Source organism: Ictidomys tridecemlineatus, chromosome 7 (genome assembly GCF_052094955.1).
Source record: "Ictidomys tridecemlineatus isolate mIctTri1 chromosome 7, mIctTri1.hap1, whole genome shotgun sequence".
Classification (NCBI taxonomy): Eukaryota; Metazoa; Chordata; class Mammalia; order Rodentia; family Sciuridae; genus Ictidomys; species Ictidomys tridecemlineatus.
Genome location: NC_135483.1, coordinates 59508888 through 59639067, shown reverse-complemented (window position 1 = coordinate 59639067; position 130180 = coordinate 59508888). Strand labels below are relative to the sequence as shown.

General features: G+C 35.4%; 2 protein-coding genes across 2 annotated transcripts; one reads left to right on the top strand and one right to left on the bottom strand.

Annotated features, from left to right (window-relative positions):
* Positions 1 to 24338: 24338 nt before the first annotated feature.
* Lactb2 (lactamase beta 2) lies at positions 24339 to 51935 on the bottom strand. The gene is made up of 7 exons (XM_005322989.5): positions 51690 to 51935; positions 46426 to 46589; positions 41450 to 41576; positions 31331 to 31509; positions 29327 to 29475; positions 25879 to 25960; positions 24339 to 25153 (listed from the first exon to the last, which is right to left on the bottom strand). The coding sequence occupies exons 1-7, from the start codon at positions 51809 to 51811 to the stop codon at positions 25110 to 25112; spliced, it is 867 nt and encodes a 288-aa protein (XP_005323046.1). The 5' UTR covers positions 51812 to 51935; the 3' UTR covers positions 24339 to 25109.
* Positions 51848 to 89367, top strand: Xkr9 (XK related 9). Its single transcript, XM_040293391.2, has 5 exons — positions 51848 to 52156; positions 55212 to 55292; positions 57288 to 57838; positions 85199 to 85419; positions 88672 to 89367. Exons 3-5 carry the CDS (start codon positions 57567 to 57569, stop codon positions 89298 to 89300), a joined length of 1122 nt encoding a protein of 373 aa, XP_040149325.1. The 5' UTR covers positions 51848 to 52156; positions 55212 to 55292; positions 57288 to 57566; the 3' UTR covers positions 89301 to 89367.
* The last annotated feature ends 40813 nt before the right edge of the window (positions 89368 to 130180 follow it).

Here is a 130180-nt window from a genome sequence, read left to right as displayed (position 1 = left end):
ACTGACCTCTTGTGTGTGTGTGTGTGTGTGTGTGTGTGTGTATGTGGGTGTGGGTGTGTATGTATATATACACACCCACACACACACTGGGGATTGAACTCATAGTCACTTTAGCACTGAGCTACACCCCCAGCATTTTTTATTTTGAGAAAGGGTGTTGCTAAGTTGCTGAGGCTGGTCTCAAACTGCTATCCCCCTGCCTCAGTCTCTCCAGTCACTGGGATCAAAGGTGTGCACCACTGTGCCCAGCTCAATTGTATTTTTTAAACAGCTATACCAATATAATTTATTTTGTAGAGTTCATTTACTTAAGGTGTATGATGGATTTTAGAATATCCACAAAGTCACACAAATGTCACCATCATCTAGCTTAGAATATGTTTGTCATCCCCCAAAGAAAACCTGCACAAGTTACCAGTCACTCTCCATTTCCCAATGCCATGGGCAGTCTCTAGCAATCCTCTATTTTCTGCCTCTCTCTATTTGCCCATTTTGGACATTTCATGTAAGTAGAATTATGGTCTTTTGTGACTGACTTCTTTCACTTAAAAAATATTTTGGGGGTTTATGCATATTGTAGCATGTACTGGTACTTCATTCCTTTTTATGGCCAAACAATATTTCATTGTTTGGATATAAAACATCTTATCCGGGCATCAGTTGATGGATAGTTGGCTTTTTTTCTGCCTTTTGCCTATTGTGAATAATGCTGTTATGAACATTTGTGCACAAGTTTTTGTTGGAACATCTGTGTTCAATTCTTTTGGATGCATACTCAACAGAGAAATTTCTGGTCATAAAAAAAAACTTTTATTTTTAATCTTTGAGGAACTCAGACTAATTTCCAAAGTGGCTACAACATTTTACAACCCTACCAATAATGTAGAAGGGTTCATTTCTTCATATCCTGGCAACACTTTTCTTTTTCATTAATTTTTTTCTTTATTTCTTTTTTCAGCAGAAATGGATAATTTCTTTTTTGGGAACAAGACTTAAATGACTTGGTTCCTTTTTTTAAAAAATAATGTTTTTTTGTTATTTGTTTTATAGATTTATTTTTTCTAAAAAATTTTTACTTAAAATATGTTAATCAACACATAATAATTGTACCTATTTTGTCTTTTACTTGTTTTTTGCAGTGCTTAGAAGCAGAGGTAGGGCCTTGCCCATGCTAGGCAATTGCTTTACCATCCCTTACATTTTTCTTTGAAGTGACTCACGTTCTGATGTTGATTTGCATTTCCCTCAAGACTGATGATGTTGACTACTGGTCATTTCATGTGGTCACTAGTCACTTGACTATCTTCTTTGGATAAATGTCTGCTCAAATCCTTTACCATTTTCCGAATTGGGTCTCCCCTGTGGTACTGGGGTTGAACTAATGGATGCTTTACCACTGAGCTACATTCACAGATCTTTTTTATTTTGAAAAAGGATCTCCCTAAATTGTTGAGGCTGGCCTCTACCTTGCCAAGCCTGACCTTGACTTGTAATACTCTTCCTGCCTCATTCTCCTGAGTAGTTGAGGTTACAGGCGAGAGCTACCTTGCCCAGCCTGAGTTGGCTTCATTTTAAAAAAAATTTAAACATGTATTCTAGATATAAATCTCTTATGAGATATATTTTAAAATGTTTCCTCCGAGTCTGTGTGTTCTTTTAACCTTCTTGATGGTATCCTTAATGCACAAAAGGTTTTAATTTTGCTGCAGTTCAACTTATCTTTTACCACTTGCTTTTGATGTATTATTTTATAAGAAATCATTGCCCAATTCAAGATTACAAAAAATTACTTTTGTGTTTTCTTTTATGAGTTTTATAGTTTTAGCTTTTTACATTCAGGTCTACGAGGATTCAGTTGTATTTTCATTTCATTTTATCAACTGTCATACTGTATTCTAATTGTTTTTGGGTGTTACCACTATACTAGTGCTCCTTAGGAACTGAGAATCGTTTCATCTTTGCATTTTCTATTAATTGGCATGATATTTTTCAGTTTTTATTGGAATGTATTGAAATTTCAGTATTTATTGGAAAAAAGGCTTCACATGGCCTAGACTGAAAAGTTAAAATAGTTTGCCCAAGAAACAAATATAAAAATGAGTTGAAATATGGCTCTATAAACATACGCATCTTTAAAAAAATTTTATACTCAGGATTGAACCCAGGGACACTTTACCACTGAGCCACATCCCCAGCCCCTTTTTATTTTTTATTTTGAGACAGAGTCTCACTAAATTGTTTAGGGTTATGCTAAATTACTGAGGCTGGCCTTGAATTTGCAGTCCTCCTGACTCAGCCTCCAGAGCCACTAGGATTGCAGTTGTGCATCACCATGCTCAGCAAAATACACATCTTAAAGATACTTAAAAAGAGAACTTGTAATGTACCAAACAAGTTCTGAGTACTAGGGATACAGTTGTAAATAGACAGTTTTAGTCTTTATTATTGAAGCTCATACCTGGGATGGAAGATAGACAATAAACAAGTAATTACCAATGAGAGAGGGGTGTTTTCAAAGGGCCAGCAAAGGGGTCAGGCATGGTGGTGCACACCTATATCCAGTTGGAATAGAGCTGGAAGTCAATGCCAAAAATTCAGAGTGTTTTGCGATACATTCTCCCTCGATTCCTCCTTGCCCTACCACCTTTCTGTTAGTGGCTTTGTTCTCCTGTGGCCAGAGTCCTTGTCAGGTATTCCTTTTCTCACCATTCCAGCTCTTTCTGGGATCCAATGATCTCATTCTCTCTCCTATACTTTCAGGTTGTTGATGGTAATGGCTTCCCATGTTCCTAGTCTCTGTGTTCTTCTCTCTTATTGATTACCTCATCCTGCCCACTCCTCAGGAGAGGAACAGTCCTTTCCTGAAACTCTCTTCAAGTAAAATATTCCAGTTAAAAAAGGGGGGGGGCATGGTGCAAAGGCATCAGTGGGGTGGAAGAATTGTTGCAGGGGGTGTAGTTAGTTGAAGAAGAGTGGTAAGAGATTGGGATGCTGGAAATGATTTCAGAGGAAATGGAATCATTGGCAATGAGATGGGCCAGGTAGGATGGTGGGAACTGGTGGTTGAGGGGGATAGAGGAGAAGAGCCTTGGAGGTGAGGAGTCTAAGAGATATCCATGGAAAGCCTCAATGAGAGGCTAAGGTGCTGACGCACACTTTACATGGACATTAAGTCACCAAGAATGACTGAAAGAGTAAAATGGAAAGGGAGCCAATGAGCCAGCTGGGCACTCATATTTGCTGTGAATGAAGAGCTTAAGAGGCTGGCAAATGATTACCATGCAGGAGAGGGTGGGTGGCATAGTTTGAGGGTGTGGAAAGGGAGAATGGTCTGTCAGCAGCAATGAAGGTCATGAAAGACATCTACTCTACCCCTAAGCTCTGTGATATATGGAGCATGGGAAGGAAAACACTGCTACCTCTTTACCTCTTGAGAAGACTCTAGGGAAAGCAGATTTTAGTTTTCAACTGAGCTGTAGCCAGATTTTTGAGTAAGAATGTGAAGAAAATATTTAGAAAGGGGTTGAAGGGGGCTGGGGATATACCTCAGTGGCAAAGCACCTACCTTCCATGCCCAAGGCCCTTGATTCCATGCCCAGCACACACACACACACACACACACACACACAGAGTACTGGCTGGGCATGGTGACACATGCCTCAGCTCAGGAGGCTGAGGTGGGAGGATTCCAAGTTCAAGGCCAATAATGAGACCCTGTCTCAAAATTTAAAAAAAAAAATAAGGGCTGGGCTGTAGCTCATTGGCAGAGCACTTGTCTGGCATGTGTGAGGCACTGAGTTTAATCCTCAGCATCACATAAAAATAAAGGCATGCTGTCCATCTACAACTACAAAAGAAATTTTAAAAATAATAAAAATAAAAAACAAAAAAGGGATGAGGATTTCACTCAGTCGTAGGCCCCCTTGCCCCACCCGCCTGGGTTCAGTCCCCAGTACTTAAAAAAAATAAATAAATAAAAAAATAAAATTTGAACTCATCTTGAGAGGGGGAAATTCTATTTCTTCAAGGAGGTAAAGCCACTCCATTAATATTTTGAAATTGCATAATTTCCTTGAGTATAAATTGTGCTGCTATGGAAATAATAAAATATTTATAATGCGGTGTTGTTGTAGTAGATAAGACTGCCGGGAGATGGCACATTATACTTGAAGGTGGATTTCACAATTGAAAGAGAACTGTCTGGTTATGGCAATGAAAAGTCTGTGACTCAGCTGGGCATGGTGGCGCACGCCTGTAATCCCAGCAGCTCCAGAGGTTGAGGCAGGAGGATTGCGAGTTCAAAGCCAGCTTCAGCAAAAGTGAGGTGCTAATAAGCAACTCAGTGAGATCCTGTCTTTAAATAAAAATAGAAAATAGGGCTGGGGATGTGGCTCAGTGGTCAAGTGCCCCTGAGTTCAATCCCCAGCTCCCCCTCCCCCACAAAAAAGTCTGTGACCCACCCAGACCATTCCTGGTGCAGGGAGGGCTGTGATCCTCTGACCTATGAAAGCTTAAAGAGCTCAAAGGGGAGTTTTTTGCCTTTCCTAAATGAAGTACATCATGATCCGGTTACTGTTTCTGATAAGTCTCAGAAAGTGATGATGGCAAAGTAAAGAAATGGAAACAGGAGGCACAGACAATGTTTTCAAGAAGTTTTGCTTTGAAGAGGAGAGAGAGAGTGAGAGCATAAATACGATGAATAATGGAGCTCAGGTAACTTTTTGTAGGAAGGGGTACCTTTAAACACTAAAGGAGGGAAGAAAAAGACATAGAACAAATTTAAAAGGTATTTGATCATTAAAAGAGTTAAGAATGGAGATCCACTTCTGCAGCACAAGAAGCTGGCTTTTAATGGTTACATGAGGAAGCAAAGTAATTACTTGATGGGACATAATTAGGTATATGTCTTATTTGGGTAGCATCCAGTGGAAAGTCCCTAGTTTGAGGTTAGTTGACAGTTTTTGATTGATTAAGCTTAAGTTGCATTGTACTGTTTACAACTTTAGTTAGTTTTTGTTGGCTTACACAGGAACCCAAGACATGGAGCCATCTAAGCTTGTTACTTTAGTGGAATGAACTAGAGTGGAGTTATAATCCCAGCAGCTCAGGAGGTTGAGGCAGGAGGATTGAGAGCTCAATCCTCTTTTTTTTTTTTTTTTGCTGGGGGTGAGGGGGTGCTGAGGATTAGAAACCAGGGCCTTACTGCATAGTAATAAAGGCAGAAGGAAAATGGCTGAAAGAGCAGGAATTTTAAAATAGGGAGGTTCTGTTATGAATTGGAGAGGAAAGAGATGGTCAGCCCCATATCTGACCTTAAGAAATACAAGTTTGAGAGAGGAAAAGCTTCACTTAAGGGTACTCAAGGAAATCAGTGTTTAGAGATATAGTTAAAGCAACTAATCAGAGGGAATGTTTAATGCACTGATAGAGGATATAGGAGAGTTTATTTAAAGTGGAATAGATTAGACAAGCCCTTAGCTATGCTAACAAAAAGAAGAAGAGAGAGAACTCAAATTACTAATATACGGGATGAAAAAGGCAATATCACAACAGACACTACAGATATACAGAAGATAATTAGAAAGTATTTTGAAACCCTATATTCTAATAAAATAGAAGATAGCGAAGATATCGATAAATTTCTTAAGGCATATGATTTGCCCAGATTGAGACAGGAAGACACACACAATTTAAACCGACCAATAACAAAGGAAGAAATAGAAGAAGCCATCAAAAGACTACCAACCAAGAAAAGCCCTGGACCTGATGGGTATACAGCGGAGTTCTACAAAACCTTCAAAGAAGAACTAATACCAATACTTTTCAAACTATTTCAAGAAATAGAAAAAGAAGGAGCTCTTCCAAATTCATTCTATGAGGCCAACATCACCCTGATCCCAAAACCAGACAAAGACACTTCAAAGAAAGAAAACTACAGACCAATATCTCTAATGAACTTGGATGCAAAAATTCTCAATAAAATTCTGGCGAATCGAATACAAAAACATATCAGAAAACTTGTGCACCATGATCAAGTAGGATTCATCCCTGGGATGCAAGGCTGGTTCAATATACGGAAATCAATAAATGCTATTCACCACATCAATAGGCTTAAAGACAAGAACCATATGATCATCTCGATAGATGCAGAAAAAGCATTTGACAAAATACAACATCCCTTTATGTTCAAAACATTAGAAAAACTAGGGATATCAGGAACTTACCTCAACATTGTAAAAGCTATATATGCTAAACCTCAGGCTAGCATCATCCTAAACGGAGAAAAACTGAAGGCATTCCCTCTAAAATCTGGAACAAGACAGGGATGTCCTCTATCACCACTTCTATTCAATTTAGTTCTCAAAGTACTAGCCAGAGCAATTAGACAGACAAAAGAAATTAAAGGCATAAAAATAGGAAAAGAAGAAATTAAATTATCGCTATTTGCAGATGACATGATAATTTACTTAACAGACCCAAAAGGATCTACAAAGAAGCTGCTAGAGTTAATAAATGAATTCAGCAAAGTGGCAAGATATAAAATCAACACGCACAAATCAAAGGCATTCCTGTATATCAGCAACAAAACCTCTGAAATGGAAATAAGGAAAACCACTCCATTCACAATATCCTCAAAGAAAATAAGATACTTGGGAATCAACCTAACAAAAGAGGTGAAAGATTTATACAATGAAAACTACAGAACCCTAAAGAGAGAGATAGAAGAAGATCTCAGAAGATGGAAAAATGTACCCTGTTCATGGATAGGCAGAACTAACATCATCAAAATGGCGATATTACCCAAAGTTCTCTACAGGTTTAATGCGATGCCAATCAGAATCCCAAAGACATTTCTTGTAGAAATAGATAAAACAATCATGAAATTCATATGGAAAAACAAAAGACCCAGAATAGCAAAAGCAATTCTAAGCAGGAAGTGTGAATCTGGAGGTATAGCGATACCAGAGCTCAAACTGTACTACAAAGCAATAGTAACAAAAACAGCATGGTACTGGTACCAAAACAGGTAGGTGGACCAATGGTACAGAATAGAGGACACAGAGACTAATCCACAAAGTTACAACTATCTTATATTTGATAAAGGGGCTAAAAACATGCAATGGAGGAAGGATAGCATCTTCAACAAATGGTGTTGGGAAAATTGGAAATCCATATGCAACAAAATGAAATTGAATCCCTTTCTCTCGCCAGCCACAAAAGTTAACTCAAAATGGATCAAGGAGCTAGATATAAAAACAGAGACACTGCGTCTGATAGAAGGAAAAGTTGGCTACGATCTACATATTGTGGGGTCGGGCTCCAAATTCCTTAATAGAACGCCCGTAGCCCAAGAGTTAATAACAAGAATAAACAAATGGGACCTACTTAAACTAAAAAGTTTTTTCTCAGCAAGAGAAACAGTAAAAGAGGTAAATAGAGAGCCTACATCCTGGGAACAAATTTTTACCCCTCACACCTCAGATAGAGCCCTAATATCCAGAATGTACAAAGAACTCAAAAAATTAAACAATAAGATAACAAATAATCCAATCAACAAATGGGCCAAGGACCTGAACAGACACTTCTCAGAGGAGGACATACAATCAATCCACAAGCACATGAGAAAATGCTCAACATCTCTAGCAATCATAGAAATGCAAATCAAAACCACCCTAAGATACCATTTCACTCCTGTAAGATTGGCAGCCATTATGAAGTCAAACAACAATAAGTGTTGGCGAGGATGTGGGGAAAAGGGCACACTTGTTCACTGCTGGTGGGACTGCAAAATGGTGAGGCCAATTTGGAAAGCAGTATGGAGATTCCTGGGAAAGCTGGGAATGGATCCACCATTTGACCCAGCTATTGCCCTTCTTGGACTATTCCCTGAGGACCTTAAAAGAGCGCACTATACGGATACGGCCACATCAATGATTATAGCAGCACAATTCACAATAGCTAGACTGTGGAACCAACCTAGATGCCCTTCAATAGATGAGTGGATAAAAAAATTGTGGCAGCTATACACAATGGAGTATTATGCAGCACTAAGAAACGACAAAATCATAGAATTTGCAGGGAAATGGATGGCATTAGAGCAGATTATGCTAAGTGAAGCTAGCCAAGCCCTAAAAAACAAATGTCAAATGTCTTCTTTGATATAAAGAGAGCCACTAAGAATAGAACAGGAAGGAAGAGCATGAGGAAAAGACTAACAGTAAACTAAGACGAATGGGGGGAGAGAAAGGAAGAGAGAAGGGAAAACATATGGAAATGGTAGGAGACCTTCAGTGATACACAAAATTATAAGAGGTTATGAGGGGCAAGGGGGTGGGGGGAAAAAAAGGGGAGAGAATTGAACAACAGCAGAGGAGGTAGAGAGGGAAGATGGGAGGGGAGGGGAGGGGGGATAGTAGGGGATAGGAAAGGTAGCAGAATACAACAGTCACTAATATGCCATTATGTAAAAATGTGAGTATGTAACAGAAGTGAGTCTGTATTATGTATTTGGGGAGTTCAAAACCCAATTGAGTCGAATGTATGAAAGATGATATGTCTTGAGCTCTGTAATGTTTTGAACAATCAATAAAAAAAAATGAAAAAAAAATGAGCCATATAAAATAAATAAATAAATAAATAAAAATAAAATTATTTATTTTCACAAAAAAAAAGTGGAATAGATTAGATTAGTCATAACTCTGTTAGTTGCAAATGACTAAATGGAATATATTGGACCAAAAGTTAAGAGAATCAAAAAGAGCTTCAGGTTTTGTCTTTCTTTCTTTCTTTGTTTTTTTTGTTTTGTTTTGCTTTGTTTTTTTTGCGGGGTGGTGGGGTGCTGAGGATGAGAAACCAGGGCCTTACTGCATGCAAGGCAAACACTCTGTAAACTGAGCTATATCCCCAGCCTCAAAAAAACTTTAGGAACCAGAATGTATTCTGGATCTTAGAAACTAGACTTATGCATTTGAACTCATTGAGTTTTCTCTCTTTCCTCACCATCTTTTGTTTCAACTTGGCTTCATTTTCTTTTTTTTCTTAATGTAAACAGAATTTATTTACACGAAAAAAAAATGGGTATTTGCAAGTTTTTTTCAGAACACTTTCAAGGAGGGACCTAGATTAGATTGGTTTGTGTGGCATGATCAGTCAGAACAATCTCTACTTATTCACCATGTTGACTTTTTGCCTTGACTTCCTGGAAGCTAGTCTTATAGCATTCTTTCTTGAAATCCAGTCCTTTAATACAATTATTCTCTTTTTCTTCTCCCATTTTATTGCTTGTCTCATTTAATGTAATTTTAATAAATTTCAACTTCAGAGGGAATAACTTGTAATAGCAATGTCCTTTGGACAAGCACATTCCTTGCAATAGCATTTGAGCCCAAAATAAATCAGTTATTAGGATTATAGGGTGAAAGGATATTGTGGGCCATAAAAGTTTCACCATTCAGGCTGATGGAGACTTTGTAGAAAAGTATTGTCTGAAAGGCACTCTGAAAATAATTGCAATAAAAATGCCACATACATAATTAAGCTTGCAAGCCCCCTGCAGCCTCTTTGATATGGAAACCCCTGAGACTAAATTCATTGCTCTTCTTGCCTTTTATTCACCACCTCAAAGAGCTAATCCATGTTAGTGGTGTTGACCATTACCACCAGCCTGAGCCATTCCCAAATGTGTGCTTGGGCCTGAATCACTCAGCAAAACCCAGGCCTCAAGCATTGGCTGTCTGTAGGGGCCCTGTATTTGGCCATCTCCCAAAGACAAGCATCCATGTGAAGAAACCCCATCCATCTTAAACTGAACTCTTCAGCTTTCTCCACCAAGTCATCTTCTTGATGACCTCCCTTCCCCAACTCACCATTTGAGTAAATGGCACCACCATTCTCACAACCATGTCCCAAGCTGAATTAGTCCTTTGTCACTCCTGTTGCTTGCAAGTTCCCTCCACTCGCCTGGGCCTTACTGACGCTATCATTTGAGGATGTAGTTACAAGGCAGTTTGAGGACCCAAGAAAATACTGGTGTGTATGAGCAATGCTTACAGAAGTGATATATTGCTGAAGAAATGAAAGTGTCTGGCTTCACAGCCACAAAACCTATTATTTGTCTTAACCTTGAAGATTTCTTTCTGCCATTTTTCCCTAGCCTAGTGTTCATTACCTAATTAAAATAAACTACTACTACAGTAGTCCTCAACTGAATTACAGTTTTGCTTTTAATGGTTTTGGTTATCTGAGGTCAACCACAGTTTAAAATATTAAATGGTAAATTCCAGGAATAAACAACATGTAAATTTTAATTGGCATGCCATGCCATTTTGAGTAAGGTGATGTAATCTTGCACTTTCCTTACCATCCTGCCCAAGGTGTGAATCATTCCTTTGGACAGTGTTTCCATACTATACATGCTACCCACCCATAGTCATATAGCCATCTCTATTATCAGATAGACAATACTTGTGTTCAAATAACCCTTATTTTATTCTCTAATGTCCCCAGTATGCATGAGTAGTGCTGCTGGCAACTCTGATATGCCAAATAACAGCTATAAAGTGATTGTACCTGTGAAATTATCAAGAAATAAAAATCAATTTATGCCGGTTTTACAGTCCTCACCTCAAACTGCAAAACTAATGGCTACCACATGTGATAAGCCCTTAGTTAAGATAGAAAAAGAATTAAATTATAGTGTTTGGTACACTCCATAGTTTCAGCCATGCACTGGGTGTCTCATGACATTCTTCAAGGATGAGGAGGACTACTACTGTAGTTGATTTCCCCATATACAACCTATTGTTTCAATTCATCATCATGGTGATGGTGGTGACAGTTTATTAATAATATCTGTCCAATCATTTCCTTCTCTGTAGGAAAGAAACAACCAGACCTCTCTCAATGAGTTGTGGTCACTGTTAAATGAGTAGTTCATAATGTTAACCATATGTTTGGCACACAACAAATATTAGTGGCTTTTATTCTTCTTGTTAAAAGTACATTCACATATTCATATTCCCTTACAATTTTTTCAGTCTGACTTATACCCATTAAGTTCCACAAAATGCCGTATTTACTCTTAAGTAAAATCTTACCATAATTTTATAAGATAAAATTCACATTGTTTATCCTGAGAGGTAAAAAGTAGTTGTCAAACCTTAATGAAATGAATTCAAGCTGGGTGTGGTGGCGCAAGCCTGTAATGCCACCTACTCGGGAGGCTGAGGCAGGAAGATTTCTAGTTCAAAGCCAGTCTCAGCAAAAGCGAGTTGCTAAGCAACTCAGTGAGACCCCTTTGTCTCTAAATAAAATACAAAATAAGGCTGGGGAGGCTCAGTGGTCGAGTGCCCCTGAGTTCAATCTCTAGTATCCCCCCCCACTAAAAAAAAATTCAAGGAACTGTTTTCTCATTTGAAATAGGTTTAACATTATGTGAGTGAGTCAATTATTGTGGCTTGTTCTAGTCATATGCTTTTCCCTGTCAGTGAGATGAGTGTATTAACAGAAAGTGTGGAGGAAGGGGTGTTGCGCAAATAAGAATATAAAACCACCGTAGGTGAAAAGTTCTGGAGATGGAGGGACAGGGGGAGATGGTTGCATCAGGGGAGGAAAAAGTCAATCTAATGTAATATGAATAAGAGAAGAATGAATGGAATGGCTTAGATTTGAGGCAATAGCCAGTGGTATTGAGATATGTCGTGGGGAGGATTTGTAAAATAATCTCAGCTCTCACAGATACAGGAAAGACTTAGTTTGAATTTGTTGTGCTTTCAAGAGAACCCTAGTTCTCATGAACAGACAGGAAAATAATGGTACCTAATAGTTTCCTGGGAGGGTTGGCACATGCTGGAGAGAGCAGGAGCGCCTGGGGATACGCCATAAGATAATTCAGCACTTACATCTACCTGGAGGTCACACAGTAGATCACTTTCACCTGAGATCGAAACATGGAAAGCATCATTCTGAGAAAAATGCTTTCCTAAACTGCTTCTAAAATTAAGACTTATGCCTCTGGGAATTTGTGACTGTGGAACTAAGTAGATATCTTGTAACCATGAAAAAATGGTATTTGGCCCAGTGCCTGGTTAGAACCAAGTTCTTGGGATGAGGGCCAAGATTCTTTGAAACTTTTTCCTTGTTTGCATCAGCCCATGTGCTCTAAACAAAGTTTACTGCACAAATGAAAAAAACAAAATGTATACATTTATTTGCAATTCCCTAAGCAGTTTTGATATATACTATTAATTTTAATCTCATATCACTATAGAGCATGATGATATCCCTATTTCAAATGAAAAAACAGGGTCAGGAAAATAACTTGTTTAAAGTTTGACAACTACTATTTTAAATTTTAGCTTCCAAGATGAAGGATATGAATTTTATCTTAGAAAGTTACGATAAAAATCTTACTAAAGAGTAAATAAGGCACTTTGTAGCACTTAATTGGCATAAATCCAAGTGAAATAATCATGAGGAAATATGTGAATTTTATAACAACAATAACAAAAATATAAGCAACTAATATTTTTGGTTGCCAACCCTTGCATTAAACACTAAAAACTATTGAATACTGACAACTCATAAAGTAAGGTGTTACCATTTTGTACAGATCAGGAATTGATTGGAGAAATACTATTACTATCACTACCATAATGAATAGAAACAGGAATAGGCTACATACAGGGAAATCAATTAGAACTAGTTTATTTTAGTTGGGAAATAAGAAATAGACTAGGAAAAAAGAGAGAAAGAAATTATATAAGTCTGTTTTCTGTTGCCAATCAAACAGTTCCACAGCCTGGGAGAGTTATATAAAGAAAAGAGGCTGGGGAGGCTGAGGAAGGAGGATCACACGTTTAAAGTCAGCCTCAGCAATTTAGCAGGCCCTAAGCAACTTAGTGAGCTCCTGTCTCAAAATTTAAAATGGGGCCGTGGATATGGCTTGGTGGTTAAGTGGCCCTAGGTTCATTCTCTGGTACCTCCCTGGTAAAAAAATTTCTAGTTCAAAACAAGTCTTAGCAAAAGCAAGGCACTAAGCAACTCGGTGAGACCCTCTCTCTAAATAAAATACAAAATAGGGCTGGGGATGTGACTCAGTGGTCAAGTGCCCCTGGTGATTCTAGTTTATTTTGGTTCACAGTTCTGTAGGTACAAATTCTGGGGGCAGCATCCAGTGATAGCCTTCTTGTTGGCAAAATTCTGATGCTGCTGGGAGCAAATGAGGCAAGAGGCAGGGAGCATATGTACATGCCTGACTCCTCTGATGTCTCTCTCACTTCCTATAAAGAGTCCAGGATTCAGTAACGGGGGCTCTACCCTGATGACGTTATCTAATCCCAATCATCTCTCAAAGTCCCTATCCGTAAACACAACAGTCAAATCAGGTTTCCAACCTCTTACCATCTTACAATGGAAATTAAACTTCAATCTGTAAAAAACTGGTGAATACTGAAACCATATCCAGAACCTAGCAGGAATAATCTTCAAGGTTAAGACAAATAATAGGTTTTGTGGCTGTGAAGCCAGACACTTTCATTTCTTCAGCAATATATCACTTCTATAAGCATTGCTCATACACACCAGTATTTTCTTGGGTCTTCAAACTGCCTTTTAACTACATCCTCAAATGACAGCACCAATACTGCCCAGGTAAGTGGAGGGGACTTGCAAGCAACAGGAGTGACAAAGGACTAATTCAGCTTGGGACATGGTTGTGAGAATGGTGGTGCCATTTACTCAAATGGTGAGTTGGGGAAGGGAGGTCATCAAGAAGATGACTTGGTGGAGAAAGCTGAAGAGTTCAGTTTAAGATGGATGGGGTTTCTTCACATGGATGCTTGTCTTTGGGAGATGGCCAAATACAGGGCCCCTACAGACAGCCAATGCTTGAGGCCTGGGTTTTGCTGAGTGATTCAGGCCCAAGCACACATTTGGGAATGGCTCAGGCTGGTGGTAATGGTCAACACCACTAACATGGATTAGCTCTTTGAGGTGGTGAATAAAAGGCAAGAAGAGCAATGAATTTAGTCTCAGGGGTTTCCATATCAAAGAGGCTGAAGGGGGCTTGCAAGCTTAATTATGTATGTGGCATTTTTATTGCAATTATTTTCAGAGTGCCTTTCAGACAATACTTTTCTACAAAGTCTCCATCAGCCTGAATGGTGAAACTTTTATGGCCCACAATATTCTTTCACCCTATAATCCTAATAACTGATTTATTTTGGGCTCAAATGCTATTGCAAGGAATGTGCTTGTCCAAAGGACATTGCTATTACAAGTTATTCCCTCTGAAGTTGAAATTTATTAAAATTACATTAAATGAGACAAGCAATAAAATGGGAGAAGAAAGAGAGAATAATTATATTAAAGGACTGAATTCCAAGAATGAATCCTGTAAGTCTTGCTTCCAGGAAGTCAAGGCAAAAAGTAAACATGGTGAATAAGTAGACATTTTCTTATGTAGGGTTTTAGAAACATGTTTAGTTATTAGTATCACATGGAACACTCTCATGTGGAGACCCTGATCAGTGGTCTTGCATTTAGGACACTGCATATGTTTAAAAAGTTCCCCAGGTGATTCTGATAATTAGTCTGATTTGATAAGCTGTTGTCTAATACATGAAACAGCACATCACATGAGAAATCTACTTCTTTTCAGCTTTGAAATCTGATTGTGTTCTTTGACATTAAATTTCATGAAACAATAAAATAAAGAATGTCCCCAATAGTATTAACAAATAAAAAACAGATGACATTTATATATGTGTCTTATATTCAACTTTGATAAAAAATAAAAATCAATGCTATATTAAATTGTAATTCTGTTGAGGTAGGTAGAGAATCATTGGGCAAATTGACAAAAATAATATTCCTTTGTCCTCATAAAAAAAATCTAGGTAATCTCCTGAATCTTGCATTTTTAACCCCCTGGTTGATAATGATGCAAGTGGTCCAAGACCACATTTATAGTTTTGCAGTGAAAGCAGGGATGGCTAACAATATTCTTTAGCATTTCAGGTTTGGATGTAAAATCCTGAGATGGGCCATTTGCAACAGATATTTTTAACATTTTGAAAACTGAATCAAGGCAAGAAAGCAACAAGAGTCTTCTTCCACAAAATGTTTCCCTTTTACATGGGAAGACTTCTGATATACACAGTTTCTTCTAGTGCAAACTTTTCTTTAGCCCTTGGGGAAACATTAAAAGCATAAGGTGCTTCATTTGCCACTAGAACAGATACTAGTCCTACTCTAAAAGGAAGAAATCAATCCTCAATGGATTGAAACCTTTTAGAATCATGGGAAAATGAATTAATGAGTTGCTGTAGTTTGGATGTGAAATGTTTTCCATAAGGCCCATGTGTTAAAGGCTTGGTTTCCAGCTTGTACTATTGAGAGGTTTAAGAGGTGGGGCCTAGCCAGTTGCAATGGTGCATGCCTGTGATCCTAGTGACTCCTGAGGCTGAGGCAGGAGGATTGCAAGTTTGAGGCCAGCTTCAGCAACCTAGTGAGGCCCTAAGCAACTTAGTGAAGGCCTAAGCAATTTAGTGAGATTCTGTCTCAAATAATAATTAAAAAAAAGTGGGAAGGATTGGGGGTGTAGCTATGTGGTAAAGTGCTTCTGGGTTAAATCACCAGAAACCACCCCTCACCCTCCCCCACCAAAAAAAAAGAAAGAAAGGAAAAAGAGGTGGGGCCTAGCGGGAGGTTTTAGGCCATTTGGTGCGCCTTTGAAGAGGTTTGTGGCAACAATCACTCCTTCTCTCCTTTTCTTCTATCCACGAGCTGAATGGTTCTGCTCTGCCCTGTGTTCCTTGCTGTGATGAGCTGTTTGCTGCAGGGTCCAAAGCAACTGGTCAAATTGACCATAAACTCAAATCTCCCAAACTGTGAGCCAAAATAGACCTTTATTTCTGTTATGGTTTAGATATGAAGTGGCCCCCAAAAGCTCATCTATGAGACAATTTAAGAAAATTTAGAGGTGAAATGATTAGATTATGGGAGATTTAACATAATTAATGCATTAATAGCTGACAGGAATTAATTGGGTGGTAACTGTAGGCAGATAGGGATTGACTGGAGGAGGTAGGTCATTGGGGGGCATGCCTTTGGGGTATATATTTTGTCCCTGGTGAATCTCTGCTTTCTGATTATCATGTTCTGAGCCGTTTTCCTCCTCCACATGGTTCTTTGATGATGTTCTGCATAATCTTGGGTCCAGAGCAAAGAGTTGGCCGTCTGTGGACTGAGAACTCTGAGATGTGAGCAATAAATAAACTTTTCCTCCTCTAAAACTGTTCTTGTCAGGTCTTTTGGTGATAAAAAAAGCTGACTAAAACACTTATTAAATGATTATCTTAGGAATTTGTTATAGTAATGTAAAGCTAACATATTGGTGTTTTGTAGAAATACACTTTCCTTCAATCAAATTGCATAATATATGGTCATTATACATGTGTCCTGAATTGCTGACACATTTGGAAATATCTGATTTGTAGCAAAACAGGTTTTTATACATTGGTCTTTTTAAAATACACAAGGAAAAATTTTTTTTTTTCTTCAGAGGACTGCTTGTGGTTGTTAGTCGTTCCAAATGTTTTTAAAGTACTAGTAAAAATAAGTATGGGAATCTGCCATATAAATGTTAGCATTCCTGCAGAATTTGTAGTGGGTAACCTAACCAACCATGGAGAAAAAGTGGTGTGCGTTTGAGAGAGGCAGAGTTCTTTTCTCTTTACGTTAGCTAGTTATTGAATCCTAAATTCAGTTCAGCTCTCAATAAGAGAAATTTGAATTATTATAAATCTTTAATATCTATTACATTGAAAAACAAAGTTGGGATCTACTATAGAGCTATAAATAGCACTCTACTAGATTCAGATAACCTTGGATCTAGTGCTCTTCAGTTGGTTTTCAGACTGCAGTGAAACTTGAAAGGTCACTGAAGGTCTTTGACTTCCGTTCTCCTAATTTCTTATGTCCTTCAGTCTAGAAAGTAATTGAAGAATTTGCTCTTAGGGAAAACCTGATGCTTGAGAATAGTAACCATGAAGAAATATGAACTTAAAGATTCTTGAGACCTGGGTGAGAATTAAATAATCATGTGTCTTTCATTGCTTCCAGTTCCTGATAATTTTTGCAGGAGAAAATTCTCGGACATAAACATATGCTCTATCAGACTAAAAAGTGGAAATTCACCCATTGTATAACAATACTGTGACATTAAAAATTTAAACTGACAAATATACATCATTTAACAAATAATACCAAACAAGAAAAATATTTCCAAAATCTCTCTCCTCTTCATACTTCCCAAAAGCAAATAACTCTTTATATATGTATATGTGTATGTGTGTGTGTTTCTGGTATTAACCAATAAGATGCTTATACTTCCATTTCTTTCTTTTTCTTTCTTTCTTTTGGTACTGGGGATTGAACTCTAAGGTACTTAACCACTTAGCCACCTCCTCAGCCCTTTTTACAGGGTCTTGCTAGATGCTTAGCACCTAGCTAAGTTGCTGAGGCTGGCTTTGAACTTGTGATCCTCCTGCTTCAGCCACCCAAGCTGCAAGGATTATAGTTGTGTGCCACTGCACCCGGTCCATTTCTTGATTTATCAATTTTTTTATTAACTTCCTGTTATTATATGTGATGATATGGCATTTTTAATCTCCTATTTTTTCCTGTCATCTTATAATGCAAGTTTCACTCAGTATTTACAATTGCCTATGTGAAAATGCAGAGCCAAAAGTATTTCATGATCATCCCCTTTCTTGCATAACTTTTGTTTTTTGGGATCAATAATTGTCTCTCCTTTTTTTCATGAGCATTGTTTTATTTAAATTTATATTTTAAATTACTCAACTATAGATATTATATTACCAGTAGTGTTTTTTTCATCCTACATGCTCAAATATACCTATTGACTCCACTGCTACCCTCTGGAGATCATTCTCTGAACTCCTTCCCCCTTCCTCCTACTCTAATTTGGAGAAAGCTATAGGGCTCAATGTTATGGTTTGGAGATTAAATGTCCCTCAAAATCACAAATGCTAATGGCTTGATCACCAGCCTGTGGCACTGTTGGGAAGTGAAAAAATCTTTAGTAGGAGGTGAAGCCTTGTGAGAGGTAGGTCATTAGAGGGTGATCCTTGAGGGGATATTGGGATCCTGGTTCCTTCTTCTTTCTTTGCTATTTAGCAACCATGAAGTGAACAACTTTACCACATAATCACAATTTCCAAAACAACAGATCCAAGTAACCATGGACTAAAACCTGTGAAACAGTGAGCCAAAATAAATTGTTCCTCCTTATAAGGTGGTTCTCTCAAGAATTTTGTCACAGACAGAAAACTAAAACATATATCTTTGTCTTGGAACTTCCTTTTGATGTTTTTTTTCTGTTGGACTTATGATTTCACTTGTGTTCTTTCCTTTTTCTTATTTCTCTGGGATACATTATCCAGCAATTCTCTAAAGAGAGGTACATGGCAGACACATCTTTTAAGTCTTACACTCACACCATGTTAATTGGTTGGTTTTACATTTTTAGTAGGTAAATAATTTATCCCTCAGATTTTTGAATGCATTATATGCTAATACTCAGTTACATTGAAAAAAATCAGTGCTATTTTGATTCATGTTCTCTTTTAAATGATTCCAGACTCCTAGTTCTACCATCACACCCACAATATTTTAATCACACCACTCAGTACTTTACCTCTGTCTTAAAATTGCAAAATGGTATGGATTATTTGTGTTTTTAATTGTTAGGCACTACACAGACCCTTTCATTTTAGATTCATATTCTCCAATTCTGGGATATTTTCTTAAATTTCTTCTTTGAAAAATTTCACCCATTTTCATGTATATATTGGAACTCTTCTTACTTTGATGTTGTAGTTTCTAATTCCCTCTTGAAGTTTTAATTTTTTTTTTCTATTTTTCATCTTTGTTTTTGTTGTTCTATTTTCTGAAAACATTTTCAACTTCGTTTTCCAAACGAGGACTCATTTTTGTTATATATTTTACTTTCCAAAGCTTTTTCATAGAGCTGTTTTTCTAATTTCCTGTTCATGTTTTATGAATTATAATACCTTTATCTCTTTAAGGACAATAATTGTTTAAGTCAGCTTTTCTTCACTGTGACCAAAATTCCTGATAAGAGCAACTTTGAAGAGGAAAAGTTTATTTGGGGCTCATGGTTTCAGAGGTCTCAATCCATAGTTGGCCGACTCCATGGCGCTGAGCCTAAGATGAGGCATGGGGGAAGGGGCCAGCAGAAGAAAGATGCTCTGCTCATGGTGGGGTCAGGAAGCAGAGAGAGTAGTAGAGGAAGGGGTTGCAAGGAAGGTGCACCTTTCTAGGGAATGCCACCATTGATCCACCTCCTCTAGCCATACCCCTACTTGCATAGTTACTATCCAGTCAATTCATTCAAACTAGGATGGACTGATTAGGGTATAGCTCTCATCCAATCATTTACCTATCAACATTCCTCATAGCCAAACTAAAACACTAACAATTACTTTTTCTTGCATTGTTATTTTGCTTTAAAGCTCATATTGCACTTTTGTATCTTTAGATCTATTTACGAGATACTGATTGAAGATGGTAACTATGTGTGTGTGTATGTTAACTGGTAGGTTTCATTTTGGGAAGATGTGGCAGTTCTATTGCAGAAGCCACATATTACTACTGCAAGCCAAGTGTTTTTTTCTCTGGATAAAAATTTTCAGTCGTTAATCTGGTTTCATATACCTGGAGGTGACTGTTCTGGGAAGAGGTAAGCAATGGGGAATGGAAGGCTACTATCCTTTCCCATATTCCCCCGCCCCCCCCCCTTCACCTCTAAGAATAAACTTTTCCCTTTCAATTGGTGTGGCTGAAAGTGGTGGTTTTCCAGCTACATTGTAGTAGCAAAGGGACACTGGAGTATATTGCACATATAGGCTTTCAACAATCCCATTTCTAGACTAGCATCTTCTGGACTTGGTACCTCCATGTCCTAATCTTCTCAGGGGTTTGTAGGGTGAATTGGAGTCAATAGGTTACTAGATTATATATTGGTTATGGTTTTATCATTGCCCTCATTTCATCTGTTTCTCAAAATTTGTTTAAAGTTCCTATACTATACTATAAAATTTGTTTATAGTCTCCTCTTACATTCTGTCTTTGCAAGCTGCTGTATTTTGGATCTGAAACTCCCCCCTGAGACCCATGTATGAAAAGCTTTGTTCCCAGCTTGGTGCTACTGGGAGGTGGTAGAAATGTTAAGTGGGGCCTTGTGGGTAGAAGTTAGGTCACTGGGAACATGCCCTTGAAGGGGACATTGGGATATCAGCTCCATCTCTTCTCCCAGCTGCCACAAGGTGAGCAGTTTCCTCTGCCATATGTTTCCACCATGATGTTCTGCCTCACCATAGGTCCAAAAGCAATGTCACCAAGTGACCATAGACTGAAAGCTTTGAAACCATGAGCCAAAATAATTCTTTCACCTTTTAAGTTGAAGTATTTTAGATATTTATTACAGTAATTGAAACTTACTAACATATAGGTTTATATGTTTTCCTATTATTTTTATGTATACCTATGATTTTTAAAATTGGGTCTTAGAAAGGAGTAGCAATAAATGTGGTCAATCTGACACAAATCATCAGCACCAAGAATTAAATTTCTAGATAAAAATGCTTATATGTTTTTACCAAACAATATTATGTTAAATGGTTACTAAAATGGATTTGTTGGATGCAGAATACTCAAAATTTAACATTTATAGGCAATCTTTCAGGATAAAATTGGTAGTAGCTGCTTTGCTGACAATGTTGTTACATCATTTAATACTGTTGGCCTTCATTTTCCTGACACCTGATACCTCCCTTGCTATAACACTCCTACTCCAGTGACTATCTTGTCCTTGTTCAGTCTTTTTTAATCTTACTTGTCAAATTCTCCTGGACCCTCCCCCACACCACTCCAAGGTTGTTACATATACTTACCTTCCTGTTCTTTCAAGCGCCACCTGAGTGCTGATAGCTTCCTAATGTGTACCTCTAACCCAGACCTCTTTCATGAGCTCCTCAGCAGAATTGGGTGGGAGTTTTAGTTTCCTTTTTCCACTGGTCATGTACTACTGCACTGTTTGGGGGGACTACATCATTAGACTCTGAAACAGGCATGGATCTTTTATTTTAAAATGTTTTATTATTTATGTTTTCAATAGACAGTCCAGTCAAATAATTCAAAATTCAAAAGCTATAAAGGATACAGTGTAAAGTTTCCAGTCCTATTCCTTGTCCTTTAGATGCCTGAAAGTTTTCCTCCTGGGATGTAACCCATGTTGTTGTTTTGTTATTTTTGGTGTTTTTACAAAGACACTTTATGCATACACAAGTAAAGACACTTTCATATATGTACCTTTCATCTCCCCCTTCAATCCCAAACTTGTTTCAAAAGACCCAACACTGATGCAATTGGAACCAAGATTTTCACAGTCAATATTTCAAACACTGAACTTTTCCCCGATAAAAACAAGATATCCTTCTAAGCACTCCTAAAGACAGAAGGAGAAAGGGAGGGGAGGACTCAATAACAAAAGTTTTCTTGCTCCAACACTCTAGAAATTGAAAGCAAGTCTCATTCTGATCTGTTGCTCTGATAAAAGACTTGTAAGAAAAGGGATGTTGCTATATAGTGTTGAAAGAATTAAAAACTTTTGACTTGAATCTTTTCTCATTTTGAGATATGCCAAAGAGAAGCTATAAAGTTCTTCCTTTAAGTGGAAAGGTGAAAGTATAATAAGATATTGAGGCAGAGAGAACAGACATTCACATAACTTTTATCATAGTACATTGGTATAGTTGTTCTATTTTTTATTAATCATTGTTAATTTCTGTTTAATTTATAAATCAAACTTTATTATAGGTATGTATACATAGCAAAGAAAGCACCTGAAACTATCTGCAGTTTCAGGCATTCACTAGGGGTCCTGGAAAGTATTCTCTATGGATAAAGGGGGTACTACTGTACTCTAGCCCTTGTGAAGCATAACTGCAGACAGTACATTGATTCCTGTGTTCCCATGAGATATTTGTTATCCCTGTGACCTCAGTCACAAACTCCACATACTGTGGTCATATAAATTTTTTTTCTCAAACTATAGGACGTTCTGCCATATCTGTTCACATGCAAACACACAATTTCTTCACACAAAATTTGAACAAATACTCCCATTTCCCAATATCCCTAACCTTGGCTATCACTTATTTAGCTCATTTTTTATGAGGTCAGGTTTCTCTAAGCAGCCTTCTATAACACAACTAGACTAGTATTTTTCCTTTATGCCAAACAAATATAATAGCTTTACACATAACTAGAATATGAGTTCTTTTGAGAGCAGAGTGACCATTTAGTTTGCTTTTGTTTCCCCAGAGCCTTTGCCCAGTATCTGGCACAGAACAATTTAATACACACCATTGTTTTTATCAAAGTTCTGTTGTTAGATTCTCAATAACTAATAAACTTATAGCTTTCCATTACTACCCCTCTTCCAAAAGACCCAATAATAGTATCTGAGGTATGCTATAGTAATATAAAAAGACAAAGCTTCCATGGATTTCATAAGATTTTTCTCAGCTCAGAATGTCCTTTTTATCTCAGACTCCCAACTTCCTTCAAGAAAAAAGTAGGGAGTGTCAAGTCAAAGGTAACTGCACTAGTTCAGTCCAGAAAGGATATTTACCTGGACTAAGAAGTAGTGGTGGAATAAGAGGTAGTGATGAACTGTGGAGATGGAACAGACACGTGAGATAAGGGAAGCAAATAAGGAATGACTTACAGGCTTTCTTTCTGACCAATTGAAAAATATTTTTCATTCAAGTCGATGGGAAAGAATGAAGAAGCTAATTAAAAGGCAGACTAATCATTCATGAACTAAAAAAATCAGATTTATTCATTTCAATTTTGCTATGTATTGATATGCTTTTTATTTTTTGGTGGTATGGGGGATGGCATTTAAAGTTATTTTATCATTTTAACCATTTTAAGGGTAATGTTCAGTTACATTAAGTGTGTTCACATTGTTTTATAATCACCACCACCATCCATCTCCATTTTCCCTAATATTCCTTACCCACTAAATAATAACCCCACAGTCCTATAGTCACCATTCTTTGTCTCTAAGAATTCACCTACTATAGGTGCCTCATGTAATTGGAATCATATGGTATTTATCATTTTGTGACTGACTTATTCATTTGGCATAATGTCCTCAGGTTTTATTCATGATGCAGCATATGTAAGATTTTCCTTCCTTTTTAAGGTGGAATAATATTCTACTGTATATGTATATACCACATTTTATTTATCTATTCATCTTTTGATGGATACATATGTTGCTTCTCTATCTTTTGGCTATTGTGAATAATGTTGCTAAGAACCTTGGTTCATATTTGTTCAAGTCCTTGCTCCAATTGTTTTTGGGCATATATTCTGAAGTAGAACTGCTAGATTATATAGTAATTCTATGTTTAAATTTTTGAGGAAGCATTATACTCTTTTCCATAGTAGCTACATCATTTTATGGTCCTACCTGCAGGGCACAAAAATTCCAATTTCCTGTCTCAGTTTCCTTCCCAACACCTGATATTTTGTTTTCTTCTTTTTTTCTTTAAAATAACTGCCATATTAATGGGCATAAAGTGGTATCTTGTGGTTTTGATTTGCATTTCTGTAATGATTAGTGATGTTTGACATCTTTTCATGTGATTATTGGCCATTTGTGTATTTTCTTTGGAGAAATGTCTATTCAAGTTCTTTGTGACTTGAGCTCTTTGTTTCTTTTGTTATTGAGTTTGGAACAGTACTGGATATACAAGAGGTGTCCATGGTGTGAGAATATGTTTTAGAGTGCTATGAGTATACTAGGAACCTTGGAAAAAGCAGTAGAAGGAAGTGAGGGTGTTAAAGAAAATTTTTAAAAACTTCACACACACACACACACACACACACACACACACACACACACACCCACCCACCCAAAATTAAAGTGTTACCTTTAGGGAAGATTCAAGAAAGCACACTCTGTTAAGAGTCAAGGTTATTTTAGTATTGAAATTTGTCACCATTATTAAGATTAAATAAGCATTGATGAGCTATCCTTTGAACTTAAACTATTTAAGAATACTAATATTAAAATAAAAAGCCCTGTATTATAATCTAATTTATAGCAAACTTTTTGGTATATAATTCATATATAAGCTGATGACTGTGGACAAACATTAAACTCAGAAAGTATGCTGCTTGCACTAATGGATAACAAAAACAAATTATTCATATAATACTTTAAATTGGAAATTTAATAAATTTTAATTCCCCAAATTGATTTACATGAATCACTTGTGGGATACCATTATAAGAAAATACATATGACACAAGCTACGGAACCAATACTTAATCATAATATAATTGATAGAAATGTGAAAACAAGCTGTTATCTATAAATAAGGACAAGCATTGAGGAAAAGAAAAGAATATATAGAAATCTGGGCTGTTAAATGAAGCAGTTAGAGAAAATAGTATTATTGAGAACTGGTAATAAATAGCTAATCTCCAAAGGTAATTTCAAGTTTAAATTACCAAAATTTAAAATTTATTTTTTGTGGTACTGGGGATTGAACCCAGGGGTGCTCTACTACTGAGCCACATCCCAAGCTAGTTTTGGTTTTTATTTTGAGACAGGGTCTTGCAAAGTTGCCCATGAGAGCCTCAAACTTGTGATCCTCCCACCTTAGCCTCTTGAATTCCTAGAATTATAGGTGTGCATCACTATGCTTGGCTAAATTTTATTATTCTGAAAGTAGCCATTTTATTTAATTCACAGAAAATTGACAAACTCTTGGATTCTGAATTTTTGGTAAAATGTTAAAAGACCAAGGTTAAAAAACCTATACTATAGATATCAAATGCAATTTACGTATTTTAGAACAAACATATTGTTTTGAAGTGTATTTTTGAATTCTACAATCTATATTCTCTCCACATAACCCACATCTAAGAAAACATACCATCCTCTAAAAGCAAAACAAAACAGAACTTTCATTAATTTGAAACTAAAGTGCAGCTCTCCACTTCTTGTTAGGATCCGTGTTGCTAACTGTGGAAAGAAAATCAGGGTAAAAATTTAAGAAGGTAAGTAAATTCACTGAATTTTATTTGTGGCTTGAAAAAGCCCTCAATCTTAAGTAAGTTCATTGCTCAATATAAGTCTGAAAATTTTTTTTTAGTTGTAGATGGACATAATATCTTTACTTTATTTATATATTTTTATGTGGGGCTAAGGATCGAACCCAGTGCCTCACATGTGCTAGGCAAGTGCTCTATGCCCAAGCCCCTCAATATTCAGGCTTTGAAAATCTTTTGATTTTAAGGATTAAACTTCAATAAAGATTATTGATTTGAGAACTTATCCTAACACTAGTAAACAATCACAGAATTACTACTATGGTATCTTTGAGTTCACTACATTCACTGTTGCTTAACCTTTCCCTGGTCCCCAATCTTCCACATGCAGAATTCTTCGTGGTCTTGGGGTTTGGGAGAAGAGAAGCTACCCTCTTGATGTACTACTCTTAAGTGTCATTCTGATGGGTGAAGACTGGAACACTATTCGAGATTCTAATTCCTGTGGGAGCTTCTGGCTCCAATTTGTAGCCAACTTACCATGTGCTGCCAACTTTCCTAGTGCCTGTCTTTCCACCTTAACATGTTATTCAAGGGAAAACTCTCATGGGTGTTGTTTTCCTAAAAGGAAACTAGTGCATTTGTAGAAATATGTTAAATGCAGATAGTAAAAAAGTTAAAATTTGGAAATATACTTACATATTTTCCCTTCTTTTTCTAGTTTTTTCAAATGAAGCAAGATGTTACGTTCAGCCATTTTATGTAAATTCTCAGGAATATTCTAAAAGAACAAGGGTGAAGGAAAAACTTTTTTTTTTTAAGAACACCTTTTTTTTGGAAAAATTTAAAGTAAAACAAAATACAACATAAAAAGTTTAAGTTAACACATTTTTACATAGTTATAACCTATAAAATTTCACTTTGTAAATGCCTTGCTTTAGGATACTATATTCCTATATATTTCTATGGATAAAATAGACTAAGGCCTAATAGTAGCAGTGTCTGTTTTGTTCACTACTGAATTCAAGTGTTCAGCTTACTGACACAGTAGGTATTCATTTATATTTTATGAATGAAGGAATAAATAAATGCAAAAATTCTCAGTTTTTTGACAGTTGGCCCTATAGTTTATTTATTAGGTTACATGATAATATCTTTAATATTCTTTATGACATAATTTTCCCTTATTTTTGTCAAAATAATATAATAATGACAACTGTTACTTGAATGAAAATCAAAGCAAATATTCTTTTTATTCTTTAGATATAGAATATAGTTCTAAAGTCAAGCTTCTTGTCTAAATTCACTATCTCTATTTCTCAATTCCCTGAAAATATTTTGCCAAGATCATTAAATAACTTCAGTCAAAATGCAATGGATTCTTTGCATACTCTTTGTACCTGAAATCAATCAGCTACTCTCTCTCTTTTGACGATCTCTTTTCTCATTTATTCCACTGCTGTAATAATCCGTCTTCATCCTGGATATTTTTCCTTAGACTTCTCTTTAGTATTGATGTTTACAGTAAGTTGTACTATTGGTTCTTTTCTCTTTCATACTCATCAAATCACCACCCAACAATACAGGCATTGATTGGTCCCAATCTGAACATCTAACCTCTAACTCTCCCTGAGATCCAGTAACAGGTTATATATACCAATTTGAGTTTCTAGATTTCATCATGTGATTTCCCTACCTCAGATCCTTAATTGATTATTCCCAGATTACTGGCTAAAGACCAAATTTGTTTAGCTGGCAATGAGACAGATTTGATTGTACCTCCTTTTCCTGCCTCAGTTCCTGGGACGCCTTTCCTATGCATCTATATATGCAACCTGTGCTTCAGTCATGTGGTTTCTTTTTGAGTTTTCAAAAACATAATGATCTTTAACTGTGTTTGAATGCAACCTTCCCTCTGTCTAGAGTAACTTTTTCTCCTCTTATCCTGATACAGAAAATGTGTGCACCTTCTTCAAGGATCCATAAGTTTCTAAAGGTTTTCCAGACAAGCATCATTAACCCTGAATTTTCACTAGGTAGAAATGATTTTTATTTTTGTGCCTTGACAGATTTGGTATAGGACTTGGAGGAAGTTTGGTGTAGAAAAATGCAAGATCTGAATATTCAAAAATGTCTAAAGTCTAAAACCTTTAGTGCATCCACACTCAGGAAGTTTCAGATTTTGGAGCATTATTAGATTAGGGATGCTCAAGCTGTATAAAGCATTTAGGATAGTGTCCACGAGCATGCTGTCATGTCTCAATAAATGCACACTAACTATTATGATAAAGCCAGTATTACAAGTACCTGTTGAACATGTGTGTCTTCACTAAACCTCAAATCCCTAGAGGTCAGGGATCCATGGTCTTCTTTGTATCTCTGCACTTTCTTATAGTGTGTCATATAAAAGTGTTCAACAAATGCTGAATGAATATGTCACTCTAGAATACCTAATGCCATCCTATAATCATAAGATGTCTAACACTCACACAGGGAATACACTTCTGAATACACCTCTGAATGCAGAATTGACATTTGTTTAGGTCAGGGCAATTTCTTGATGACTCATTTGTGAGGGTTAGAAGTGTTTTTCTATCTGTACTTAGGTCAGAAAAAAATAAAAAGAAAAAAAACCCCATCCTTTATGTACCTGTATATAGAGGTTACACTCTAGAATTTTGAGGAAATGAACTGTTTCATACAATTTAAATATTTACATTATTCTTTTGCAAATTAGTATTTTTTCCCTGCAGTGCTGGGTATAGAATTCAGAGTTTAGTACATGCTAAGCAAATGCTCTATCAGTGAGCTCTACCGACAGCTCCAGATAACGACATTTAAAAAAAAATCTTAAGCTGTTTAATCATTATCCCTCTCTTTTAGAACAAAACATGATGAGTATGAACTGTTTCTTGATGACTTAAGACTATAGGGACATTAGGTCCTTCCCTAATTCTCAGTGGCTCCAGATTATATTTCTAAACTTATCTTTAGTAACCATCTCATGTATTTTATGGCTGTATTTGTTGTGGAAATAAAATTCAGGTAAAAAAATTTTTGTCTCTTTTTGGTACTGGGAATTGAACCCAGGGGTGCTTTACCACTGAGCTACACACCTCAGTTTTTTATTTTTATTTTTTAATTTTTATTTATTTATTTTTTTAAAAAATATTTATTTATTTTAGTTCTCGGCAGGCAAACACAACATCTTTGTTTGTATGTGGTGCTGAGGTTCGAACCCGGGCCGCACGCATGCCAGGCGAGCATGCTACCACTTGAGCCACATCCCCAGCCCTTTATTTTTTAATTTTGAGACAGGGTTTCATTAAGTTGCTTGCGGCCTTGTGAAGTTGTTAAGGTTGATCTCAAACTTGTGATCCTCCTGCCTCAGCCTCCCGAGTTGCTGGGATTACAGGCATGCACCAAAGTATCCTGCAAACTCTGGTAATCTAACTCCAATGCCTATGTTCTTAACTGCTAAGCTATTTCTACCAACACAGCAGTTATCTAAAGAACATTTGCTGAAAAACTAAAAATTATTTGACTGCCACATAATGCTATTTATTCAGTGATGGGCTCAGACATCACACTTGGAGGCATGGGGCTCTTTCACTATATATAAAATTATTCATATTTTTTGATGGGTATTTTTTTCCATTGTCAGCCATTACTATTATCTCAATATCTGTCTCTAGCAGATCACCCCACCTCCTCTGTTGCCAGTCAGAACACCAAATGATCGCTAGAATAATACTTATCAATATAAAACGGATGCAGTTTCTCCTGCAGAGAAAAGTATATAAGGTTTAATTAAGATGGCTCAATAAAGTGCTTTTTGTTCACTATGGCCAGTTTTTGTTTGCTTGTTTGTTTGTTGGATGTTCTATTGCTCTCAAGTCTAGACAGGTGGCAGTACCTACAAAGTTAACAGACTTGTCCCAACCTGGGCTGTAGTAAATTTACCTACCATTTATAGTCCTTTTGTTTTTATTTTTTGCAGTGCTGGGTATAAAACTCAGGACTTCACATATTCTAGGTAAGCACTTTACAAACACCAAGGTATATCTCCAGCCCTATACAGTCTATTAAGTAGATTCTTTATTCTAAGAAATTTGTTGTATGTACCAATAAGATAAATGAAAATTACCTTGTAGATAATTTTGACAAGATCAGTTACTGTAAATGCTTTTTCAAAATTATCACGAACTAATGTAAGAATTTGTTCTTCTCGTTTATTTCTGTGAGAAATATATTGTAGAATTGTAGCTTCAGCATTAGGGATTACTGGGCCATGTCCTGAATTAAAGTAATTATACAAATTACTCCACCATATAAAAAACATTAAGTACAACTGAAGTTACTTCATTCTATATAAAAAATACTTCAGATGATATATTGGAAAAGCATACTAACTCTACAAATACATATTATTTGGAAAGCTCTACAAGTATAAGGTGTTAAAAATTATGTGCAATCCCAAACAGCCTTAGAGAATTATATCAAAATCTAATCTATTAGATATTATTAAAAATACAAAATAGATTTTAACAATAAAGTATAGCAACAAAAACAGCAACCATAATAACAACATGTAATATTTATAGAGTGCTCACTATGTGCCAGGCCCTGCTCTGCATGCTAAACATACATTATTTTTACAAGAACTCCATAAGGTAGGTATTTTTATTATCCCTTTGTGATAGCAGACACTGAGGCACAGGGAGGGTAGATAACCCACCCAGAATAAAAGAACTAAGAGAGGTGGAGTTGGGATTATGATTTGGTAGTTTTTAACCACTCTGTGCTCATAACCACTATGATAAGCTTACTTATAAAAAAAGACTTATTAAAAGGGGGAATGTAAAAAGTGGATCAATGTAAGTGATCAATATCTATTAAACGTTCACAAAACACTAGTAGCACTTTAAGAATATGTCTAGGCTAGTAGTTTAGAAATTTTGACCATAAAAATTAAATTGTACTAAACTTTAAATAATACAAATTTAATGTGTTATACAAGTCTGTAAAAGAGATGTTTCAAATATTTGGGAACAAAACATCCAGAAGCAGGCTAACCTGCTATGATGTAAAGACTACTGGGCTTTAGATAACAGACTATCACATATTAGCTGCATGACTACAAGGAAGTCTCCGAATCTGTTTCCTCAGCATTGTAATAGGTATACCATTACCTATTCCAAACAGTTTTTGTGAGGATGATAGCTAGAAAGGCCTCTGCACTGAACCTGATGGGTAGCAAGCTTTATTATTTGGTAACTATGGTTACAGAATATAACTTACCTGTGAACAATTGCTGTGCTAATAAGCCAGTTCACTGCATTTACTAAAGCAAACACTCTTAAAACCCTTTGTAGGCAACTTGGCTTCAATGTGAGTATATCCAACATCTATTGTCTTCTCTTTAAAAATAGCTATGAAGTGTCTATTCATTTTAAACCATAACATTAATCTAAATGCCCGTCTCCAGTGTATGTTTCCTATTCCCTCAGATTTAGGAATTAATGAGAGAATGTCAGCACACAGATCTTCCCATGGATGTTTGGTTAGGAGTAAGTTAGATGGACTTGGAAAATTAAGTAACCTAATCCACTTTTTCTTCTCAGCTTTCTTATTGGGTTGTGCCTTTCTTAGCTTTTAGGATTGAAGGAGAGATTTATATTGCAGAGCAGTGCAGTGATTTCTGAGACACTAACAAGAAGTTTCTTCTTCTGGAGAGTGGAAATAAATATACCATTTTACAGTTTCTACGGAAACTATTGATTTTTTAATATTGTGAGGTCAAATGTAATCCAAGGTTACAAAGCTACAATATGATCCACAATAGAAATCAAATTAATAAAAATGATGGGAAGTTATGGGATAAAAAATATTCCTTTTCTAATGTAAGCTTATTTTGTTTTTAATTAACAGTTCTATCAACAGCTGTGTAGATGCTGAAAAATAATTCTCATAGATTTTTAACAGGTTATCAATGTAACTCTTGGCCTTGTCTTTAAATTTAACTATATGGCTAAATAAAACTTAGGAATATAATTTAAGGAAATAGTTTATATGTGTTTCTTCTATGCAAGCTAAAATGAGCCTTCATCATTTGGTAAGAACAACTTTCTAGGTTAAAAAAATTACCTACCTGGATATATAATATTGGCTTTGATTTTCAATAACTCTTTCAGGGAGTTCATATAATCATAGAGGTCTTCAAATATAGTTGTTCCTTCCCCAAGAATGCAATCTCCAGAAAAGAGGGCATTTTCCTCTTCTAAGAGTAGAGCCATATGATCATCAGTGTGGCCAGGTGTGTATATAACTCTTGTTGAAAAAAGAATAATAAATAACAAAATAACAAGTGAGCTTAGAAGAAATACTGGGAACTCAATTATTATCTGTCCTTACCTTTGTAAAAGATACAAATAAATTTAACAATGAATTAAAAAATTTATTTCTTGTGCCCACTGAAAATTATCAACAAATAATTCTTTATCTAAATCACATCTATGACTTTAAAGTGAAAATTTAATACTTTTCCCATATTTTTAAATTTTATAAATAATAAGTACAGATTATAACAAATTTGGAAAACAGAAAAATTAAGAACTTAAGGACATAAAAATCAGCAACATTTCTATTACTTTTTTTATTTAAAAACGTAATTGTTTTTGCCAACATGGTGATGCAGCCTTTCAATCCCAGCTACTCAGAAGGCTGAGGCAAGAGGATCACAAGTTTGAGCCCAGTCTGGGCAACTTAGAGCCTTTCTCAAAAAAAAAAAAAAAAAAGGGTTTGGGAATCTAGCTCAGAAGTACAGTGCTTCTGGGTTGAACTGCTGGGTATGCGTGCACCCCCCCCCCCCCCCGCCCCCGCACTCTGTTTGAGAATGATTTTATAACATCTTTAAATATTTTTCAAAGACAAGTATTTAAATGCTTTGCTAAGTAGCGGGAACAAAGTTACTCCATAAATGATAAACACCTTATTTTAGTAGTTTATAAAGATTTAAAAGAAACAATCTTTCATTAGGATGTCAAAGAAAATAATTGCTGTGTATTCTTTCTGCCTTTGTGGTGCCCAGATGGAATTGAGATATACATCTGTAGGTTTAAAAAAAAATGACATTTTAAAAAATCTATTTTTCTTTTTTTGGTTCTAGGGATTGAACCCTGGGGCACTTAGCTACTGAGCCACATCTCCAGCCCTTTGTTATTTATTTTTTCAATATTTATTTTTTAGTTGTAGTTGGACACAATACCTTTATTTATTTTTATGTGGTGCATGGAATATTTTTAATAAGTCTCAATAATGGAATGGCCTCACACGTGCTAGACAAGCACTCTACTGCTGAGCCTCAACCCCAGCCCCTTCCCAGCCCTTTTTTATTTTGAGACAGGATATCGGTGAGTTTCTTAGGGCCTAGATGCTGAGGCTGGCCTTGAACTTATGATCCTTCTTCCTCAGCCTCCTGAGCTGCTGGCATTTCAGGAGTACACCACCTTGCCTGGTTAATCTATTTTTTTCTAATTAAAAAATTTAAAAACAAAGCAGTTTGGATTGATTTCTCTCTATAACATGCTTTTATTTTTTCTTCTCTTTCAATTTTCAATTTTTTGTTTATAATCAATATAATTGTTATTGTAATCAATACTTTTAAAGCATGACAAATACTTTATTTCAAGAATTCTTATTTATTTTATAACTATATCTACAAAAAACTCATTAAATAAAGAACTAAGTCTAAATAATTTGTTTACAAAAGCACATACCCCTTGATTTCTGTCACATAAAGATTTAATTCTTTGTACACATTTCTTCTGTATTCATCTTATATTTTGGATTATAACTCTTTTACATAGGTTTCACATTGTTTTCTTATTTATCATTGAACTTTACAAGGTTAAGTTCCTGAAGGGTTGTCTTGTTCTTAACTTTACATTCCCAGTTCTGGACACTTAGTGGAACCTAATTTATTTGCATTGCTTTCTATGTGTTGGGCACTGTCTTCAGCGATTGATAGATATTACACATTTAGTACTTACATTACTTTGGGGTGGGTACTTGTTATGGTTTGGATATAAAGTGTCTCCCAAAAGCTCTTATGTTAATGTAGGAATGTTCAGAGATGAAATGACTGGATTGCAAGAGTTGTAATCTAATCAGTCCATCTGACTTTGAATGGTCTTGGTGGTAACTGTAGGCAGGTGGGGTGTGGCTAGAGGAGGTAGGTCACTGGGATTCTGACCTGAAAGGGATCATCTTCTCTGTGTCCTGGTCATCATGAAGCGATCAGTGTTCCTTTACCATGCCCTTCTGCTCTAATGCCTCACCTTATGCCCAGAGTAATGGATTCAGCCAATCATGGACCAATTCTCTGGAACCATGAAATGAAATAAACTTTCCCTCCTTTAAGCAGTTCTGTTGGGTATTATGGTCACAGCTATGCAAAGCTGCCCAACACAGTACTAGCTACCTCTCAATTTATATTTTAGAAAAAATGAATCATAGGAGATAGCAATAAATACCTGATAGAGTATAGCTTAAATTACATTTAGCTTAGGAAATTAATTATTAAGTGTGTGCTGCTTTTTTTTTTTTTTTTGGTATGAGGGATTGAACTCAGAGGGGCTTAACTAATGAGCCACATCCTCAGAGTTTACTAAGTTGTTCAGGGCCTTCTAAGTTGCTAAGGCTGGCTTTGAACTTGTAATTCTCCTGCCACAACTTCCTGAGTGGTTGGCATTACAGGTGTGTGCCACTGTGCCCAGAAGAGTATTGCATATTTATGTGAATGGAATATTTTTAATAATAGTCTCAATAATAAAATATTTTTTGGGGAAAGGGTTAAAACAATTGCCACATTTGTATTTAATACTTAGGAACTAAACACAGGTTTTTGATTAAAGATAGTAAACACTTGTTTTCTTTGTCCTAAAACACCAATAAAATTACCCTAAAGGAGATTTTTTTTTAATGACATAAACCCACAAAAATGAGAAGAATGGGACAGGCAACACATCATCAAATATTTAGAAGCTAAAAAGAAAGATGAGTGATAAGTGACTTATTCAGCCATGAGAAAACTGAAACCTAAACAGGTAGTGGTGAAAGCTGAGAAGCAATCAGATTTATGCTGCAGAATCCCCCAAAGTCTAAGGATTTGGGACATAAGGTATCTGGAAGCTTGTCATGCTTGTCATTCATGAAGCCCTAGGTTCAATCCCCAGAACTGAACAAGCAAACAACACCCCTCACCTCAAACCCAGAAACAACAACCACCCCTCTCCCACAAATATTCAGATCTTCAGATTCTCTTCTTTGAACAGTGAGACAAATGTTTCACTCCTTTTAAGGGAAAGACAACAGATTTATTTGAAGAAGAGAAAACAGGCACAGATGGAGGTAGTGACAATATAGTAAAAAATGAATTACTTCAAATACAGGTAAATTTTCAAGATGCCTTTCAACACTAGTTTTCATAGTGCTAGCAGTAAGGCCTTTCCCCTACATGAAATTAGAAGAGTCTTCTAAGTTATTTCACAAGCTCAGGAGTAAAAGACTCTAAGGTAACAATGCTGGAAGTTTCTCAACTAAACAGTTCATCTAGATTTCCTTACAGTGAGGCTCAAAACCCACAAAAGCCTCTCTTCTCAGAGGTCCCAAATAGCTCTATAGTTTCTATCAGAGGACAATCTGGAAACATCAGAGGATAATCAGGATTTCTAGAATCTAAGGAAAGCCACTTACATGGAAGAAAGTGAATAAAAATAAGCAAAGAAATTTAGAGACAAAAGAATTATGAGAAAATCTTTCAAAACATACAGACAAACAAAAACATCAAACCCCACAGATTATAAAGTCCTCAGTGTGGTAAAAGAACAAGAAACAAGATAGGTTAACTTACAATGAGCATTTAGGGAACAAAAAATTTCATTGAAAATTAAAAATTTGAGAACAGAAATGAATGAAAATATAGAATTAGGAGATAAAATTGATACAGATATAGTTGATATAGTAAAAAGGCAAAAAGAAGGAAAACAAAAAAACATGTTAGATGATGAGTGTAGAAATTCTAACAAAATAGAAGTTTTAAGTAAACGAAAGCAAATGAAATAGAACAAAACAGATGAGAAAATAATCAACAAGCAATTTCAAGAAAAAATTCTAGGACTGAAGAGCAGATTGAAAAGGCTTATCAAGGATTGACGAAGACACTTTTATGTGACCAAAACTTTGTTCAGGCTCCTTTCAGTTTTTCTGATTATAGGGTGTAGAATATTCTCCAAAATATGCCACCTTGTCATACTGAGTATTTTAAGCTGAAGGAATCTGAGAAAATTGAAAAAGCATGAAATTCTGTCTGACTTCCCTGCTGTTGTCCCCTGAAGTAGGTCATAAAACAGAATTCTGACCTTCCTCCAAAATAGGTCACAAGTCCCTCACATAAGAGATGCCTTCTCCATATCCTGTTGAAGGAACATCTTTATTTCTGAAGACACAGAGAATAATATGAAAAATTGGTTTTGCTAAGTTCCCTTAGACCATACCTCCTTTGTCCAATCATGCTTCTTCATGACTATCTACTTCACCAAACTTAGCATAAAAATGCACAGGTTTTCAAGTTTCTTTTGGTCTTCATTTTGAAGACTCCTATGCCATATAAAGCTTAATAAAGTCATATGCTTTTTTCTCTATTAATTTGTAGTTGCTAGTTCTATTTTCAGATCTAGCTGGGAGACCTTAAGAAGGGAGAGGAGTGCTTACCTCTCTGTCCTAATTTGAGCAAGAATCTTGCTAAGTCAGTTTAAGGAAAACCTCCTACCCTTGTTATCTGACTGCCATCAATATCTTATCACCCTATTGCCTTTAGCAATAATCCAATCTAGTTGGTTTAGGCAGAAATCCCTTTCCCATTTCTACTGTAATTTTCCAGCCACTCAGCCCTACCCTGCTCCTTCATTATAAATCACTACTTGATCTTGTTGGAGTTACTGTTGTGTCTAATCCCTCTAACACACAGCAAGATTCCATTGCAATGGTCCCTGTATCTATTGCCATGGGCCCCCTTTAATAAAGTCTGTAAGTCTGTCTATGTCATCAGCAAGTATCATGAATAGTTTTCTCCTTAAGAGGTCCCAGAACCATAAACTTGAGACATATAACTTCAGAAATTTCAGAAAAAAAAATGGACAAGGAGAAAAAACAAAAACTACATGATAAAAAAATCAGATTTAGATTTTTCAACTGCAGTGTTGAAACTAGAATGAAATAACATCCTATGTACAAAATGGAGAAGGGAAAAGTTTCAATTCATGTTTTATACCCAGAAAATCTAAATTTAAAAAATTTTAAAAAATAAATTAATTTCTCAACTGATGCATCAAAATATTTATGGGGTACCTACCATGTGAGGTTTTGATACATGTATACAGTATATAAGGTTTAATCAGGTTAAACTTATCTATATCTTTAAACCTTTATCAAGTCCTTATGATGAAGACAATTAAAATCCTTTCTTTCAGCTGTTTAAAATATATAGTATATGATCATTATCTATGGTCACCTTATTCTGCAAAAGCACAGCAGAACTACTTATTCCCATCTAACTGTAACTTAGTACCCATACAGCAAACCTTAAGTTAGATTTTAAAAAGACACATTCACCAACTGCAAGGGAGGCTGAGGCAGGAGGATCACAAGTTTAAAGCCAGCCTGAGCAACCTAAGGACCTTGTTTCAAAAGAGCTGAGGATGTAGCTCAGTGGTAGAGCACTTGCTATGAGGCCTGGGTTCAGTGCCAGAAAAAAACAGTAACAACAACAAATTAAAGTCTTAAGTCTCTTTCTATCCTTTCTCAGGAAACTTTTAGAGTGGGGTTTCCAAATAGAGGGGGTATAGGAATTTATTGATTATAGGAAATAGGTGATCCCGCATTAAAATTTATTGGTTATGGTAAATACAGAGGCAAAGAAAAGCACTCCCTGAGAATGAAAGGAACTCTGATGGTAGCTACACTAGACTTGGAGGAAAACCAGTTCAGACTGGAAGGGGCAGAGGGGAAGTTGCTTCTTGGAAAATGAAACAGAGAATCCCTGATACATTTAAACATCTTGAGAAAAGGTTTATATAATCAGATTTGAATTAGTGATAAGTGCATAGAAAACTATGCAAATAAAACAAAGTAATAACCACAGGGAAAACAGAAAAGTAAAAGTAAACATAGTTTACTATATGTTTCAGCTGTATAACAGTCATAATATGTAATCTTAATGCCTATAGTCATAATAATGTAATCATTGAATATATGAATCCCCTTCTTCTTTCTTTCTGCCCTCTTTTTGATTCTCTCTGGAGATCCTTGACTACTACCCAATTCACTAATATTGTTATAAAAATATTAGCTAAAATATTAACAGAATAAAAAACACATTCAAAAATAATATCATGACAAAATTTATAAGATCCCTGAAAATAATAAAATTATGGTGAAAACTAATAAGCTTGTTTCCATATGCTTTGAAAATGACATTTAACAAAAGTCAGTTCTTATTAATTTTTTTAAATATTTTTTAAATATTTTTTTTTAGTTGTTGATGAAGCTATTTTATTTATTTTTATTTATATGTGGTGCTGAGAATTGAACCCAGTATCTCACACATGCTAGGTAAGTGCTCTATCACTGAACCACAACCCCAGCCCCACTCTTACTAATTAATAAGTGAAATGACTACAACTTAGAGGAGTTTCTTCTTTGCCAAAAGAAAAATTAATCAAACATTTAATATTAAATGTTAAAATAGTAAAGACTTAAAAAAATCTGTTAAAAACATGATGATAGAGTTTAAGAATACAAAATATTCATTAGTGGGGAACAATTATTATTATTGTTTTTGGTACTGGGGATTAAACCCAGGGGTACTTTACCACTAATCTATGTCCCCAGCCCTTTTTATTTTTTATTTTGAGAAAGAGTCTCACTAAATTGCTTAGCCTCTTTAAATCACTGAGGCTGGCCTCAAACTTATGATCCTCTTGCTTTAGCCTACCAAGTAACTGGGATTACAGGAATGTGTCACTGTGCTTGAGAGGAACAATTATTTTTGAAAGATCAAAGCCTGACCTTTAATAACCATTAGGCTTTTCTGATTTCTAAGTGTATGCTTCACATATTGCAGACATTTATAATATTATACTTGCTTCAATGGTGAGGTATTAAAGAGCTGTTTGAAATAATTTGTGTGATTAAACTTGCAACCACCTGATAATAGAAGCATTCAATGTTATATGAAAATAATTCCAGGAGGTCGTTTTCCATTTAACAAAAGTCAGTTCTTATTATACTATAAAACTTTGTCAGTTCGTGAATGTGTATCATCTCTTATGGACAATTTCTGAATACACAGAATGCATTAATAAGCAGAACTCCATTCCTTTTAATCTGTAAATACTCACTTGGAGAGCTACTCTGTTTTCGTCTGCAAACTGTCTTATATGTCAACACACTTGCAATACTTCCTTTATTATTACTCACCTTTGCCACACCAGAACTCAGCAGTTTTTTTTTTTTTAATTTTCTAAGTCGAAGGCAGTAAGGTAACTTAAGCTAGGGGACTGGAAATTCTAAGTCACTTGTGTGGTTAATGTCTTAATTTGCATAAAACTGTGTTAAAATTCAACTCACACAAACAGGAGGAGAAAAGGAAATAACATCAGAGGTGCTTTGCTAATAAGAAATGTAGCTGTATTGTTCCCATTCATCAGTTTAAAGTCCACTCTTCTGGACAGAGTGGACTTTATAAGGATGGCACTCAAGACAGTCATCTGGTCAACTTTTAAGAAATTAAATTTAGTTTTCTAGAAAATTCCTCATAGTGATATCCAGAGTCAAATTTTTGCCCCCCCCCCCAAAAAAAAATTCTAGCTTTCTACTTTTTACTACAAAAGTTCTTGGTGGATATTACCTGTGTCCTCTTGTTTTTTTTTTTTTTTTTACAAAGTTGGCATGTAGGCAAGATTAATTGGACAATGAGTACTTGAAGACTTATGCACATTTTTAACCATCTATTTATGGAACTTTTGCTTAAGAACAAATCTTCAGGCAAATACTGAAAACAACTGGGTTTTACTGACTATAAAAATGGAAATTTGAAACCACAGTCATCAAGCTTTATTATAATTGGAAATGTATATTTTAAGAAAAGATTTACCAAGTCATTTTTAAAGAATGCGAATGCTATTTATTTTTGATTCTTTGTGTTGTTTCCTTCCAATCTTAAAATACATTTCTACATTTAATTTGTACTAACCATATATTTAAAAACATCTATTTAATGAAATTATACAATATTGAGATTTGCTCTACAAGTCCAAGGTAGTAGTCAACTAAAGGGGAGCTAGTGATAGGATGCTAGCCTGAGGGGGACTTTTGGGGCACTAATACTGTTCTGTTTCTTTATCTGGTGCTGCTCATATGGCTTGTTCAGTTTGTAAGAAGTCATCATATTATACATTTAGGATATGAACATTTTTCTGTTTACAGATAATACTTTAATAGAAAGTTTAAAAAAATGTGGTCCTGCTTACTTTGGTAGTAGTTAACTTGCAAGGGCTGAATATTCTTAATATATAAGATTTGATATAGATCTAATATCCATATTCTGTAATGGGTGATAAACCAGTACTACTATTCCCAAACCTTTGAGACAGAAGACTCAATGAACCCTTTGCTGTCTCCACCTCTTTCACTAGCTGGCCCAGGGCTGGTGTACTATGAACAAAATTCAGTATTGTTCAGAATGCTTTCTGAAGAAGTAATAATGTTTATTCTCCTCTGATATCATGAGAAAAATTATATGAGAGCCGGGTACGGTGGCCCATGCCTGTAATCCCATTGACTCGGGAGGCTGACAGGAGGATTGTGAGTTCAAAGTCAGCCTCAGCAATGGCGAGGTGCTAAGCAACTCAGTGAGACCCTGTCTCTATAAAAGTTACAAAATAGGGCTGGGGATGTGGCTCAGTGGTTGAGTGCCCCTGAGTTCAATCCCTAGTACCAAAAAAAAAAAAAAAAAAAATTATATGAGATGCTAGTGTATTTTAACGACAATACTTTAGGACAAATGCCCAGTAATTAGCTGGTGTGTAAGTTATACAGTGATTTTGTAAATCACTAGTGTAGTGGAAAAAGGTTTTGGCTTGAAAATAGACATAGATACCCATCACTTTAATTTTTTTCTTATTCAACTGTTCGTCTATTTGCCTCTTTATATATTTATATATTTACTCTTTATATATTTACTACATGTAGGATGAATGTTCAGTGCCTTGTATGTGACAGGGATTGCAATTAAAGGAAGAATCTGGTATCTGCCTAGGTTGGAGAATAGCTAGCTACTAACCAAAGCTGTATCTTCTTTTTTCCTGGGCATGCAGTTAAACTAAATTTCCCAGCTTACCTATGGTTAGGGGCGGCATATGACTGAATCTATAGCCCATGCAACAGAAGGCCTGGTCCATAAAAACCTATACAATATCCCTCTGTGCTCTTTTCCACTTGTTGAATTGATTGATAGGAAGAAAAAGCATAAAACAATAATGGACATGAAGAAGGAATAGCACTGACAAATATTTTTGAGACAAAAACTAACTTGATTAGATGTGGCAGGTGGCTGCGGGGGTAAAGGTAAATAGTAGTTAAAGATTAAAGGTAATACTGAAGTGAATATTTCAGAAGAAGGGATAAAGTCCCAAGTAAAAGTAGATGTTTGGAGGTCAGAAGGTCAGTATAGATTGCAGGGGATAGAAGAGACCATGATTGGTTCAGTTTTAAAATTACTGAGTTTGAAATACCTTTCTGAATCCCTCATGCAGGTCATGAGGGATTACAGGTCTGGCCTAAAATGTACTTATTGTAGGTATGGGTCATCTTTTCAAAGTAAGAACAAGGAAATCCCTGAATTGACTTACAAGTAGATCATTAAGCCACCCTAAGAAGAAAATATTGGCTCTTAAAATTTAAATATTTATGTAGAAAAAAATGGTAGGATTCAAACAAATAAAAAGGATATATAGAGGGAAGTCTTCCTGTATTGGTTTCTCCAGCATCCATTCCCCCTACTACCCCCAGGATACCTCACGTTACCAGATGTTTTTTGTATCTTTCCTGAGACAGTCTTTGAACATGCAAGCAAATAAACCTAAACCTGCTCCCCTTCTTTATCACACATATACCCCCACCCCATCTTTCCAAAGGGACATTAACTTACCTTAGAGTGGCTCCCTCAGTCTTAATCACATCTCCATCTTTCAGATAAACATATTGTTGCTCTCCATTTCCTATAATTTCTTTCCTGTGAGGATTCCGTGGGAGTTTTTTAATACAATAGGTAGTTTCTAGCCACAAAACATATAAATATATTAGGTCATACTTTAAATGATTTAGCCTTTTAAGAGATCAACTTTAATACAGCTTACAATTGTGAATGACTACATAAAATACTCACATTAAGACCACAGAAATATGGGATGAGTTGTAGCTTATCCCTCTGGATGTAACTTTTAATATAATTTAATGAAAGAGCTTTTTATTCTTCCATGCACCTCTCATGGAAGCCTGTATGATTTTTCTGTCATTCCATATAAAAGTTTGAAAGTAGTTCTTCATAATCTTAGTCAGTTTTAACATTAGGACAAGTGTTAAAAGAGTAATAATACAGAACCCAAGAACTATCTCTATCTAGGTGCCTACCTACAGTAAAGAAGCAGTGGTACATGCTTGTAATCCAAGCTGTTTGGGAGGCTGAGGCAGGAGGATCACGAGTTCAAAACCAGCCTTAGCAACTTAGGGAGGTGCTAAGAACTCAGTGAGACTCTGTCTCTAAATAAAATATTAACAAGGGTTGGGGGATGTGCTGTTATGATCCATGCCATGAGTATTGAAAGGAAACTCCAAACCTGAGGCTAAGTAAGTTCAGCACAAACTACTACTCACTGATATAAAGAAAATCAAGCTAAATAACCCATCAATAGTCGAGTGCCAATCATCTATGTATAGTGAATACAAGCACCATGACATCAAAGGATTTAAAAACTGTCATACTGGGGGGAAATGAAATTTATAAACAGAAACAAAGACCTATACACAATGCCATTTCCTGAATGCTAAAAGGACAATTCAACTAGTAAGAGCAACAGAGCAGGTCACGGTGGTGCAGATCTGCAATCTCAGCTACTGGGAAGCTTAGGGAGGAGAACTGTCAAATTCAAGGCTAGCAAGACCTTGTCTCAAAAAAATAAGATAGGGATGGGGATATAGCTTAGTGGTAGAGTACTCCTAAATTCAATCCCTTGTACCACCAAAATAAATGAGTAAACAAAATTAAAAAGAAAAGAAACGCAACAGGAGTCCAGAGAAAAGAAAAAATAGGAAAGAATTCAGATATATGATGGAACTTAGGGTATGATTTACATGATAAGTAAGATGTATAAGAAAGACATGGAGGAATGGAGAACAGCATTAGTAATGGCATAGGAATGAGAATGAGCATGGCATACCTGTGACAAGATAATGCTACCAACTTGTCTAATGGAAATCACTGGGTGGAAGAGTGGAGAAAGTGGGCTAGGTAAGATGAGCTCGATTATGGAGGGCCTTAGACTGCCTTTCTTTTCACACAATGGAGGGATTTAAATTTTACCAAGTATGGCCATTCCACACTTTCAGGAAGACAACGAGATGGTGTTAACAGGTGGGGCAATATGGCAGTTGTAAGTGGGGAGAATGGAAGGGTGAAATCTGACAGAACAGAACCAAGAGGGGATGACCGCAATAACCCACATCAAAGATAATTAATATTAAGGTGGTAGAACTGAAAACACATGAGGGAGAAAAAGACATCCCAAAGAAAAACCAACAAGGCATAGAAATCTGGCCAGTATGGAGTATAAAAGAGATAGAAACACTGAAAAAAATAATAACAATAACAAACAGCACCTTCCCTTTCCAACCTAAAATTCCATTATTTTGTATCTTGGAGGTTGAAGCAAAAAACCAAACCAAACCAAACCAAACAAAACCAACCAACCAACCAACCAACCAACCAACCAACCAACCAACCAACCAGATCTGGAAACTGATACTGCATAATAAATTAGGATGGTGAGGCTTATTTTGTTTTTTAATTTGCCTAATTAGAACTTCAGTAAAGAAGTAGAGATTTGTTTCTAGTTATAAGACTTTGGTTGACAATCTTCATAAAAAATCACAACTATTTTAAAATTACAAAACAATCCGTACTATAACTTTGTATCAATTTTCAAATATATAAGTTTTCAATATACATAAAAGAAAACAAATATCTTATTCACAATAACCATTTACAAGAATGGACAAACATGCTGAAAACAATCATATAACATTTCTAATAATTACTTTATTGAGATATAATTCACATACTATAAAATCTGTCCTTTTAAAGTATACAACTCAGTAGGTTTTAACTATAGTCAAAGAATTGTGCAACTATCACCACTATCTAATTTTGGAAGCTCCCAAGAGAAATTCTGAACTCAATGGTAATCACTCCCTGCTCATTCCCTTCTAGCCTTTGGCAACCACTCATCTACTTTCTGTCTCTATTATATAGCTCAGTCATTTGTTAAGGTTTGCATAATGGTTTATAATATTATTGAAAATGCTTATCATTTAAGCTAGTACAAATGTGATATTGTCAATTTATTATACTTTCTAATAAAAACATTTTAATTGAATAGCATAGATACAAACATTTGAATCCTTGGGCTTAGTTGTGAAATATGTGGCAGAGACTCAATTTTACTTGGAAAATAATTAAAAATTATCAAATAACAAAATATATTTTACAAGATTTATTCTAAAACCAAACCAAACCAAAATATGTAAGCAGTGTGGGATTACAGAGTTTGCATGCCTAGCAAAATTATGGCTTTCTGTAAGCCGCTAAGAGTTCCCAAATAAGCAGATTGCTTTCAAGTGTTTGTATCTTCCCACAGAAATCTTGTAAATGGCATTTGTATTTTGGTGGTGGCCTATAAAAATATTGTAGCACTGTAAGCTATTTGAATCCTTTCTACTCTACCAATAATTAAACAAAATTGCAAAGAAGTATGGAACAAAGTAACAAATGTAAAACAAAATGAGACCATAATGCTAATGATAAAGGATTTTGAGAATGAAGAAATAACATGGAACTGCTGGGGGAAGATTCTGGAAGACACCTCTGTACGATTTTAATGACCAGCATCCCAAGGTCCTCAGCACCTTGTCTAGCTTCAATAAAGTCCAGAAACAAAAACAACAAGTCACTTCTCAATGTATTAAAATTTCAGTGGCTATACAAAACAGTGTCAATTTTCTCCTTTTGATTCTTTACATCAGTTGAATAGGTAATATACTACCTAAGTATATTAAATATTAGGTAAATTTACATTACTATAGGTAATCTAATAGTTAATATTTTGTATGGAACCCCAAACTTTAAAAATAAGTCTAATAGGAGAATGAATAAATAAATTATAGTGTATTTATACATGAGACTATTACTGGGCAATGGGTGAATTGTCTAGAGAAGGAAAATTCATTAGGCTAAGAAATTATTATTATTATTTTTTTTAGCATCCCCTTGGGTTGGACAAAATGAGGAAAGATGACAAGAACATTAGGTTAATTTTTTTTTTGGTACTGGGGATTGAACCCAGGGGTGTTTAACCACTGAGCCACATCCTTCAACCTGTTTTAATATTTTATTTAGAGACAGGGTTTTGCTGAGTTGCTTATGGGTTCACTGAGTTGCTGAGGCTGGCTTTGAACTCTTGATCCTTCTGTCTCAGCCTCCCTAGACCCTGAGATTACAGGCTGTGCCATGGCACCCAGCAGAAAGGTTTTTTTTTTTTTTAATAACTGGCAGCCTGGTGATACTGGGTGCAGTAGCTGAGACTATTTTGGTCTTAACTATAGTCTCAAGGCCTAAAAAAGGCTTGCAAATATTTTAAAATACTAGTTTAATGCACATGCACATCCTTGTGTGGATTAAAGTCCCTGACCTCTTGGCTAATGCCTTGAATATGCCAAGCATACTCCTATTCCAGTCTCTTTGCTCCTGCAATGACCTTAGTCTGGCATGCAATCCTCTCAGGGGCTCACCCCTTCTTCTTACCCCCTCTTGGATAATAGCCACTGCTTTTTCCCCTTCATTCTTTCCCTTTTCTCTTTGCATAACTTTATTTTTCCCCCAATTCCCATTACTTTCTCCAGTACAGGCTAAGGATACCCTATTTGAAATGCTTGGGACCAGAAGTGTGTAAGAATATTTGCAAAAACATAATGAGGTATCTTGAGGATGATCCCAAGTTTAACACAAAATTCATTTATGCTTGGTATATATTTTCTACCCAAAGCCTAAAAGTATTTTTATACAACATTTTTAGAGAGCTTATGTTTTGACTGTGACCTGTCATGAGGTCAGGCAGGAAATTTCCAACTGTGGAATCATGCTGGTGCTTAAGAAGTTTTGTATTGTGGAGTATTTTGGATTTTTGGACTAGGGAAGCTCATCTTGCAGAATGAAAGCTTTCTGAGAGCAGAGTCTGTTTTCTTCACTGCTATGCTCTCTTGAGCCAAAAACAGTACCTGATATATAGCAGTCACTGGAATACTTGTTGAATGAATAAATAGAAGTATGTGGTGGTAGGATGACAGAATAAGGACAGAATTGGCAAACAGGTTTCAGGAAGAGAGAAATTCAATGATACTTTGTCTGAATTTCAGTTTGTATCAGTAGTTGCTTTGGAATCAATTGTTATGGAAGCCCTGATATCATCTGTTTAGAACATTGACCAAAGCAGCATCTTACTCACAGTACCCTCATGAAATGTTGAACAGAGTGCTTGGCACACAGAAAATGCTCAATAATTATTAGTTATTAAGTGTAAGGCAGTAAAGGTCACAAATGACTAAATTAAAACTGTCCATTATCACAGAGAAAAAGGGGAAAGTAAGAGGGAGAAGAGGATTTAGAAATAGAAATCAGGACTGTTCCTGTCCTTTTATTGTTAAAGCTGGGAACAGTATTCAAGTCACAAAAATAGTACTTTTTTAAAAGTGCCATTTAAATAAAAGGTATTTAGTGAATGGTCTATACCTTACATTATAATGATTCTCAAACGTAATTTTCTTCAATGTGTATTGTAAATATTTTCTGTTTACCATTTTCGATGTTTTTACAAATATCTTTTATGCCTCCAGAATGATCACCATGCCAATGAGTCACTATGATTTCTTGGATTGCTGTATTAAATTCAGCCAGAGCTTGCTTTAAACAGCTGATGTATTCTGGAATTGAGGGCTCTCCAGTGTCAATAAGGATTCTCCTGAAAATTAAGGGGATAATCATGCAATTGGAACAAAGGGTTAATGTTAGCATATTTCTCACACAGATAATTTATATTAAATTTAAGAAACTCTGTAACAGTTTCTTTCAACATGCTTGGAAACCAGTTACATGTTACTTCAGCTTAACTATAGTGATAGTACTGTAAGTTCTTTGAAACAAATTATATCTAAATGAAAGACTATACAAGAAATAACAGCAGTAATCTTGAATACTTACATAGTAACTGTTCCCACTGTATTCTTCCTAATGGCTATTCAAGGCAGGCATTTCATATACTCAGAAGTTAAGTAACTTCCTCAGTGTTACTCCACAAATAAATGACAGAATCGGCATTCAAACCCTGATGCCAATATATTAACATTGAAGTTTTACAACTGTACTCTTACATGTGAAAAAGGATGTAAGGATGTATAGGGGAAGGTCTGAACTGTTATATTTAATTACTAAGACAATCCCATTAGTTATATATACATATATTTTTGTTTGTGGTTTTGAGCCTTTCTTATACTTTGTTTTCTTTCCTCACTATTTTATGGAATAGCCTTTCTCTCTATTTTCGTGAACAAAAGAAATCTGTGATATTTTCCTTAAGAACGAACCAATTCACAAATTTAACCCAAGCAGTTTTAACAGTAATACCTCACACCCATTTAAGCCAAGATATTAGTCTTGATGAAAATTCTGAGTCATTCATTACTTTATCAGAAACTGTTCACAGATTACCGACAACTTGCCATGTCTTTATTTCTTGCAGAAATCAAGAAAAACAACCTTGCTTACTTTCTAGAGAGGTTGGTAACAGGGAGGTGTGTATGACCAAAAACAAACAATAAAGTAACAGGTGACAGAAAAACATTTTACAGATAATTAAAATCCAATTCAAACTGGCCTTATACAAAGTTACAGTTGGATAAGAGCAAGAAGTTCTAGCATGCTATTGCACAGTAGGGTACTACAGATAACAATATCTCGTACATTTCAAAAAGGCAGAAAATATTTTGAAAAGTTTTCACCATTTAAAGAAATTATGTTTGAGTAGATAAAATTTAGTCTGATTTGAACATTATACAACGTATATGTGTATAAAAACATGTATATATGATATGCCATTAATATGTACAATTTTGTGATTTTATAAATGAATAAACACAAACTTTAGAAAAGGTCCCTCACTGGGGAGGAAGACAGTGGGCCACAATTTATATCCTAAGTTCTGTAAAGCAGTGAATCAACTTTAGAAATACACTTTGCAATGCCTGCTCTGGAGATGGGTACCACATGTTACACAGGTCTGAGGGAACATTAGAAGATCTTGGTAGTGAAAGGAAGAGATGGTAGTAAGGAAGAGATGGTTTAAAGACCTTTCAGAAGGCACAATCACAGTTTTTTTTTTTTTTTTTTTTTTTAACAGCGAGTGGAAGGGAAGGGAAAGACAGATCAGATCATTTTGAGTTTCTGGGTGGGATGGTTGACGTGCTGTTAACAAAGACTGGAAACACTGGAGGGAATAAATCTGAGTCTGAACTGGGTCACAGTGAATTTTGCTTTTTCTCCATAGCAATTATAATCATGTAACATGTATTTACATGCTTATTGTCTATCTCCATACTCTCTACCACTCTACAAATGTAATCCCAGGAGGCAGGGACCTTGTCTATCTGGTTGAAGTGATTTATGGATTTATTTGTACATCTACAACATACTATGCAATGCTTGTCCATGTGTACATTTAGTCATACTACATTAAAAATACATAAAACTATAATACGATACTTCCTTATAATATTCTCTTACCTATAATTCTAGATTTTGGCTCTATGAATTTGGGGTTCTTTGGTGTTTATCCCAAATTCTTTATGCCCCTTAATTAGTGTCACTTGGGTTATTTTGGAGGTCTTCTGGCCTTGAGAGGAATCCTTCTATGCTTCAGATCAAGACTTCTCAAGTCTTTTTAAACCACAAAGTCCTCTAATTGTTATTATTTAAATCATTGGTTTCCCTTCCTCCCAAGAAACACTATTTTAAAATATCTGGCAACTGAAAATCTGATCATACAGATAACATCTTATGCTGACACAGTAATTTAAACCATTTGGAGCTTTTATGTTTATTATATTTTGATCCTTAGATCAACTCTAGGGAGGGATTATTTTATTTATAGAAAAAGAAACTAGTCTTCAGAAAACAATTTGCTCCAGGTCTTACAGTCAGCAAGAGACAGTGCTAGGAGGCACAAATGTTTATGTACAAGTTTTAGTGACTTCTTCAGAACTAGGACCCTATTACCTCTTGGACAGAAGGTGACTGTTTAGGAAAGCACCTAGAATCACTTCTCATGTGGCAAAAATAAAACTTCAGTTCTAGACTAGAACACAAAGTTGTTTCCTCCTTAAATATTTATCTCATCTGTAAAGCCTATGAATAGTTATTGCAGATGATTAGATAGTATCATTTCTATGTGAGTTGGTTGCTTTTATTCTTCATGGTCACAGGTAATATACCTCTCTCAGGAGTTCATCCTGCAAATGCAAGTAATACTGATAAAAGGTCTAAGAGAAGAGTGTAAACGAATCTATACAGGTCTATGATTGATTTATTCACTAGGGCTCAGTGCCTGACATGTAGTAGGCACGTAATAATAAGCTGCTACATGAAGAAAAAAATTCTTTAACTGATGGCAAGTTAGTGTAATTAACTATTTCCTTATGGGTATTTTATATCAATATTAAGCTATCAACTGGTCTCCGTCAATATGCTGTCATTAGCTCTTCTCTGAATATCTACTATGAAACCAGTGTTATAAGAAAAACAGAAGTGATAAATACCTAATGTTGTTTTCCACGTTAGTATTTTTTTTTTTTTTGGTTCATAGGTTTCACTGAATCCTCAAAACATACGTATGAGGTAGGTACTATATAGCCCTCATTATATAGGTAAGGAATGTAAAACTTAAGAGAGGTAGCTGTCTTGTTGAAAGTCACACAGCTAGTTGAGTGTGGTGGCGCACACCTGTAATCCCAATGGTTCAAGAGGATGAGGCAGGAGGATCCAGAGTTCATAGCCAGCCTCAGCAATAGGGAGGACTAAGCAACTGGGTGAGACCTTGTCTCTATATAAAATACCAAAAAAAAAAAAAATGGGCTGGAGATGTGGCTCAGTGGTTAAGTGCCCCTGGTTACCCCCCTCACCACCCCCCCAAAAAGTCGCACAGCTAGTAAATGGAGGCAGGATAATAATCTAGGTAACCAAAGTCCAAAGTAGTAACTCTACTCTTCTGGACTGCTTTTTCTATTGTAAGGTACAATATATGACATCACAGTATGTAGTTTTGACAGAAAATGTTCAAATTGCAACTATCAGGGATTCTTGAGAAGAGAAGGAAAATTGGGCAATCATTTGTTGATTCAAGTGCTTACTGAGCACCTATAATACTAAGTATCACAGCAGGTCTACTAGTGCTTCAGAAATTCATTTAACATCCATGGGCTGATCAGAATGAAGAAGACAAGCTAAAATTGTAGTTATCCAGAAGTCCTAGAATAATAGTAAAAATTTAAGAGAAAATTTAAAGAATGGTTATTCATTTGGCAAACATTTACTGTAGTACCTCTACTATACAAGGCTCTATGCTAGGTGCTGAGAATACAGTGATTAATGTCTTCATTGAATTTTTGTTCTGTTGAGTAAGGGTCATGAAAAGTATGGAATGCTAAAACAGTGTACTACTTAGTCCAAAGGGTCAGGGAAGGTTTCCCTGAGGAATTATTTCAAATGTACTCTAAAGGATGAGTAAAGATTGCGAGTTGAAGAAGGGAGGAATGAGTTGGAGACAGAGAAGGAGGTGTGACCAGAAGCTCAGTGGCAGAAATGATACAGCTTTGCTGAGCTACTGCAGAAACAGAAGCATAGCCTACTTGAGGTCTGAGATGAGCCTAATGAGATGGGAGACAGAATACTTAAGGTGTTTAAATTCTCTCTTTTTTGGTTTGATACTGGGGACTGAACCCAGGGTCACTCTACCAGAGTGAGATTCTAGTTTGTAAAGATACATAGGTACTTTTCACACAACATGGGCTTTAAATAGCCAATTTGTTCATCTCATTTTTTAAAGAGAACCGGTAATCTGGGTGGGAGGAAAGTAAATTGAGTTGAACCCAGACCATTCATCTAACTCCAACCATGGTATTCTATGAGTCTTTCTAGAGTAATTTTGCCTATGCAATTTTCATCCTACGTAGACTTTAGAACCAATTTAAGATGACATGCTGAGACAGGAATGCCTGTGGACTATCTGGGCTTAGGGACTGCTTAATTTTCTGCCCTCTTAGATTTTGGAGTTTGCCTAAATAAAGGTCTTGTATATACTTGATCCTGCCAGTTTACTCTGGACTTAACCTTTGGCCTACTTAATTGCAAGTACTCTCAGTCCTTCCTATTCTACAGCTTCTAAAATTCTTAGTTAACGAAAAAAGAGTGAAATGCAGTACATACCTCAAAGGAAAACTCAATGACCTATATTGGTCACAACTATAATAAAAACCAACATTACTTACGGTCAGTTTCTCCTTCCCAAGAGCCAGGTTTTTTTTTTTTTTTTTTTTTTTTTTTTTTAACAGATTCAAGTAAGTTGGAAGCAAGAAAGTCCTGCCCTCTGCTGCTGAATTAAGGAAGTGGCTTCAACATAACTGCTTTCCTGATGGGAAACTGTACTCTGGCCAAAACGCCAAGGGACTTTAATAGTATAAACGCTTTCTTGGAGTCTTACCTCCAGAACAGCTTAAACACGAACTCTGGCATTCAACATTAAGCAAAGTAAATCGGGTTTCAAAAGCTTAAGTTTTTTTTAAATTTTATTTTTTTCACGACTTCTGCCTCGGTTAGAGAGGGTACCACCGGGGTGGTTGTCATTCAGCAGAACTCTGCGGTCCTGGTGTGTGCACGAGGGCCTGATTGGGGCTGCCCTTCCTGGGAGAAGCCGCGCTCCCGCAATCTCTCCCCGGGGCGAGCAGTCGTCGCAGCCTAAGCTCCGCGGTCCCGCGGGCGAGTGTACGTTGTGGGGGAGGGGCGAGACGTTTACCTGGAGCCGGTCCCCACCAGGTAGGTGTTGGTGCCTTGCAGGGTCATGGGACCCGGGTTACAGCCCAACACGCGTACTACCCGACTGGACAGCCGCTCGATGCGCTGCAGCGTGACAGACATCTTGAGTTCCGGCGGCCAGCGGGCTCGTAGCGTATTAGGAAACCAGAGCGAGGAACTAAAATGCCAGCCGGATGGGCGGGGACAACAATCTCGGAACACCACACGAACCGGCAGCGAGAGGCTCAGCAGCTCAGCAGGGGAGGGGCCAGAGAAAACGTGACACCGCTCGAGCTGGGCGGGATCTGGCAGCTGGGCGGGGCTATCTGTCACGTGACGCCGCACGGGGTGCGTAGGCGGGGGCGGGAAGCGGCTCGTGGGCTGCGTGGCTTGTAGCTGTCTGAGGCGCTGAGGCGACGCCGTGTTGTAGAGCCTCCTGCCTTTCTAGGACTTTCTAGGACCTGGCAGGCGAGTGCCTTGAAATAGATGAGAGACATTTTAATTTAGGAAATCTTGTGAGGAAGCAAGGAGTAGACAGGTTTGAGGTAACTGAGTTACCAACTCCTGGGAAGGAGTGTCCGGCAGGCTTTTAGGAAGTGGTGGGGTTTGTGTGTCGGAATAACCTGTGTGTCTTTTATAGTGAATAGTGGTAGCTCATGCTTAATGAGTGCTTACCGCTGTACAAAGTACTTTTTACAAACAACTCTTTTACTCCTCAAAACACCCGAAGCAGTGGGCACTACTTCTGTCTCCATTTCGTATTTGAAAAACGGAGTTGGAGAGGCTTGCCTAGGTGACAGGGTTGGTGAACCGGGCTCAGTGTCCGGGACTGGGTTCCTGCCTATTTTCAGCCAACGCTTGACCTATCCACGGAGGTTGAAGGAACTTGCCTCTCCCTGTTAGTGTTACCCACTTTCCCCTGAAAGGAGAGTTGGACTTGGGGAAGAGCCTTTTTTGCTAAAATGGAATCAACTCCTCTGCTCTGTAACGAGTCGTTTTGTAGTTGGTCGAGTATTAACTGCCTTAGTATTAGCTACTGTTTCCCATATAAAAAATTGAGTTATAAATGAACTAAAAGAAAATGCACAAATCCTATTATCAGTTCCATCAAATTAAGATAATTGTATATAACCACTACCTCCAAAGAGATGCAGAAAATATCCATCTACTTTTTAAAAAGAATTAAATGAATAACTAACGCATTGAATGCTTAGTTAACATTTAGGATAGGTATTTTCAGCATTTTTTTAAGAAGAGATTTTCTTTAAAAAAGTCTTTTTCCTGTAGAAAGACAATCTGCTTTTTTGCTTATAATTATTTTACAAAGCAGTAACTTAATATCTCACATTGGTTGAAAGACACCTGTGTTATGTGTGAGAAGTTGTCTTGTGTCTCAGAAATGACTATTAACGGAAGTGTTTCAAAGGTGTTACTTAAATTGTCGTATAAATCATTGTGAGATAGATTAGCTAGGCCCTAAATTACTTAGACCTTGTCTCAATATAAAAAATAAAAAGGTCTGGGGATGTGGTTCATTAGTTAAGCTTCCCTAGGTTCCCTGAATGCCAAAACAAAACAAAAAACCTTGCAGTAACTATCAAAATCTTCACTTAGTCATTTTCATTCTACCCATGTTTACCTATTGATAGCCATTAATTAATGGTCATTCAGATGGGAAGCTACCTCCATGCTTCCTTTTTAAGAACTGTGCTGGTAAATTTGGAGAAGAGAATTATAGTGGTGTTTGGATCACAGTGGTCTTCCTGGGACTCTGGACAACTCCCTCACCTTTCCCGTTTTTGAAGACTAGATTATCTCTTGTGCTTTCCATTTTGATTTCATTAATCCATTTCCAAGTTTCTCATTTGGCAGATGAAGAAATAGGCCTAATAAATGATATAAATGTAAAGTGACATGTATAGGGTCATACAATAGACAGTAGAAGAGCAAAAGCAGAATAGATAGTGAACATGGTTTAGATAAGATGAAGTTGAGGTGATTGTGGGATATCCAGGTAAAGAATTCATAGACAGTTTGATATATGAATTGAGCTGTGAAAAGAGATCCACACTAAAAATACAGAAGTGAGTCTTTGTGGATACATTTAACAGTGTGAATTATGGAGTGTAAGTTTCTCTTCAAAAAATAAGACCAAAGGTGTTACAGTCTGTTTAGTTATATTAAGTCATTTGTTACCTGTATACAACATGCAAGGTACTGTTGTAAACATAGTGAGGAGATGTTAAAAATTATATAATTTTTGCTTTCTAGAGGATTGTAACCATGAAGGAGATATACATGATATTATTTTAAAGCATATGTTGATAAATCCTAGAAGTATAGTTAAGGTGTTGGGATTGCAAGGAAGAAGGGGAGACTCATTGTTTGGGAAGATTTGGAACTTAAAGGTGGTGGGTTTAGAGAATTTGCTTTTGTTGTTTTGTAGTAGGGATTGAACCCAAGGGCACTTAATCATTGAGACATATTCTCAGCTCTTCTCCCTTTTAAAAAATATTTCAAATAGGATCTTACTGAATTGCTTAGATTCTTGCTAAATTGCTAGGGCTGGCTTTGAAGCAATCCTCCTGCCTCAGCCTCTGGAGCACCTGGAATTACAAGTGTGCACCAAGCCTGGCCAGAGCTGGTTTTTAAAGGAATGGAAGAATTTCAAGATATGGATGGTGGTTATTCTAGATAGTAAATATCTTTGAGCAAAAAACTTAGAAGAAATGTAGTTCTTATTTTGGGAATTACTTAAATTTGGATCCCTTGGATCATGCATTAGAGACTTTATTCTCAGCCTGTAGTACTATGGGAAGTGGTAAACCTTTAAGAGGTGGGGCCCACAGGGAGGTCTTCAGTTCATTGAGGGCATGCCCTTGAAGGGGATTGTGGGACCCTGGTCTCTTCTTGTGTTTTATTCCTGGTGGTATGATGAACACCTTTGCTCTGCCACACAACTCCTGCCATGAAGAGTTGACTCCCAACTCCCAGCATAGCAATGAATCCACAAGATCATAGACCAGAAGCTCCAAAACTGTGAGCCAAAATAACCTTTTTCTTTTTTTGTTTATCTCAGTATTTGTTATAGGTAACAGAAAGCTAGCACAGTAATAGAGACCAACATAATCTAAGGGCATGTATATGTTCTAAGGGCATAGTGTTTGAGAAGGTATATAGATTGAGAAAAAGTAGGTAGGGCTAAGTTAATAATACTTTGTAAATTCCTTAAGTGATATTTCAGATTTAAGATTCTCACCTTGATGTTATTAAGCTTTTCATATTTTCTTAATATTTGTTTGTCAAATACAATGAAAGCTTGGAATCTAGTCAGGGTACAAAGGAACAATGTTTTTTTTTTTTCCTCTCAATTAGGTAGTTGTATAGAGGTGTACTGTATTCATAATGATACATACTCTTATCACTAGATTATAAAATGTCACGTGTCTAACTGGTGATTTCAGTTTCATTTTAGTATTCGCTCTTAAAGGATTATATGCCCTTTAATTTTGCTTGTTTTCAGTGGTGAAGAAATAAAATATTCACAAAATGCAGATTTTCCAGAAAGGACTTTGAATTGAAGAACGCTTTTAATATTTGACAAGTAAGTTTTTTTAATGTGTTAAATTTGGCTGATAAGTGAAAATTTCCTAGTTTTTATTTCTTCAGAAGTCTGCTTTAATGCGAGGAGATCATGTACAAGGGCAAGGGTTATGTTTTTGGCGGGCAACCAGGTACACATAGCTATGTTGACCTCTGAATGAAATTGGATTGGTACTGTTAAGTCAGTTAAGTGTAAGAAGTCCCCTGGAAGTCAATTTTGTAGGTGGTATTATTTTTCCTAAGGTGATATTGGAATAGTGATCAACTGTAGAGGTAGAGATGAATAAGTAGTTATTGAAAGAAATGAAGGCTGTCTTTTTGAGAATCATCATCTTAGTTTGCCATGTAGATTTCTTTCCTGTTGGAGTTATGCTTTTGTCTAACTAACTATGGACATTCTTTTTCATTTTCAAAACTTTGAGATCAAATCAGTAATTTTTCACTTAACATTTTATAATGTGAAGTCAGAGATTGCAAACTTACATGCTTACAGAGGTCAGATAGGCATGCAAAATAATAATGATAACATTTCTTGAGCCCTATGTGCCAAGTAGTTTTCAAGAAGATTATATGTATCACGTGCATTATCTTTCTTAATCTTCATAACAACTCTCTAAGGTATATAGTATTATTTGTATCAGATTAAAAAATAGGGAAGAGGACAGAAAAGAAAAGGTTTAAGGACACATTGTAAGTAGATAAGTGTATTAGCACTGAGACCCAGAATTTGAAATTACTGAAGCAGGCCAAATGGCCACTGTGGCAAACTGAAGAAAGCATGCCCCATATTAAGGGCATACACTATGCATGAAGAAATGCTAATGTAGCATTGTACATCTTTCAGTTTTTTTTAATTGCAGACAGAAATCTGGATTTTTAAAAATGAGGTGTTGGAATTAATTAGAAAAACAAAAGACACTTAAGTCAAACAAACTGTGTCAGCAGATTGCATTCAGTACATGTTTATAAAATAGGGATGTTAGTATCTATTCTAAGTTTGATGTAAGAATCAAATTGGAGCATTTTATATACAACATTTAGCTCAGTGCCATGCACATAGTGTTAAGTATATGTTAGCTCTTTTTAGTAGGATAAACATTTTTTCTAGTCATCAAAATTCCTCTTCAGTGTCATTTATTGTCATTTTTATCTTAAGAAATTGTAAAAATAATATATGAGTGCATGAGTGTGTTGTAAAACCTCAACATGGAAGCAGAGGGAGCAAATGATTGAAGTTGCATTCGTTTTTTGTTCCCATTCCCAACTGCCTTCCCCTCCCTATATGTAATTAAAAGCCACAAATGCTGTGTTTATCTTTCTAGTACTCTATTCCCTTTTATACACCTTGGAAATCTTCTGAAGTAATTTCAAACAAAGCTATATCATTCTTTTCAAAGGTTGCATGATTTATCCTTTACTATGAATATATTCTAATTTATTAAACTAGGTCTCTCAGTTTAGGTAGTTTTTAGTTATTTGTTGTTATAAAAAAGACTCTGCAAGAAGTATGTATGTTTGGGCTTATTTGTGAATACTTCCCTATGTTGAAATGTTGCATGGAATTTCCAGCTAAAGGAATATTAAGAATTTTCAAAGTTATTGTGCCTTTGTTAAATATATATTTGTAACTTTATAATATTTAATTTTATGAATCTATCTTTATTTACTTTACCATTTCCTTATGATGACACATTTAGATTATTTCCATTTTCTTGCTACTATAAGTGATCTTGCAATAAATAACCTTTGTGAGTAGGTTATATTTTAAAAATATAAACACTTCAATCTGAGAGGAAGTTTTCAACTAGCAAGTATATCTCTGAGACTTTACTTTCCAAAAACAATTTTAAGAATTATATTTAGTGGCAATATATTATTATAATTTTACTTGGTAATATTTTAGAAATATTTTTAGAAAAAAATAGAGCTTTAATAAAATCATGGCCCTGTCTTTATACTTAGGATTTTTAGAAACTATGTTTTTGTTTCATTTTAGGCATTGTCATCTGTAATGAAGATCATCGTGAAACAGAAGTTTGAGTTGGGCCTTGTAACTTTGGACCTGGATTAGAAATTTAGAACAGAGAGTTAAAATTAGTCACTTATTTTTTTGTATTCCAATTTCATATTATTTATTTATTTTAATAAATAGGTTTAGAGAGAAGAAATTAAAATTCATTGCTATATCAGAGGATGCAATAATATTTGTTCTGGTATTTTTTTTCCTTTTTGTATGAGAGAAGAGAGTAGATAGCCAAGAGCTATAGCATTCATAATGAAATATACTAAATGCAATTTTATGATGTCAGTTCTTGGCATTATAATCTATGTAGCTGATTTAATTGTGGACATCTGGGTATCTGTCAGGTTTTTCCACGAAGGACAGTATATTTTTGGTATTTTAACATTAAGCTTTATGCTTTTTGGAACACTTGTGGTCCAGTGTTTTAGTTATTCTTGGTTCAAGGCCGATTTAAACAAAGCAGGCCAAGAAATTCAGCATTGCTTTCTTCTACTTCATTGCTTACAAGGAGGAGTTTTTACAAGGTGAATATGTGCTTTTGATCACTAACATTGTTTTCCTTTTACCCAAACAAGCTACCTTTTTTCTATGTAAGTAGTCAGATGTACAAAGGTTCCCTATTTGCAAGGAGCACAAAGGTTACTTGCTCCTCACTGTGGGTGTGCACATGAGTCATTGCTGTGCTGTCAGAATTTCCCAGATTCATTTAGCTAATTAAGTTGCTTTTTCGGGTATGTGCTCAGTTTTGTGTTCTGTGTATATTGTAAGCCTGATAGTGCAAATGTAGCTTATCACTTGCACCTCTGAGAGAGTACTTCACTTATTTATGCTGATTTAACTAGATGAAAAAAGGTTTACTGTAATAATGCAGTAGCCATGCAGTTAGGTAGGTATAGAAATAAAATCAACCTTAAGAATCATGTTGTTAAAACCTTATTTTATAGTTAAACTAGAATCTAAATAGGGTCTGAGAATTCTGTGATTCTCTATATATTTGATTTTATATGACATTTTTACTATTATCTTAAATGATTTTATTCTGTTAAGACATAATTTTTCATAAAAGTAAAGAGAAAAATATACCTATTAAAAATAATTATTACTATTATTTTTTGTGGTGCTGGGGATCAAACTCAGGGTGTCATGCATGGTAGGCATTCTGCCATTGAGCCATATCCCTAGCCCTGTACTTTTTTTTTACAGTTATATTTTGAATTTGGTCTATTTTAAGATAACATAGAGGTTAACTTTTTATTTGTTAAGAGGCAACAAATTCATGGTCATTAATTGAAAATACTAAAAGAAGGCTTTTATATTACCAATGATGCCATTACATTACTGTAGAAATTTAGTGTTTTGTAAATATTAGCTTTTATTTAGTCTTTTCAAAGCTAGAGTTATTAGTTATAATATATAAGAGGAACTAAAGGTACAATGAGAAGTTTTAAAGTCTTAGGAAATCTGAAAAGAATGTACTTTAGTTGTTGATATTGGGAGTTAGTTTTGGCATTGTACAAGATGAAAATGTTTAAAGGAATGTGGTAAAAGTGTTTTTTAAAAGAATTTTATACACACATATACATCCACAACAAATATATATATATTTATTGTAGATGGACAACAAATATATATATTTGTTGTAGATGGACACAGTACCTTTATTTAGTATTTTTTTTTTTAATGTGGTGCTGAGGATCCAACCCAGTGCCTAATGGTGCTAGGCAAGTGCTCTACCACTGATCTACAACCGTGGTCCGTGAAAATGCTTTTAAATAAATAGAAGTGTAATAAGTTTTAATGAGTATTCTGTATGAGCAATAATGAAAATTATGTAGTATCTGAAGGACAATAAAAATTACTTTGTAGAGAGTTTAAAAATATGGTATACATGAGTTTCTTTGTTATTCTCTTAAATTTTCACATTTCCTAATTATTTTCATTGGTGTTTGAACTGATGACTCAAGATGTTGATATTGAAAGTTTGGTTCTTGTCCCTGATGCTGATCAAGGTTTTGAAAAAAAGTAAAAAGTTTTACTGCTTTGCTAGCAAAGGAGAAAGGCAATAGACTCAAGTCACAGAGGCTACCATTCAAACTACTACAGAGGGCTTTATAAAGGGAAGTATAGGCCTATTTTCCAGATATTGTCAGTAAATGTGATGAACGTTTAACTTTGTCCTTAGGAGAGCTATTTTTCTATTTCCAGGTCCAGAGTTTCTTTGTTCAGGTTGGCAGTAAACCAAAGGACAGATAACTTAGGCAGGAAAGAGTGTTTTTGTTTTCCCTTCAGTTATGGATAGGAAAGGAGGAAAGGAAAAAAATGTCAGTTTTAAAAGAAGTTTCCAGCGATTGAGCAACAAGGTTTACATTCAAAACATAAAGTGGGCCGCTGTTGCATGAAAGGGACCTCCTCTGTTAAAATATTGCAAGATATTGTATTATAAGTAATTCTGTTATAAAAGAAGGCAAAATTGAGCAGGGTGCTATGGTGGTGCGATACCTGTAATTTCAGCAGTTGGGAAGGTTGAGAGAGGAGCAGCATAAGTTCAAAGGTAGCCTTAGGAACTTAGTGAGGCCTTTGGCAACGAAGACTCTGTCTCAAAGTAAAAATAATAATAAAAAAGAACAGGCTATGTGGCTCAATGGTTAAGTACTCCAAGTTTCAATTCCTGGTACCCCATCCCGCCAAAGAAAAAGGCAAAATTGCTTTGATGTTCATTGTTTCTTTATCAGCATAGTAATTTTATCATTTTATCTTATACTTGACAGTAAAATGTATTTTGACATATTATACATATATGGAGTACAACTTCCCATATATGAACATAGGAAAGTAATGTCTGACTCATTCTACTAACTTTCCTATTCCCAACCCTTCTCCCTTCCCTTCATTCCCCTTTGTCTAATTCAAAGTACTTCTATTTTTCATTACCCCCTATTATTGCAAGTTAGCATCCAAATATTAGAACATTTGTCCTTTGGTTTTTTGGGATTGGCTTATTTCACTTAGCATGATAGTCTCAAGTTCCATCCATTTACTGGCAAATGCCATAATTTTGTTTCTCTTTACGGCTGAGTAATATTCCATTGTGTATACACTAATTTTCTTTATCCATTCATCTGTTGAAAGCTGCTGTAAACATTGATGTGGCAGCTTTACTATAGTATGCTGATTTTAAGTCCTTTGGGTATACCAAGGAGTGGGATAAATGTGTCAAATGGTAGTTTCATTTCAATTCTTCTGAGGAATCTCCATACTACTTTCCAGAGTGGTTGCACCAAATTGCAGTTCTTCCAGCAACATATGAGTGTATCATATCCTCGCCAACATTTATTGTTGCTTTTATTCTTGATAATTGTCATTCTTACTGGAATAAGATGAAATCTCAGTGTAGTTTTAATTAGCATTTTTCTAATTGCTAGAGATATTGAACATTTTTTTTCATATATTTGTGGACCGATCATATTTCATCTTCTGTGAAGTGTCTGTTTGGTTCCTTAGCCCATTTATTGATTGGGTTATTTGGGTTTTTTTTCTTTATATATCCTGGAGATTCATGCTCTATCTGAGATACAGGTGGAAAAGATTTTCCCCCATTCTTTAGGCTGTCTCTTCACATTCTTAATTATTTCCTTTGCAATGAAGAAGCTTTTTAGTTTGATACTAGCCCATTTGTTGATTCTTGATTTTACTTCTTATGCTTTAAGAGTCTTGTTAAGGAAGTCGGTTTCTAACCCAACATGATGAAGATTTGGGCTTGCTTCTTCTTCTAGCAGGTGCAGGGTCTCTTGTCTCATGCCTAGGTCCTTGATCCACTTTGAGTTGAGTTTTGTGCAGGATGAGTGATAGGGATTTAATTTCATTTTGCTACGTATGGATTTCCAGTTTTCCCAGCACTATTTGTTGAAGAAGCTATCTTTTCTTCAGTGTATGTTTTTGGCACCTTTGTCTAGTATGAGGTAACTATATTTATATAAGTTTGTCTTTGTGTCTTCTATTCTGTACAATTGGTCTACATGTCTGTTTTGGTGCCAGTACTGTTATTATAGCTCTGTAATATAATCTAAGGGCTGATATTGTGATGCCTTCTGCTTCATTTTTCTTACTAAGGATTATCAGCATAGTAATTTTTGATTAAGTGTCATAAAATTATAGAGGCTCTGGACAATATGACTATCCTTTTTCTCTGATGGGCATTTAGAGTAAGAGTCAGTCTGTTTTTGATTTGTCTTTGCTTCTAGGGTACAGCCTCCAGGGCATTGGTAGCCTGGTGTGGTCTTCCTGACCCCAGAGATTCTGAACATTTGTCTGTTTCCTTGGCACTATAAGACTACTAGAAACTTTGTTTTTCAAAAGTGTTCTGCTTAACCTTTACTCTCTCTTATGGTTTCAGTGTTTGGCAAATGTCTTGGGGGAAAAACTTTGAGTTTGAGGTCCCACAGTTCTGTCAGATCTCCAAAATCTCTGCTATTGTTTCTTGACAGCCCGTTGCCTAGTCAAAATCCAGAATTTCAGCCTCTTGTCCTGAGTAACAATCAGCAAATACCCCCACAAAATGAGTATCTGTGGAAACAGCTTCCCAGTTTCTAGTTTCTATAGTAGTCTTGGCAGGACCATTGTTCTTCTCTAATATATTATTATATCTACCTAGAAGTATAGTCCATAATGTGCAGTTCTAAGTATAAAGTAAAATAAAACCTCTATGGTTCACATGGATAATAAAAAGACCTCAAAACACTTGAATCCCATTTATCATGTTCCCATCTTATATATTAATGTTTTTGGCACTTTAATTCCTATTTTAAATCCACTAGATGATATTATTACTGCATTATTAAGTTGTTTTATGATGTTAAATTTTATTAATTTTGTTAATATTTACTACTCTATTTTTCATTCCTTCTTGTCTCTTAACCGTTTTGAAAAATACTGAACTTAAGGGCCCTTCTGAAATTATGACTTCATGATAATTGTTTTCTGCATCCCATATTTCCTCATACTGAGAGTAAGGCTGGAGAGTCCCTCCCCCTTCTTTGGGGGATGCCAGTACCCTGAGAGGGAGATTGGCTCTTACCCCAGCCTGATTGGCACATGCTAACTAAATTTACATATGTGTAGCACTTGGCTTTTGTTTCTATGTATTATAACCACTTCTGTGGGACCAGTGGAGTAGCAATCTAGCAGCTTCTCTTCAATTTGATCAAACTATATAAAATTCACTTTTTCTTTATGTCAGTAGGTGACGGAATCAAGCTAGCTGGAGTCCAGGCAAGATCCCAGGGCTAGCTGATAAGATCTAGCCCAGATCACTTTTTTCCCTGCCTTTCTGAGGTCTGTTTTTTAGAATTTCATCCATAGAGGGTGTGTTGATGATATCATCTCTTAATTTTTGATTGCTTGAAAATTGTTGTTTGAAAATTCTATAGAATTTTCTGTTGAATTCTAGATAAGTAGTTACTTTCAGTGTATTTTATTCTATTGTCTTTTGGTTTCTATTTTGGCTTTGGAGGAGTTAGATTTCAGTTTTATTGGATTCTTTTGAAAGTATTTAATCTTTTTCCTCTTTGGCAACTCTTGGGGTTTTTTTTTTCTTTTTCTTTTTTTTTCTTCTTCTGTTTTTGTATTGGGGACTGAACTCAGGGGCACTTATCCACTGAGCCACATCCTGAGCCCTATTTTGTATTTTATTTAAAGACAGGGTCTCACTGAATTGCTTAGCGCCTAAGTTGCTGAGGCTGGCTTTGAACTTGTGATCCTTCTGTTTCAGCCTCCCAAGCCCCTGGGATTACAGGTATGCATCACTGGGTCTGGCAATTTTTTTTATGTTTTAATTATTATATATTTAGGAGAAGATTTCTTTTTATTTCTCACTTGAAACTTGCTGGTCCTGTTGATTCTGTCATTTACTATCTTCCACCATTTCTGCACAATTCATAGCAATTATCTTTTTAACATTTTTTTTACTACATTTTTCTCTGTTTCTTATGGGAATCCAGTCAAATTTAAGGCAACCTTTCTTACAGCATGTAAAATGACTCTTACATGTTAGATTTTTAAATTTTAATTTTTACACTCTATTCTACAGTCTGCATAATTTTTTGAACTTTAAATAACTTCATAAGTATTCACTTTTGTTGTGGTCAAGATATTATCCCATTCAACCACTGAGAATTTTAAATTGGATTATTCTAAGTTTTATTTTTAAGAAGCTCTATTTTTTTTTGAAGTCTGCTGTGTAACTTTTATAGTTTCTTGTTCACTGCAGATATTTTCAGATTTGTCGTTTTTATTTTTAAACATAGCAAGTGTAGTTGTTTAATTTATAATTGTAGTATCTGAAGACTTTTTAGGTTTATTACTATGGGCTCTGCTTCTACTATTGAGTGCTCATACTGCCTCATTTTTCTGTAGGCCTGGTGTCAATAATCATTTCCTGGTTATTGCACTTGAAAAAATAATGTGTGGGGCCTTCTCCAAGTCTTTCCTAAAGGCTTTGAGGTTGTTTCTAGATGATGCCTGGAGGTTCTCTCAAGTGCATTCTATACTTAATTTCATGCCTTGAAGTTCATCGGCCTACATAGGTCATACAGGATTGGGATGCAGATCTGTTCAAGGAAAATCTTGTGTCAGTAATATTTCAGTTAATTTTTAAATAAATGACTTTTATTGAGGTATAATTTTATATACAATAAAATGTACATGTTTAAAACACGGAGTTGCAAAAAAATCTTAAAAATATCGATTCTTCTAATCTGTGGTGTTTTTCTCTTCATTTAGACTTAATTTCTCTTAGTAATGTTTTCTAGTTTTTGTTGTAGAAGTCTTGTACGTATTTTGGTATAATTATCCCTAAGTATTTCATTTTTGGAGGCTATTATAAATGGTATTTATTTTTAATTTCAATTTCAAAACTAATAGAATTAGTTTTTAAAAAATTTTAATTTTTTTAATGACAACAGAATACATTACAACTCATATTACACATATAGAGCATAATTTTTCATATCTCTGGTTGTACACAAAGTAGAGTCACATCTTTCATGTCTTCATACATTTACTTAGGGTAATTCCACCATCTTTCCTATCCCTATGCTCCCTCCCTTTCCCTCCCTCCCCTTTTCCCCTTTGCCCTATCTAGAGTTCATTTAATCCTCCCATCTCCACCCCACCCCACATCATATTAAGCATATTATGAATAAGCATCCTTAAATCAGAGAAATTCTTTGGCATTGGCTTTTTGGGATTGACTAATTTCACTTAGTATTATATTTTCCAGCTCCATCCATTTACTTGCAAATGCCATGATTTTATTCTCTTTTATTGCTGAGTATTATTCCATTGTGTATATATACTACATTTTCTTCATCCATTCATCTACGAAGGATACCTAGGTTGGCTCCACAGTTTAGTTATTCTGAATTGTGCTGCTATAAACATTGATGTGTCTGTGTAGTATGCTGTTTTTAAGTCCTTTGGGTATAGACTGAGGAGTGGGATAGTTGGGTCAAATGGTGGTTCCATTCCCAGTTTTTCAAGAATTCTCCATACTTCTTTCCATATTTGCTGCACCAATTTGCAGTTCTCCCAGCAATGTATGAATGTGCCTTTTTCCCTACATCCTTGCCAACACTTATTGTTGTTTGTATTCTTAATAGCTGCCATTCTTACTGGAGTAAGATGAAATCTTAGAGTAGTTTTGATTTGCATTTATCTAATTGCTAGAGATGTTGAACATTTTTTCATGTATTTGTTGATTAATTGTATATCTTCTTCTGAGAAGTGTCTGTTTAGTTCCTTGGCCCATTTATTGATTGGTTTATTTTTGTGGTTTTTTTTTTTTGGTGTTAAGATTTTTGAGTTCTTTATACATTCTAGAGATTAGTGCTGTATCTGACGTGGGTGGTAAGAATTTATTGCCGATTAGTAGGCTGTCTATTCACCTGATTGTTTCTTTTGCCGAGAAGAAGCTTTTTAGTTTGAATCCATCCCATTTATTGATTCTTGATTTTAATTCTTGTGCTATAGAAGTTTTATTAAGGAAGTTGGGGCCTAATCTGACATGATGGAGATTTGGGCCTACTTTTTCCTCTAATAGATGCAATTTCTCTGGTTTATAGAATTGGTTGTTTTTATACTGATCCTTTAGCATATGATTTTGTTAAGGCCACTTATTCTAGTAACTTTTCTGTGGACTCTATAGGTTCTTTATGTAGATAATCATATTATTTGTAAATAAAGAAGCCCGATTGTCTTGATTACTGTAGCTTCATAATATATTTTACATTATAAACTTTTTCCTCTTTTTAAATAGAATACTTTTTTAAAGCAGTTTTAGGTTCATAGTAAAATAGAGAAAAAAGAAGAGAGTTTCCATATAATCTCTACCCCCACATACTGCACAGGGTCCTTATCAATATTCTGTGCTAGATTGGTACGTCTGTCACAATAGATGAAATTACATTGACATCTTTATTATCCAAAGTCCGTGGTTTCCATTGGGGCTCATTCTTTGTGTTGTACACTCTTATTAGTTTTGATAAATGTATAATGACATTTTCCTTTCTTTAGAGTATCATACAGAATAGTTTCACTCTCCTAAAAATCACCTGGGCTCTCCCTGTTCATTCTTCCCTCCTTGCTAACCTTGGGCAACCACTGTTTTTTTTTTTTTTTCTTTCTTGGTACTAGGGATTGAACTAGGGTGCTAAACCACTGAGCTGTATCCCCAGCCCTGTTTTGTATTTTATTTAGAGACAGGGTCTCACTGAATGCCTTAGCACCTTGCTTTTGCTGAGGCTGTCTTTGAACTTGGGATCCTCCTGCCTCAGCCTCCCAAATTGTTGGGATTACAGGAGTGCGCCACTGTGCCTTTCCTGTCTTGTTGTTTTTTACCTTTCCCAGAATGTCATATAGTTGGAATTATACAGAACAACACCTTTTCACATTTGTTTCTTTTACTTAGCAATATACATTTAAAAAGTTCTTCCTTTTCATGGCTTGATAGCTCATTTCTTTTTAATGCAGAATTCCATTGTCTGTTTATCATATCCATAGTTTGTTTATCCATTCACTGCCTCAAGAACATCTTGGTTACTTCTGAGTTTTGACAATTTGAAAGCCGCTGTAAATATTCGTGTGCAGGAGGATATTTAATCATTTAAACACCAGGAGCAGGGTGGCTGAACTGTATGCTAAAAATATGTTTAGTTTTGTAAGAAAATGAAAGGAACTACCATTTGACCCAGGTATCCTTCTCCTCTGTCTATACCCAAAGGACTTAAAAACAGCATACTACAGGGACACAGGCACATCAGTGTTTATAGAAGCACAATTCACAATAGCTAAACTGTGGAACCAACCTAGATGCCCTTCAGTAGATGAATGAATAAAAGAATGTGGCATATATACACAATGGAATAATACTCAGCAATAAAAGAGAATAAAATCATGGAATTTGTAGGTAAATGGATGGAGAAGATAATGCTAAGTGAAGTTAGTCAATACCAAAAAACCAAATGCTGAATGTTTTCTCTGATATAAGGAGGCTGATTCATAGTGGGATAGGGAAGGGTAGCATGGGAGGGATAGATGAACTCTAGATAGGGCAGAGGGGTTGGAGGGGAAGGGAGGAGGCATGGGGTTAGAAATGATGGTGGAATGTGATGGACATTATTATCCAAAGTACATGTATGAAGACACAGATTCGTGTGAATATATTTTGTATATAACCAGAGATAAGAAACATTGTGCTCTATGTGTTTAATAAGAATTATAATGCGTCCAGCTGTCATATATTAATAAAAAATTAATTTAAAAAAGAAAATGCCAAAATATCTTCTAAAGTGACTATATAATTTCTCACCAGCAAAGGAGATTTTCTATTACTCCATATCGTTATCAGCATTTGTTGTCAGTGTTCTGGATTATGACTATTCTAATAGGTATGTAGTGGTATTTTATTTTGGTTTTAATTTGTATTTTTTCTAGTGACATGTGATGTGGAGGATCTTTTCATAAACCTACTTGCCACCTCTGTTTTCTTTGGTGAGGTATCTGTTTGAATCTTTTATCCACTTTTTATTGGGTAGTTCTTTTTCTTATTGTTAAGTTTTAAGAGTTATTTGTATATTTCCAATAACAGTCCTTTATCAGGTATATCTTTTGCAAATAATTTTTCCAGTCTGTGGCTTATATTTTTACATTCTTAATATCCTATATATATATATATTTTTTTCCCTGTGTTGGAGATTGAACCCATGGCCTCACAATTTGCTAGGCAAATTCTCTATCATTGAGTTACACTCCTAGCCCTTAGCTTTTTAAAATTGTTGAGTTCTATTTGTAGATATTTTGTTAAGCATTTTTGTGTCCATTATCTTGAGGGATATTGGTCTATAATTTTCTTTTCTTGTAATATCTTTGGTAGGGTTTATTTTTGTTGTTGAGGGGGAGCTTGGAATTGAACCCAGGGCCTTGTGCATGCAAGACAAGCACTCTACCAACTGAGCTATATCCCTGCCCTCTTTGGTATGTTTGAGATTAGTTTTACATTGCTTCATAACAGAAGTTAGAAAATATTGCTTCGTTATATTTCTGAAGAATTTTGTATAAGATTTGTGTCATTTCTTCCTTATATGTTTGGTAAAATGTATTGGATGATATGAATGTTGTATGAAGATTTTTAGGAAAAATTTAACTTCTTTGATAGATTTAGAAGCATTCAGATCTTCTAGTTGACCTATATCAGTGTTAGTAAGTTATATTTTTAGAGTTTATCCGCTTCATCAGGGAGTTTGCCCATTTCCATTTTTTTGACATTTTTTTCTAATATTCCCTTGCTATAGTTTTGATTATCTATAGGATCTTTAGTGATGTCTTCTTTTCCATTTCTGATATTGACATTTTATATTTTCTTCCTCTTCTTCTCTCCCCCTCCTCCTAAATGCAAATGCCATGATTTTATTCTCTTTTATTGCTGAGTATTATTCCATTGTGTATATATACCACAATGGTCTTAGTAGAGGTTTTTCAATTTCTTCTATCATTTCACAGAATTAGATTTTGGCTTTGTTAATTTCTATTGCATTTTCTTCCTAGTTTATTTGATTTCTGCTTTTATCTTTTTTTTTTTTAATATTTATTTTTTAGTTCTCGGCGGACACAACATCTTTATTGGTATGTGGTGCTGAGGATCGAACCCGGGCCGCACGCATGCCAGGCGAGCGCGCTACCGCTTGAGCCACATCCCCAGCCCCTGCTTTTATCTTTTTAATTTCCTTCCATATTCTTAGGATTTAATTTGCTTTTCTTCATCTATTTCATTTCTGTAGAAACTTATTACTATTAACCATTTCTTCTTTTTTAATGAAAGCATTTAAACTATGACTTTCCCATTAACCCTTTCATTAGCTGTATCACAGACATTTTGATATGTTTTCATTATCCATAAGTTCAAAATACCTTTTAGCTTTCCTTGTGATTTCTTCTTTTACCCAAGGGTTAGACTACTGAAAAAATTTTAAAGTAATTAGATGTTTTTGTAGATATTGTTAATATTAATAATTTAACTTCTTTGTTGTCAGATAACATTCTTATGATTTCAATCTTTTGAAATTTATTGATACTTGTCTTATTGCCTAACATACAGTCCATCCTTTTGAATGCTTCATGTGTACTTGGAATGTACATTTCTGCAACGATAGGTTGTAGTAGTCTCTAAATGAAATTTAGTGAGTGTAGTCAGTAGTTATACAGGCATTATGTGGACTTATTGATTTTATTTATTTATTTATTTATTTATTTATTTATTAAAATTTTTTTATTGTTGGTCGTTCAAAACATTACACAGTTCTCAATACATCATCTTTCACAGTTTGATTCAAGTGGGTTATGAACTCCCAACTTTACCCCGTATACAGATTGCTGTATCACATCAGTTACCCTTCCATTGATTGACATATTGCTTTTCTAGTGTCTGATGTATTCTGCTGTTAGTCCTATTCTCTACTATCCCCCCTCCCCTCCCCTCCCCTCCCCTTTTCTCTCTCTACCCCTTCTACTGTAAATCATTTCTTCCATTTGTATTATCTTGTCTTACCCCTCCTTTCCTCTTATATATCATTCTCACTCCCTTTCCCTCCCACCTCTCATCCCTGTTTAATGTAAATCATCTTCTCAAGCTCTTCGTCCCTACCCTGTCCTTGTTTACTCCCCTTATATCAAAGGGGTCATTTGGTATTTGTTTTTTAACGATTGACTAGCTTCACTTAGCATAATCTGCTCTAATGCCATCCATTTCCCTCCAAATTCTATGATTTTGTCGTTTCTTAATGCAGAGTAATACTCCATTGTGTATAAATGCCACATTTTTTTTATCCATTCGTCTATTGAAGGGCATCTAGGTTGGTTCCACAATCTTGCTATCGTGAATTGTGCTGCTATGAACATTGATGCAGCAGTGTCCCTGTAGCATGCTCTTTTTAAGTCTTTAGGGAATAGACCGAGAAGGGGAATAGCTGGGTCAAATGGTGGTTCCATTCCCAGCTTTCCAAGAAATCTCCATACTGCTTTCCAAATTGGCTGCACCAATTTGCAGTCCCACCAGCAATGAACAAGAGTGCCCTTTTCCCTGCATCCTCTCCAGCACTTATTGTTGTTTGACTTCCTAATGGCTGCCAATCTTACTGGAGTGAGATGGTATCTTAGGGTAGTTTTGATTTGCATTTCTCTGACTGCTAGCGATGGTGAGCATTTCTTCATGTACTTATTGATTGATTGTATGTCCTCCTCTGAGAAGTGTCTATTCAGGTCCTTGGCCCATTTATTGATTGGGTTATTTGTTATCTTATTGTCTAATTTTTTGAGTTCTTTGTATATTCTGGTTATTAGGGCTCTATCTGAAGTGTGTGGATTAAAGATTTGTTCCCAGGATGTAGGCTCCCTATTTAGCTCTCTTATTGTTTCTTTTGCTGAGAAAAAACTTTTTAGTTTGAGTAAGTCCCATTTGTTGATTCTAGTTGTTAACTCTTGCGCTATGGGTGTCCTATTGAGGAATTTGGGGCCCGATCCCACAGTATGTAGATCGTAGCCAACTTTTTCTTCTATCAGATGCCGTGTCTCTGATTTAATATCAAGCTCCTTGATCCATTTTGAGTTAACTTTTGTGCATGGCGAGAGATAGGGATTCAGATTCATTTTGATGCAAATGGATTTCTAGTTTTCCCAGCACCATTTGTTGAAGATGCTGTCCTTCCTCCATTGCATGCTTTTAGCCCCTTTATCAAATATAAGGTAGTTGTAGTTTTGTGGATTGGTTACTGTGTCCTCTATTCTGTACCATTGGTCCACCCGCCTGTTTTGGTACCAGTACCATGCTGTTTTTGTTACTATTGCTCTGTAGTATAGTTTGAAGTCTGGTATCGCTATACCACCTGATTCACACTTCCTGCTTAGCATTGTTTTTGCTATTCTGGGTCTTTTATTATTCCATATGAATTTCATGATTCTTTTATCTATTTCTACAAGAAATGCTGTTAGGATTTTGATTGGTATTGCATTGAACTTATAGAGAACTTTTGGTAATATTGCCATTTTGATGATGTTAGTTCTGCCTATCCATGAGCAGAGTATATTTCTCCATCTTCTAAGGTCTTCTTCTATGTCTTTCTTTAGGGTTCTGTAATTTTCATTATATAAATCTTTCACCTCTCTTGTTAGGTTGATTCCCAAGTATTTTATCTTTTTGGGGGATATTGTGAATGGAGTAGTTGTCCTCATTTCCGTTTCAGAGGATTTGTCACTGATATACAGGAACGCCTTTGATTTATGCGTGTTGATCTTATATCCTGCCACTTTGCTGAATTCATTTATTAGCTCTAGTAGCTTCTTTGTAGACCCTTTTGGGTCTGCTAGGTATAGGATCATATCATCTGCAAATAGTGATAATTTAAGTTCTTCTTTTCCTATTTTTATGCTTTTAATTTCTTTCGTCTGTCTAATTGCTCTGGCCAGTGTTTCAAGGACTATGTTGAACAGAAGTGGTGAGAGAGGGCATCCCTGTCTTGTACCAGATCTTAGAGGGAATACCTTCAATTTTTCTCCATTCAGAATGATGCTGGCCTGTGGCTTATCATAGATTGCTTTTACAATGTTGAGGTATGTTCCGGTTATCCCTAATTTTTCTAGAGTTTTGAACATAAAGGGATGCTGAACTTTCGAATGCTTTTTCTGCATCTATCGAGATGATCATATGGTTCTTATTTTTAAGTCTATTGATGTGGTGAATAACATTTATTGATTTCCATATATCGAACCAGCCTTGCATCCCAGGGATGAATCCTACTTGATCATGGTGTATAATTTTTTTGATATGTATTTGAATCCGATTCGCCAGAATTTTATTGAGGATTTTTGCGTCAAGGTTCATTAGAGATATTGGTCTGTAGTTTTCTTTCTTTGAAGTGTCTTTGTCTGGTTTCGGAATCAGGGTGATGTTGGCCTCGTCGAATGAATTTGGAAGTTCTCCCTCTTTTTCTATTTCCTGAAATAGCTCGAAAAGTATTGGTGTTAGTTCCTCTTTAAAGGTTTTGTAAAACTCTGCTGTATACCCATCCGGTCCTGGGCTTTTCTTAGTTGGTAATCTTTTGATGGTTTCTTCTATTTCCTCTATTGTTATTGGTCTGTTTAGGTTGTCTATATCTTCCTGACTCAATCTGGGCAGATCATAAGACTTAAGGAATTTATCTATGCCTTCACTATCTTCTATTTTATTGGAGTATAAGGATTCAAAATAATTTCTGATTATCTTCTGTATTTCTGAAGTGTCTGTTGTGATATTGCCTTTTTCATCCCGTATGTTAGTAATTTGAGTTCTCTCTCTTCTTCTCTTCGTTAGCCTGGCTAAGGGCCTGTCGATTTTATTTATTTTTTCAAAGAACCAACTTTTGGTTTTGTCAATTTTTTCAATTGTTTCTTTTGTTTCAATTTCATTAATTTCAGCTCTGATTTTAATTATTTCTTGCCTTCTACTTCTTTTGCTGTTGTTTTGCTCTTCTTTTTCTAGGATTTTGAGATGAAGTAAGAGATCATTTATTTGTTGGTTTTTTCTTTTTTTGAGGAATGAATTCCAAGCGATGAATTTTCCTCTTAGAACTGCTTTCAATGTGTCCCATAGATTCCGATATGTTGTGTCTGTGTTTTCATTTAACTCTAGGAAGTTTTTAATTTCCTCCTTGATGTCTTCTAAAACCCATTGATCATTCAGCATCCTATTGTTCATTCTCCAAGTGATGCTTGATGATTCCTTCCTTCTTTTATCATTGATTTTCAGTTTTATTCCATTATGATCAGATAAGATGCATGGTATTATCTCTACCCCTTTATATTGTCTAAGAGTTGCCCTGTGACATAATATGTGGTCTATTTTTGAGAAGGTTCCATGTGCTGCTGAGAAAAAGGTATAACTACTTGATGTTGGGTGGTATAGTCTATATATGTCAATTAAGTCTAGGTTGTTAATTGTGTTATTGAGTTCTATAGTTTCCTTATTTAACTTTTGTTTGTAAGATCTGTCCAGTGGTGAGAGAGGTGTGTTGAAGTCTCCCATGATTATTGTATGGTGATCTATTAGACTCTTGAACTTGAGAAGAGTTTGCTTGATGAACACAGCTGCACCATTATTTGGGGCATATATATTTATGATTGTTATGTCTTGTTGGTGTATGGTTCCCTTGAGCAGTATGAAGTGTCCTTCTTTATCCCTTTTAATTAACTTTGGCTTGAAATCTATTTTATTAGATATGAGTATGGACACTCCTGCTTGTTTCCGCAGTCCATATGAGTGGTATGATTTTTCCCAACCTTTCACCTTCAGTCTATGAATATCTTTTTCTATCAGATGCGTCTCCTGTAGGCAGCATATTGTTGGGTCTTGTTTTGTGATCCATTCTACTAGCCTGTGTCTCTTAATTGGTGAGTTTAAGCCATTAACATTTAGGGTTATTATTGAGATCTGGTTTGTTCTTCTAGCCATATTTGTTTATTGATGTTACTAAACCTGATTTGTTATTCTCTTTGACTACTTTCCCCCCTTTACTGTCCTACCTCCCATTGTTGGTTTTCAATGTTATTGTCCATTTCCTCTTCCTGTAATGTTTTGCAAAGGATTTTTTGAAGAGATGGTTTTCTAGCTGCGAATTCTTTTAACTTTTGTTTATCGTGGAAGGTTTTAATTTCATCTTCTATCCTGAAGCTTAATTTCGCCGGATACACGATTCTTGGTTGGAACCCATTTTCTTTCAGTGTTTGAAATATGTTTTTCCAGGATCTTCTAGCTTTCAGAGTCTGTGTTGAGAGATCAGCTGTTATCCTGATTGGTTTGCCCCTAAATGTAATCTGCTTTCTTTCTCTTGCAGCTTTTAAAATTCTCTCCTTATTCTGTATGTTGGACATCTTCATTATAATGTGTCTAGGTGTGGATCTCTTATGATTTTGCACATTCGGCGTCCTGTAGGCTTCTAGGATTTGGGATTCTGTCTCATTCTTCAAGTCTGGGAAGTTTTCTCGTATTATTTCACTGAATAGACTGTTTATTCCTTTGGTATGGAGCTCTGTGCCTTCTTGTATCCCAATGACTCTTAAATTTGGTCTTTTGATATTGTCCCATAATTCTTGGATGTTCTGCTCATGGTTTCTTAGCAGACTTGTTGAGCTGTCTATGTTCTTTTCCAGTTGAAATACTTTGTCTTCATTGTCTGATGTTCTCTCTTCTAAGTGATCCACTCTGCTGGTAGTATTCTCAATTGAGTTTTTAAGTTGGTTTATTGTTTCCTGCATTTCTAGTATTTCTATTTGTTTGTTTTTTATTACCTCTATCTCCCTGTGAAATTGATCTTTTACTTCCTGGATTTGTTTGTCAATGTGATCTTTCATTGTCTGATTTTGCTGTCTCATGTCTTCCTTGAGACTCCAGATCATCTGAAGCATATATATCCTGAACTCTTTATCTGACATTCCATCTGTTGCAGCTATTACCTCTTCGAAAGTTGAGTTGACCTGCATTGCTTGTGGTCCTTTCTTTCCTTGTCTTTTCATGCTGCTCACGTTTCTTTCTGCTTGGTGAAACTGTTGTGATTATGAGTTTTTCCCCCTAATTATTTATATTGCTCTTGTATAGTTGAAAAATCTCCCTTGCAGGGCGGGTAGTGGCTGTGCTCCTTCTCTAGTTGGGGTGATCTCAATACCGCGCTGGCATTCCGCTAGGCCTGCTCTGCCGGTTGTTCGCAGGTCTGCCCACCCTGCGGGAGCGGGTGGCGGCTCTGCTCTGCCCCCCCTCCAATTGTGGCGATATGACTATCACCTCCTCGGGTCGTTGGGCCTGATCCGGATGCGGGCGGCTGCTCTGCTCTGCCCCCCTACTCCAAATGGAGTGGCGTATCTACCATGCTGGCAGGCCTCTAGGCCTGTTCCGTTGGTGGGTCTCAGGTCTGCCTGACTCTGGCAGTAAGGGGAGTTGGGTGTCGAGAGTCCTTTGGTCCTTGCGGTCACGCCCACAGAGAGATTTTGAAGTTTCCCGGTTGTTCGCCAGGTGGGCGGGGCTACTGGCAGAGCCCGGAGGGCATGGCCATGTACGGGGCCATGCGGGGACCCTTCTAGCTGAGTCGGGCCACTGGGAGCCACGTGAAGAGCGGGGTAGCTGTGTCTGCGTGGTTAAGATCCGGGCAGGTGGTTTGGCTGTTCGCCGAGCGAGAGCAGGGCCTCCCGGGAGAGCCGATATGGCGGAGGCGTCTGCCGGTTTGGGCTGCCACTCTGCTCCGGGCCGCCGCCGCTTTCAGAAGCTGCTGGTGGTTGCGGGATTGGACCTCTGCGCCCGCTGGAGGGGGGGCACCTGTAGAGCCGGGTAGCTGCGACCGCGTGGTTAGGAACCGGGCAGGTGAGGCGGCTGTTCCCAGAGCGAGCACTAGGCCTCCCAGGGGAGCCCGGATGGCGGAGGCCGAATTCCGGTTTGGGTGGGGCGGACCAAGTCGCTCCGGGTGTCCGCCGCTTGCAAAAACGGCTGCTGTTTGCAGGAGTTGATTTCTGCACCCGCCGCGGGGCCACCTGTCTAGCCGGGTAGCTGTGGCCGCGTGGTTAGGGACCGGGTGGGTGATGCGGCTGCTCCCAGAGCGAGCACTAGGCCTCCCAGGGGAGCCCGGATGGCGGAGGCCCAATTCCGGTTCAGGCAGGGCGGGCCAAGTCGCTCCGGGTGTCCGTCGCTTGCAAAAACGGCTGCTGTTTGCAGGAGTTGATTTCTGCACCCGCCGCGGGGCCACCTAACTAGCCGGGTAGCTGTGGCCGCGTGTTTAGGGACCGGGTGGGTGATGCGGCTGCTCCCAGAGCGAGAGCTAAGCCTCCCAGGGGAACCGCTTGTGGGAGCGGCTGATGGCTGCGGGACTAGATTTCTGTGCCCGCGTGGCTGTCCAAGATCCACTTCTCTGGGACAAACTGTCACTTCCAATAAACCTACCAGTTCACGGCAGCTCTCTTCTTAAGGGAATTATGCTAGAAGTTCCTCCGTAGGTAGGCTGCCACTGTTCCGATGGGTCTTTCTTATCCGGTTAAAGTGGAGACGTTAGAATCGCTGCTTCCTCGCCGGCCGCCATGTTGGATCCCCCTGATTTTATATTTAGTTGTTAGTGTTGGGAAAAATGTGTAGAAATAAAATATGTAAATTATAATTGGATAATATTTTTTCATATGATGGTCAGGCTTAGGCCATACTTTACTATGGCACATAATTTGGAAGAGTTTAACCTCTTCTGTAATGGAATTGAAATCTTCAGAAATATATTGATATAAACATAGAGTTGGGTACTGGGAGAATTTTAAAATGTTGCAATTTATGTCTTCAGTCTCCCACAGTCTTTGATGTGACACAATACAAGATCTAATTCCTTCTAGCCAGAATATAGTCTGAAGTGATAATGTGAAAGAGTTTTGTTTCCAGAGTGGTATTTCTTTTCCCCCTAAATCCAAACTACAAGAACAAGAGAACATTTTTCCTGTACACCATATAAATACACCACAGATTTTTTTTTTGTTTGGAAATTAACTAGAATCAAATAGAAAGTGATACTCAGGGTCCTAGGGTTGTAGCTCAGTGGAGGAACACTTGCCTAGTACATGTGAGTGCACTGGGTTTGATTATCGGCACCACATAAAAATAATAAAATAAAGGTATTGTGTTCATCTACAACTAAAAAAATATTTAAAAAAGAGAAAGTGATACCCAGTGTATGCAGTATGACACCATAAAAATTTGATTAATTTTGGAATTGGGATAGTTTAATATATCATGTTATGGCTATATTTCTAGGTAGGATATCAGACAAGTAGATAAATTTCACATGAGTCAAATATCTAATATCAAAAATCATAGAAGTACTTTTATAACTTTGGAATGGGGAAAGCCTTTCTAGCCATGACTCAAATTCTAAACTTTCAAAAGGTAGATTTGACTGTAAATGAAGTTCATGTCAGTAAACAAAAGCAAAAACCACTGGACAAAGACAAAAGCAAAGTCAAAAGAAAAACAACAGGGAAAAATATTCATACCTTATAGCAGATAAAGGGCGTGTCCTTCAATGTTTAAAGAACTTCTAGAAATCAAAATTAAAAGACCATCCATTCACTAGAAAAATATGGGGAATATAAGAATAGTTCACACAAAAGGAAAGACAATGATCTTGAGTTGTGTAAAACATGCTAAGCCTTATACATAATAAAAATGCCAATTAAAACTACATGGAAATATTATTCCTTATCTACCAAATTGGCAAAAGTCCCAGTGATAAAACTCTGTGTCTTTGTAAGGCATCAGAAAACAAATATTCTGATATCTTGCTGAGTATGTGTTGGTACAATATCTGTGGATGGTACTTTGATATGTTGCAAGAATATAATGTACTTTTAGTCACAGAACGTCCTCTTATAGAAATTTATCCTACTTGTATACATGTGAAATGACAAATGTACACAAGTATTTAATTGTATCATTACTTTTAATAGCAAAATACTGAATACAATTTAAATGTCCTTTCATGGAGTTTTGTTATATATGCAATGGCAAACTTCATAGCAACTATAAAAAATGATAAAGTACTTTATATACTGAAATGAAAAGATCTCTAAGACATATTTTTAAGTGTAAAGACAAGATGCAGACAGACCTTATTTATCTCTGGTAATATTATTTGATTTGAAGTCTATTTTGTGTGTGTGATGTTAATATAGCCAAATTAACTTTTTTGTGTATGATTTTCTTTCAAATTGTGTCTTTATATTGAGAGGGAATCCTTTGCTAAACACATAAAGTTTATAGCTTGCTTTTTAATTGAGTTTGAAAATCTCTGCTAATTGAAATGCTTAATATATTTACATTTAGTGTAATTATTGATTTGGGTTTCTTCTGGATTGTGTTATTCCTGATGAGAGATAGTCAACTTTTCATTGTTTTTCTGTGAGAATGTGTCTTTTTTCTCTGTTTTAAATATTTTCTCTGTATACTTGATTTGTGGCAATTTAAGAATGATGTACCTATGATTTTGTTTCTGCTTGGGTTTATTGAATATTTTAGATCTGTATGTTTTGGTTTTTGATTAAATGTGGGAAATACTTTTTCTCACCATTATTTTGTCATAATTTCCTCCTGTTCTCTTTTTCTTCTGTGATTTCACTTATACATTTGTTACTGAAACTCTGTTCATTTTCCCCCTGTATTTTTCTGCATTTTTTGTTTGATGATTTCTATTGTCTTAGTCTGGTGAGGCTGTTATTACAAAATAGAGTAGACTGTGGGGCTTTTAAACAAGAGAAATTTGTTTCTCACAGTTCTGGAGGCCGGGAAGTCTAAGATAAGGTACTAGCAGATTCAGTGTTTAGTAAGTTCCTGCTTTCTGATTCATAGATGATGCCTTCTAGTTGTGTCTTCACCTGATAGAAGTTCAAGGCCCTGTCTGTGGTCTCATTTGTAAGAGCATTCATCTAGTTGTCTCCCAAAGCCCCTTGCTCTACCAGATACAGCCTATGAATTTGGGGTAGGGTACAGTAATTTCAATCTATAGCATGCATCTTAAGTTCACTGATCCTTCCTTTATTTGTGTCAAATTTGCTATTACTTCCATGGAATGAATATTTGATTTTACATATTGTATTTTTTTGGTCATAAGACTTCCATTTGCATCAAGGAGCTTGATATCAAATCAGAGACACGGCGTCTGATACAAGAAAAAGTTGGCTACGATCTACATACTGTGGGGTCGGGCTCCAAATTCCTCAATAGGACACCCATAGCGCAAGAGTTAACAACTAGAATCAACAAATGGGACTTACTCAAACTAAAAAGTTTTTTCTCAGCAAGAGAAACAATAAGAGAGGTAAATAGGGAGCCTACATCCTGGGAACAAATCTTTACTCCTCACACTTCAGATAGAGCCCTAATATCCAGAGTATACAAAGAACTCAAAAAATTAAACAATAAGAAAACGAATAACCCAATCAACAAATGGGCCAAGGACCTGAACAGACACTTCTCAGAGGAGGACATACAATCAATCAATAAGTACATGAAAAAATGCTCACCATCTCTAGCAGTTAGAGAAATGCAAATCAAAACCACCCTAAGATACCATCTCACTCCAGTAAGATTGGCAGCCGTTATGAAGTCAAACAACAAGTTCTGGCGAGGATGTGGGGAAGAGGGTTCACTTTTACATTGCTGGTGGCACTGCAAATTGGTGTGGCCAATTTGGAAAGCAGTTTGGAGATTCCTGGGAAAGCTGGGAATGGAACCACCATTTGACCCTGCTTTGCCCTTCTTGGACTATTCCCTGAAGACCTTAAAAGAGCATGCTACAGGGATACTGCCACATCGATGTTTATAGCAGCACAATTCACAATAGCCAGACTGTGGAACCAACCTAGATGCCCTTCAATAGACGAATGGATAAAAAAATGTGGCAGTTATACACAATGGAGTATTACTCTGCATTAAAAAATAACAAAATCATAGAATTTGCAGGGAAATGGATGGCATTAGAACAGATTATGCTAAGTGAAGCTAGCCAATCCTTAAAAAACAAATGCCAAATGTTTTCTTTGATATAAGGAGAGTAACTAAGAAAAGAGTTGGGAGGAAGAGCATGAGAAGAAGATTAACATTAAACAGGGGTGAGAGGTGGGAGGGAAAAGGAAAGAGAAGGGAATTTGCATGGAAATGGAAGGAGACCCTCATGGTTATACAAAATTACATACAAGAGGAAGTGAGGGGAAAGGGGGGAAAAACAAGGGGGAGAAATGAATTGCAATAGATAGGGTAGAGAGAGAAGATGGGAGGGGAGGGGATGGGGGATAGTAGAGGATAGGAAAGGCAGCAGAATACAATAGACACTAGTATAGCAATATGTAAAAAAGTGGATGTGTAACCGATGTGATTCTGCAATCTGTATACGGGGTAAAAATGGGAGTTCATAACCCACTTGAATCAAAGTGTGAAATATGATTTGTCAAGAACTATGTAATGTTTTGAACAACCAACAATAAAAGTTAAAAAAATAAAAAATAAAAAGCAATGCTGTGTTAAAAAAAAAAAAATCCAGAAAACTTGGAAAGAGGGGATACTGTTAAGGGGATAAGCTCTAATACATATTAAAATATTATGGTATTTGTATAAGAATAGACCAGTGAAAGAGAAAATAAAATTCAGAAAATATTTTATAACATAAGGTAATGGAGTAGAAAAATGGGTTGTTATTTTGTAGAAGAAAATTTGGATTATTCTCTTAAAGACACTGAAGCATTGGGTGATTGTCTGAAAAAAAAAACTTGAAAAAGTATACCACTAGAATTCTAAGTATGACATAAACTCAAAAGCTATGAAAAACTATAAATTAGTGTATTTAAATAGCAAACACCATACAATCCAAAACCAAACATCTTTTCTTTTTACTATTCCAGGCTTTTTATTTTTTATTTGTTCTTTTTAGATATACATGACAGTAGGGTATATTTTGACTTATTATACATACATGGAATATATCTTACTCTAATTAGAATTCTGTTCTTGTGGTTGTACATGATGTGGAGATTCACTGTGGTGTATTCATATATGAACATAGGAAAGTTGGGTCCGATTCATTCTACTGTCTTTCCTATTCCTATCCCTCCTCCTTTCCCTTCATTCCCTTTTATCTAATACAATGAACTTCTGTTCTTCCCTCCCATCCCCATTATTGTATGTTACTATCCACATATCAGAAAGACCATTTTGACCTTTGTATTTTGGGGATTGGCTTATTTCACTTAGTATGATAGTTTCCAGATTCTTCCATTTACTGGCAAAAGGCATAAAATATTTCATTGCGTATATATACCACATTTTCTTTATCTATTCATCTGTTGAAGGACACCTACGTTGTTTCCTTAGCTTAGCTATTGTGAGTTGAGCTACTATGAACATTGATGTGGCTGTGTCACTGTAGTATGGTGTTTGTAAGTCCTTTGGGTATAAACCAGGGAATGGGATGACTGGGTCAAATGGTGGTTCCATTCCAAATTTTTTGAGGAATCTATACTGCTTTCAATAGTGGTTACACCAATTTGCGGTCCCACCAGCAATGTATGAGTGAACCATTTCCCCACAATCTTGCCAACATTTATTGTCACTTATAGTCTTGATAATTGCCATTCTGATTGGAGACCCGAAATCTCAATGTGGTTTTAATTTGCATTTCTCTAATTGCTAGAGATGTTGAAAATTTTTTCATATATTTGTTGATTGTTCATATTTATTCTTATATAAAGTACCTTTTCGGTTTCTTTGTCCATTAAAAAAAAAAAAGACTTCCATTTGCTCTTTTATTCCATTTTTCATCTCTTTCCTGAATTTCCAGTCTTTACAATCTTTACAGTTATTACATACTTTTTTTTCTTAGAGATTTGAAAAATTATCATGGTTAAAATTTTCATTTACTAATTTCAGGATCTGGGTCATCAATAGGTATGTTTCTATTAACTGATACGTTTCTGTTAACTTTTTAAAAAAATCTTTATTGTGAGTCTCATATTCCTGTTTATTTGTATGTCAAGTAATTTTTTATTGTGTTGTAGATATTATATGTAAGTGATAATTTGTAGAGACACAGGTTTTTCTTTATCTTCTGATAAGAAAGAAGACAGTTAAATTAGTGGCAAATTCCTTTGATGTTTTACAGAGGCTTCATATAGAATGTAAAAGGGAAGGTCTGTTTTGCTTTTGGCCTTAGTTTTAGGGGAATATCTCATAGTTCTGAGATACGGTTTTTACTTCTAAGGCATGGCACTTATGAGGTTCCTGAGGAATGCCTGAGATTATTACTAATCCCCTTAAATTTGCTGAGATTAAAATTCTAAACTACCTATGGTAGATAACTGCTTAAATCTCTGCTAAGATTCCTTCTGTTTCCCTACTCCCCCTCAATTTCTTGAGTCTTGCTTCACATATGCACAATAAGGGATTAGCCAAAGATTTGAAAAAAGTATATGCAGATTTTGGCAGTCTCTATTCTGTGGCTCCTTGTTTTGGGAGATTATTCCTTAGTTTCTAACCACTATGGTAAACTCAAACTCAGTCCTCTAACTCTTTGGGCAAATAAGGATTTCCTTTGTGCCATTTAGATTGTGCTCTGCCTTCAGAGGAAAAGCTAGACAAATGTGCAACCTCATGTAATATGGTTTTCTTCTTTTAAGTGTTGAGTGCCTTCAAGTTTTGTCCTACTTTTAGTTGTTCTTGTGTACCTTTTAAAAAAATTTTGTCCAGAATTTATTGTTTCATATCAGTAGAAACTTTTGCCTGATAAAAGGTAATTCATCATTCCTGGATGCTGTTAATTTTTTATCTCAAATAAAATAGTATGTAGGGATAAACAATGCTAGGTAAGCACCCTCTGTTTCTTTTCTTTGGCTTGTTCACCATTTGTCCCTGAAACAATGCTCTGTTGATTAAAAAAATTATATTCATATTTCCCTTCCCCATGAAGTTATCCTCAGAAAAGCAGAACTTCCTGTAGATTTGCCATTTATTATTATGATGTTGGGCTAAATTATTCCCTGAAGTCACTGGAAATTTGAATGTAAACATTTGTAAATAGCCCAGTTTTGTTTTTAAATGAACACTTACATAGTACTTAACTTGTGCTATGTCTAAGCATTTTATATATAAATAAATGAATCCATTTAATAATCCATAAGTCCATTGAGAGTGGATATGATGATTAGCTCCATTTTCTAATTAGGAAACTGAAGCAAAAAGAAATTAAGCTAGGAAGAGGGAAAGCCAAGATTTGAATCCAGGCATTCTGGTACTATTAGGGTACTCTTTTATTACTTACTTTTTGAGATGGGAGTCTCCCTGTGTTGCTCAGGCTGGTTTTGAACTCCTAGATTCAAGTGATCCTTACACCTCAACCTTCTAAGTATCTAGGACTTGAAGCACATTTCACCATCCCTGGCGGTCTGTACTCTTTAGCTACTGTGCTCTGCTGCTGCTTCTCCCAGTTTATGCTGCCTATACTAATTATTCTCTGGGTATGTAACTGTTAATATTTATGAATTTTTCAAAAAATTTTAATAGTATCTATCTGTTGTTTTATAAACCATATCAAAGAACAGGAATCACATATTCCCTGTTGTGATATATGCTCCCAAAGACTTAAGCACAACTTCCCCATAAATCTTGCGGATAAATACTAGACATTAATCATTTTTCTTCTTTTTTCACAATATTGTATTTATATTTCTTAATCAGTACTCATTTCTTCTGCCTTGTATTGCAACTAGTATTTCATAGATTTGACATTCCAATTAGGTTGTAAGATCATTGAAATAGAGACCATGCCTTCATCATTTTTGTAGACATTTGTTTCTACTCTGGCATCTAGCCGATACTTAGTAGATTATGCTATTCCAAAAATGGGATTCACTATGATATTTTCATACAGACCTATATTGTGCATTCACCTTCTTCTATCTCTCTCCCTTCCCTCTCATTCCCTTCTCAGTTCCTAATAATTTCTCTCTTACTTTTAGGTCATCTTTTTTTTTTTTTTTTTTTTAGTTTCCACATATAAAAGATACCATGTGATACTTGGCTTTCTGTGTGTGACTTATTTCACTTAATGTTGTGATATCCTTCAGTTCCACCCGTTTTTCCTGCAAGGACAGAATTTCATTCTGTAGGGCTCTATTGTGTGTGTGTGTATGTATGTATATATATATAATATATATACCATGTTTTCTTTATCTGTGCAACTATTTATGGTCATGTAGACTGATCCCATATCTTGGTTATCATGAATAATGCAGCAATAAACATACGGTAGTTCTGTTTTTTAGTTTTTTGAGGAACTTCCATACAGTTTTCCACAGTGGTTATTATAATTTATATAATCTCCAATAGTGTAGATGGCCTTTTATTTTTCCACATCCTTGCTAGCATTTGTTTGTTTGTTTGTTAACGGTCATTCTCAATGGAATGAGAATATATCTTATTGTAGTTTCAATTTACATTTCCCTGATGGCTAAAGATATGAGCACTTTTTATATATTTATTGTCAAAATTGTATTTTTTATTTTGAGATTCTGTTCAAATTATTTGTCCATTGTTTGATTTGAGTACATTTTGTTATTATTTTTTTAGTTCTTTATAATATTCTATTAATCCTTTGTCAAATGAATAGCTAGTAAAGATTTTCTCCCTTTCTGTAGATAGTTGCTACTCTGTTGATTGCTTTATTTGCTGTGTAGAAGCTTTTTAATTGGATGCAATCCCATTTGCCAATTCTTTTTGCTTCATGTGCTTTTGGAGCTTATCCAGAAAACTGTTGACTGTGCTGATGTCTTGAAGCATTTTATGTTTTCCTCAGTAGTTTCAAAATTTGAGCTCTTACATTAGGGTTTTGATCTATTTGGAGTTGGGTTTTGTATAGGTAGAGAGATAGGGGTCTCCTGTACATGGATATCCAATTTTCTAAGCACCATTTATTGAAGAGAATGCCTTTTCTTCATGTGTATTTTTGCCAAGAGATCAGTTGACTGATCAGTTCTTTCTTTTGCTTCATTGGTCAGTGTTTCTGTCTTCATGACAATTATCATGTTGGTTTTATTAATATGACTCTTGTGTCCTGAAAAATGGTATTGTGATGCCTCCAGCTTTGTTCTTTTTTTCAGTTTTGCTTTGGCTATTTTCTACTGTCTTTTTATGGAAAAAGTGTGATGAGCTTTCATTTATTCATTCAGTAAATGTTTTTGAGCACCTGCCACGTGCCAGGTATTGTTCTAGTTATTTAGTTTGTATCAATGCACAAAACAAATTCTCTCTTTTCATGTAGATTACATTTTCTGAGAAAGTAAAGATAACCAAAATAAATACCGTGTTGTGGTATTACAAAGAAAAATAATAAAGATATAGAATGTGTGATCTGAGAATTCTAAGTAGAAGTGATAATTGAATAGAGACCTGAATTTTTATAGGATCTGAGGAAGTCCCACATTTTTGTCTGAATAACCTGGTGAATATTTAGGGAGGAGTAAGAAGCTCTTGTGTGCTATTGCATGATAGAAGGACTATAGATAACAATAATGTACTTTATATTTCAAAAAGCTAAAAGAAAGAGTTTTGAATGTTTTCACCATAAAGAAATGATAAGGATTTGAGGAGATGATATGTTTAACCTGATTTAAGCATTATACAGTGGTATATTTTTATTGAAATACTCATGATACTCCTTAAATACATATTTTTATATTTAACTTAAAATAAATTTAAATTTATAAAAATGTATGACTGAAGTTAAATGTTCATGTTTACTTTACAGGTATTGGTTTGCCTTAAAAAAGGGTTACCACGTGGCTTTCAAATGTAGTAGCAAAACGAATAGCTTCACCGAAGAGCAAATTGATCAACATAAAGAAGTTATAGATAGAGTGACTGATTTGAGCATGCTCAGGCTATTTGAGACCTACCTGGAAGGCTGCCCACAACTTCTTCTTCAGCTCTATATTTTTCTGGAACATGGACAAGCAAATTTTAGTCAGTGTAAGTCTTTATTAACACCATGTTAGATGTTGGATGCCACTGAAATCTTATATCAACTATATAACTCTCAGGCAGGTTTTAGAGTTTTCAATCCTTTAAAAATTATTTTTTGAAAAGTAAATTCAGTAATATGGTTCAGATATTAAAAAATATAAAGATATATTGCCTCCTTTTCTCTTCTTCTTATTCCTTCCTTTGTCTGCCAAGAAAGGAAATCACTGCTGAAGGAAGGCTGACTGTATAATGAGATGTTAAGATCGGCAAGCTGACTGAAAATTCTAGTCATGCCACTTATTAACATCAGTAATTCAAGAAAACCTTGTAAACATGTCCCCCTATGTTTAACCTAGATGTATTCTTAACTCAAGTTTTCCTTAGCCAGATCCCCAAAATGCCCAAAGCCATTTCAGTTTTCTAAGGCAAAATATGAGGAGTGTAAATCGGAGGAAGAGACAGGGAATTTATCAACTGTAATTAAAATGTCTTATTTGCAAATTTTATAAAACTATGGAAAAGTGAACACATTGCTAGGACTTTGCCAGGCTTGAAGGAGACTGAGCAAGTGAGGGTCCTTGAAATTTAAGTTTTACTACCTTTGTGATAAATCCACCTCTTAGGTAACAGTATTGATTATCTTTAAACATTTTTATGTTTAATATGAATACTGTGGTTTCTAGGAAAATCATCAAAGAATAATATCAGAGCATATCATTGAAGGATGTGGGTTATTAAGTTGAAAGGTTGAATAAAAATGGCTCACCAAGCTCATTGTTATCATTTCAGCAAAGCAAAGATAAAATTCTAGAAGATTTGAGAAGGAAAAAAATGATCACTTACTAAAGATAGAGAAACCAAATGGGATTAACATTCTTAACTGTAACAGTTGAAATTGGAATAACAGTGACGATTTCAAAGTTTCAATGGAAAAAAAAATCAACTTTTAAATTCTATTTTTAACAAAACTGTGTCTCAAGAGTGAGAAAGGAGGGGCTGGGGTTGTAGCTCAATGGTAGAGCACTTGCCTTGCATGTGTAAGGCACTGGGTTTGCTTCTCAGCACTGCATATAAAAAAATAAAAAAATAAAGGTTCATCAACAACTAAAAAGAAAATAAAATAAAAAATAAAAAAGAGTGAGAAAAGAATAAAGACTTTTTGAGCCCTAACATGGTCTCAAAATATTTAGCTTTTGTGCAACATGAGAAGGAATGAGAATCAGGAAATAGGACATCAACACAGAAGAAAGGTGAAGGGAAGTTCTGGGATGATAGGAAGCAAGCCTCAAGAATAATCTACAACAGACACTAGTATAGCAATATGTAAAACAGTGAATGTGTAACCGATGTGATGCTGCAATCTGTATATGGGGTAAAAATGGGAGTTCATAACCCACTTGAATCACAGTGTGAAATATGATATATCAAGAACTATGTAATGTTTTGAACAACCAACAATAAAAATTAAAGAAAAAAAAAGAATAATCAGCCTAGGGCTCTGGTTATAACTCAGTGGTAGAAAACTTGCCTAGCATGTGTGAGGCCCTGGGTTCGATCCTCAGTATCACATAAAAATAAATAAATTAATTAAATAAAAGTATTAAAAAATACAATAGCATTATTAAAAAAAAGAATAACCAGCCTAGAGCAGGAGGATGGTATTAGAAAAAAATTGGAGGGGGATATAAAGGAAAAGAAATGACAGATGTATACACAGAGGTTTTTTCAATCAGTTTGAAGTATTTGCTAGGAAATAGGGATAGGGTAAAAAAAAATAAGCAAGTGAGCAAAAGCAGAGTTTACTGCAGAAAAAATGTAATGTTTTAAAGAAAAGAAAAATATAATCAGAGTGACTGAGCAGTTAAAAAACCAAAACCAAATCAAACCAAAAGTCCCTGTATATTTAAGTAGTTGTAATAAAGTAAAATAAATACTGATTTTACCAAATGTTGTGATGTTACTCTTTTAGAAAGAGATAAATGGAGGCTATGTGGAATTCACATATATACTAAAATGTCTTCTTTCTAAATATAAAATCAGTAAACAATGTTTAAAACAGATAAGTTAAACATAATACATATTTTAGGTAGAAATAACTACCTGATACAGTAGAAACTTAGGAGAATTGATAGTGATTTCTTCTGGGGATTTAAATTAAGTGGTAAGGAAGGGTAGAAAAGGATACTGCTGTTTTTTTAGTAAAGTTTGTAGAAATATTTAGCTTTTTAAACTATGTGTATGTATTAATTTGGTAGAAATTAAAACCAATTATAAAAATAGCTCATAGGACAATTTAGGAGAAAATGATGTTTTTTATTCAAATGTTTTTGAATTAAAGAAGAAAAGAAGTCCTACTAGTGAGGTCCATCGTGTCATGTGCCAAAACCAAGAAAGAGTATACAGAGACATTTTTCAGGTCTTGTTCTCATTATCGTCATCAGTAGATAAATTGTTGTAAGTCTAGCTATCATATAGACTTCCAGTGGGGCTTAATTAAAATTACTAGCACTCTGTAGTCTCTAAATTATTTCATTTTAGTTTTCTGATGCTTTGCTTTTGCTTTATGGAAGTCCCTTGCTTTAACTGTGGGGCTAATAATAACTTGCATTTCCAAAATAGTAATGAATTTATTCTTCTGTTCCTTGTTAGGGAAAAATGGGGTAAAGATGTCAAACCTATAGAAGTTTGGTTTTAGAGCATATTTGTTCATTTGAGTCATTATCTTCAGGATATGAAAACTTGAGCTTGTTAATGTTTTATACTTATGTTAAATTTTCTTTTTAACTGCTCTTCTCTGCACCATGAAGCTGTACCTTGTGAATTAGGTATATATTCAAGGTCAAAATTAAAATGTCTAGAAAACTTAGAATTATACTTGTTTTTAAACAACCAGAGTATGCAGTTTCCATTATTCCAATTGCTTAATAAAATTTGTTCAGTGAATTATTCAGAAGCACTTCAAAGCAGCCTGATGGTAGTGGATTAGTATACCAACTTTGGAATCAAGAAAATTTAGATTCAAATCTCAGTTCTATAGTTTTTTAGTTATGTGACTTTGACCAAGTAATATATTTTGTCAAGCTTCAGTTCCCTCACATGTAATATGGGAATATTATCTCCAAGGATTAGATAAGTAAATTGCCTGAATGTGTTTGTGAGACTCTATGTATACAGATAAAGCATTTATGGCATCTAGTAATATAATATTGCTATTACTATTCCTGTAACAATAGGTCTTTTTTATTTTTTGTTTTGTAGATGCAGCTATCATGCTTTCTTGCTGTGCCATTTCTTGGTCAACTGTTGATTTTCAAATAGCTTTAAGAAAATCCTTGCCTGATAAAAATCTCCTTAATGGATTCTGTCCCAAAGCCACCTATCTCTTTTACAAGTTGTTTACATTATTGTCTTGGATGCTTAGTGTTGTACTTCTATTGTTTGTAAATGTTAAGGTTGGATTATTTATGTTGTTATTACTTTGGATTGTAGGTTTACTCTGGGCATTTAAAGAACAAACTCAGTTTTGTAATTCCAAAAGTATGGAATTCTTATATAGAATTGTTGTTGGATTTATTCTTGTCTTTACATTTTTTAATATTAAGGGACATAATACTAAATGTCCAATGTCTTTTTATTATGTTGTAAGAGTGCTGACCACACTGGGTATATTGATTGGGTTCTGGGTTTATCCACTTTCTATTTTTAATTCAGATTACTTTGTACCTATCAGTATCACTTTAGTTCTTTCTCTTCTCCTTGGGATTATTTTTCTTATTGTTTATTATGGGGCTTTTCACCCAAATAGAAGTGAAGAAACAAAATATGATGAAACTGATGGAAGATATGTTCAAAGAGATTGTAGAATGAAGTATTTCCTAAAGGAATAGCTATTAATTTATAAGATATGTTTTATTGTTACTTGTTTCATTGGTTAGTAAAGAAAAATATGTGTTATGTGTGTATTGTCTCTTTATTTTTGCTACCTTTAATTTGAGAATGGTTCTGGTACATTAATTTTGAATATGAGAGAACATAATGATATTTTATTATTTAAATTATTATTATTTGTGTTTTTTTGTGGTTCTGGGAATTGCATCCTGGGCCTTGTGCACGCTGGACAAAGTATTATACCACTGAGCTCCAGCTTCTGCCCTCTTATTTGGTTCTGAAAGTCTTGAGTACAAAGATGTTTTCTTACTGTATCTGGTAAAGCTACCGTCTTGAGCCCGAAATGGAAGAAATAATCTGGTTCCCATAAAGGCTGGCCTTGAGCTATTCTCCAGGTTTTCTCTGATTGTTCCTAAAACTGCTCTACCTGTTGTGGAGAACTACAAAGGGAACAAAAGAGCAGAACACCTTATTTTTCTTTTCTTTACTGTCTTGATTCATTGCATGTACTTTGAGTTGGGGACAGATTAAGTAGAAGAAAAGGGAATAGAGGGAAGGTGAAGAAATTAAATTCTTTTTTATTTTTTACTTTTTTAATATTTATTTTTTAGTTTTAGGTGGACACAATATCTTTATTTTATTTTTATGTGGTGCTGAGGATCGAACCCAGTGCCCCACGCATGCCAGGCGAGTGCGCTACCATTTGAGCCACATCCCCAGCCCAAGAAATTAAATTCTTGGTGAGCACCTACTCTGCTGCTTTTCATGAATTTCCCAATTCAGTAAATATGAAAGAAAATTTGCATGCATTTGAGAGGATTGAAAATTTCATTATTTACTTATTTTTTAGATTTTCTGAATAAAACTAAAATAATTTTATTAATTAATTAGGTATGACAGCAGAATGCATTTTGATTCATTGTACACAATTGCAGCACAATTTTTCATTTCTCTGATTGTACACTATGTAGCATCGCACCATATGTGCAGTCATACATGTACCTAGGGTAATGATATCCATCTCATTCCACCATCTTTCCTGCCTGCATGCCCCCTCCCCACCCTTTCCTTTTCTTTGCCCAATCAAAGTTCCTCCATTCTGAATAAAACTAAAATTTTATTCTTGATATATTAATTCTATTTATGCTAAAAGTTATATTTTATTTGTATTATATGTATTTTAAAAATATGGTAAAAATTATATCAAATTTACCATCCTAACCATTAAGTACAGTTGAGTAGTGTTAAACTGTATTTGCTTTGTTATACAACAGATCTCTAGAACTTTATCCTCTTGCAAAACTTAAGACTGTATATCCATTGAACAATTACTATTTTTCCCTTTATCCTCCTTTAGATATCTCATGTAAGTTAAAATCATGCAGTATTTGTCTTTGTGACAGGCTTATTTAATTTAGGAAAACTTCCTCAGTGTTCATCCCTATTAAGAGTATGTAATAGCATTTCCTTCTTTTTTAAGGCCAAATAATATTCTATTACATATATGTGCCACATTTTCTCTATTCATTCATTTATTATGGAACAATTGTCCTGATTCCACTTCTCTCTTGGCTATTGTGAATAACGCAGCAATTAACATGGGTGAAATAAAGTATTTCTTGGAGATTCTGCTTTTAATTTTATTGAGTATATACCCCAAGGTGGGTTTATTGGATCATATGGCAATTCTGTTTTTAACTCTAAAGGAATATTCATGCTGTTTTTCCATTTTATAATCCTACCAACAGTGCACAAAAATATTGATTTCTTTGTATCCTTACCAACATTTGTTATTTTCTGGTTTTATTATTATTTCTCTTTGTAGTGTGATTTGCCTTTCTCCAATGATTAGTGATGTTAAGCATCTTTTCATGTTTTCCTTGTATATCTTCAGTAGAGAAATATCTATTTCATAAGGGTTAATATCTAACATTTAAAGAACTAAACTCTAGAATAGCAGCAAAACTCCAAATAACCTGATTAAAAATGGAAAGGTGTAATCCCAGCAGCTCAGGAGGCCGAGACAGGAGAATCATGAGTTTGAAGCCAGCCTCAGCAATGGTGAAGCGCTAAGCAACTCAGTGAGACCCTGTCTCTAAAATAACATAAAAAAATAGGTCTGGAGATGTGACTCAGTGGTTGAGTGCCCCTGAGTTTCAATCCCTGGCGTGCACACGCATGCACACATACACACACAAAATGAAAAGGACTTGAGGTAACCAAATTATTAATTAGTTTATTTTTTGGGGAAAGATGAGTTTTATTGAAATGCTACAAAGTAAATGTAACCTCTTAAAATGGGAAGTTAAGGGACATCTAAGTGGTCTTCTTTGTGACCCATTCTCCACATATCAGAAAAGGGACTTCATTTTGAGAACATCCAATACCCAACACAGTATAGAGGTTAGTTGTTGAATTAATCAGTGAGTGAGAGATGAATTGGATAGGAGAGAATGAAAAGATAGCAGAGGCTGGGAGTATTGGAGCAGGCTAAACATATTATAGTGATCAAAGAAGGGAATTAGGTAGAAAATCAACATGTTCAAGTGTGCTGGACTGATATTTCTAGCAGCTGCTGGTTCCCAGGCCAGAGTGGTGGGCCTCAGTTTGCTAGTGGGGGTGCCCCTCTAAGTGAGAACATGGCAGGGCCACATGGGCTGGTTTATCACTAAGATGCAGAGAAAGGCCATTTCTCTGTTGGGGACTGTATTTCCAGGTGTTGTTGATGTCATCTTCTTTTTCTTCTTCCTCCTCCTTTTCTACTTTATTCTCTTCCTTCTCTTCTTCCTGCCTTCCTCATCCACCTCCTTTTATTTCATTTTAAAGATAGGTGTTGATCACTTGCTTTGCTTGTATAATTCTAAGCAAAAGGAAGGTTTAACGACAATCATTGAGAGCAGCTGTAAGCTTCAGACCTGAGCTTGAAAGATCATATTGCTCTATGCTCTGGAAGGTCCGGCTCCAGAATTCATTACCATTTTCAAGTCTGTAGTTGAGTAAACTTCCCTTTAAAAAATTTGTTCTAATTAGTTATACATGATAATAGAATGCATTTTAACACATCAAACATAAATGGAGTATAACTTCTCATTCTCTGGTTTTACTTGTTGTAGAATCATGCCAGTCGTGTAATCATATATGTACATAGGATAATAATGGTCAGTTAATTCTACTAACCTTCCTTCCCCACAACCCCTCCCTTCCCTTCACTTCCCTCTTCCTAATCCAAAGTACCTCTATTTTTCCCTGGTGCCACCTACCCCATATTGTGAATTAACATCCACATATCATAGAAAATATTCAGCCTTTGATTTTTGGGGATTGGCTTATTTTGCTTAGCATGATATTTTATAGCTCTGTCCATTTACCTGTAAATGCTGTAATTTCATTTTCTTTAAGGCTGAGTAATATTTCATTGTGTATATATACCACAATTTCTTTATTCATTCATCTGTTGAAGGGCACCTAAGTTGTTTCCATAGTTTGGCTATTGTGAATTGAGCTGCTCTAAACATTGATGTGGCTGCATCACTGTAATACACTGCTTTTAAGCCCATTAGGTATAAACTGAGGAGTGGGATAGCTGGGTCAAATGGTGGTTCCATTCCAAGTTTCTGAGGAATCTCTATACTGCTTTCAAGAGTGGTTGCAACAATTTGCAGTCCCACCAGAAATGTATGAGTGTAACCTTTTTTTCCACATCCTTACCAATATTTATTATTGCTTGTATTGATAATTGCCATTATGACTAAAGTGAGATAAAAATCTTAGTTTTAAATTGCATTTTTCTAATTGCTAGAGATGTTGCACATTTTTTTCATACATTTGTTGACCACTCATGTTTCTTCTTTTTTGAATTGTCTGTTCAGTTCCTTTGCCCATTAATTGACTGGGTTATTTGGATTTTTGGTGTTAAGTTTTTTGAGTTCTCTATATATTCTGAAGATTAGTGCTCTATCTGAGGTGCATATGGTAAAGATTTTCTCCCATTCTTTAGGCTCTCTCTTTACATTATTGACTTTTTGCTGAGAAGAAGCTTTTTAGTTTGAATCCATTCCATTTATCGATTCTTGATTTTACTTCTGGTGCTTTAGGAGTCTTGTTAAGGAAGTTGGTTCCTAACCCAACATGATGAATATTTGGGCTTACTTTTTCTTCTAGCAGGTGCAGGGTCTTTGTTCTAGTGCCTAAGTCTTTGATTGACTTTGAGTTGAGTTTTGTGCAGATGAGAGATAGGGGTTGTTTATGTGGTCCATATAGTGATATGTTTTTTTCCTATCCTTTTACCTTCAATTTGTGAATGTCTTTGCCTGTGATGTGAGTCTCTTGGAGACAGCATATTTGATGGGTCTTGTTTTCTAATCCAGTCTGCCAGTCTATGTCTGTCAATTGATGAATTTAGGCCATTAACATTTAGGGTTATTATTGAGATATGATTTATATTCCATTCATTTTGGTTTATTTCAGTTTTTAAATTTGACTTAGTTTCTCCTTTGATTGTCTTTTCCTTTAGTGTAATTCCCCCCCTGCTGGTTTTCAATTTTTTAAAAAAATCTCCTCCTCATGGAATATTTTGCTGAGAATGTTATGTAGTCCAGACTTTCTAGTTGTGAATTCTTTTAACTTTTGTTTATCATGGAATGTTTTTATTTCATCTTCAAATCTGAAGCTTAATTTTGCTGGCTATAAAACTCTTGGTTGGCATCCATTTTCTTTCAGAGCTTGGTGTATGTTCCAGGACCTCCTAGCTTTGAGGGTCTGGGTTGAGAAATTAGTTGAGATCCAAATTGGTTTCCCCATATATGTAATCTGATACTTTTCTCTTGTGGGCTTTGAAATTCTATCCTTATTCTGTATGCTAGGCATTTTCAGTATAATGAGCCTTGGTGTGGATCTGTTGTAATTTTGGGATCCCGCAAGCCTGTTGTATTTGATTTTTTTTTTAAATCTATCCTTTGAACAGAAATTTTTTTTTAATATTTTATTTTTTAGTTCTCGGCGGACACAACATCTTTGTTGGTATGTGGTGCTGAGGATCGAACCCGGGTTGCACGCATACCAGGCGAGCGCGCTACCACTTGAGCCACATCCCCAGCCCCAAGTTGTATTTGATTTTACATTTCACTCTTTAGACCTGGCAAATTTTCTTTCTTTTCTTTTTTTTGACTATGTCCTAATTTATTTCAAATGTGTTTATCAGCAAATTAGTAAACACAATATATTCAAACTGACTAATAATAAGAAAAAATACATTGTCTTACTATGTCCTAATTTATTTCAAATGTGTATATCAGCATGATTTTCATGGCAAAAAATTCAATAAGACTTAGCTTGAAAATCAGGATCATATCATATCAGTGCTTTTGCTCAACATTGTTCTGGATATTCATGCAACATAGTTAGTAGAGAAAAGACAGCAGAGGTACAGCAATTGTAAATAATACCATTATTATCTGAAAATAATTGTTAAAGTTCAGAACAATTTAAACACTGAAAACTTAATCTTTTTCATATAAATATGATTCAACTATTATGATGCTAACATTCATGAGGACAGAATATGAAAATATCAAGGAATATTCAGGGGAGAAATTATAAAAAAGTTCTAGACTTACATATACATTCAAAAACAAAAGTCAATGAAAATCATCAATACATTCTTATACTGGAGCATAAACTGAAGTCAGAAAAGATAAAGTCACAGTAGTATATTTATCATGTCTATATCTGGGTAATTATCTATCCTGAGTATGAAAGGTGAGATTCACTCACCTGGGGCAATAGGAAGAAATTGGAGCTTCTGCTCAGAATAAATTCAGGTATCACTTATAAAAACTGCTCTCAAAGTTATAAAGCTTTGACTTCTTGGATGAATTTATTTAGACAAAATAGATGAGGTGTTTTTTAAAATTTTAATTTCCATTTTTAAAAATTAGCGACCAAAGTCTCATTGAGGACTAGGAGTTAAATATACACATAGAGATGTTTCTGCCTGCATAGCTCTGCCCAATTTCATATTGGAGAGAGATACTAGGAGTTGATCAATTTTCTTAAGGCACCTACTCTACCCACTACCATCCAATATCCCTATTCTTTTTTTTTCTCACATCTTCATACATATATTTTGTATAACAATGAGGGTCTCCTTCCACCATCCACGCAATTCCCTTTCTCTCTCTCTTTTCCTCCCACCCCTCTTCCATATGTAGAGGTAATCTTTCCATGCTCATCTCCTCTTCCCCATTTTGAGTCACCCCCTTTATATCAGAGAAGACATTTGGGATTTGGTTTTTTTTTGGATTAGTTAACTTCACTTAGCATAATCTGCTCTAATGCCATTCATTTCCCTGCAAATGCCATGATCTCATTATTTTTTAGTGCTGAGTAATATTCCATTGTGTATATATGCCTCATTTTTTTATATCCATCAATCCATTGAAGGGCATCTAGGTTGGCTCCATAGTCTAGCTATTGTGAATTATGGTGCTATAAACATTGATGTGGCTGTGTCTCTGTAGTGTGCTGTTTTTAGGTCCTTTGGGTATAGTCCGAGAAGAGGAATAGCTGGAGCAAATGGTGGTTCCATTCCCAGCTTTCCAAAGAATCTCCATACTGCTTTCCAAATTGACTGTACCAATTTGCAGTCCCACCAGCAGTGTAATGAGTGTACCTTTTTCCCCCCGCATTCTCACCAGCACTTGTTGTTGTTAGTCTTCATCATAGCTGCCATTCTTACTGGAGTGAGATGATATCTGAGAGTAGTTTTTATTTGCATTTCTCTGATTGCTAGAAATGATGAGAATTTTTTTTCGTATATTTGTTAATTGATTGTATATCCTCTTCTGAGAATTGTGTGTTCAGATCCTTGGCCCATTTGTTGATTGGATTATTTGTTTTTTTGGTGTATAGCTTTTTGAGTTCTTTGTTTACCCTAGAGATTAGAGCTCTATCTGATGTGTGAGGGATAAAAATTTGTTCCCAGGATGTAGGCTCCCTATTCACCTCACTTATGATTTCTCTTGCTGAGAAAAAACTTTTTAGTTTGAATTCAGCCCATTTGTTGATTCTTGGTTTTAATTCTTGTGCTATAGGTGTCTTATTAAGGAAATTGGGGCCTAACCCCACATGGTGGAGATTAGGGCCTACTTTTTCTTCTATTAGACGCAGAGTCTCTGGTTTAATTCTTGATCCTTGATCCATTTTGAGTTAACTTTTGTGCATGGTGAGAGAGAGGGATTCAATTTCATTTTGTTGCATATAGATTTCCAGTTTTTCCAGCACCATTTATTGAAGATGCTATCCTTTCTCCAGTGCATGCTTTCTGGTAAATTTTCTGATATTATTTTATTGATGAGATTGTACATTCCTTTGGCTTGTATCTCTGTGCCTTCTTCTGTCCTGATAAATCTTAAATTTGGTCTTTTCACTGTATATCATAATTCTTGAAAGTTCTGCTTATGTTCTTACCATCTTCTTTGTGTGATCAACTTTATTTTCAAGATTATATATTTTGTCTTCATTGCCTGAGGTTCTGTCTTCCAAATGGTCTAGTCTATTAGTGATACTTTCCATTGAATTTTTAGTTTGGTTTATTTGTTTTGAAAATTTCTGCTGGATTTCCTTCCATAATCTCTATCCCTTTATTGAAGTGATCTTTCACCTTCTGAAATTTATCTCTGACTTCCTTCCTAACATTATTTTTTATGTTGCGGATCAGTTTAAATATATATATTCTGAACTCCTTCTCTGACATTTCTTCTACTGTTTTGTCAATGGATTCTATTACTGGAACATCTTGGTTTGTTTGGGGCACTTTGTTCCCTTGATTTTTCATGTTGTTTGTGTGTCTTCCCATCTAGCAACATGGATTAGAGGTAGTACAGTTTCTACTCTGTAGACTTAAAGTGTCCTTGAATGTTTCCAGTACCTCTTGTTTAAGGGGAAGATCAATATTAACAGCACCCAATGCAAACAATATATAGTCTTAAATGAGATAGCTCCTCTTAAGATCCTAGGCATTTTTCTCTCAGGCAGTTATGAAGGCTGAGAACTTGGATATGTATGTTTGTAGTGGAGAGTTGTTCTGTATAGGGAAGATCACGATCAGGCACTGAGAGCTGCAGGCTGGCCCTGTAGCTATGAGTGCTGGGCTAGCTTGGTGGCTAGGGATGAGATGGGAAACTGAGGATGGGGGAGCTGGAGGGCCCTGCTGGGTACTGGACTGATGCTGGATCTGGTAGGACCAGGAGAAATGCCTGACTGGGGAGGGAGTTGGGGACTGGGCTGATAATTGGGCTCAGAGAGTGCCTGCCCGAGTGGGCCCTGGGAACCTGGTGGGTGCTGGATTGGCTAAACTGAGAGCAAGGTGTCTTCAAACCTTGATCTGCTGTAGTCAGCCCCTTTTGTTCCTTAGGACTTATGGAGCTGGGGAGAGCCTGGTTCTCTCCTGCCTCTGCAGCAAGATGGTGGCTATCAGCACATCTAGCAAGAGGACTCCAAGTGCAACCAAACCTGCAGACACCTTTACAACAGACCTCTAAGCCCTGGCCAGTGTCCTAAGATGGAGGCCACCTCATCTCAAGATGGCAATGGCGGCATAGGTGATGTCCTAAGACAGAGGTGGCCGAATTTGGAGATTGGGCGACTGTGGGTGGCATGGCTAAACTTACATTTGATTTAAACTAAAGGCCTTTCTGAGCCATTTTCCTTTTAGAAAAAAAAAAAAAAAGAATGTACTGTGCTGCCCAAATCATATTTTAATAGTTTTTTTTTCTACTAAAAAGTAAATTTTGGTTGTAAGAGTAATAGGATGCTTGGGTTAGGCTTAACTAGAAATAACAAAGCTTTAAATTTCCTTTTCTTTTTCAGTTCCTCACTTTTTTACTTGACTCAGTTCTTAGAATGAATCCTCAAAAACATCATTCTCTATTATTGACAGAAAAGATGGACAGTTTCACATTTAGTCTTATAACTTAATATATAACTGCTTGGTAGCTCTTGGGAACACAGGTGAACTTAAAGAACACAACACATTTCAACTGTCAAAGTGATATGAAAACAATATGTAAATATTAAGCACTAATTCTGTGCCTAGCACTTTGTGAGATACTGTTGTGGATCCAAAACAGGTATAGAATAGAATTCTGTTACTTAAGAACATTACATACTGAAGCATTTACAGAAATTGATATTTGCTGAAACATTTTTCATAAATTTACTTGCAACCTTTCCAGTAGTAAATGAAACAAATATTGAATAATGGAAGTGGCTATATTTCTATAATTATATGGAGCATATAAAACTCAAGATGTCCCCTGTGCTACTCTTTGTGAGAGAGAGGTAGTGTGGAAGGACCGTTTACTTTTGAAAGAGCTACGGAATCTGCAGTGTACTTGGGCATGTGTTCCTTGTATATTTTAACCTCATTTGGTGAGTATCTCCCTCTCTCTGTGTGTTTGGTAGGTTTGAAGGGTTGAAGGTGAGAAAATAAGTTAGGTATATTTGGCAGCATCTGATTTAGCATTTTTGAGTCACAAAGAACCAAAAGATTTTTTTCTTCATTTATTCATGAAGTTTTAATGTCCATATGTTATTTTCCTTCAACCTGAATAACTTTCTGTAGCATTTTCCATGGACTAGATTTGTTGGTGATAAATTTCTCTTTATCTAATCATGTTTTTATTTCTATTTCATTCTCATATGATATTTTTGCAGGATATAGAGTTCTGGGTTGACAGATATATTTTCCATTGAAGTGCTTGAAGACTTAATTTGCTATTAAATTCACTATTAGTTATTCCATTATTTCTGGCTTCCATGGTTCTCATAAAACTTAGTTGTTGGGATAGAGTTGTGGCTCAGTGGTAGAGTGCTTGCCTAGCACATTTGAGGCACTGGGTTCCAACCTCAGTACCACATAAAAATGAATAAATAAAGGTATTGTGTTCATCTACAACTAAAAAAATTATTATAAAAAGTTATTATTCAGATCCTGTTTCCCTGTATATAATTCCTCTGACTGTCTTGGGGATTTTTGCCTTTAGTTTTGGTCTACAGTATTTTGACTACTATGTTTATGGATATAGTTTCTTCTTTGTATTTATCACAGTTGGGGTTTTCCAAGCTTCTTTTTTTTTTAATTTCTGGAATTTTTAATTTAGTTTTTACTGTTACATAAAAGCAGAAAAATTAGAATATTAATGGGGTACCATGTGATCTTTCAGTATCATGCACACATTTTATGATGTTTAAATCAGGTCAAACATATCTATCTCCGCAAACATTGATCACTTCCAAATTTTGGAAATATACTGTACATTTTTCCAAGCTTCTTGAACCTGTAGATTTTCATCTTTCACCATATTTAGGAAGTTTTTGGCCAGCATTATTTCCATATTCTTTCTGCCTTTTTTTTTTCTTAGAATCCACTTATATGTATGTTAGTCCTATTCATGTTATCTTACAGATCCCTGAGGTTCATTTTTTCCCAGTTTATTTTCTCTTTCCTCATATTGGATTTGTCTTCAAGTTAATTGACTTTTTCTTCTATCGTAAGTCTACTCTTACAATCATCCAATGGATTTTTAAAGTAATTTCACATATTTTTATGTTCTAGAATTTTCATTTAGTTCTTTTTTTTCTATTTCTCTGTTGAAATTTCTTCTATTTTTATTCATTATAAGCATATTTTCCTTGGCCATGGTTGTAATAGCTGCTTAAAATCTGTCTGCTAATTCTAATATTTAGGTCATCCTAGGATTGGTCTTCATTGATTGCATTTTTCTCATGAGTAGGGTTCATATTTTCACTAATTTTGAATTGTGTCTTGGATTTTAGAAATGATTCATATTAGACTCTTTTGCTTCTGTTTTTTCTTTAGTAGAGTTTTGTTTTGTTTTCCTGATAAAAGGCAATTAAATTGAACTTTAAATTCTGAACTCTAATCTTTATTTGTTCAGATTTCTGTAGGCTGCTTAGAGGTCGCTCTTGATATGCAAGACCAGTGGGAGATTTAAGCAGTTAACATATGAACTGAAATCTCTTCTCTGTTCTTTCCTTCCCAAGATTTTCCCCCTTACTTTTCAATGGCTGTGGTCCCTCAGTTTTATCCTCTGGGTCTTAAAACCACTATGACTGCTTTTCTTTTTTTTTTATTGTGATATGGTTTGTGTCAGTGTGCTATCTGGGGTTTGTCATTACTCAATGCCATTCCTTCTTCTAAATGTTGATCCCTCTTGAATGTTTGCCTATTTGTTTTTTTTTATGTTTTGTCCAGAGGTCATATTTGTGAAAGGTTGTGCTCTATGAGCCCATACCTACCTTTTTATTAATCTATGTCATTTTCAATAATTTTTCTCTAATATTTGCTTAAACAGACTATACAGAGGCTTTTATTTATACTTAATCCTCTCTTGTCCCTACTTTTATGACCTTCACAAAAATCATGCAATATAGATCTTATCATCAGTACCCTTTAACTGGGAAAACCAAGACTTGTAGAGTTTACGTAAATTGCTGAAATTCACACAGATCAACTCTCAGACTTTTTGACCTCAAGTTCAGTTAACTTTCTATGGAACCATGCTGCCTTTATCAAAGGAATAGATTGAGTGAACAGTAGGCTAGAACTGACACTAAGTTATTCATGATTTTAAAATCATTAAGTTATTTTTTTTGCTCACAGTGTAATTAAAAAAATTCCCACCCAAATAATTTTCAGCCTTATATTAGAATAGGGCTGAATTATTTCACTGATAGTTTGAATAATATAATTTACAATATATGTAAGGGGAAATTTTAATTTACATACTGGAAAAAATGTGTAGAAAACAATATATATCTACTAAAGAGGCTGAATATTAAACACTACACAAAATTCAACTAAATATTACATTGAACAACTTTTTCGATTGATTTTTGTAACCAAGAATAAATGAGTAGATATGGTCAGATGTTTTGGCTAGTTTGAAAGCTCTTAAGATTACCTTTGAATAGCTAATGAATTTCCTTTAATTGATTTTATCCCCTTGTTTTCTGTATCATCCAGTCATGACTTATAATAACTTTAAATCTCCCCAAACTAAATGTAAGCTTTTTGTAGATTTTCTGTGCATATAAAAGACACATTGAAATTTAAAAAGACCAGAGAAGTAATTCTGAGCAATATTCTCAAAAAAGAACCTCATATGACTGTATCTTTCAGATCTACTTAAATACAAATGGGATATTTCTCTTGGTTAGACCTTTAGTGTTCATCAGAATCACCTTGAGGGCCTATTAAAATAGATTGCTGGCCATCACTCCCAGAAATTCTTTCAGTAGGCCTAGGTGGTGTTTGAAATTTATATGTCTCAAGGTCCCAGATATTGCTGATGTTCTATTCTCCTCACCCTTCTTTGAAGAACAGCACCAAATTAAGCTTAGTTTTACTGTTATGAACCTAGTCTCTAAATAGCCACTAGAGGGCAATGGAACCACAGACAAATTGGATATACTGTTTAATCAGCTCTCTGGTTTTTTCTACCAACTACTTATTGTTATAAGGACACCAAAGCCAAACATTGATTTTCTACATGGTATCTTGGGGCTCATTCTCAATTGTAATTTGAACAAAGCTTGTTCTTGTCATCACGGGGGTCATCTGGCTGATGTCCCATTTAGTCATCACAATGTATTCAAACTTGTACTTTTCTAGATGAACACTTATACTTACTCTTTAGGAACCATTTGTGGTTTTCTAAAAAGTTTACATATTAATATTAGACCTAGTTTGTTATGGAAATAATTGTTTTCCCATTAAGTGTTAATTATTGTTTTAAAATGTCTGCTTTTATTTTGTGAATGCGGAGCTCACATACTCTTTACAAAACTTCCTATATAATAAACCTAAATTTGCAGAATATAAAGATCACAGACTATAGGGAATTTATAGTTCCTTTCTCCTAGATTTATCACTTTGATAGTAGAAAAGAACTGGAGGAATACCAAAAGATGTTGTTCATCAGGATGTTGATAAATTTTCTTCTGCCTAATATGGTATAGGATTGAAAGCTACTTTTTACTGCTGTTGTTGCTAATCCCTAAAAATTCTCACTTAGTAGATAAACTTAATATACTTTTTCTTTTTTTGTAACACCAGGAATTGAACCTAGGGCCTTGCAAGGCAAGCACTCTACCAACTGAATGACATACCAAGGCCTTAGTATGTGTTTCTTAATTATCAACTTGAACCAACAATTACTTTTCATTGCATTATAGAAGTTTGTTTTTAAAGTCAAAAACCTGAGTTTGATTCCTGGTTTTGACATTATTACCTGTATTGCCTTGACAAAACATTTAACCTAAGTCCTTATTTCTCCATATGCAAAATAATAATTACATATTTAGTAATAATGACAATGTCTCTTGGGGTTTTGTAAAAGTCAGTAATATTCTCCATGAAAGAGTGTTTTGTTGATTGTAACTATCTCTGCAATTTTTTGTTTTTGACATTTTTCCACCACTATGCAATGTATTTTTAACTTTATTTTGATGTCATTATTATGCCTTTTTGAAATTAATTACATACGTATAAGTAGCCACAATCATATGAAAAAATCAGGAATTAAGTAAGAAGTTCAATTCTTTTGTAGAAAACATCTTAGTTTTTCACTAGGATGTTGTGATACATATTGTTCCTGATTTGTACAAAATATAATGTATAAGACTCTTAAATACAGCCAATTTGTAATGAGATTAGGAATAAGGTTTAAATTGCAAGTAATTTTCTGGCCTTTGGAAGAATATATGAATGTATGTGGGGTGTATATATGTACATGCATTTAATAGTTGATTTCATTATATATTATAATGAAATTATTATTATTATAATAGATAAATTATTACTATAAGATTTTTAATAAACATTAATTCTTTATTTTTTTTCCTCGACCATAGAATCCCTTAGCTGTGGTTGCTTTAAGGTTAATCACTGGCAAATTAACTAGAAAAATCCAATTTATGATGTTTCATGTGCGTGTGTGTGTGTGTGTGTGTGTGTGTGTGTGTGTGTGTGTATCTGGCAGATTGCTTTGTTAACTAGAGTACAAACCCATAATCAGGGAATATAATTCTGTGTTCCTCAGAGGACTTTGCATAGTTTCCAGAGGTTTCTATTAGCAGCAGAATACTGTTAACTCTTTCTGAACTCCTAGAAAAGTGAATGGAGTATATTTTATTCCATTGAAAAATCTGATTCCCCTTTGAGGGCAAGGAATCAGTCCATCAGCATGTACTTCTGAGTGCTGTCTATGTAATGTATTCAGCATTGTGTTAGGTTAAATCTTAATAAGTACCTGTTGCTTTATTGATTGATCACCATTCCAGAGAGTGGTGTGTATTTTCCTGGTAGTCTGTAGATGAAAAGTGCTTTTTAAAAAATTCTGGGTAAAATAAGTTTATTGCAGTCTCCAAGGACATGAAGATTGCTGTGGTAGTCTGTTGTTCTTTTTCAGTACCAGCTTCAACAAGATATCATTTACATGCTCTACAGTTCACCAATTTAAAGTGTACAGTGCTTTATAGTAAACTTTTTCTCATTTTCAGCCATCATCATAGTCAATTTTAGAACATTTTTATTACCTTAAAAAAGAAACCTATACCATTAATTATCACTTCTATGATGGCTGATTTTATGTGTCAGTTCAGCTGGGCAAGACATGTTATTATTATTATAGATAAACATTATTATGGATGTTTCTATGAATGTGTTTTTGGATGAAATCAACATTTAAATGGATGAACTTGCAGTAAGCCAAATTGCCCTCATAATATGAATAGGCCTCATGCAATCTGTTGAAAGCCTGAAAAGAAACAACAAAAAATACACAAAAAATCCCAAATTGACTTTTCTCCCAAGCAAGAAGGAATTCTGGCCTTTGGACTTGAACTGCATCATTGGTTCATTTCTGTGTCTAGAATCTACTGGCCCACTATGCAGATTTTGAACTTGCTAGCCCCCATATAATTGATGTAATGGTAATTTTAGGTGTCAACTTGACTGTAGTAAGGGATGTTCTTGTAGGTAGAAAATCATTATTTTTGGGTATGTCTGTGAGGGTGTTTTTAGAAGAGATGCATTTTAATCTGTAGACTAAGTAAAGAAGACTCACCCTCACTCCATGTGGACAGGTACCATCCAAACAGTTGATAATCCAAAAGAACAAAACAGTGAAAGGCAAATTTACTTTCTTCTCTGGAGCACAGACTTCTGTCATCTTCTACCCCTGGATGTCAGAACCTTAGGTTTTGTTGGCCTTCAGTCTCTGGGGATTGTACAAGCAGCCTCTCAGAGTCTCAGGTCTTTGGTTTTTATCTGAACTATATCACAAGTTTCCCTGGCTTTCCAGCCTTCCAGGACTTCTTAGTCTCTATAATTACAAGCTAATTCCTATAATAAATTTCCTCTCATCTATCTATGTTCTGTTTCTTGGGAGAATCTCAACCAACAAGTTGTCTAAGCCAAGTCCTTAAAATAAATATCTCTTCTCCTTAATTGTTTCTGGAGAATCCTGCCTCATACAACCTTCCCTTTTCCATTTTCCTTCTCCCTAGTTTCAGCTAATTTCTGTTTCTATAGATTTCCCTATTCTGGGTTTATGTGAATGGAATCATATAGGATATAGTCTTTTGTGACTGTTTTCTTTCATTTAACAATGTTTTCAAGGTCGTCTATGTTGTAGCATATTTTGTAAGTGTTTTTTTCCTTTTATGGTTGAATAATATTGTATGAATAAGCACATTTTACATATCCAGTTGACTATTGATGGACACTATTGGTTAATATGAATAATAGTACTATAAACATTTGTATACAAGTTTCTATGTCATGTTTTTACCTCTTTTGAGAGAGGAATTGCTGGATCCTATAGTAATTATGTTTGTTTGAAGAACTGCCAAACATTCCAAAGCAGTTATACCAATGTATATTCCCCCCAGCAGTACATGAGTTTCTGATTCTCTCACATCCTCTTCAATGCGTGTTATCTGACTTTTATTCTAGGCACCCTAGTTGTGTGAAATGGTATCACATTGTAGTTTCAATTTGTGTTTCCTTGATAACTAATGATGTCAAACACATTTTTAAAAAATATTTATTGTTGATAATTTATATATCTTCTTTGGAAACATATTTCTATTTGTCTATTTAGGTCCCTTGCCCATTTTAAAATTGGGCTTTTTATTATTGACTTGTAAGGATTCTTTATATTTTGTAGACTTAAGTCCCTTATATTTGTAAACATAAGTCCCTTATCAGATATATGTTTTGCAGGTATATGCTCCATTTCTCAGGGTTTCTTTTTTACTATCTTGGTAGTCCAAAGCACAAACATCTTTAATTTTGATGAAGTCCAATTTATCAACTTTTTCTTATGCTGCTCATAATTTTAATGTCATTTCCTAAATATCCTTTGCCAAACCCAATATTATAAAGATTTACTCCTATGTTACCTTCTAAGAGTTTTATAGTTTATGTTCTTACATGGTTTTTGATTCATTTTTAGTTACTAATTTTGCTTACGGCTATCCAGTCGTCCCAGTTCTCCAGCTCTTTTTATTTATTTTTAAATTTTGATACAAAGTCTCACTGAATTGCTTAGGGCCTTGCTAAATTGTGGAGTCTGGCTTTTGAACTTGTAATCCTCCTGCCTCAGCCTCCCAAGAAATTAGGATTATAGTTGAAAAAACTAGTCTATCCATTGACTGTCTCTTGGCACCTTTGTTGAGAGTCAGTTGACCTCTGATATATGGACTTATTTTCTGGACTTTCAATTCTATTCCACTTGTCCATATGCCTTCATTCATATCAATACCACACTGTCTTGATTACTTTTGTTTTGTAGGAAGTGTTAAAATTTAAAAGAATGATTCCTTTTAGCTTGTTATCTTTCTGGATTGTTTTGAGTTTTCTGGATTCTTTGCAGTTTCATATGATTTTTTGAGTCACTTTGTCAATTTCTAAAAATAAGTCAGCTGGGATTTTGGTAGGGATTGCATTGAATTTACATGTAGTTTTTTGGAGTAATTTCATTTTAGCTATGTTAAATCTTCTGGTTCATGAATATGGGATGTTTTTCCAGTATTTAGATTTTAAAAATTTCTTTCAACAATATTCTATAGTTTTGTAGAATATAAATTTTTCACTTATTTTATTAAATTTATTCCTAAGTGTTTTATGCTTTTTGATGCTGTTGGAAATGTAAGCATTTCTTAATTTCCTTTTTGAATAGTCCATCAATTCAAATTCATCAATATAATTACTTTTTGAATATGGATCTTATATTCTGCAGTCTTGTTGAACTTATTTCTAATACTTTTGAGTGATACTTTAGGATTTTCTGTATATCAGATCATGTAATCTGTAAAAATAGAGTATTTTTTTCAACTTGGATACTTTTTATTTTCTTGCCTAATGCCAGGGCAAGAATGTTTAATGCAATGTTGAATAGAGGTGGTGAGAGCTGAGGTCTTGTCTTTTGCCTCATCTCAATGGAAACCATCTAATCATTCAGTATTAAATGTGATGAGTTGTGGATTTTTTGATGCTTTTTATGAGGTTGAGAAAATTTCTCCCTGATTTATTGAAAATTTTTTTTGGGGGGGATCCTGGGGGTTGAACTCAAGGGTACTCAACCACTGAGCCACATCCTTAGCTCTTTTTTTTGTATTTTATTTGGAGACAGGGTCTCACTGATGCTTAGTGCCTTGTTAAGGCTGGCTTTGAACTCATGATCCTCCTGCCTCAGCCTCCTGAGCAGCCATTATTGAATGTTTTCATCATGAAGGATAACAGATTTTTCTTTCAAATTCTTTTCCTGTATCTGTTGATATGATTATATGGTTTATAATTATATACTTGTATTTATTATATGTGTTCAGTAAATTTTTATTTATATGACATATTGCATTAATTTTTTGGATGTTAAACTAACCTTGAATTAATTCTGAGCTAAATCTTACTTGGTCATGAGTTTTTTCTTTTCTGATCACCTTCTGATACTTCATTTAAGTGTGTATGGGTATACTTAATGGTGTTCCATGTTTCTGTGAGGGTCTATTCATTTTTCCTTATTTTTTTTCTCTCCTTTTTTTTTTTTTTTTGTACCAGGGATTGAACCCAGGGGCATTTAACCACTGAGCCACATCTCCAGCCCTTTTTATTTATTTTTTGATTTTGATACAAATTCTCACTAAGTTGCAAAGGGCCTTGCTAAGTTCTGGAGGCTGGCTTTTGAACTTGTAGTCCTCCTGCCTCAGCCTCCCAATAAACTGGGATTATAGGCTTGTACCACAGTGCCCAGCTCTCCCTGCTCTTTGATTTGTATAATCCCCACCAATTTATTTTATAGTCATTAATTCTTCTGTCAGCTTAACTATTCTCTTGAGCCCCACTAGCAATTTTTAAAAATTTCAGTTGTTATACTTTTCAACTCCAAAATTTTGAGTTTTCTAAAATAATTTTTATGCATTGATATTTTTTATTTGGTAAAATATTGACAACATACCTTTCTTTGCTTCTTTAATCACACCTTTATTTCTATGAATGTATTTTTATGATGGTTACTTTGAAATCTTTTTCTGATATATTTGACATCTGTTTGCTTTCATAGGCAGTTTATGTTGCTTGCTCACCCACCTTGCGCCCCACCCCCCATGCCCCAATTCCTTTCTTTTTCTTTTTTCTTTTTTTTTTTTTTTGTTCCTTTTTCTTTGTATGCCTCATAATTTTCTGTGGTAACTGAACATTTGAGATAGTGTAGCCACTCTGGGCTCTATCTCCCACTCTTGGCATGTTTTATTTGTGTAATGATTGATTCTCCTATCCTTGCTGTCTTTCACCTCCACAGTTTTAAGCCTCTGAATTTGTTCCTCAGGGAACAAGGCATAGCTTTGTATACCCTTAATCACCTTGGGATGACAGATGCACTGGTAGGACTTTCTTCCACTCTTTACCTGATCACACCCAACTGTTAAACTCCACTAATTGCTGGCCTGTTTCTCTGTTGTTCACATCAGTGCTCTAGAGCATAAATTCCTTTACATATTGATCAATAAAATTGTGGTTCTTTGGAAAGAATAGGATTGTGGAGATTAGTGTTTGATATTTGTTCTAAACCCAAAAGGGCCCCTTCCAGCTATCTTACATTTTAATCAGTTTTTTCACTGCTGTGATCAAAAGACCCAATGAGAACAATATAGAGGACGACGATTCGTGAATTCAGAAGTCTCAGTTCACAGATGGACTGACTGATTCTACTGCTCTGGGCCCAAAGTGAAGCAGAACATCATGTAGAAAGAGTGTGGCTGAGGAAAGCAGCTTAGGACATGGCAACAAGGAAATAGAAAGAAGGCTCTGCTCACCAGGGACAAAATATACACCCTAAGGACACACCCCCAAATACTCTCCCAGAGACCTACCTCCTCCAGTCACATCCTACCTGCCAACAGTTACCACCCAATTAATCCATTCAAGTGGAGTAAAGCCCTCCTAAGGTTATACTTTCATAATCCTTTCATTTTACCTCTAAACTTTCTTGCATTGTTCCGTACCTGAAACACCTCATATCTAAACCATCTTATTTCCCCAATCTCTTCTGCAGATTAGCTAGCCTTATAGTGTAGGCTTTTTCTTCATTAGATTCACAAATCTCCCAAATCCTTCACAACCTAGACCCCACTGTTTTTGTTTGTGCTCTTATTCTTTTGTAAACAAAGTCAAGTTTTTTTTGGAAGGGGGTTAGGAGCTATTTGTTTTGTGGCATGGTTTGCCCCCAGGTAAATTATCTGAGCTAGGGCTCAGGATTTAGAGTTGGAGACAAGAGCAAGCTTCAGTCTGGGTGACACCTCCACTGGAGGCCTGAGTGTTAGTGCAGGGGTAGGGGGAAAGTAGCCTGAGGTTTTCTTGTCTTACTTTTCCTGATCTGCCATCATGCCCTGGATGAAGGAATGGGTATCAGGGCTGCAGTATTATCAATGCACTATGCTTGGTGTACCATATCTCAGTTTCATGAATAGGAGTTGGCTAGAAGGGGCTGAGATCTTGACTGCACTTACATAGAACATAGCTTTGGCAATGGGCAGCCAGGGCTGAGATGAGAAACACTTTTTCTCATAGGAAAGAAGCCTAGATATGAAGTGGTAACAAGATAGCAATCATGGCATGGAGCCTTCTACAGTGAGGTGCAAAGGAGGGCCCATAGGTAAAGTAATAGGAGACACCCAATATCCTCAGAGCTACCTACAGTATATGGTGGAGACTTGAGACCAATGCAGCATAAATGAGAGGTAATGCCACACCAGACAGGTAAGACTCCCAGTCTTGAAAAGACTATGTGTAAAATCGCATCAGGAATTCTGTAATTTGAAGACTTTAGATGCAAATGCCAGTGTATTGCCTCGGGACAGAGTCCACTAAATTCTGCTCACCATTACCAGCCAGTGTATATCCAAGTACCACAATAAGGCCAAGGTATAAATCCTCCTTCCCTAATGCACTTGAATATTAATTTCAAGAGGAAAAACATCACTATTTACATTTCTGCTTCAAATAAGAGACAAAGGCAAACTTACTGTTCTTGTATCTACTATAAGATGAAGGAAAAAAAAGATTTATTTTCAGAAATGAGTCCTAGATCTGAAATTTCCTATCAGGCCCAAAAGTTCAAACACCTATAAATTGAATATATGCATTATTTATGAAAATGATGTACTATAAACAGAAATGTAACATTAATAAGAGTTCCTAAGGACCAAAGCAGCCAGTTATAGATTCTCAAGTTCTATTTCAGGTGAAACCTACAGGGGGATTAATATTGGGGTGGGGAGTAATAAACCCAGGGCCTTGTGCATGTGAAGCACACACTCTGCCACTGAACTGCCCAGCATCTAACAGGAGATTCTGACCTACATCCAAATTTCTAGAAATGTGGAAGAGCAGCAGAACACAAACTCACAGAAGACCCTTGGGTATTAAAGAATTCTGGCTGAATGACCCCTGTTCTATTTTGCAAAGGCCCAGAAGAACTCACAAATACATGCACTAAGTAAGCAAGGTCACTTCCTCAGGACTTTTTTCAAAATTAATCACCAGGCTTCTGAAGTGGTGATAAACCTTCTTCTAGTCTTAATTTTTTGAGCAGGTGATGAGAATCCCTCAATCTACCTTACAGCCCACAATTTTGTCTATTCTAAACTCTTTCTCACAGGCCCCTGGCTGGGTTTTCTTTTCATTCTGATCATGTAAATGCTAGGGATTACTATACAATTTAATCTCCTTTTGAAAAACCAGCCTCTACCTCAGAGCAAAGCCTGTCCAAGGAAGGGACATGACCTTTGTCCTTGGAAAGACCCACAGAGCACTCCTAGGCATGTTCCCATCCTGCTAAGTTGGTTATCTACAAATAACAGGAGAGATCTGCTGCGCCAGGTGTCCCTGACTCAGTCAGGCTAGGTGGATACCCATAGCAATCCCCTAGCAGCCACCAATCAGCATGAGACAGGGAAATACCTGGGATGCCAGATGACCCTCCCAGTAGTTTATTGTGTTGGGAAACCGTGTAGTTCAGCATGAACACCCCTCTTGGCTTAAACCAATCAGTTCAAATGAATGACCCCCCTCTTATAGTAACCAATCACCCCTACCCAACTTGTTCCCGCCAGTGAATGTGCTAATCATGTTTTTAGAGTTGTTATTTGATTTTCCCGTGGTGTGCGATGATTTGCTAAGAGAGGCTATGATGTATGTGGGGGTCCCTGCCTTCTTCAAAAAATGTATAAAACTGCTGCAAACCCTGGGCTGGGGCCTCTCAGCATCACCAGTTGCTGTGTGTGTGCGGAGGACGAGCTAGCTTGCAATAAACACCTCTTTGCTGTTTACATTGATCTTGGTCTCTGGTGGTCTTTTGGGGGGTCCCAAATTGTCATAACAATTTTATGACAAAATTAATCAGGATCTGATCACAAGATATTGGATTAATTTTCCTTTATCAGGAATACATCATATATAGTTCATAATTTCAATGTCTCTTTTTTTTTAAGGATAACTGAATTATGCATGACAAACTTGGTTTTTGCTTATTAAATAAATAAAGCTTACCAAGTTTTACAGCAACCATGAGACATACTAGTGACTGAATTTTCCTAAGACTTGGGAACCATAAGCATCTCTTAATATTGGACACCTTCTTATTTATCTTTGTGACTTCAGTGGCTAGCACTATGCCTAGAACACAGTTCTCTTTAAATACTTATTGATGTATTGATGTTTATGTATTAACATTTTCAAAACTATCAAAAACTGAACAGAAGGAATAACACTTTCAATATGGTTTTAATAAGGGATAGTGAGTTTCTTAAAAAAGTTAAACATAGAATTAACCCTTTAATCCAGCAACTTAACTGCAAAAGAACTGAAAGTGGCAATTGAACTGATATCTGTACACCAATGTTCATGGCAGCATTATTCACAAGTGCCAAAAGGTGGTGACAACCCAAATGTCCTTCAGGAAATGAATGGGTAAACATGGAATACCCATACAATAGAATATTAGTCATAAAAAGTAATAAAATTCTGATACATATTACAACAAAGATGAACCTTGAAAACTGTGAAATAAGCCAGACATAAAAGGACAAATACCATATGATTTCACTAATTTGAGGTACCTAGAATAATAAAATTCATAAAGACAGAAAGAAGAGTAAAGGTTAGTAGGAGCTGAGAAAAGAGGGAATGGGAAGTTATTATTTAATAAGTACAAAGTTTCTACTTGAAATGGCAAAAAAAATATTCAGGAAACTGGCATTGGTTGTATAATTACAAATGTACTTAATACCATTGAATTGTACATTTAAACATGGTTAAAATGGTAAACTTTCTATTATGTGTATTTTGCCACTATAAAAAAGATAATGATGACTACTAAATATTAAAATAATGTCTCACAAAGTGCTTCGTAACAGTACATGCTACAAGTTTGAAGGCTCCAAAAGCTGTATAAATTACATATTTTATTTACCCCAGAAGAAAGAAAGGCTAATCAGTCAATAAGCAAATAAAAAATAATTGAATATTTAAAGTAAAGGCAAATAATTATTTATCAATGTCTCTACAACTTTATAAAGTAGTTGGATGAAAAATATGTTTTGTTCTTATATAGAAGTAAATAAGAACAGATAAATGTATGATATCCTAACAATTTGAAATAGTTACAGAATGATGCCTACTAAAGACATGCTAATTTCATAATTGAATAGACATTTTAAAGGTCATAGATTCATTAGGTAACAAGCAATAATATATGAATTTTAAAATATACATTATTTGAAAATAAAAATATGAGAGGATATGGTAGAAACAACTTAGAGAGCTAAGTTCTCTAAAGAGTTAAAATAAGCTTCAGTCTTTGAGCAGTTGCCCTCCAGAACTGTGTCTTCATAAATTTGATTCATTTATAGAGTGTTTTTGATGATAGGCAATTCTTTGTTGAAAGTTAAGTGCTCTTTTATATGAATAAATAAAGAAGGCTTGGTTTGAACTAATATATTATTTTGACAAATGTTTATTGGAAACCCAATTATAGGTTCATAAATCAGGGCTCTTTGTGGTCCATCAGGTGAGCTCACCAGTGCCACCAGATGTTACACTGAATACCAACAGGGTAATTAAAACAAGTCCATGGAATGTTGTCCCTCTCCTACACAATGACAGTAGTCAAAACAGGAAGAATACCTTATCATCTTTAATTTAACTTATTGAAAATATTTCTGCAACATGTCATAACTGCACCTTTAAAGAAAAAAAACATTTGTTTTCTATTTACTGTTGGAGTAAAATGACAAGGTCAAGCATGACACATGATCTACTAGACAGATGACTTTCAAACATTTCTCACAGTAAAAAGGGGAAAATATTCATTTGCATATATCCCATGGCTGAACTATGTCCTTAGAAGAATTATTCCTTTCTTTTCTTTCCTTCCTTTTCCTCTATTCCTTTTTAAATAGCTATTATTTCCTGAAAAATTGAGTCCTATTAATTATGCCTAACGTACGGACCCAATGTGCATTCAGCTACATACTTCATGAGTCTGAGCTGTTTGAAAAATTCTATAAAAGTTTATACCCTTCATTACCCAAAGCAGGACAGTTGGCATGATGGTTCTTGCAAAACAACAAGCCCATTTTCAACTGAAAATTGGACTTCTTACTCTAACAACCTTTGAAAGTCCCTACATAATTCTACTATTACCAATCATGAAAAGAGAGGGGGGGAAAATGGTATCTAATGAAAATGGGTATTTGCATATCATAGCCAAGAGTGGGTGGGTTTTTGTATTTTTTACATTTAATTATGGAAACCTAGTGAAAGGTTTAGGAAAATCAGATCTGAGTGATTAGCATAATAAAATAAAACTGAAAACTTATATCTTTTATCATTATTGCCAAAATTGCTAAATTATCTCTATATTAGACCCCTTCTTATTATAAGTTCTTAACTGACTTGTTTCCTCCAAAGGCAAAAAATTTCTTCCTTAATAGACAGTGATGGGCTGAGGTTGTGGCTCAGTGGTAGAGTGCTTGCCTAAGCACATGCAAGACCCTGGGTTCAATCCTCAGCACCACATAAAAATAAATAAAATAAAGGTATTGTGTCCAACTAAAACCAAAAAAATAAATATTTTTTAAAAATTAGAGAGTTAAAATTTTTGAGCATGTTCTGTGATGGGAACAAAAATGTTATGCTTTCCTTTTCAATAAAGTTCTAAAGGACTTCTGCCTTTAGAATACATCACTGCTTAGCAGTGAGAACGGAAGAATCCTTGCCTGTTACAGATTTCTAGACAGACCTCAGAATAGTTCATCCCAAATAGTCACAAATATCACAGACCAACCCATTAGAGATTTACCTGCAGATCAGCCAGGCAGGTAAAGTGCCATCATGGTAAGGCCACACACGAGTTTGCCATTGCTCTATAACTGTGCTGACCAAGTTGTCTGGCTTGGCTATCAATGATAATATAAACAAGAGGGAAAGTGACAACTTAAAATCATAGCTGTTGGGCTACTTTAATCTTAAACCAAAGAAATTATGTCATTCAAGACTCACTTAAAAGAACAATGTCTAAACACAGCTGTTATTTGTAGAAGACAAAAAATAAAAATAAAAACTGTTGCTGTTATATCAGAACAGTGTTTGGAAACAACTATAATGGGATTTGGGTCTCCGAGAGCATCCCTAACTACACATTATATAGGCAGCCCTATGTAAAAAAAAAGTTCTTTTTAAAGGGGTACCTGAAAGGCCATGAATTTATACAACCAATCAAGAAACTGTCGTATGAATCCCCATAATGACAGGTTAGTGCACAATTGTCAAGAACAACTATGAATACTGGCATGATGCCATAAAGAGTTCCACTGACCCTCTCCCAGCTGAAACTGGTGAATACTATTAAAAAATCTCTGCTGGGCACGGTGGCACATACCTGTAATCCTAGTGACTGGGGAGGCTGAAACAGGAGGATCACAAGTTCAAAGTTAGCCTCAGCAATTGTGAAGTGCAAGGCAACTCAGTGAGATCCTGTTTCTAAATAAAATACAAAATAGGGCTGGGGATGTGGCTGAGTGGTCCAGTGACCCTGAGTTTAATCTCTGGTACAAAAAAAAATCTCTAGAAGTGGTTCTAAATATTAACAGCAAATTAAGAAACATCTACTCAAAAAAATCTATGAAAACTCTGTAAGAATAAGACTATTCTCCCCACTCCCAGCTCAGTGAGCGAGAGATTTCATTTGAGACTGCTACAGCCCGAAGCTCCCAGAGAGAGGGCTTCCTTCCTATGAGAAACAAGTGTTTCTCATCTCAGCCCTGGCTGCCCATTGCCAAAGCTATGTTCTATGTAAGTGCAGTCAAGATCTCAGCCCCTTCTAGCCAACTCCTATTCATGAAACTGAGATATGGTACACCAAGCATAGTGCATTGATAATACTGCAGCCCTGATACCCATTCCTTCATCCAGGGCATGATGGCAGATCAGGAAAAGTAAGACAAGAAAACCTCAGGCTACTTTCCCCCTACCCCTGCACTAACACTCAGGCCTCCAGTGGAGGTGTCACCCAGACTGAAGCTTGCTCTTGTCTCCAACTCTAAATCCTGAGCCCTAGCTCAGATAATTTACCTGGGGGCAAACCATGCCACAAAACAAATAGCTCCTAACCCCCTTCCAAAAAAACTTGACTTTGTTTACAAAAGAATAAGAGCACAAACAAAAACAGTGGGGTCTAGGTTGTGAAGGATTTGGGAGATTTGTGAATCTAATGAAGAAAAAGCCTACACTATAAGGCTAGCTAATCTGCAGAAGAGATTGGGGAAATAAGATGGTTTAGATATGAGGTGTCTCATGTATGTGGAAAACTTGGGAATTGCTCCACCAAATAACAGATTAGGAATGATAATTAGGTTTTTTATATTATCTTTCTTGTTTGTTGTCTGTCCTTTTCAGCCCTGTTTATTCTGTTGAGGCTGTACTTTTGCTGAGAAGAAACTTTTTATTTTGAGTCTATATAAACACAGTTTTGTCTTGTGTGGAATCTCAAAGGGGGAAATGAATTTCTTTTGCCCTCAGCTTCCTTTCATCTTATCTAAGAATTTCTTTTCTCTGGGATCTCAACTTTAAGAGGGTAAGTCAGGAAATGCTTGTTTCTTTTGCTACTTTCCTTTTCTCTATCTTCCTTTCTCTCAAAGTTCCTTGGCAAAAGAAAGAATGGGTTTCATACTTGTTGCTTCTTATCTGGATTTTTTTCTGTAAAAATATGTAATCAAGTTAGTCATATCTACCTCTTAATTCATTGAAGAGGGAGATAAAAGGATTTAGTGACTTGCAAATTTTGTTCTATGGTCCAGGTAATTGCTCACTTTTATTTCTTTGTATTAAACCTGCAACAATCCTAATCTCATCTCACTTCCCAAGGAAAATGAATATTTTAGTATATTTATAAGGAATATATAAAAAGGAAAGTTTAATACACTTCAAAAATGTTATGCTTGTTGCTTATGGATCTAGGGACTGTTTTAGTCAATCTGGCTTGTATGTAACATTAACTGAAGATAGGATTGATCCCTGAGAATCAGTTCTTCCTTATCAAATCATGTTACTTCATATCTGGGTGAGGTAGATGGTTCAGTGTTGCTGATAAGATCCTTGCAAGAATGGTTTTATTTTTAAAAATCCAAGAACTTTTCTACATGAAATTTAGATAAACAAAATAAAATGTACAAAAGAAAATTGTTTTCTCTTCCATGTGCAATGCACTGTTGAGAACTCTTTTTTTAAATTTATATATGGCAGCGAATGCATTACAATTCTTATTACACATATAGAGCACAATTTTTCATATCTCTGGTTATTTACACAGTATATTCACACCAATTTGTGTCTTCATATATGTACTTTGGATAATAATGTCCATCACATTTCACTATTTCTAACCCCATGCCCCCTCCCTTCCCCTCCAACCTCTCTGCCTTATCTAGAGTTTGTCTATTCCTCCCATGCTTCCTCTCCCTATCCCACTATAAATCAGCCTCCTTATATCAGACAAAACATTTGGCATTTGGTTTTTGGAGATTGGCTAACTTCACTTAGCATTATCTTCTCTAACTCCATCCATTTACCTGCAAATGCCATGATTTTATTCTCTTTTATTGCTGAGTAATATTCCATTATGTGTATATGCCACATTTTTTAAAAAAAAATTCATTCATCTACTAAAGGACATCTAGATTGGTTCCAGAGTTTAGTTATTTTGAATTGTGCTGCTATAAACATTGATATGGCTGTGTCCCTGTAGTATGCTATTTTTAAGTCTTTGGGTATAGACTGAGGAGAGGGATAGCTATGTCAAATGGTAGTTCCATTCCCAGATTTCCAAGAAATCTCCATAGTGCTTTCCATATTGGCTGCGCCAGTTTGCAATCCCACCAGCAGTGTATGAGTGTACCTTTTCCCTCACATCCTTGCCAACACTTATTGTTGTTTGTATTCATAATAGCTGTCATTCTGACTGGAATAAGATGAAATCTTAGAGTGGTTTTGATTTGCATTTCTCTAATTGCTAGTGATGATGAACATTTTTCCATATATTTGTTGACTGATTGTATCTCATCTTCTGAAAAGGTCTGTTCAGGTCCTTGGCCCATTTATTGATTGGATTATTTGCTTTTTTGTTGTTTAACTTTTTGTGTTCTTTATATACCCTAGAGATTAGTGATCTATCTGATGTGTGAGGGGTAAAAATTTGCTCTTAAGATGTAGGTGCTCTATTCACCTCACAGATTATTTCTTTTGCTGAGAAGAAACTTTTTAGTTTGAGTCCATCCCATTTATTGATTCTTGATTTTAATTCTTGTGTCAAAGGAGTCTTATTAAAGAAGTTGGGGCCTAATCTCACATGATGGAGATTAGAGCCTACTTTTTCTTCTGTTAGACACAGGGTCTCTGGTTGTTTTATTCCTAAGTCCTTGATCCATTTTGAGTTGAGTTTTGTGTATGGTGAGAGATAGGGGTTTAATTTCATTTTGTTGCATATGGATTTCCAGTTTTCCCAGCACTGTTTGTTGAAGAGGCTATCTTTTCTCCAGTGCATATTTTTGGCACCTTTGTCTAATACGAGATAACTGTATTTATGTGGGTTAGTCTCTGTGTCCTCTATTCTGTACCATTGGTCTACAAGTCTGTTTTGGTGACAATACCATACTGTTTTTATTACTATTGCTCTGTAGTATAGTTTAAGGTCTGATATAGTTAGATGCCACCTGTTTTGATCTTCCTGCTAAGGATTGCTTTAGCTATTCTGGGTCTCTTATTTTTTCAGATGAATTTCATGATTGCTTTTTCTATTTCTATGAGGAATATCATTGGGATTTTGATCAGAATTGCATTAAATCTGAATAGTGCTTTTGAAAGTATGATAATTTTGATAATAATAATTCTGCCTATCCAAGAGCAAGGTAGATCTTTCCATCTTTTGAGGTCTTGTTTGACTTCTTTCTTTAGGGTTTCCAGTCAAATATCAAACTTATGTTATACATAGGAAATTAATACCATACACCCTGAGGATGCCTCTTTCTTTGCATAGTATGTTTTCTCTACTAGAATACAAACTCTTTTGTAGAATGATGATTGGAACATTGTAAATGCTTAACACATATTTGCTTCTGTCTAGGTATTAGCTGATCTCTAGATAGATTTGTGTGAAAGAGAACATAAAGAAAATGATGCACACCTCTTTTTTAGTGTTGTGTGCTTGGGACAATATTCCACAATAAAGGAACCTAATAATTTAAATTTCAATAGTGTTGATCCGGCAATGATTTTGAATGGCCCAATTTAATAAAAGACAAGGAAACTTGGGGTAGAAACAGATTCTGTGGCCTTCCAATCTAGTGTAAAACACCATGAAATACCTTTGTTACCACAGCCTCTACTAGCTAACCAGCCAGGAATCCTATAACATAAGTAACACTGACAAGAATTTAAAAATGTATGCTGTGTAAGGCCTCATTTTGATATATTGCAGTGTCCTTGATTGTCAGATCTCCTGGTCATATCATCATTCTGAATACAAACCAATGTTTGTAGTATTTTTACATATAAATGTTTTAAGAAATTAAGAAAGACCTTATGAGAAAGTGAGCCCCAAATCAGTCCTTTCATTTCTAACTTATGGGTTGGAAGTCTTTGTTCTTTAGGGCTTGGAAATGTTTTGGTCTTCCCAATTTTCTGGCTAGGCACAAAAGGGAGTATTTGCTATACAACTTTAAAGGATTGTTTGGTCTGAGAATAATTTTGAAAATTATTATTTTTTTAAATGATATATTCATTGGCTTAATGGGAATCAATAGATTATGAAAATATTAAGTTAAAATATTTGTGCATATAATAGAAATGCATATTTGTGATAAACATTATGTGGTGTAAAAAATCCCAAACATACCACTTTTTCTCTATTTGCTTACCACAGTTATCAACACAGAAAACTTCTACAGACTCAAAAGGTGTGGGGATTTCTTCCCACCAGTAAGCAAAAATTTAATTTTGTAGTGACACTTGCTATGTGCTTTCCAATTCAATTCTAACATCATCTACCAGGAGATAGCATCAAATTCCCCAGGTTGTGGCTTGTCCCTAAGACTGCTACCACTTCAAGCTCAGGTGTATGTCCAGGCTTCAAACTTCTGTTTGGATACAAATTGAATTTCTTATGATCCTCTCTTCAGGTTCGAATAATTTTCTAGAGTGGTTCACAGAACTTGGGGAAACACTATACTTTTATTTACCTGTTTATTATAAAGGGAATTTTAAAGGATACACGTAAGTAGCTAGATGAAGAGATACATAGGTCAAGGTCTAGAAGTGTCCCAAGCACCAGAGCTTCTGTTTCTGTGGAGCTGGGATTTGCCACCTTCCCAGCATGTGTTTGAGTCTCTGTGTTCAGCTCTTGGGAAGCTCTTTAATTCCTGTCCTTTTGGGTTTCATGGAGGCTTCATTACATATACATGATTAAAGTGTAAGATAACCTGATTGAAATGTGATTAGACAAAGCTAATAGACTGGGTGAGAAAACCATCAATGGCAGTCCTTTCAGATTCTTTAGCATTCCCTCTTTTAGCATACCCTCGTGGGTATGAAGCAGCACTCCTTCTGAAGTGGAGGTCTTACTTACTGTCAGACAAGGTAGGTCAGAAAATTTCTTTATGGCCAACTCCAAGTCAGAAAAGTGGGAGATAAGAGTTTCTATACCCACCTTGGGGGAGAGAACTTCTAGTTTCTATGACCTGCCTTGAGAGGGAATTATGAGCTAGGAATTGTGGAAGAAAACAAACAAACATGTATATCTCATAATGTACATGTCACTGTACTATAGTATGAGTCTTGTTAGTTTGTAAAAGGCCCCGATATAATTTACTGAATGTTTAGAAATGTTCTTTTGGTAGTTACAAACAGATCTTACCAATAAATATGGTGAGGTAAGCAGTTTATAAGTGTCTTTGAGAGGTTTTTTTTTTTTAGTTTGGGTCACCCACCCAAGAAGGAATATTATTGAGTATGTCTGTGGATATGCAGGCCATCAAGGATATGGCCTAAGTCAGTCAGAGAATATACATTAGCATATTGGTTCTGTCAATGATGGATTGTGCCTGAAAGAGTTAACTTGAATACAGTCTACTGGCAATGGTTATAGAGCAATATAGTGTTTTTCTTCTTTCTATCAGACTGACATTTCTCTTGGCTCAGCACTTAAACTCCACATACAAATTTGGATGATGTTAATTGTCCTAAAGTGCTTCTACTTCTGCATTTTGGGAAAGGGAAGAAACACTTGAATTAATTTTTTTGTGTTAATGTGAGTGGATCAGACTCTAAAGGCGAGTTGATAGTTTTATGGTCAAATGTTAACATACCCATTTCTAACTTCCATTTGTTAAGTAAAAAGGTGAACTCTTCAGGGTCAAAAACACTGATTTATTTTCTACTTACAAAGGCAATGAATCAACAAAATAACTGTGTTATTGTAGTGTTCCAACATCCAGGGTGAAGTGAGGATATTTAATTTGTTTTCTAGCCATTTGGTTGTAGTGGACTCTTCCTTTCTTGTTAATCTTTGTTAGATTTAGTAAGAATGCAGAGCGTGGCTGTTAGAATAGGCTCATGTTCATGTAAAATAAAAGCATAGAGATTCAAAGTATGGAGCAGTGTTTTAATCAGCATTTTTACTGCTGTGACCTAAAGACCTGACAAGAAGAAGAAAAATTTATTTTGAGGCTCATGGATACAGAGGTCTCAGTTCAAAGATGGCGAGTTCTATTGCTCAGGGCTCAAGGTGAAGCTAAACATCATGGTGAAGGGAAATGGTTCAAGATATCACACCAGGAAGCAGAGAGGGAGTTCTGCTCAACAAGGACAAAATATATACCCCAAAGGCATGCTCCCCAGGGACCTACATCCACCAACTACATCCTACTTGCCTACAGTTACCACTCAGTTAACTGCTATCAGGGGATTAATTCACTGATCTCTTGCTTCAGTAATGAATGCTAAAACCTCAGTGAATTAACACAACAAGGCTTAATTTTCACTTATATTACATGTCCATATATCTCTATATCTCTCTCTCTCTATCTAACCCCCTCTCTCTCTATATATGTATGTGTTTGTGTGTGTGTATATATATCCTGAGTGTATATTCAAGCATAGATCCTGCCAATATATATATAGGTTGACAGAGATTCCAGTGCAACAGATGCTTTTATGATTATGTGGAATAGAGAAAATGGTAAATCATGCACTGGCTTTTACAGCTTCCACTCTGAAACAATACACTTTGAACACGTTTTATTGGTGAAAGCAAATCAGTATATATAAGACCTCTAGGTCTTAGAGATTTTGTACTAGAAGCTTCATGATTTTAAACTTTCAGTCTGTGAACCATTTTGGGTGATTTTTTTTTGTGTGTGTTATGGAGGTAAAAGTTTAGTTTCATTTTTTCCCATATCTATTTCTAGTTATTTCAGCACGATTTATTAAAAACATTGTATTTTCCCCATTGAATTATCTTGGAATCTTTGTGAAAAAATAAATTGCCCTTATATGTATGATGGTTACTGGACTGCCTAATCTGTTTTATAGTTCTGTAGGTCTACCTTTAGGTCAGTGCACAGTGTTCTGATTAATATAGCTATACATATTGAAATACATAGTGTAAATCTTGCAATATTGTTCATTTTAAAAATTCTTTACACTGTTCTATATTGTCATATAAATATTATAATCAGATTGTTAGCCTTTAAAAAAAGGTTGATAGGCTTTTGTTTAGTAATACATTGAATCTTTGGAACAATTTCGAGAGGGGAGATTTACATCTTAACACTGTTAATATCCCAGTGTCTCCCCTTTTACATAATTTCTCTCAGCAATGTTTTATGATTTTTAATGTATATATTTTACTAAATTTATCTCTAAGTATTTTCATGTTATTGTAAATATTGTTTCTAAATTGCATCTTCTAATTATTCATGCTAGGATATAGCAATAAAATATTTTTTATATATTGGTCTTGTATCCTGAAAACCTGCTAAATTCATTTCCTTTTCCCATATTTTTATTGGTACATTATAATTATATGTAATAATGAGATTGGTTGTTACATATTTATAAATGAAAATGATCTCACAATATAATTTGGTCAGTATTACTCCCCAGTATTTTCACTTCCCCTTCCTTCTACCCTCCTCCTGATCCCTTTCCTCTACCCTACTGGTTTCCCTTTGATTTTCATGAAATTTGCTTCAACTTTTCTTTTTCTTTATCCTCTCTAGTTTTCACATGTAAAAGACAACATATAACCCCTGACTTTCTGAATTTGGCTTATTTTGCTTAACCTAATGCTCTCATGTTCTATCTATTTTTCTGCAAATGACACAACTAATTTTTTCTTTATGGCTGAATAAGACTCCATTGTGTATATGTACCACATTTTCTTTATCCATTCATCTATTGATGGACACCTAGGTTGGTTCCATAGTTTGGCTATTATGAATTGTGTTGATATAAACTTGTTTATGCATGTATTATTGTAGTACAGTGACTCTAAGTTTTTAGGATAACTACAAAGGAGTAGTACAGTTGTGTTGTATGATGGTTCCATTCTTAGTCTTTTGAGGAACCTCATATTGATTTCTATAGTGATTGTACTAATTTACAATACTGCAAATAGTGTGTAAGTGTTCTCCCTTTTCCTCCACATCCTCACCAGCATTTAATATTGCTTGCGTTCTTAATGGTTATTATTCTAACTGGAGTGAGATGAATTTTTTTGGCACTTTTCTAATTGCTTAAGATGTTGAACATTTTTTCATATATTTGTGGGCCATTTGTATTTATTTTCTATTGAAAAGTGTCTGTTTGGTTCATTTGTCCATTGATTAATTGATTATTTGGGTTTTTGGATTTAAGTTTTTTGAGTTCTTTACATATTCTGGATATTAATCCTCTGTCAGAAGGGTAACTAAGCATTTTTTTTTCTGTTATGCATGTTCTCTTTCCACACTCTTTAATTGTTTTCCTTTGTTATACAGAAAGCTTTTTAGTTTGATGCCATTCTATTTATTAGTTCTTGGCATTATTTCCTGAGCTTTAGAGGTCTTATTGAGGAAGTCATTGCCTGTTTTGTGGTTCTATAGGTTTTGCAACTGCTCTTCTAGGAGTTGCAAAGTTTCTGGTCTAATTCCTGCATCTTTGATCCAGTTTGAGTTGACTTTTGTGAAGGTGAAAGACAGGGACCTAGTCTTATTCTTCAGCATAGGAATAACCGATTTGTTGAAAAGGCTATCTTTTCTCCATCAAATGTATTTTGGCACTTTTGTCAAGGATCAGATAACTGCATCTCTGTGTGTTTGTCTCTGTGTCTTCTTACTGTTTCATTGTTCTATGTCTGTTTTTATGCTGGCACCATGCAATTTGTGTTGCTGTAACTATAATATAATTTGAAGTCAGGTATTATGATGAATCCAGTTTTGTCCCCCCCCCCTTTTCTTAGAATTGCTTTGGCTATTTTGTGTCTTATTATTCCAAATGAATTTTAGCACTGTAGTTTTCTAGTTCTGTAAAGAATGTCATTGGTATTTTGATAGGGATTTCATTGAATCTGCATATTTCTTTTTGTAATATGGCTACATTAACAATATTAATTCTGCCTATCCATGAACATGGGAAGTCTTTCCATCTTCTAAGGTCTTTTGCAGTTTCTTACTTCAGAGTTCTAAGCTCTCATTGTAGAGTTCTTTCACTTCTTTGGTTTGATTTATTCTTAGTTGTGAGTGTGTATGTGTGTGTGTGTGTGTGTGTGTGTGTGTGTGTGTGTGAGAGAGAGAGAGAGAGAGAGAGAGAGAGAGAGAGAGAGAGAGAGAGAGAGAGACTAATTCTATTGTGAATGGGATTGTTTTCCTGATTTTTTTCCAGCAGATTTGTTATTGGTGTGTAGGACAGCTATTGATTTTTGTATGTTGATTTTGTATATAACCTGTTAACTTTGCCAAATTTGTTTATTAGCTCTAGAAGTCTTTCTATATCTTCTAAATGTAAATCATATTATTGTCTTTTCCTAATTTTATTTTCTTCTCTTGCCCAATTACTCTAACTAGAATTTCTAATTCTATATTAAATAGAAGTGGTGAGAGTGGACATCATTATATTGTTCCAGATTTTAAAGGAAAGGTGTTCAGTTTTTCCCCTTTCACTATGATGTTGATTTTGGGATTGTCATATACAGTCTTTATGATGTTGAGGTAAGTTTCTTATACCCTTAGTTTCTTCAGTGCTTTTATTATGATTGGTCACTGAAGTTTTGTAAAAGGTTTTCTTTGCATCCATTGAGATGCCTTTGTGATTTTTGTCATAATTCTATTTATGTGGTGAATTACATTAACTGATTTGCATATATTAAACCATCCTTGTATCCCTGGAATAAAACCAACTTGGTCATAATATGCAATTTTTAAATATGTCATTGAATATGATTGCTTGTATTTTTATTAAGGATTTTTGCATCTAAATTCATCAGGGATGTTGGTCTATAGTTTTCTTTCACAGTTATATTCTTGTCTGGCTTTGGTATCAGGGTGACATAGAATGAATTTGGAAGTGTTACACCTCTTTCTATTTTATGGAGCAATTTGAGGAGCACTGGCATTATTTTTTATTTAAAGGTTTGGTGGAATTCAGCTGAGAGTCCATCTGGTGTTGGCTTTTCTTTGTCGATTTTTTTTTTTGATTACTGCTTTTATCTTATTGCTTGTTATTGTTCTGTTTAGGTTTTATATATCTTCTAAGTTCAATTTTCGCAGGTCCTGTGTGGATAGAAATGTATCCATTTCTTCTAGCTTTTCCAATTTATTGGAGTATAAGTTTTCAGAATAGTCCCTAAGATTTTCTGGATTTCTGCTTTTTCATCTCTAATTTTATTCATTTGGGTCTTCTCTCTTTTTCTTTTTTAATTTAGCTAAAGTCTTATCTATCTTGTTTATTTTTTCAAAGAACCCACTCTTCATTTCACTGATCCTTTGTAGTGTTTTCTATTCTCTATTTTATTGGTTTAAGCTTTGATTTTAATTAGTTTTTCATTCTACTGGTTTTAGAATTGATTTGTTTTTGTTTTTCAGGACCTTAAGATGTATCTTTAGATTGTTTGAAATCTTTCTGATTTTCTTTTGTAGGCACACAAAGCTATAAACTTTCCTCTTAAAACAGCCTTCATAGTGTCCCAGAAGTTCTGGTATGTGGCATCATTATTCTCATTTGATTTTAAGAATTTAAAAATTTATCCCCTTGTTTCTTCTACTAACCATTTATTTTTCAGAAGTTTAATTTTTTAGTCTAATTTTTTAGTTTATAAAGTTTCTGGGTTTTTAACCTTTATTTTATTTATTTATTTTTATGTGGTGCTGAGGATTGAACCCAGTACATTGCACATGACAGGCAAGTGCTTCTACCACTGAGTCACAACTCCAACCCTTCTGAGTATTTTTAAAGTTGACTTTTAAATGTATTTCATTATGATTATAAAAGATGAAAGGTTTTTTTTGTATTTGCTGAGAGTTGTTTTGTGACCTAAAGTATGGTTTATTTTGTAGAAGGTTCCACAAACCACTGAAAATAAGTGAATATGGCTATTGTTGGATAAACTGTTCTATAAATGTCTGTTAAGTCCATTTGATTTATAGTAATTTTTAAGTTCAAAGAGTCCTTACTGAGTTCGTGTCTGGATGACCTATTGGTGAGAGAGGTGTGTTGAAATAACCTAGTATTATTGTAGTGGAGTCTCAAGTTTTTATGTTGAGTAGTGTCTTTTTTTTTTTTTTTTTGAGTAGTGTCTGTTTCATGTAAATAGTGTAGTGATGTTTGAGGCATAAATATTTACTATCATAGTATCTTCTTGTTGGATTGTTCCATTTATAAATATAAAGTGAGTTTCTTTGTCTCTTCTGATTAATTTTGTCTTCAAGTGTGCTTTGTCATATAGGAGAGTAACTACTAATGCTTGTTTTTAGGCTCCATTTGCATGGCATATCAATTTCCATCTTTTCACTTGCAGCATATAGCCTTTTCCTGTAAAGTGAATCTCTTGCAAACAGTGTGTGTGTGTGTGTGTGTGTGTGTGTATCTTGCAAACATAGTGTGTGCATGTGTGTGTGTGTGTGTGTGTGTGTGTGTGTGTATACATATACATTTTTTTTTGGTGGGGGTACCAGGGCTTGAAATTAGGAGTACTCAACCACAGAACCACATCCCCAGCCCTATTTTGTATTTTATCTAGAGACAGGGTCTCACTGATTTGCTTAGCACCTCACCATTGTTGAGGATGGCTTTACACTCATGATCCTCCTGTCTCAGACTCCTGGGCTGCTAGGATTACAGGCATGTACCACCATTCCAAGTGCAAATAAAATAATTTTGGATCTTTTTAAAAAATTTATTCTGTCAGCACTTTTTATTTTTGGTTCTGGGGATTGAATTCAGGGGTACTTAATCACTGACCCAAATCCCCAGCCATTTAAAAAGGATTTTTTTAGTTGTTGATAGACCTTTATTTATTTATACATGGGGCTGAGAATCGAACCCAGTGCCTCACACATGCCAGGCAAGTACGCTACCACTGAGCCCCATCCCCAGCCCTTCCAGCCATTTTTTTTTGTATTTTATTTAGAGACAGGGTCTTACTGAGTTGCTTAGTGTCTCACTAAGTTGCTGAGTCTGGCTTTGAATTCACAATTCTCCTTCCTCCATGTCCCAAGCCACTGGGATTACATACATGTGTCACCATGCCCAGCTCCGGCCTATGTTTTTTAATTGGAAAGTTGAGATCATTTACATTCAGCATTATTATAGAGAGATGCTTATTAATTATTGCCATTGTGATTCATTTTTAATGTTTAATTTGGTCCTGTTTCTCATCTGTTTAGCTACTTTTCAAATGAAATCTGTCCATTATTAACTCTGCAGTTTGGCTTTGTTTTATTTTGTGGGTAGTATTTCTTTTTTTAAGAAATTTTAAAAATTTGTTCTTTTTAATTATATATGACAGCAGAATGTATTTTGACATATCATACATACATGAAGTTTAACTTGTCATTTTTTGTGGTTGTACATGGTGTGGAGCTACACTTGTCATGTATTCATATATGAACAGGAAATTTATGTCCAATGTGGGTAGTATTTCTTTATTTTCTGTAGTGCCAGCTTAGAGTCTAGTCATGAATTCCTTTAGTTTGTGCTTAGCTTGGCAAGTTTTTATTTCTTCTTCAATTCTGAAGTCTAGCTTTATTGTATAAAACAATACTGGTTGACAGTTATTTTATTTTAGGGGTTGGAACATATCTTTCCATGCTCTGCTGGATATAAGAGTTTGTCTTGGGAAACCAGAAATAATTCTGATTGGTTTGAATGTAAATATGGCCCAGTGTTTTTCTCTTGTGACTTTTAAAATTCTATGTTTTTTCTACATGTTAGGCATTTAAAATTATAATATGTTGTGGAGAGATTCTCTTTTTTGAATTTTAAAAATTTGCTTATTTTATATATGCATGAAAGTAAATGGTATTTTGACATATTAAATATACATGGAGTCTGACTTATTCTAACTAGAATTCCATTCTTGTAGTGGTACATGATGTGGGGTTTCATGCATATGAACATAAGAAAGTTATGTCTGATTCATTTCTATTTTTCCTATTCCTATCTGCCCTCCCTTCCCTTCATTCCCCTTAGTATAATCCACTGAAGGAGAGATTCTTTTTTCATCTTGTCTATTTGGGGTTCTGAATGCATCCTGTATCTCAATGTTCATCTTATTCCCAATGTTTGGAAATTTTTTCTGTTATTATTTCCTGAAAGGTTTATCCAAGCCTGCATCTCACAACCCTCTTTGATTCCAATGATTCTCACGTTTATGTTGTCCCAGAGTTCTTGTATTTCTGGTCATGGTTACTTATTTTCTTCTCTTTAATATGGTCTGAATATTCAAGATTGGCTGCTTTGTCTTCCAGTTTTAAAATTCTGTCTTCTGCATGGCCTGCTGTATTAAAGAGACTTTCAACTGAACATATCATTTGATTTATTGTGCCTCTCATTTCCAAGATTTCTGAATGGTTCTTATTCAATATCTCTTTCTTCTTATTAAATTTTTTATTTGTATTCTGTAGTAACTTTTTAAAGTCATTCAGTTATTTTTCTATATTCTCTTAGAATTTATCGATCATTTCAATCATCATTCATTTGAATTCTTTCTCTGTTATTTCAGCCACTTCAATATCTTTGGAGTCAGTCTCTGGTGAATTATGAACACCAGGAGATGTTGTAGACCTTATTTTTCATATTTTTCATATTTATTGGGTTTTATTCATCTGTTGGTATTTCTCTTACACTCCTATGTGTGGGCAATTTTAGGGCACAGTCTTCTCTTGGCACAGTGTTCTAAGAATCAATTTGCTGGGAATTTTTCAATATATTTGCAGGTAGCTTGTTTAGTATAATTTTCCTGATAGTTCTTTTCTGATGATTAGTTTATTTTGTTACAGTGTTTATAATGTCAGAACTGAGGATCCCACTTTCCCTGTAGGTCTCACAGAGGGGGATACTTGCACATCTGGCAATTGTATTCAAGAAGGTATGTGGGATATACCCTCTGTGATTGCTCTTCCTCACATAGAAACTGTGGTAGATTCTAATGGGGTATAGGAGTGATCTATATTGAGATACTTCATGCATGTAGTGTCCAAAGTCTTTGTGTCAATCTTCTGTTTTTGCTATCCATTAGTGAGACCCAAGGGTCCATCCTAGCCATTCCTACTTAGGGCTTGGTAATTGGTTTGGGATTTTTGTCTCCCATATTCTTCTTCTTCTTCTTCTTTTTTTTTTTGGGTTTCAGGGATTGGCCCAGGGGTGCTTAACCACTGAGTCACATCCCCAGTCTGTTTTATCTTTTAGTTTGAGACAGGTTCTTGCTATGTTGGTTAGGGACATTCCAAGTTGCTGAGGCTGGCTTTGAACTTGTGATCCTTCTGCCTCAGTCTCCTGAGCTGCCGAGATTACAGGCCAAGCTGTTTCCCCTATTCTTTTTCATTAAAGTATCATTGAAGTTGAGTGTGGTTAGTTTATTTGGGGGGCAAAGCATAGGCATGGTAGGAGGAGATGGGTATTGGGGGTGTGCCCTGGAAGGGCTCATTTTCCATATGGCCCATTCCCTGCTTTCTCTCTGCTTCCCAATTGCCATGAGCTGAGTAATTTTCCTCCACTATGCTCTTTGGCCATGGTATTCCACCTCACCTTGAGCCTGGAGCAATGAAACCAATCAACCATGGTCCGTAACTCTGAAACCATAAGCCAAAATAAACTTTTCCTCCTGTAAGTTGTTCCTGTTAGGTATTTTGGTCTTAGTGATGAAAAGCTCATTAGCATGCTGTCCTTTTCAAATTGAGACAATTTCATCTTTTCTTTTTCAAACAGTATACCGTTTCTTGCATTACTTCAGTAGTATGACCCCAAGCACAATGTTGAACAGAAGTTCAAAGCAGACTTTTCTACTTTGTTCCTGATCTTTTGGGGGGAAATATTTTCTTTCCCTACTAAGCAAGATGTTAGCTGTAGATTTTATGTACTGTCGATGCTGTTCATCAGGTTGAGGAGGTGTTCTTATAGTCCTAATTTATGGAAATTTAAAATTCATGAATAGGTTGAATTTTGTCAAATGTTTTTATATGTTTTGAGATACTTTCATGCCTTTTTTAT

Coding starts and splice junctions, on each gene's coding strand:
- Lactb2 (XM_005322989.5), bottom strand. CDS start 51,811: ATGTCTGTCACGCTGCAGCGCATCGAGCGGCTGTCCAGTCGGGTAGTA. Junction 46,590..51,689: donor CTGGTGGGGACCGGCTCCAG/GTAAACGTCTCG, acceptor CTTAATTTTCAG/GAGAATCCTTATTGACACTG. Junction 25,961..29,326: donor TTGTCAAAATTATCTACAAG/GTAATTTTCATT, acceptor TTGTTCTTTTAG/AATATTCCTGAGAATTTACA.
- Xkr9 (XM_040293391.2), top strand. CDS start 57,567: ATGAAATATACTAAATGCAATTTTATGATGTCAGTTCTTGGCATTATA. Junction 57,839..85,198: donor CAAGGAGGAGTTTTTACAAG/GTGAATATGTGC, acceptor TTTACTTTACAG/GTATTGGTTTGCCTTAAAAA. Junction 85,420..88,671: donor ACAAGCAAATTTTAGTCAGT/GTAAGTCTTTAT, acceptor TTTGTTTTGTAG/ATGCAGCTATCATGCTTTCT.